Below are 144,179 nucleotides of genomic sequence, written 5' to 3'. Positions count from 1 at the left end.
ATTGCTTTGTTATTAGCCAGAGTTTTGTTCTCTCTGTGCTTATGGTTTTGTTAATAGCCAGAAGTTTGTTTTGATACTTTGATTATGCTGTTTAGTTTTTGATCATGTAAATAGGCGTGTTTAAAAACAAAAGAAAAGGGGGACATATGGGGCACGGCTACAGTGTTCTGTTCAGGTTCAAGCCTTGGACTGAGTAGAAGGCACAGTCCTCTCATTGCCACGTGCAAGTCCCAGCTTGGATGGCAGAGCCCTCCCAGCACAATTATAGCCAGCAGCTGTAGTTGTAAGTTTGAGCCTGTGGTCCGAACATGTGGTCCCACGTGACTGAGTGATAGACTTCAGGTGCATGTAGTTGAGTGGGACTGAAACCCACGAGAATGCTGTAAACATCTTGATCACGCCCTTACTTTGCCTCGTGGCATCTGCTATAAAATAAAGACACGGCTTGTGGGCACTGGCGCTGTCCATAAGAGGGGCAGCGTCCCACCGAGACCCAGCTTTCATTCTCTTGTCTGTCTTTTCTAAGAAGCCTTTCACCACCCCCACTCAGGGTCACTGAACCAGGCTGAGCTGGCATGAGTATGCCATGGCCGTGCCAGCTCCCCACAAGGGGTGAGGTCTCTTCAGTAGACAGTGTCCTAGCTGTTCTGGTGGCAACTCTGATATCCCATCTCAGATGATATACAGGGACCCTCCACCCCGATCAAGGTAGGGCCTGCTTGGCCTGCTAGCTGAGTACAGTTTGTTAATGGACAGTAGATTGATTTTTGAGCCCTGATCCCTGCTGGACCAGCTACTCTTACCCTGGCCTGACAGCCAGGGCCAAACCAGACAATGGTCAGTCCTTGGACCACATCTAGGCGTGTCCAGATTTGACCTGCCAGACCTTCCAGGGCTAGAGGAGACCTTCCTGCATGGCTCTAACAGGCTACTGGCTCTGTGTAGCATCACAACAGAGCTTGTTGCCAGGACAACATCCAGACCTGGTGGTCTGGGATCTAATGCTTTGGCCTCTCCCCACTGGCTTCTGGCACAGACACTTACGGAGCAGCCCTCCCTGGCTCAGGGAGGCTATGACAGAGAGTGAGGCAGGAGGAGGCCCTGTCTGGGCCTTTGAGCTGCTCAGCCTGGGGGAGAGCAGAGGAAGTAGATTCCTTGGCTTTGCTCTCTCCCTGGGTCCTGGTCTCCTGGCTTCTCCAGAAGGGACCCTACATGGCCACCTCGTCACATGGACCAGGGTCCCAGGCAGCAGCATGGGTACCTCCCGAGCTTTTCTCACCTCCTCTCCCATCCATCACCACAGCCTGAGCCTCTGCCCTCTCCCAAGCCTCTGGCTTTCTCCCCTCCCCAGTCCCCCCTGCCCTCAGCCCCAGGCCAGCTCGGGCTCCCTCCTGAGCGCAGTCTGGATCACAGCCCAGGCTCCCCTCTAGAAACCTCCGGTCTCCAGTTTCCAAAGTGGCCTCACATGGATCCAGCCCCTCCCTCGGAAACCCCTCCCTGGCCTCCTCATCACTGTCAGTCACGAATGAATCTCGCCTTCCCTCCAGTAAAAGCAAAGTTCACGCAATCGAACCAATATATGAATTTATTTATAAATTATATACATCTGCCATCATACAAGTATTTTGGATAAATTATAAAATATATACCAAAAATAGAACCTGAAAAAAGAATGAAAGGGTAAATATTATATTTAAAGGTTTGTTTTCATTTTATTAAATGTCCTAAAAAAGTTTCTTTCTCTAACTAAATACATTATTACTAAAAATTGTGATTATGTCTTATTTTTAAATAAAATTTTGTTTTAGTGATGCGGTACACTTATTTGAGAATCTGGTACTAATTTCTATTTACCTTTTCACCTGATTTAATGTCTGTTGTAGTTGGAAAATATACCTCACAAGCCCTGGCCAGGTAGCTCAAGCTACCAATGAATGCACAAATAAGTGAAACAACAAATCTCTCTCTCTCTCTCCCCCTTCCTCCCTCCCTCAAATCAACAAAGTTTTTTTTTTTTAAGAACAATAAATCTCACAAAGAGCCCAAGCACCCATGGAAGAAGCGTGTTCCTGGCTGCACGCACTAAATCACACAGGGCGATTTCCAGTCCTGTGCAGAGGGTTTTGTTGAAATTTGGTTTCACTGATCTCAATCTGTTGTTATTGGAAACTAACCAGAAAGTGTTATTTTAAAAATAATTTTGACAGACGAGTTCAAAACCCACTTAAGCAAACTCTTCACAGACACGTGCCTCATAACGATGTTCCAGTTAACAACAGACAACCTGTGCGAAGGTGGTCCCGTAGATCACATTGGAGCTGAAAATCCCTACTGCCCAGGGATGTCGGAGTCACATGCCATAGTGCACATATTACATGTTTGGGGGGGAGCTGGTGTGAACAAACTTACTGTGCTGCCCGTCGTATAAAAGTACAACACATGTGATTCTGTACAGCATATAAGACTTGATGATGATAAACAATTATGTCACTGGTTTATGTATTTACTATACTTTTATCATTTAAGAGTCTACTCTTTCTACTTATAAAAAAAAGTTTGCTATAAAACAGTATGCCCTTGCCCTAGCCAGTTTTTCTCAGTGGTTAGAGCATCGGCCTGCAGACTGAAGGGTCCTGGGTTTGATTCTGGTCAAGGGTACATGCTTCAGTTGCAGGCTCCTCCCCGGCCCGGGCCCTGGTCAGGGCACGTGCAGGAGGCAACCAATCAATGTGTTTTTCTCACATCAGTATTTCTCCCTGTCTTTACCTCTCTCTTCCACTCTCTCTAAAAATCAATGAAAAAATATCCTCGGGTGAGGATTAAAAAAAAAAAAGAAAGACACAGTATGCCCTGTTATGCCAGCAGCAGTCTCACACATGTCATGTTTGCCACGTTTCTTGATTGCACCATTTTCTCTTGTACTTGATTTAATCTCATGTTGTTTTGTAGAGCCGCATGCTGTACAGACCTGTGGCCTGGGGGCAATGGCCACACCATCAGGCCTAGGTGTGGAGCAGTCTGCGCCATCTAGGCCTGTGTAAGTGCACTCTATGATGCTCACCCAACAATGAAGCCCCTAATGATGCATTTTTCAGAACTTATCCTTGACGTTAAGTAGAGCATGTCTGTACATAGATTTTTTAAAAAGGTTATAAAATTTGATTAAATGTGCAGATGTAACAGGTTGTTCTAACATTCACTTCAGAGATAAAATAATTCCAAACCATCCATCTGCAAAGTACTGTCTCTATCACATGAGTTCCTTTCCAAGGTGGTTACTTTTTTTAATACACATTTTTATTGAATTCCAAGAGGAAGGGACAGGGCGAGATAGAAACATTAATGATGAGAAGAATCATCGATTGGCTGCCTCCTGCACACCCCGTACTGGGGATTGAGCCCAAAACCCAGGCATGTGCCCTGACTGGGAATTGAACTGTGACCTCCTGGTCGATGCTCAACCACTGAACCACAAAAGCCGGCCAAAGTGGTTACTTCCTTACTCAAGTTTAAAACAACACCTTTACCCACACGACCTTTTTTATCACCTGCTAGCTAGTTATCCTGGTCACAGAAAGAACCGGCATGTTTGGGTCATTTGTTTTTTCATAAAAGAAAAAGGTAAAACATCTTTAAGGTGGTAACTCTTTTAAGTATTGAGCTATAACCAGCAAATTTCTACATGGTACAAAAAAAAATTATGTGCCCCTACCTCTATCCATAGTAAGTTTTGTAAAGATGCTCCATTTGAAAACTTTGTTTTTATAGAATGGAGTGCCTGGATGAACCCTGTGGCAGGCTAACTGAAGGCCTCATGGGGGGGGCGGGGGAGGGGGCAGCAGTGGGGGAGGACTGTCGTCAACCAAGCCCACAGGGAGGAGCCCACGATGCTTCCTCAGGAGGCCTGGGATGTGGGACACAGGACCAACCATGGTGTGGACAAGGTGAGGGCACTGATGTCAGTCTATTTATTAAATACTAGTAGAGCTTAAATTTTTCTTCCTTCCTTAAAAAAGATAAATCTAAATAAAAGTTCTAGAATGTTTTTTCTCCATGAACGGATCCCTTGTGCACCCCATTTTGGACACTTCTGGACTGTTCGACAGGGTCGTCGGCCATGCTCACAGCCCCTCAGGATCAGTTCCTCCCACCTGTTTGGCTCCCACATAAAATCAGATCCACTGTTCCTGAGTACATCACACATTTTTGTGTCTTTCCAATGCAAGTCTTTTTGCCTGCTATTCCCGTCTCTAGTGAACTGGCTTAAAAACCTATCATTTCTTCAAAAGCCAACCCCCAGGCCACCCCTCCATAAAGTCTGTTCTTATTCTCTGGGCAGTCATTCATTCAGCTACTCACCACATTCATTTAGTGAGCATCTACTATGTGCCAGGCACTGAGGTAGGAATTGCTGGGAAGACAGCAGTGAACCAAACAGACAAGAATCCCTCCTTCCGGACGCTCACATTCTAGTGGGAAAGAGGTTGATGTTCCAGGGTCAGTCCTTATTTCATTTACCCACAAGGCGGTTGGCCATTTACACGTGTGTCTGCCCACAAAAGCATTTGCTCCCAAGAGCAGGGTTTCTGAGCCTGAGCTCCAAGCACAAGTCCCAGCCCAGAACAGGGGCCCAGTGGATAATGGTTGGAATGAAAGGGTAATTATACAGGGGGGTAACCCTTGTCACTACCCCAGCCGTGGGCGAAGATTTGACACCAAATCCAGACGGAGGTCTTTCAAGCGCCTGAGTTCGCCACAGGCTGGCCGGTCATTCTGAGCTCATTCTCACAAACACCACTCCTGCCAGCCTCATCCCTGCTCCTGTGAGAAGGAACTGCACGGCCCCCTGCGGCTGGCAGGAACCACTTCCACCTCCTAGCGTCCCTATATTTAGCCGTCCGTCCGCTGTGACCCTGCAGCCCTCTCTTCTCCATGGCCAGAGGGAATTGCCCAGGCTTCTTTGATGGCCTGTTTTCCCAGGCCCTGCGCCTGCTTCCCAGACCCTTGGCCTCTCGGCAGGAGGTGGGGCCCCAAGCCCAGGCCCATCTCAACTGGCAGGTTCTGAGAATCTTAAAATAGCACCAGCACTTGGCAAGGAGAGACAACCACCTGTAGGGACAGTGCTGGGAGTGGGGGGGAGGGGAGGTTGCTGGGGGGGAGGGGGGTAGAGGAAAGGTTGCCTGGACAGAAATCTCCCAGGTAGTACACCCTGTGTTCCCTGATCCCCCCTAAGCTTGAAGTCCTTGGCCCCTAATGCTCCCAGTGCTCACAGGCTAACTGATTGCCAAACAAGGCCTTGAGCCTCCGCTCCAACCACTCCCCACCCTTACGCAATCTGGACGCGAGCCACACCCTTCCACATGGGTCCCAAATGAACTTCCCACCTCTGAGCCTCTGAAGCTGGGCTTAACCCAGCTCCCCTCTGGCCCCCACTCCCAAGGAACGCCTGCGTTACGTGTTGAAATCCAGTAAATCTATAGAGAGTTACTTCAGATGCCACATGGGTCCTGAGGCCTTCCGATGCCCTGGGCTCAGGGGAGTGCTCTGCCCCCAGACCCCCCCCCCCCCTCTCTCCCTTGGCCTGCCCACCCTGTAACTGCTCAGTTTAAAACCTCCAGGCTGAAGGTGGCAGGGTGCAGGTTCTGGCCTCAGCTTGCTGTGTGACTTTGGGGCTCTTGCTCCCCTGACCGCCCTGTTTCCCTGCCTGTGAAATGGAGAAGTGGATGATGGACCCTCCTGGCATTCCGAGCCTGTGATTCACCCTCATTTTGGTGGCGAGAACTGGCTCTGACCCTCAGCTACTGGAGGCTTGGTCCTCTCCTCTCCCACCTTCCGCTCCACAAAGCCGGGGGCAGGTGTGGGCCCCCCAGGGGGTTCTCTGGCTGCTGGCAGGGGGACAGGCGCGATGGTGAGGCCGGCTTCCAACCCAGCGAGGCAGCCTCCCATGCGAGGAGGCCGCTCTCTCGCCATCCATCTGGTTCAGGTTTCTCTGTTTTGTCTCAGCTGGAGCACTCGGCCCACAGTCTTGCCAACTGGAAGGAAACATCCCAACCACAGCATTTCCATGTTGTTGACTTCAGCAGGGCCCAGGCCCAAGGGCTCTGCACAGGCCACCGGGATCTCGGCAGGACGGGAGGGAATTCCAGCAGAGGGGCTCTGGGACTTGGAGAGGGGGTCACTTCTCACTGAGGTTCCAGGGAGGCAACAAGGAACCCAGAGGCTGTTCAGAGTCCCCAGGCCTTGAACCCCAGTGAATTCTCAGGTGCGCCCTCTCTCCTTTCAGTAGAGACTAGAGGCGACTTCCAGGAACTTGACCATTTAAACAGAACTGTGAGAGGCCGTCTAAACCACAGTCCTTCAGGGCAAGGATAGCAATTACTCGGTGGTAACTTAGTAAGTGTCCTCTGTGTGCCAGGCACTGTTCTAGGCACCAGGGTGCAACAGCGAGGAAAACTGACACAGTCCCTGCCCTCATGGAACTGACATCCAGCAGAAAGAAGTCGACAAATTAATAAAACATTCCAGGTAGTCCTAAGTGCTATGAAGGAAAATAGAGTGAGACGAGGGAAAGACAGGGAAACTGGAACAGAGTCTATTTTTAAAAAGCCAGTCTGAAAGGCCTGTCTCTGGAGATCCATGGGAATATCTGGAGGAGAAACAGGCCAGAGAGAGGAAACAGCTGGAGCAAAGGCCCTGGGGCAGGATTGCGCCAGGAGCGACACGGGAACAGCCAAAAATGACAGTGAGGCTGCAGCAGCGTGAGTGGGGGAGAAAAGAAAGAGATAAAACAAGAGGGTACCAGGGCTGAGGAGTGTCTTAATTTTGTTGATTATAATCCATGGTAAGAAATAAATTTGAGCCGAAACCGGTTTGGCTCAGTGGATAGAGCGTCAGCCTGCGGACTGAAAGGTCCCAGGTTCGATTCCGGTCAAGGGCATGTACCTGGGTTGCGGGCACTTCCCCAGTGGGGAGTGTGCAGGAGGCAGCTGATCGATGTTTCTCTCTCATCGATGTTTCTAACTCTCTATCTCTCTCCCTTCCTCTCTGTAAAAAATCAATAAAATATATTTTTAAAAAAATAAATTTGATATTGCAATTCAGTACAAACATACATATACAAAAAAAACACAAAACACCAAAGTAATCATTTCATGAAACATACCTAGTTACAATGGGTATACACTCTATTTTATTTTTTGTAAATAAAATAATGCTGGTCATGATCCTTAAATTGATTTCCTGACCTAGGAAAGGGTCATGGCCCACAGTTTGCAAAACACGGACATGGGCCTTACAGACCATTGTAAAGAGTGAGCTGGGAGTCATGGGGAAAGTTTGTGCAGAGGAGTGCTGTGGTCCATTTGCTTTTTTGTTCCATTTCTTTTAACATTAATACCTAATTTACACCCTTTCTAGAGTACCCCTGTCCAGTAAAAGACCCCTTTCTAGAGTACAGTTCTGAAAGGGGTCACACAGGCTGCTGAGTTGAGTCGAGGGGGCAGAGGTGGCCTCAGTGGGGGTCAGCTGGAGGCTGTTGAAATGGCCCCGGTGAGAGATGGTGGTGGCCCAGAGCAGGGTTGTGGCTCAGACCGGAGTGCATTTCTGAAGGCTGAGCTGATCGGACTTGCTGACATTTGGATGTGGGGTGTGAGGAAAAGTGAGGACCAAAGAATGACTGTGAGGTTCCTGGTTTGGGCAATGAGCAGTGGGAGACAGAAGAGAATAGAGTTTGGAGAGAAAATCACGAGTTGTGGTTCAGACAAGCTAAGTGTGAAAGTCGAGGGGCTAACCCGTTGGGGATGGTGAGGAGTCCCAGAGAGCGGTCCGGCCTGGAGATTTGCACGTGGGCGTCCGTGGTATCTGGCGACATTGAGAGCCTTGGCTGCCTGAGGTGGCCAAGGGCGTTGATGGGTGGAGAGAGCCCTGCAGCAAGGCCACGTGGAGGGGGTGGGTGGTAATGGTCAGTAGTTCTCAGCAGGAGAGGGGAAATGAGCCCCTAGTGGGGTGGGCGGAGACACAGGGGCCAGTGAACAAAATGCCTCTATGAGGGTGAGACCAGCTGTGCTCAGCTGAACAAGATGAGGGAAGAAAATTGATCTTTGTAGCGGGCTTAGACTTATACAGGAGACACTGGGGGCATAGTAGGTTTCTGAGCAGCAAGTGGCTTGAGTTGTGCTATACTTGAGAAAGATTAATAATAATTACTATTTATTATCATATTATACTAAAGGCCCGATGCACGAAATTTGTGCAAGAGTAGGCCTTTTTTCCCCCGGCTGCCGGCACAGGCTTCCCTCTGGCACCCGGGACCTGGGCTTCCCTAGCAGCCCTGGCTTTGTCCGGAAGGTCATCTGGAAGGACGTCTGGTCTAATTAGCATATTACGCTTTTATTTTTATAGGTTATTTATTATTTACCATTGATTGAACCTTTGCTCTGGCCAGGCCCTGTGCTAGTACATTATATGTATTAACTCATTAATTTTCCCATCGACCCTTTGTGACAGGTACTATATTATTTCTGGGGTTCAGTGACTTGCCCAAGGTCACACAGCAGGAGAGGTGGAGCTGGGCCTGGGGGAATGTTGCCTGTGGCCTGGGAAGTTAGCAGCAGGACCACTTGATGCTGGTAGCTCTGCTCCTCTGCCTTTGGCTGCTCCTGGTGTCATGCCCTGGGCACCACCACCACCCTGTGCCTCCTGATCCAGGGGCCAGAGCAGCCCAAGAGGCTCCTGGGTGGGGTTTGGCAGGACTGTGGGCCTTTGCTCTTTGGCTGGCGTGGCCTCCCCGGGGGGCCCTGCTCCCTTGCCCAAAGTGGTTAGTTTTTTGAGGAATCTGTCGCCATCTGGTCCCCATGTGCTGCCTGTGGGTCTGTCTGGGGCACTGGAGGATTCCATTCCAGCCCAGAGTAATTGTTACCAGAGGTGGGCAAGACCAGGGAGGGAGGCGAGGGGAAGGGCTGGAGCTTGGCCCGCAGCAGCCAGCGGGGCCTTGGGTGACTTGGAGAGAGGGGGCGTGAGACCGAGGAAATCAGAGGCAGAAGGTGACAGAGAGACCGGGAGACACTGAGACAGAGCCGGGGCAAGACAGAACGAGCTAAAGCAGATGTGACAGCGGGAGGCAGTCAGAGGCAGTGACAGACAGAGAGCAAGGCCGGGAGAGACAGGCACTGAGGGGTGGGCCCTGGGAGGGAGCAGAGAGCTGGGGAGACCAGGCAGAGGAAGGAGAGATGGCAAAGGAGAGCGAGAGGGAGCGAGGAGGAGGGGACGGAGAGGGACAGCCTCAACAGGCATAGAGCAAGGCTGAGAAAATGCCAGGCCAGAGGAGCTGGAGAGGCTGGCAGGACATGAGGACTCGGGGCAGCCGGAGCTCCCGAGCCCAGATGGCACTGCGGCCAGTCCTGGGGCAGCCACGCCAGCCACGGTCACACCGGGAGACCCCCGCTCTTGCCCACTGACCTTTCAGAGCCCAGCCCCTGCCTTGCACAACCTACCCGAGGACCCCTCCCTCTTGCCTCCCTTCTGAACCGGGGCCTTAGAGCCCCGGCCCCCTCCTCCTCAGGGCCTTGCTCCCAAAACCACCTTCCCCAGGCTCCAGGAAACCATTTCTCTGCGGGTGGTCTTGGGAGTAGGAAGAGCACAGGACGTGAGCTTTGGTCCTGCCCCTGACTCTGTTCACCACACAGCCTCGTGCATCTTTCCTCCCTTCCTGCATCTGTGGAAAGGGCTGGGCTTGCCCCTCCAGCTCTGTATTCTGAGCCAGCAGCAAACTGGCTACACAGATGGCTGACTCAGGACACGGCCTCTTCTCCCACCCACTCGGTCACTCCCTCACTTCCTCTCCTTTTCCCTCTCCCTTTTCCTTTCCTCCCTTCCTTCCCTTCCTTCCTTCCTTCTCCCTCCCTCCCTTTCTCCCTTCCTCCCTCTCTCCCTTCCTTTCTCCCTTCCTTCCTCCCTTCCTTCCTCTTTCCCTTCCTTCCTCTCTCCCTTCCTTCCTTCCTTCCTTCCTTCCTTCCTTCCTTCCTTCCTTCCTTCCCCTTCCTCCCTTCATTTCCCTTTTCTGTCTTACTCTTCTCTTTCCCTTTTAACTCCATTACGCCCTCCCTTCCTCTCTCCATTCCTTTCCCCCTCTCTCTCTTCCCTACTCACTGAGTGCCCCCTTTGTGCCACCCCTGGGTTTGGCACTGATGCCTAAGAGGTGGGTCCCACAGGGTCCCTGGATCGGGTCGGCTCAGCCTAGGACAAGGTACAGGTGTGGGGCAACCAGGGACAGATCAGAATGCAGGCCTAAATGCCCCTGCCCCAGGCCAGCTTGTATCTCTCTGCCCAACCCCTACGTCCATACAGCTCTGCTTTGGGCAGTTCAACTCTGGACACTGACCCCAGGACGAACAGAGGCTGACATATCACACATTTCCCATGTTAGAGTTCGGGACGGCCAGAGAGCCCAGAGAAGGACAGAGACTTGCCCAAGGTAACACCAGCAATCATAGCCTGACTCACTTTCTATTTGGCATCGGTCCATCCTGGGGGCGGGGCTGGAGACTCTATACATCCCACATCTGGGGTGAGGGCAGCCTCAGCCAGACCTTTGAAGGCCAGGGAGAGTCTAGTGGTGGCTAGTCAGAGTGAGGTCACGGATGGGACCCACGTGTTCAGGCCTTATCTCCCCTCCAGCCCTCCCCACCCAGCCCCTGGAGGCTTGGGAGTGAGCCGGGGAGAGGACTGCGGTGTGTCAGTCCAAGCACTGAGCCCAGAACTGATGAATTCGGAAAAAAGGAGCGACAGGGGCCCCCACCCTGGCCACCTTAGGTCTGTTGTCACAGGTGAGGGAGGGGGGAGCTCTGGAAGGATCGAGCCTTAGGCTAGAGTGGTACCAGCCTGATGCAGCTCCATGGCCTCAGGTAAGCCCAGACTGGTCCCAAACTGAGTCCTTCCGACTTGCCAAGCCAGCCCCACACGCCATAAGCCATTTCCTTGCGATCTGTCTCTCAATGTTCATCGCTTGTGGCGCTGCTTCTCTGACGGGCCCCTGACTGATGTACCATCCACCTGGGACTGTGCGCACTAGGCCTGGTTCCTCCGATTCCCTCCCAAACACTTTTCATGTTGGCTGCAGAATAGTCTATCGCGTTGATGCATCATAACTTACTAAGCCAACGCCCCCTTGCTGGGTATTCAGGTTACTTCTAAACATCCATATCTATTTATATCTACATCTACATCCATATCTACATCTACATCCATATCTATCTATATCTATTTCTATATCTATCTATATTTTTGAAACTGTCATGAGTGTCATCACATAGTTTGAAAGTTTTTTCAAAGAGTTACTCTCCTGGGGCGGGGGGGGGGGGGGGGGCGGGAGCTGAGGCTGACCCATGGACGGCCTCTCCCATAGCAGCCCAGCCTCAGCTTCTCTCCTCCCTCTCTCTATCCAAGAGCTCCCCAGCAGCGGAGGACCTGTGCCCGAGATCCTGGGCCCCCAGGGGTGGAGGCTGGACAAACACCCCAGGATCCTGCTTCCCGGCTTTAAAGGCCTGGAGTATGTTCTGTACACCAGCTCGGAGGGAGCCCACGGCGGTGACCTGCCCATCGAGGCACTCTCTCTTGGGTTCTCTCCCTCCGTTCCCTGGGGTCACCTCCTGAATGAGGCACCGGCCCCTCAGTCCGCGGCTCAGGGTCTGCTTCGGGAACCCCCTTGAGGACGGGAGTTGTGAACACTTTCTCTCAAAGGCCTGGCACCACCAGTGGGGAAGGGGCCACAATTGGCTTATTTCTTCTCAGGTTCCCCTGAGTCCACTTCCCCCAGAGACAGCCTCAGCCTTCACGATGCAGTGTGGTAGGCAGAACACAGGCTGTGGGGACAGGCAGCCATAGCACCAGCCAAGCAAGGCACTTTACCTCCAAAGCCTCAATTTCCTCATCGGGAGATGGCCAGGTGGGCTTCAGACAGCCCCAGACCTAAGGGACCTACATACAGTCCAGCCACCTCCTTCCCACCCCGGGCCCTGCCCCCTTGGCACCTGCCTCCTCTCTGTGGCTGGCTGCGGAGAGCTGTGTCCAAAAGCCACAACCCTCATGCTTCCCTGTCCTCTAACCACCCCACTCACTCCAAACCAGGAGCTGCGCTGGGGCCCGTGCACGGACGATGTCACGAATCCCCAGCAACGCTGGGAGGCAGGTGCCACGGTTATGCCCATTCCATAAATGAAGAAACTGAGGTGCAGACCAGAGGGGGCTTGCCTGTGTGGCTAGTGCGAAGCAGAGCCTGGTTTCACGCCCAGATCTCTCTGGCTCTTAAGTGTCACATGACCCTGCTCTTCCCCCTCAGAGCACTCTTGAGAGAAGAGGGGATTCCTTGGAGCTGACTCAGGGCCTGGGGCCAGGAAAAGCCACATCCCTGGGGCCTGCGGGGACGGAGAAAGTGACACCATGGAAGTTCCCACACAGCCTTGAGGTTCTAACCAGGGTGCTGCAGGCTTCGTGGGCTGCCCTTCCGCGATGACACAGGCCCCTCGTCTGGGGCAGCTCCCTGGGGGGCTGCGTGACATGTGGGGAACTGGGGAGAAGTGAGTGAATTCCCTCTGTGGGTCCGGAACCCGAGGTCATCTGGAGGCAGACATTCCTCAGAGGCTGAGGTGGACAGGAATCCAGGGCGAATTCCAAGGCCGCTTCTCCAGGGAGCCGCCAGGAGGAACAAGTCCTGGGAACGGCCTTTCTGAGCTCCAGAGCAGCGCTGTCCGAGCCGGTACCATGCGAGCCACATACTATGTTCTATTTCCCCGGTAGCCACAGTATGAGAGTAAAAAACACACCAGGTGAACTTAATTTTGATAATTTATTTCTTTAACCTAATATATCAGATCTGGCCGGTGCCTCTCCCCTCGCTCTGGTGGCTCGCTGGCAACCTTCGGTGTCCTTGGCACGTAGACGCATCATCTTAGCCTCTGCCTCCATCTTCACATGGCATTTCCCTGTGCAAGGCCAGGTCCGAATTCTCCCTTTATGTAAAGACGCCAGTCATGCTGGCTTAGGACCCACCCTAATGACCTCATTTTACCTTGACGACCTCGTAAACATCCAGACTCCAAGTAAGGTCATATTCTGAGGGGCTGCGGATGGGGCTTCATGGGCGTTTGCGGGAAATAAAACTCAACCACAACATGAGGGAATACAAGCCCAGTGTGGCGGGAGGTTTGAGGATCCACGCACAACACTACCCAGGCTCTGCACCCTGTCAGACCGCGAGGACCGACGTACAGCCCCACCCCCCTCCCCGGAGACGACCTGGCTGTACATGGAATCCCAGGGGAGCTTTCCTAGGAAGCCGGGGGCCGGGCCCCACCCCTGACCCTGGTTTAACTGGCCTGGGTGCAGCCCCGGCGTGGGGGGTTTTTAAAGCTCCGAGCTGACCCTGATGCGAAGGTGGGATGAGATCTTGGTACTAAATCGTGGATTCATGGACTCCACTGCTGCATCAGCAAACCCATGGCTGGCACGGCTGCCCCGGCCCTCCCCAAATCCAGGCTGCTCAGGGCGGGACCTCTGCGGGCAGACAATGGAACAAAGAGGCTTTGTCCCAGCCCCACACCCCAGGGTGGAGCCTGTGTGCCTGGGCTGCCCCTGAGCAGGAGGACCTTCCCAGGCTGTGGCTGTGGGAGGAGCAGGGATTACAAAATTACCACTTTCCTGGGGATTGGGCCCGGGAAGTCCCTGCCTGAGGCCTGTGATAGGGCAGGGGAGGGAGTCTTCAGGCCAAACCCAGAGGAGGTCAGAGAATGAGCTGGTGAACAGGGAAGGAGGGGAGGGCCTGCACCCAGAAGGGGAGAGAGAAGGACTGTGGAGTGGAGTGTGGTGGCATTCAGATCCTGACCTTGCCACCTGCCAACAGTGGGATCTTCGGCAAGTGGAAAACTTTTCTAAATCTCAGCTTCCACATCTGTAAAATGGGAGTTGTAGACACAATGCCTAGACCGTGTGTGTGTGTGTGTGTGTGTGTGTGTGTGTGGTGTGTGTGTGTGTGTGTGGTGTGTGTGTGTGTGTGTGTGTGGCTGGGGTGGTATTGTGAGAATAGACATCAGAATTGGCCAGAACAGTGTCGCCTCAGTTTCAATCTTCTCCGTCCAGGAACTGAATCACTCCCACAGCTCTGCCCCTCCCACCCTTGCTGGAGACATGGCCCTGGGGTCACACTTGCAGTTTCACACCTGTCTCCTTCCCATGACACCAAGGTTTATGCTCAGCCAACAGGAGGTCCTTCTGAGAACCGCAGCTCGGGGGAGATAAGCATCTCTCCCGGTTCTCAAGAAGTGCCTCTCAGCCCTGAGCAGCCCATCTGGGCGCAGCCACACCTGAAATGTGCTTGCACCTGAAAGGTGCTGGGAAGCGTGCAGCTGCGGGATGGACAGACGTAAGTGCAGCCTTTCCCGGCAGGGGCCACTCCACCCGTGGCCTGCTCACAGGAGACGAGTTCGCTGAGCAGCTGTGCCCGGTCCTTTACGTGCACCTCCTCACTGGCTCCTCGCAACAGCCTGATGGGGCGGCTGCTGTTATTCACGCCTGTTTTGCAGATGAGGAGACAGCTGGAAGGAGAGGAGCACTTGCCACAGCTTGTCCACACCGCAGGCCACTCCCCACCCCACCCCACCCCACCCCTCTGCAGGGCAGAGGGCTCTGGATCTCATCTCGTCCCTGCAGGCCCAGCGAGGTGCCACCACATCTACCTGGCTTTGACTGTCCACCAGACTGGGAGCCCCTGGAAGGCAGGCACCAGGTCCCCAGCCCAGCACAGGGCCTGGCACAGACTAGGGCTCATTAAGTACACGAGTGAGTGAGTGAGTGAATGAATGAGAGAAAGCCAAGACCCCCGTCGTTCAGGGTCCGGTGGACACGCAGACAACGTGTTCAGGGAGCAGAGGGCCTTGGAAAGCACTGCTTCCCCTCCTCCTGCACAGGGACCTGCTCACCAGCCTCCGGCCCCAGGAGGTGAGGGCTGAGGCTGATGACAGAAGGGGCCCTGGAGTGTCCCTTTGTGCACTTTGTACGAGGAGGGAGCGGAGGCCCAGGAGGGCAAGGACTTGGCCAGGACACGCAGCTGGTTCACAGCAGAGCAGGTTTAGAGGCCGGGTCTCCCCTCCCCGCACTGGCCGGAGTCCTCGCCTCACCACCTCCCTCTTATGGTTGTGCTGCAATTCTCCTGATCATGCAATATTGCCCTTTAGGGAGTGCCCTGGAGGTGCTGACCTGTGCCAATGCGGGAGCAACACCAGCAACTTTTGGATGCATCTCACTTGACCTGGGAAACCAAGATGAACGGGTCAGGGATGAATAAAATGGTAAAATGTGCAGCAGCACAGGGCAGAGCAGGGCAGGGAGGACCAGATCAGCCCACCCCAGGGTCACAAATCCCTGGGAAAGGATGTGCGGGCCTTGAAGAAGCCCCCAACCCCAGGGCAAAACCAGGGGCATGAGAGCGGGGGCTGCAAACCGGGATTGGAGCCCAGCTCTGCCATTCCCCCGGGGCAGGTCCCTTCTTCTCAGAGCCTTGGTTTCCCGGGGCGAGACAAGCTCTACCTTAGGCTTGTGAGGATGTCATTCACACCCATAAATTACCCAGCTCAGAACTGAATCTTTCCATCATCCTCTGCCCCTTAACCTCACCCTCACCCTAATCCTCTTTAAAAAAAAAAAAAAATCCTCACCCAAGGATATGTTTTTATTGATTTTTAGAGAAAGGGGGAAGAAGGGAGAGAGAGAAACATCAATCAGTCGCCTCCCATATAAGACCCTGCTAAGGATCAAACCTGCAATCTAGGTATGAGCCCTGACTAATTGAACCCATAACCCTTTGGTGTACAGGATGACACTCCCACTCACTGAGCCACCCAGGCAGGGCTCACCCGAATCCTCTTGAACTCCTGCCCCTCGACCCCTGAGCAGAGGCGGGAAGGAGGGTCCCAGCCCCATGCTCCAGGACTGGCTATGGCTCCCCGCCTCCCGGGCTCCGGCTCAGGTTCCTCATAAGTGCCAGGAGCTAAATGCCTCTCCTGGTTTGCATTTATTCCATCTGCTAGTGAGGGGAGGACTCTTAACCTCATTCCACAGAAAAGGAGACTGGGGCTCGGAGAGCAGCTCCCCGTGTGTCAGGGCTGCGTCACTCCCAAACCACAGCCGCCCCACTGCACCATCTGTCCGGGTTGTCTGCAGCAGACCCTGCCCCTAGGCCACTGCCCTCCGTCCCTGAGCCAGACTCAGCCCTGCAACTCAGCCAGCTGCCTGGGCTGTTACCTGCACAAGCTTCCCACAGCCCTCCTGTCCCGTTACCATGAGGCTACCCACCACACACACCTGTGGGTGCCCCAGCTCACGTGGACATCACTAGAGCCTGGGCACTGCTGGGTGCTCTGCTCCCCACTCTGGTGCGTAAACCTCAAAAAGGGAGTGGCCTTGTCTGCCTTCGTTGTGCTGCATCCACTGTGCACGGCACCTGCTCAGGGCTCCGCGAACATTTGCATGAATAAGAATAAATGGCCCAGACAGTGTGGCTCAGTGGTGGAGCATTGACCTGTGCACCTGGAGGTCACTGGTTCGATTCCTGGTCAGGGCACACGCCCAGGGTGCGGGCTCAGTCCTCGGCGGGGGGTGTGCAGGAGGCAGCCGATCGATGTTGATGTTTCTCTCCCATGGATGTTTCTGTCTCTCCCTCTCCTTTCCTCTCTCTCTAAAAATCAATAAAAACATATTTTAAAAAGAAAAGAATAAATGACTCAGTGAAACAGCCCTGGCACCTACAGCCAGCGCTGGCTGTGCAGGACCATGCCACCCAGAGCTGGAGCCAGGAAGCCCGAGCCGTGGCCAGGACAGTGTCTGCAGCTGGATTCCACATGTGGGGCAGAAAGTGGAGGCCGGAAGCAGATTCAGAGGAAGGGGCAGTGGCAGAGGGCTCTGGAAACCACAACCAGGAAGGATGGCTGGGGGAGGGGGAGTAGCCCAGTGTTATCCTAGAGAAGACCGCAGAGGGGTCTGCTCATTCTTCATTCATTCATTTGACAGTTAGCGTTGCTGAGCAGCATTCCCATGCCCGCTCTGTGCTGGATGCTGGGGCAGAGATGAATCCACCCTACCCCTGTCCTGGAGAATCCCCCAGTGAGCGGGAGATGGACCTGGGCCAGACAAGAGCCTCCCCGCTCACCCCATTGCTGGGAATGGGGTGGCTGACAGGCTACAGGGATCGGGCAGGGGGCACAGTGATGCCCTTGTGACTGAGCAGCCAGGTGGACGGTGATAGCACCACAGAAACGGGGAACATGAGAACACCCAGAAGAACATGGGGTTATGGAACATGTGGGATTTGAAGTGCTGGTCAGGCACCCCGGGACTTCCAGGAGGACAGACAGATGGGTCAGGTGATCCCCGAGGGCTCCAGGCCAGGGGCAGAGCCCTGGAGACTGCCAGGGTAGAGACGGTTCCGCCGTCCCCTCGAAGCACCTGTGGGGAGCAGAGTTGACAATCCTGACTGAGAGGAAGCCCAGGCCACTTCCTCCCTCTGCTTGGAGCCGAGCGGTGGATAACAGCTGGCCTCAAGCCTGAGGCAGCGGGACCTTCCTGCTCAGCAGCACAGCATACGAAGGAAATAACTTTATTAGCTCGTGGATGAAAACAGGAAACGAATGCTGTGACTCGGGCACCGGCCGAGTTTCACTCACATCTAGTTTCTAGGAAACAGTTAATGTGGCCCCAGACTAGGTTGGGGTTTTCTCAGCCAAGTCTTTCTGGAAACGCCATGCTTTTCTCAGGAAAAACCATGTCCTGTGGGCCCCCCAGGCTAAGGGGTAATAGTGAGAAGAGGCCCCACTACGCTATCCTATCCCCTGACCCAGCAGGCCTCTAAGAGACCAAGGGTTGGCGATGGCTGGTTTCCTAAGCACCTACTATGCGCTATAGATCGAAATAAATTGAATATATCAGTAATCACAGTAACAGGAAGAAGATTGTTAAAGTAAGTAAAAACTTTAGCTCAAAGAGCACAGAAGAGTTGAAAGTCAAAAGATGGGACAGACAAATATTAACCAAAAGGAATCTGGAATAGCCAGATTAATATCAGACAAAACAGGCTTGAAGACCAAAGCATTACTGGAGATAAATTAAGCCATTACAAAATGATTCGATTCCATTAACCAGGAAGATATAAAACTGTTTAACTCATACCCACATAACAACATAACTTAATATATATAATAAATATATAATATATACATATAATATTTACATATATAATATATATAGTAGGAAATCTATCAGGATTTGATAGATTATGTAAAAACAACAACAACCAAAAACATCAGTAAGACTTCAGAGACCTAATGCATGGGCACAGACCCTGCATCCAATGCCTGAAGAATAAACCCAACATAAAGCACATGTGGACCCCCTTTGCACACTGATACCACACGGGGCTATAAAGCAAGTAGCAACAAATTCCAAAGAATCTGTGTCATTACAAACCATGTTCTCTGACCACAGGGCTCAACATTAAACAAATCTATCAATGAACTGCTCTTTATTAACAGATTAAAGGAGAAAAAAATAGAATTATTTCAATAAATATATAGAAAACATAAAATTCAACATATCCATCCATGGTTAAAAATACAACTCTTAGCAAATAAGTAATATAAACAAACATGCTAAGCCTCATATCTACCAAAACAAAAATCTGAAATGTTAAAAATATTTATTTTAAAAACAGGAATAGGATAAGGATGCCCACTATTGCCATTTCTATTCAACACTGTACTAGTGACTCCAGAACATTCAATGAGACAAAAGAGAAATAAACTTGCTCTAGCCAGTTTGGCTCAGTGGATAGAGCGTCCACCTATGGACTGAAGGGTCCCCGGTTCAATTCCTATTCCAGTCGAGGGCACATGGCCAGGTTGTGGGCTCCATCCCCAGTAGGGGCGAGGCATCGAGGCAGCCTATCAATGACTCTCTAATCATTGATGTTTCTATCTCTCTCCCTTTCCCTTCCTCTCTGAAATTAATTAAAAAAAAATATATATATATTTAAAAAGGGAGAGAAATAAACTTATAAAGACTGAAAAGGGAGAAATAGAACTGTGTTATGATTTGTATTATGATTTAATGTAATTTTTACATAGAAAAGCAAAATAACCTACAAACGATTAGACTTTAGAGAGTTCAGCAATTTGATGTAAAATCAACATGCAAAAGCCAATTGCACTTCTATATACCACCATTTCCCCATTTTTTTCCGTTAGAAAACTGTACTTTTAAAAGGATGTAATTTGTGCTAGCAATAAAAATACACACTATATTTTAATAAGTCTAACAAAGGAGGCGCAATGTTGATAATAAAACATCCGTGGAAGGCATCGGAGGAGACCTAAAGGAGCAGAGAGGCCCACCGCCCTTATGCACAGGAAGGCTCACTGTCCTGAAGACGCCAGTTCCCCCCAAATGGGTCTGAAGGCCCAGAGCAATCTCAGACAAAATTCCCAGTGACCTTTCTCCCTGGGAAACAGTTGGGTTTGCCTCTCCCGTTTCCTCATGATTAGATTCATACGGAAGGAAAAGGTCCAAGACAGGCTCCCATGGACCAAAGACAGGATCATTTGAAAATCAACCACAATAATGACAAATAGATTTAAAGCATAAAAAAAAGGATAAGTTCATCATAAAAATGTAAACACCCTTATTGATCACATTTAGAGGACACTAGGAAACGAACTCATTATTCTGAAAATGGGCAAGTCAAAGGAAAGACTCAGACATTTGTCCTGACTTGCTAATTAAATTGTGCCTCAATAAAATGAACCGGGGCAGTTGATGCAAAGGAAGTTTTTGTTTTGAATAAAGGAATTCTAGCTAATAAACAAAGAATAGAATTGGAATATCACCATTTTACATTTCCTTAGAGATGCCTGATTACAGGGGAGGGACAGGAAATGCCCAAGAACATCTTGTTATGCCAGAAAGTAAGGAAGTCATCAACGGGATGATAGGGGCTTTGCAAAAGGACACAGGAGCCAGCTTGAAGGGACTCGCTCTGAATAAAACGAAACCATAAGTTCACGCTGATATAAACAAACAGCTGAATGGAAAGTCTGCTGAGGAATGGCCTATTTGCATCATTTCAGAGGCTCTCTCTGTAAACTCACAAAGGAGAAGAGAAGAACTTCACGCGGAGAGGGCTGGCAGACGTCCCCTTAGCCATCACCGGCAACGGGGCAGATCAAAACCCACCACCACCCGAGGGCGCGACAAGACAAGCACAGGGTCGCTCGCGTGATATTCCTGCGAAAGACGGGTCATCGCGACGAAACGCCAGACAGACTCGAAATGAGGGAGAGCTACGAACGAACTTCCACATTCTTAAACCTTAAAAAGTCAAGTAAGGCGGTGGGCACACAATGCAATATACAGATGATGCATTACAGAGCCGTACACCTGAAACCGATATACTCTTATTAACCAGTGTCACCCCAATACATTTCATTAAAAATATTTTTCAAGTTAAAGTGGATAAACTTTTCCAGACTGAGGCATCTCAAGAGCCATAACTAGATATGGTGCGTGTGTCTGAAATTGGAACCGGAGGCTATAAAAGACATTATTAGGACAATTGCCCCCTTGAGTGGGGTCCAAAGGAGTAGACGATAGCAATGACTCTCTGTTAACCTGCTGGTTTGGATGGTCGTTCTGTAGTTACAGAGAAGACAGCCCTTGTTTATAGGAAATGTTACCGATTCGGGGGTGATGGGAAACGGGGGCCAAACTCACTCTCAGAAGGTTCACAGGAAGGAGGGTTCTGTGTAATGTACTTGCAACTTTTCGCGTTTGTGATTGTTTCGAAATTAAGAAGAATTTTAAGACACAATCAAAGGCAATGTCTGCACCTTGTTTTGGATCCTTATTCAAGCAAACGCATTAAAAAGACAAGCAGGGAAACATAACGCATTGGATATTTGATTATATGAGAAAAACATTCACTTTTCGAGCTGTGAGGGTCTTCATCTCTTGGAGAGTGACCATAGAGACCTCGAGGCTTGTTGTGAGGCTCGGATGGAACGGTGTTTATGGAAGTGTCTGGAATGTGCCAGGCATGGCTGGCTCTCAGTAAACATTAGTGTCCTCCCGTTTCTAAGGGCTTCTCAGGGAGAGGGGAAGCCCAGCCCTGCTACCCAGGAACACGGACGCCCCTTGAAGGCAGGATTGTGTCACAGACTTCATTTCTCCGCGGTGGTCCCTGCAGCTGTCCCATCAGCAGCACCATGCCTGACGTGACTGACCCCTGGGCAAGGACAGCCCGACACCAAGAGAAGCCGGGCCCCACTGGGAAAGCCGTGGGAGTCTCCTCGCTCATGTCATGAAGCGAAGCCTTGGCCCTCAAGAAAGGAACTAAAAGGACAGAAACAGAACTTCTCAGTGGGGGGCCGGGCATGTTCTTGTTCCCGTCCCCCCCCTTTGGAGTCTGGCCCCATTGAGATTTGGAAATGTTTATTTATTATTTATGTTTTTTGGTGGGAAAACAGAGTCAGATGAAATATTTCCTTGTGTCTGGAGAGCTATTTTGAGCCAGGCCAGCCGGGTGATGCTCCTGGTGATGGACGCTGGCTGACCCAGGCTGGACCCCGGCCTTCCGGCCTCTCTCCCTCCCAGGCCCCATAGTCCTGGCAGCAACGCAGCCTGCGGGAGCCTGGTTCCACCCCCAGCCAGTGACTCATCCCGGGTGATCTGGGGAAGCCTTTGGTGTTCCTGAGACCTTGTCTGCCAAAGGGGAGGCTCGGGCTGTCGCCGCCTGGGATTCTGACAGGGCCCCTCAAACTGTGGATACAAACGTGCCGTAAAGATACTGCGGGTCTAGCCCAGTGGTCGGCAAACTCCTTAGTCAACAGAGCCTAAAATCAACAGGACAACGATTGAAATTTCTTTTGAGAGCCAAATTTTTTAAACTTAAACTATATAGGTAGGTACATTGTTATTAACTTAATTAGGGTACTCCTAAGGCTTAGGAAGAGCCACACTCAAGGGGCCAAAGAGCCGCAGTTTGCCGACCACTGGAAACCACAGAACTTCCACACAGCCTGTCCAGCTCAAGATCCCAGAGGTGGATGGGACCTCACGGGAGGTTCCTCGGACCCCCATCAGCCTCCTCCCATCAAGCCGTGGCCCTTCTCTCCATCTCCTCTCAGTGGCCAAACTGTATTTCTGGACAATCTGATTTGGCCCCAAACTTGCCTAATCCTCTATCAGACTCCCACTCCTCCTCCAAAGAAGTCTAGTTGCACCTGAGGACTGCAGGTCCCGCCTGAGTTGGACACCCCCTCATCTGCTCACCCAGCCCACTCTTCCTTTGTGCTCTGAAGCCAGTCTGGCCTCTGCTCCTCAAATCGCTGACGAGTCACCCAGGAGTTTCACAGGCTTCGTCTTAGTTCATCCTCACCATGACCTTCAAGGCAAGTGTTCCTTCCAGGGCGAAGGGTTGGGTGGAAGTGATGTTTGTAAATGTGTCTGCCGCACAATAGAACCTTAATAAATGTTGGTTTTCTTCCTTCCTTGTGAACACACCCCCTCTTTTCTTTACAAAACCCCAATGGCATCCACATAAATCTCACTCCAGCAGCTGCTGCTGTCGGGTGGGTGTGAGGGGGGAGGAGCAGGAAGCCCAGGGGCCCACACCAGCCAGTGGGCCCGGCCCCCAGCTGGGAGGCTCTTGGGAGCCCTGCTCTCTCCTGCTCCCCTGGCTATGCTGAGGGGCTGGGTAGCTGTGCAATGAGCTCTCTGCATCCCCAATAGAGATGGAGCTCTGTCTCCTGCAAATTGGAGGAGGGTGCTCCTGAGCAAGTCCCAGCAGGAGGAAGGAGCTACCTGAGAACTCTGGATCCTGAAGGTGGAGTGGGATGGGGGGGGGGGGGGTGGAGGGGGAACGGGGGAGCAGGGAATTCCAGAGAAAGAGAAAACACCCCCAAGGAGGAGTTTTGAGACCCTCTGGACAGCCATGGGGAGGGGGTTTGCTGGGATGAGGAAAAGGAGGCATCCCAGAGCCCAGCAACCTACAAGGGCCAGACCTAGAAGCCCTTAGGGCTCCTCCAGGCCCTTGACATTTTTTTTTTCTTTTTTTAAAAATATATTTTATTGATTTTTTACAGAGAGGAAAGGAGAGGGATAGAGAGTTAGAAACATCGATGAGAGAGAAACATCGATCAGCTGCCTCCTGCACATCTCCCACTGGTACATGCCCTTGACCAGAATCGAACCTGGGACCTTTTAGTCCGCAGGCCGACGCTCTATCCACTGAGCTAAACTGGTTAGGGCCAGGCCCTTGTTCTTAAAATGTGGCCCCAGGGTCAGCAGCATCCGCAGAGTCTGGAAGCTTGTCAGAAACGCAGAGCCTCAGGCCCTGTCCCAGACCCGCTAACTCAGAATCCGCCTACTAACAAGGCCCCGTGGCTCATGAGCACGTGAAAGTCCGAGAAGTGCCGAGTGTGGCAACGTCAGGGACCAACCGAGGCCCCAAAAGGAGAGACTGCCCAGTTTCTCCCAGTGAGTCAGCGGGGCACTGCGCCAGGGTCCAGCACTCCCGGCGCCGTCCTCAGACTAGCGCTGCCTCATCCTGGGCCCCCACTCAGGAAGCTGTCCTCCCTCTCTGGGTGTGTTTAGGACAGAAAGGACTGAAGCTGGGGCAGAAGGGCCCTGTTGGGGGGCAGGGGCCTGGAATCCGTTCCGGCTCTGTTACCAGTGGAGGTGTAAGCTGTGCTCCCGGGGGGCCCCGGCTTCCCTGCAGTTCTCTGAGGTGGACTGGGGTGGGCAGTACAAGCAACCACATTCGCTTTCCGCACAGCTGCCTGGAGGGGCGGGCAGGCCAAGAAATCTCACCCCTGTTCTACTTACGGGGAAACTGAGGCCCGTTAGACAGTAGCCTACCCGAGGCTGCCATCCCCCCGCTGCCCTTCACGGTTCCCTCCACCCAGCCTCCCGCTCTAGTGGTTCTCTGCGCTCCTGTCAGTTATCAGAGGCCCTGGCTCGGCTGACAGCCAGCATGTCTGCTGCTGCTGCTTGGATGTCCACATTCCTGGGCTGTGACAGGGAACACACCCCGAGCCCAGGCTGGGGGCACCCAGAGGGGTTCCGCTTGGCTGCAACCCCTGGGGCCTGGCTGTCTGGAGAGTGTCAGGAAGCAAAGAACGTTCCTTCTCACTGATGGGGGCAGGGGAGATGCTTCTAGAAGCTGATGTTGCCAGAGCTGAGCAAGGTGCAGACTCCGGCTGTGGACTGGGGGGCAGGGAGTGTGAGAGGGGCCGGGACACGCTCAGGGTCAGTGGCTAATGAGAGGAAAAGTAAGCAGCAAGACTGAAAGGCCTCAGATTACAAAGCCAGAGCTGCCTGGATTGTTGTCCACGCTCTGACGTTTCTGAGTTTTGTGACTGGGGCAAGTCATCTACCATCTCTGACCTTCAGTTTCTTCATCTATTAAGTATTAGCACAGCCTGGTCCATGTGCAGTCAGCTTGCAGGGTAACCCTGGTGAAGCCAGGGACACTCGTGGTTCAGTCTCAGAGCAGCATTGCATTTAAGAAGTGACCTCCACAGACAAGGCCGTAGAATAACCCATCTGTACCTGATGTCCTTGATGAGAAGGGTGAACCCAGAGTCCATGCAGTGCTCTCAGGAGCCACTTCCTTCTCCGGGCCACTTCCACCCTGTGCCTGGTGAGGCTTCCCTCTCCTCCAACACCCTGAAAACCCCTCCAACCCCAAACTAGTCAGCTTTTCCTCATCGTCCCTCCTCCCCTGCGCTTTAGTACGTGCATCAACTTCATCCATCGTCCAGCGATGGGGAAAATGAGGGGGGAACTGCAGGGTATCTCACAGGATTCCCTTTGGCAGGACGGGGACCCTGCATACTGACCTGTGTCCATCCCAGTAACAACTCTTTTTAAAGCTGTGGCAGGACAAAATGATTAAGATACGGGTATCCAAAGGCTTCTCCTAAGCCCCGCCCACTAACAAGACTGCCTTTCTCCTTCAGTTCCTTCCCGTCCTCACCCCTAAGGAGGGTCTTGCACTGCCAGGTAGAATCTTTTCCTTTGGAGAATGGAGTGGGAGGGCATGCAGAGAAGAACGGGGTCAAAGGGCAGCAGGGAAGGGGACAGATTTGGCAAAAGCGATTTATTGTGTTAAGAATGCAGGAGGGAGATTCACTACCGCCCAAGATGTAGAACGCTAGAAACAGCGTTGCTCCCATGCTCACCAAAAAGGGCCAGGAAAACTACAAACCAGATTCTGTGCCCATCAGAGATCTGAGGCTGGAGGACAATGAAGTACCCTGAGCCCCCAGGGGGGGACAGGCATCTCCAAAGAGGCAAAGCCAGGGTTGGGTCACCTGTGGCAGAGCCCAGGAGGACGAGGCGCCGGCCACCGTTCACACAGACAGGAAGAGAGCAGCTAGGAGTTTAACAACGGCCAACAGCCAAGTGTTGCCTAGCAGGACAGGGTAGAGCCCCAGACTCAGTAGAGTTTTAACATATTAGGTTCTCTTTCATGCACCTCTAGCAGGTAGCCATGAGAAAGATGGGAAGAAGGGTGAGAAACTATTGGGAGTCACCGTCAGGAGTTCAGATATGCAGGAAGGTTCAGCAGCTGCTAGGGGAAAGGCACACAGTCCTGTCAGCCTGCCAAGACCCTTCTCTCACAGGGAACAAACCCTTAAGCTACTGGGGCAGAGCATCATACCTTATTGTCCCCAAGGGCGCAGGCAAAACCCCACTGCTTGATGACAGAAGGATAAAAGAAAAGTATCTCTACTCTGGTAGAGAACAAGAAACTGTCCCAGGCCTAACAGCCTAAACTAAGATGACTAGAGGGCTCTTTCCACTGGAAGAGGGAAGGAGATCCCATCTGGTGCAAGGTGCACCGCAGACAGAAGGCAGACGCCGGCCTCCCTGGGAAGGAGGGGCAGGAACGCTGCAAAGTGCCCCGCTGTGAGGGCCAGGCCCAGTGCTTGCCTAAGACCTCGGCTGGACCACAACAGAAAGAACACCTCCCTGCGCCTTTGGTGAGTCTCACAAGCACTGAGTCATCAGCAACACCAGTCTACTACTGGGGAGGAGCAAGAATGTGGACAGGGAGTCCTTCTGTGGGGAAGGAGTAAGAGGATGGTTAAAGGACAAGAAGAAATTCCTGAGAAAAATCCCCCAGAACCCTAGTTCCAATCCTAAGCACAAGGCAACTCTAGAGGAACTTGAAACCTATGATGTACTGAAGGTGACCATGATAACGATAAAAACCCAAACCCAGTTCAACTCCCAATTCAATCCCACACACTAAAGGTTTGACAGAACCGGAGATATGCCTATTTTCAGGTGTAAATTTTATTTATCTCAGTCTCTACTGTTGTACAGATAATGTCTGATATTCAATAAAAAATGCAAGAGACGTCAAAAAAAGCAAGAAACAAATGGCCCATTGTCGGAGACAAAGCAATCAATAAAACCAGAATCAGAAATAATCCAGATGTTGAAACGAACAGAAGGGAACTTTAAAACAACTAAAAGCGATATGTTTTAGAATCTAGTGGAAAAGGTGGACAATATCAAAAGCAGATGGAGTTTCAGCAAAGAGATGAAACTATAAGACTGAGTCTAATGGACATCCTAGAAATAAAAATCACAGTACCAAAAATGAAGAATTCCTTCGATGGCTCATTGGTAGACTCTCTGACAGACTCCTCACTCTGAGCTCCAGCACTGGGCAGCTGCCCGAAGGTCTAGAGACATGTTTGTTGGGGTGGGAGGGAGCGATTGAATCATCTGGCTTTGGAGTAAGGGCTGGAAGGACAGCTTTCTCCCAGACAGAAGAGCTGGCAGAAGCTATTGTTCCTTTGCTGAGCCCTTCCCCAGCAGGCACAGGCAGGTGCCATATCTGAGTCTTGATCAGCCTGGCTAACACTGGTCACCCCACTCTGATGATTCCCTGAGACCCTACCCCACTCAATTTGGGGGCCCACCCAAGCAGCTTCTAGTGGCTTTTCCATACAAATGGCCCATTTTGATTCCTAAATTATCTCAAAGGTCTACAAACCCCAAACAACCAGCATCTGAAGTTGGTGTGCTGTACATGGCCCCAGGCCCAGCACTAGTGGCAGCCAGACTCACTTTGAAGCTTGGCCTCTCCCAGGCACTTCCAAGCCCAGCACAAGTAGCAGCCATCTTCAGATTGCTTTGTAGTTCATGCTAGGTGGTCGCAGTCAGGGCGCAGATGGCAGAGGACCTTGGCCTGCATCTCCTGGAAGGCCCCAGTGCCAGCACACCTGGTGGCCAGTTTCAGACCATGTTGGAGCATCGCCCAACCACCTCACAAGCAACACACTCAGGGAGAAGACTAGGCAGGCACCAGAACCCCACTGAAGCAAGTTTTGTTCCTTGTGGTCAGCCCCTGCAGAGCAACTCTTCTGCTATAGTCATGGCTGGTCCTCATAGCCAATCAGCCTAGAGGTCAATCCATCCCACTGATGTGCCAACATTAATCAAGGCTCAATCTAGGAGGGTATACACCACCCACATGGGGGGTTACACCTGGAACTCCCGGCTCTGGTAATTAGGGAGGCTGTGCCATGGGGCCCTATAAGAAATCTACTACATAAGGCCAACCTACCAAGACTGGAAGACATGGCATATCTACCTAATACATAAAAACAAACACAGAAAGGCAGCCAAAATAGGAAGACCAAAGAATAAGTACCAAATGAAAGAACAGGAGAAATCTCCAGAAAAAGAACTAAATGAAATGGAGGCAAGCAAACTACCAGATACAGATCTCAAAACAATAGTTATAAGGATGTTCAAGGAACTTAATGAGAATTTCAACAGCATAAAAAAGGAAATAGAAGCCATTAAAAAGAACCAGTCAGAAATAAAGAATACACCCGAAGGCATTAACAGTAGATTAAATAAAGCAGAGGATCAAATTAGTAATTTAAAAGATGAGGTAGCAGGAAAACAATCAGAACAATAACAACAACAAAAAAGAATTTTAAAAAGTTTAAAGGACCGCTAGGACAATATCAAGTGTAATAATATCTAAATCATAGGGTTTCAGAAGGAGAAGAGAGAGAGAGCAAGGAATTGAAAATTTGAGAAAACAATGACTGAAAACTTCCCTAATCTGGTGAAGGAAATAGACATACACAAGTCCAGGAAGTACAGAGAGTCCCAAATAAGATGAACCCAAAGAGGCCCACACCAAGACACATCATAATTAAAATAGCAAAGGTTAAAGACAAGAGAGAATCTTAAAGGCAGAAAGACAGTTAGTTACCTACAAGAGAGTTCCCATAAGACTGTCAGCTGATTTCTCAAACAGAAACTTTGCGCCCTAACCTGTTTGGCTCAGTGGATAGAGTGTCGGCCTGCGGACTCAAGGGTCCCAGGTTCGATTCCGGTAAAGGGCATGTACCTTGGTTGTGGGCAAATCCCCAGTAGGGGGTGTGCAAGAGGCAGCTGATCGATGTTTCTCATCGATGTTTCTATCTCTCTCCCTTCCTCTCTGTAAAAAATCAATAAAAAATCTATTAAAAAAAAAAAAAAGAAAAGAAACTTTGCAAGCCAGAAAGGATTGGTACAAAATATTCAAAATAATAAAAAGCAAAGACTGCTCAGCAAAGCTATCATTTATTTAAAATTAAAAGACAGATAAAGTGCTTCCAAGACAAGTAAAGCTAAAGAAGCTCATCACCACCAAGCCAGTATTACAAGAAATGTTAGAGTTATCTTTAAGAAGAAGAAAAAAAGTCAAAATATGAATAATTAAATGGCAATAATTATATATAAACAATTACTAGAAATTTAAATGGATTAAATGCTCCAATCAAAAGACATAAGGTGTTATGCTGTACACCTGAAACTAATACAAATAATACTGAATGTGAACTAATATTAAAAAATCAAAAATTTAACAAATTACTTAAAAAGACAGTGTGGATGAATGAATAAGAAAAACAAGACCATTACATATGCCGCCTACAAGAGACTCACTTCAAATTGAAAGACACACATCGACTGAAAGTAAAGGCTCAGAAAAATATATTTTATGAAAATAAAAGCTGGGACAGCAATATCTATTCCAGACAAAGGCTATAACAAGAGACAAAGAAGGACCCAGCAATTCCACTTCTGGGTATTTATCCAAAGAAACCCTAAATTGAAAAGACATATGCACTCACATGTTCATTGCAGCATTATTTAGAATAGCCAAGATATGGAAAAAAACTTAAGTGTCCATCAACAGATAAATGGATAAGGAAGAAGTAGTGCATATACACAGTGAAATATGACTCAGCCATAAAAAGAATGAAATCTTGCCATCTGCAATAACATGGATGGACCTAGAGGGTATTGTGCTCAATGAAATAAGTCAGACAGAGAAAGACAAAATGCCACATGATTTTACTTACATGTAGAATCTTAAGAGCAAAATAAAGAAACAAGCAGAATAGAAACAGACTTATGATATATTTTGACAGTTGCCAGATGGGAGGGATGTTGGGGAGATGGGTGAAAAAAGTGAAGGCATTAAGAAGTACAAATTGGGCCCTGGCAAGTGTATTGCTCGTCCCATACACTGAGAGTTTGCCGGTTCAATGCCCAGGTTATGGGTTTGGTCTCTAGTCAGAGTGCCTATGGGAGGCTACCGATTGATGTTTCTCTCACATTGATGTCTCTCTCTCTCTCTCTCTCTCTCTCTCTCTAAAATCAATAAAAACATATTTTTAAACAATAAGTACACATTGGAAGTTACAGAATAGTCATAGGGATCTAAAGTATAGCATAGAAAACATAGTCAATAATATTGCAATAACTATGTATGGTGTCAGATGGGTGCTAGTTTTATTGGGGCAATCATTTCATAAGTTATAAATGTCTACTCACTGGTTTGCACATCTGAAACTAATGTAATATTGTTTGGCAATTGTAACTGGAAAATAAAAATTATATAAAAAATATATAACCTCAATAATAATTATATGGTTAAAATATACCATTAAATGACATAATATTCTATAATAAACAATGGTATTTACCATTAAAAAGCCCACACATGAACCCACAGATCTAAGAAGTTACAAGAAAATTAAGAAGAATAAATATAAAACAGAGACCCTAGATACATCATATTCAAAACTAAATATAAAGAGAAAATCTTGAAGAACACCAGAAGGGGTAAATACAAATTACTTAGAGGCACAAAGATTAGAATTACAGCAGACTTCTTATAAGAAACTATGCAAGCCAAAAGGCAATTAAGAAATACCTTTAAAGCACTGAAATAGAAAACAATAACTGTTATCCAGAAGTCTTGCCAGTAAAAAATATATTTCAAAAATGAAGTCAAAATAAAGACTTTTTCACACAAATAAAAGCTGAGACATTATTCCAGAAGACCTGCGATATAAGAAATGTTCAAAGAAGTTCAAGTACAAGGAATATGATACCAGAAAAAAATTTAGATAAACACAAAGAAATGAGTACTTTGAAATATTTTTTTAAAATATATTTTATTGATTTTTTACAGAGAGGAAGGGAGAGAGATAGAGAGTTAGAAACATCGATGAGAGAGAAACATCGATCAGCTGCCTCCAGCACATCTCCTACTGGGGATGTGCCCGCAACCCAGGTACATGCCCTTGACCGGAATCGAACCTGGGACCTTTCAGTCCGCAGGCCGACGCTCTATCCACTGAGCCAAACTGGTTTTGGCTGAAATATTTTTAAAATAAAAGTAAATAGACATTTTTTTGAATTGCTCTAAAAATAATTGACTGTCTACCACAAACATAATAATAATGGATTGTGGGGTTTGTGATATAAATAAAAGCAAAATGTATGAAAATAATAGCACAAAGTATGGGCAAGAGGAATTGAAAGAACCCTATATAATAAAAGCCGAATATGCAAATTGTCCCCTCAGGTGGTCGTTACACCAGGAGACCGGGAGCTTGACTGCTCACTATGACGTGCGCTGACCACCAGGGGGTGGCACAGAACATGGTGGGCATCAGCGATGCAGTGCTGGCAGCAGGCGGCAGTGGAGGTGCTGCCAGCCCCAGTGGGCCCTGATGAGAGCAGGACCATGGAAGGATGGTGGAGCAGGTGAGAGGGTGGTGCCAGGCAAAGGCAGGTGTGAGCAGGGGCTGATTGCCCTGCCAATTGCCCCGCAGGTGGCGACCAGTGGTGGTAGCAGGAGGGCGGGGCCGCCACCCAGGTTCCAGGTGCTGAGGAAGCCAGGTGGGGGGCCTGGCCCCGATCAATCGCCTCGCAGGTGGGATGGTGGAGCAAGTGAGGGGGCAACGCCAGGCCAAGGCGGGGTGCCAGGCTGGGCGGTGGGGCAGCAAGGCTGCGAGGCTGTGAGGCTGGGAGCACGAGCTGGGGTCCGATCTCCTCAGGCCACCCTAAGAGACCCCACCCATGCATGAATTCATGCACTGGGCCTCTAGTACCATTATAAAGTTCTTACACCTTAGGTGAAATTGCATAATATTATTTGAGGGTAGGCTGTGAAAAATTAAAGTGCATATTTTTAAAATCTAGGAAAACCACTAAAGGTTTTAATTTTAAAAACAAGTATAATAATAATAATAATAATAATAATAATAATAATAGAGTTGAAATTGAATTTTAAAAAACACTAAATCCAGAAAAAGGAGAAGTGAAACAAAGAAAAGATGGGACAAACAGAAAACTACTAACAAGATGGTAGATTTAAATTCAACTTTATCATTATATACTAGAGGCCCAGTGCACAAATTCGTGCACGAGTGGGGTCCCTTGGCCTGGTTGGCGATCGAGACCTATCAGGGGGCTGGCAGGCTTGAGGGAGGGACCTCGGGAGGTTGGCCAGCCGCGGGAGGTTGGCTGTGGGAGCACACTGACCACCAGGGGGAAGCTCCTGCATCTGGCCCCTGGTGGTCAGTGTGCGTCATCGCAACTGGTTGACTAGTCTTTCTGGTCATTCAGTCATAATAGTTGCTTAGGCTTTTATATATATATAGATAATACTAGAGGCCCAGTGCATGACATTCATGCACTGGAGGGGGGGTGGCGGTCCGTCAGCCCGGCCTGTGCCCTCTCGCAGTCCGGGACCCCTTGGGGGATGTCTACCTGCCGGCTTAGGCCCGCTCCTGCTCCATGAGCCCAGCTTCTGGCTGAGTGGTACTCCTTCTGTGGGAGTACACTGACCACCAGGGGGCAGCTCCTGCATTGAGCGTCAGTGCACATGATAGCGACCAGTATTTCCACCATTCGGTCGATTTGCGTATTAGCCTTTTATTATATAGCATATTACATTAAATATTGATGTTCTTTATACACCAATTAGAAGACAGAAATTGTCAGATTGCATTAAAAAAGCAAGACAGTAACACATTGTCTACAAGAAACCCACTCTAAATGTAAAGATATTGAAATGTTAAAAGAAAAAGAATGGAAAAGAGTGTACATTGAAAGCATTAATCAAAAGAAAGATGGAGTAGTCATATTAATATCAGACAAAGCAGATTTCTGATCAAGGCAATAATCTGCAGCAATAATCTTTATGACTCTCACAACATAATGTTGAGCAAAAGAAGCCAGGTACAGACATGTATATATGTATGATTCCATTCTTATAAGGTACAAAAGCAGGCAAAACTATGTTGTTAGAAATCAAGTTAGTAATTAACTTTTGGCAAGGGATGGTAATGACTGGCAGGAGCACAAGCTGGATTTCAAGGTACTGACAATCTTCTCTTTCTTGGTCTGAGTTCTGCTTACATGGAGGTGTTCACTTTGTGAAAATTTATTGAATCAACATGTTTGAAAGGTAGTGTCCTGCATTATATTATACTGAAGAAAAAGGGTTGTGTGTTTTTTTAAATAGCATTAAAATACACAACAATAGCATGTAAGTCAGGAGTGAAAGGTACATATAGTCTAAGGTACTTTTATTATTCAAGAAGAGGGTAAACATATTAACTACATTGAGTTTTGGTAAATTCAGGATGATCTTTTAATTTCTAAAGAAATCACTAAAAAGATAAAAATAGAGTGTATATCTTTCAGACTAATAGAGGGGGAAATGAAATGGAACCAAATAAGTTGAATAAAGGGGAGAAAGACAAAAATAATGGAATAAACAGAGTTCAAATAAATGATATAAATTCAATATATCTGTGTTTAAATTAAGTATAAATAGAGTAAATGCACAGAGATTTTCTGTTCACCAAAAGGCATTTTAAAGAGTGAAGGCAGGTGACATTAAACTGTATATAGAGAACCTCAAAGATTCCACCAAAAAACTACTAGAACTGATAAATGAATTAAGTAAAGTAGCAGGACACAAAATAAATGTCCAGAAATCAGTTGCATTTTTATATACCAATAATGAACTATCAGAAAGGGAAACTAAGAAAACCCATTTACAACTGCATAAAAAAATACCTAGAAATAAATTTAACCAAGGATGTAAAAGACCTGTACTCAGAAAATTATAAGACACTGAAGAAAGAAACGGAAGAAGATACAAATAAGTGGAAGCATATACAGTGTTCATGGATAGGAAGAATTAACATAATTAAAATATCCATACTATTGCCCTGGGGGTTGGTTCAGTTAGTTGGAGCATCGTCCTGTGCACCAAAAGGTTGTGGGTTAGATTCCAGATCAGGGCCCACACCTACGTTGCTAGTTCGATCCCTGGTTGGGGTGGGTATGAGAGGCAACCAATCAATGTTTCTCTCTCTCTCTCTCTCTCTCTCTCTCTCTCTCTCTCTCTCTCTCTCCCCTCCCTCCCTCTCTAATGAATAAATATACCCTCAGATGAGTATAAAAAAATTAAAATGTCCATACTACCCATAGTAATCAATACAGCATGGTACTGGCATAAAAACACATATAGATCGATGGAACAGAATAGAGAGCCCAGAAATAAACGCATGCCTTACGGTCAATTCATTTTGACAAAGGAGGCATGAACATACAATGGGGTAAAGACAGTGTATTCAATAAATGGTGTTGGGAAAATAGGACAAAAATGCAAAAGAAAATAAACTAGATCACCTTCTTACACCATACACTAAAATAAACTAAAAATGGATTAAAAATGTAAGCCCAGCTGGTGGGTCTCAGTGGTTGAGCATCAATCCATGAACCAGGAGGTCACCAGGGCACATGCCAGGTTGCAGGCCCAATCCCCAGTAGGGAAAGTGCAAGAGGCAGCCAATCGATGTTTCTTTCTTTTCGGTGGATCCACTATTTAGTCTAAACAACATCAGGCAACATCATCTAAGGGTGGAGATTTGAGGAGATGTTATTCTCAGCCGGGCTGTCCTAAGTGAGACTGCATAGACCCCATGTGCTATAGCTGTACAGCTCAACCTCTCATTTCCACACAAGCATGCACATGCAGCCATTTCCCCCAGCATCCTCACACCACTGAGTTCGCAGAGCTGTGTAGAGCACATAGATATGGAGGAGACAGGAAGAAGCAGTGAAAAGAGCACGAGGTGTGGAACCATGGACTTTGGTTTGGCCCCTTCGTGAGCTGTGGGATGTCAAGAATTGGTTTTTCAGTAGGTAAAATAGTGCTAACTTACCTCCCAGGACTATTGTGAGAATGAGGAGAAATAGGGAATGTGAGACCTCTCTATGAACTTTACAGCACTGTGCCCATGGAGGAATTCTTCCTACTAGAGGCCTGGTATTGATAAGACGCCCCAGAGAAAGTTGCTAAAGATAAGCTTCCCAATAAAACCGATGCACAATCACAAGAAAGCCTCCAGGAGGTCAACGAAGACTTGATATTACAAATAGGGTCTGTGGTCCAGCAGCACCAGCATCTTCTGGGATCTTGTTAAAAATGCAAAACTCAAATCCCAGCTCAAAACTGAATCCAAATCTACTGAATTGGTGGTGTGAATGCACACTGAAGCCAGAGACCCACTGGTCCTGTCAGTGGGAACAGGGCCTGCCTCTTTCCCCTCACTTGCCCCTGGAGCAGCTCAGCTGCCTCCATTTTAGATTTTGGACTCTTATCAAGATCTATTCTGGGGAGAAACTGAGCATGAATTACCCTGTTCTTATTCCTTTAGCAAGGTATCTGTACTTTCATTCCTGAGCTGGGAAATTATTATAACTATGCCCATAATAATTCTAAAGAAATAAGAAATGGTAGAATCATGTTCAGAAAAGCATGATAATGAATTTCTGAAGTTTATCATCTAAAATGATTCAAATGAACAATAACAACAATATCCTATTGCTTAATTGATTTGCACTGTGTTAATCCGGAAAAGTTGTTAGTGCAAAATGACTCACTCCCTAAAGGTCTTAAATAAGATTCTAATCATCTCCCATGGCTTTCCTGAACTTTGAAGTGACAGAATGACAGCAGAGATGGGCACTGCCCCCTAAGTCTAGAATGGCTGATACACAAACATCTCACAACAATAACATCCTCATCCAAAAATAACCTGCAATAAGGAGGCTATTTCTGGGATTTGCTTGTGCATTTTAGTTAACAAGCATCTGTGCACCTGTGGGCAGAGCCCCAGGACCAGGATGGTCTGCGGGGAGGGGGGAGGGGTTGTACAGTCGATCAGCAAACTTGTTAATGCTTCCTCCATAGGAAGTCTTGTTCTAAAAACATGGAGATGAATCCAACTCTCAGGGCAAAACCCTCATAGAGAAAAAAATTGGGAGCCATAATGAAGATATAGAGATAAGGAGGATAAGGAAGAAAGCATCCCAGGAGGTGACTTTGGAGATGAAGGGAAAAGGGGGTTTGGTCAATAAACAGAGGTATGAGAACAACCTGTGCAAGGCTTGGAAACAGAAAGGGCTTGTGAGTGTTCTTCTTCAGCAGGACAACAATCTAATGCTATGGAAGAACTCAAGGTAAGTAGCCCTTTGGATCATGTCGAAAACTATGGGTGACTCATGGACCTGCCAGAATGCTTTGTTGGCTCTGGGTAACAGCCTTCAGGTGACGGCTCTGAGCTCATTGCTCCCTACGTCACCCCACACCCAAGCCCAGTTTCCCACCCCATCTTTGGGCACTCCAATTCATTCTTCTGCCCCCTTGCTCATGGAAGAGATCTACTGGTCTTCCAGTTTAAGCCCTGGGTGCCTTTTTTTGAGGCCTCCACACCACTCAAAAGCCTGACTCTTCCTCTCCTCACCACGAGCAGGTAGTAATAGAGTAGAAAGCATGAATTAGGAGAAAAGGAGTTGATCTTGGTTTGGGGCAACTTGAAGCTGAAGTACTTGTAGGAAATCCAGTATCTGTAAGATGTCCCAGGCAGTGGGTTTTGGGTCAGGGAAGAGATCATGATTATACATATGGATTTGAGACTCATCATAAAATTGAAGCAAATGTTCTACCTCCTACCTGCTTCTGCCCCTGCATATCTTCTTTCTCTTCTGTTGTAGTGGATGAACCCAGCGCTTCCACAATCTTGTGCTCCCCGCCCCCCTCCACACACACATATACCACTACTCAAAAACAGTGCGCCAGCATTCTCCTCTCTTGTGTTGTAAAATTTATTCTCTCCTTTGGATCAATGCCTCTGGGCATCCCATTTCTTTACATGATTTTTTAAAGAGCCAGAAACATCTTGATCTCACTTGCCTTTCCAGCAACTATTCCATATCTCTGCCCCTCTTTACAGCTACTCATTGGATTATCTGTATTCGGTCTCTAATTCCCTCCTCACATTCTCCTCTAGATTTGTCCCCAACTCCACCAAAACTGCTCTTCCCAAGGTCACTAATGACTTCACTTGACTAACTCCATAGTCTTCATCTTACTGACGTAGCAGCTTTCTTTATGTATTCCCAAGACACTACAATCTTAATCTCTAGCTTCACCTCCCATCCTTCTGGCTACTCCTTCTCGGTATCTTTTCTGGTTCTGCTTCATCTTCCTGACTCCTGCCCAGGAATGAGACCTGTCCTCTTTCCTTTTCTATCTACCTACTTGACTTCTCCACCTGATGTCTAATAGGCATCTTGAATTTACCCCAAACTGAGCCCTTGATATCCTCCTTCAGAATTATATTTTTACCAGTTTTCCCTCCTCAGTTAATGGCCACTCTAATCTTCTAAGTTGCTCAGGACAAAACCTTGGTGTTGAGAGTGATGTCAACAAATTGCAGTGGAGGCAGCTCCAAGCTCCTATCCTCCCACAGAAATATTGAAAACAAGCAGAAATTGTCAGAATCCACTTTGTCAGAATTCTGGAACATTGTCAAATGTTTACAGTAACAACCAAATGTTGAATCAAGAAAATGGAAACTTCCAAAGTGTAAGGTGGTTAATAGGGGCTGGGGGAGATGGAAGTGGGAGACTGTTTACAGCAGGTACAGAGTTTCAGTTTGGAATGACGAAAAGTTTTGGAGATGGATAGTGTTGATAGTTGCACAACAACATGAATGTACATAATGCCACTGAACTGTATACTTAAAGTGATAAAAATGGTAAATCTTATGCTATGTATAGTTTATCACAATAAAAAATGAGACAGAAAAAACTAGGAAAGCTTTGTGGCATTTTTTACTAGCCTTTGTCCTATCCTTCTTGTCAGCAGTCTTGAACATGTTAGCCCATGTCACCAGTGTGAGGTCTTAGTCCCTGGTTCTGGAAGACACATAGCAGACCTTATTTGCAAATTATTGTGTACATCTGCTCTAACCTGTCTCAGGGCCATTTGAAGAACTAATGCAAGGCACTTGTCTGTGCTTTACCTATATCAGAACTCACCCAGGTTGGAGAAGCAGCAGACATTGCTTGAAAACATACTCTCAGACACCTGAGGTAAAAGATTATGGTTAAGATATGAAAAAGGAGGAGGAGGGGGAGGAGGGGGGGGGGAGGAGGAGGGGGGAGGAGGAGGAGGAGGAGGAGGAGGAGGAGGAGGAGGAGGAGGAGGAGGAGGAGGAGGAGGAGATATATAATAGATCACCTAAGGCCTAGGAGGCGAATCTGAGGAGAGAGTTTCTTTGGGAAGCTGGGGAATTCAAAAGGACCTACTATAAATATAAGGAGGAATTTTGAAAGCCACATACTAATACATGCTTAGAAAAGAACTAAGATAACCTCAAGCTTTCAGCTTAGGTTGGTCCCTAGGTTTAGTGGAAGTCTGGGTAAGTGTTGAAGAAGAGCCATAGCACAAAGCAAATCTGTAAAGATGAGAAGTGTGTTTGTTCATTTGTTTGGTTAACTTATGAGGTTCAAGAAAATCTCTGTCAAAACAATAGCTGAAAGCATGCTGAGGAACAGAGACTTCAGTGACCACACACGAAAAGTAATATAGTCTCTGGAAAAATATAGTTAAGAGAAGTCACTAGACAAATAAACCACTATACCCTTAAACAATATAAAAAAACAAAAGACACCAAGCCAAACAAACAAAACCTAACCCCAGAAAACACTGAGGGGAAGGGAAAATCTAATTTTCAGAGTTACCACATCATAATATTCAAATGTTTCACTTTTCAACAACAAAAAAATCATAAACAAACAGAAAAGTATGGCCCATTCAAAAGATCAAAATTAATTGACTGAAACAGTCCCCAAGAAAACCCAGACATTGGACTTACTACACAAAGATTTTAAAGCAACTCTTAAATATGCATAAAGAACTAAAGGATAACATGGGCAAAGAACTATAGGAATAAGGAAAGTGATGTATGAACTAAATGAGAATGTCATGAAAGATAAAATATAAGAAGGAACCAAATGGCAATTCTGGAGATGAAAAGTAAAATTATTGAAATAAAAACTTCTTGGTAAACCAGTATAGGATTGCCTCAAAAAATTAAAAATAGAATGCCATAGGATCCAGAAATCCCACTGCTGGGTATATCCAAAGAAAATTAGATCAATATCTCAAAGAAATATCTGCACTCCTATGTTCATTGCAGCAATATTCACAATAGCTAAGATATGGAGACAACCTAAGTGTCTGTCAAAAGATGAATGGATAAAGAAAATGTGAAACACACACACACACACACACACACACACACACTTATTCAGCCTTTTAAAAAAAGTAAATCCTGTCATTTGCAACAACATGGATGAACCTGGAGGACATCATAAGAAGTAAAATAAGCTAGACACAGAAAGACAAATATTGCATGATGTCACATGTAGGTGAAAACTAAGAAAGTTGAACTCATAGAAGCATAGAATAAAATGGTAGTTGCCAGAGGCTGGGAAATGAGAAATATTGATAAATAAAAATTTTAAAAACCTCATGAGGGGTTTAATTAAAATTTGAGCATGCAGAAGACAGAATCAGTGATCTTGAAGATAGGACAACTGAAATTATCCAGTCTAAGAAGCAGAAAAAAAAAAAGAATTAAGAAACATGAACAGAGCCTGTGGGACATCATCAAAGATATATTTTAATAATAACTGAAAATTTCCCAAGTTTGAGGAAAGACATGACTCTTCACATTCAAGATGTCCAAAAAATTCCAACTAAGAGAAACTCAAAGATCCACAGTAAGATACATTATAATTAAACTGTCAAGACAAGACAGAGAATCTTGAAAGAAGCAAGAGGGCAGCAACTTGTCATGTACAAGCACTCCTCAAAAAGATTAACAGCCCATCTCTCACCAGAATCCATAAAGCCCAAAAAGCAGTGGGGTGACATATTTAAAGTGTTGAAAGAAATAAAAATTGTCAATCAGTACTCCAATACCTGGGAAAACTGTCCTTTGAAAATGAGGGAGAAATTAAGACATTCCCAGATAAACAAAAACTCAGGAAGTTCTCTACCAGTAGATAGTGCCTAAAATAAGAGCTAAAGTGAGCCCTCGAAGAAAAGTATAAAGCTACATGAAGAAATAAAGATCTCCAGGTAAAGGCAGCTACATGGACAATTATGAAAGTCCATATCATTGGTTTGTAACTCCACTTTTTATTTCCTATGTCATTAAAAGACAACTGCATAAAATAATTATAAATCTATGTTACTGGACACATAATCTTTAAATATGCAATTTGTGATGACAACAACATAAAGACAGGACAAAGAAGTATAAAAGCAGAGTTCTGTATGTTATTGAAGTTAAGTTGGTATCATTCAAACTAGATTGATATAAATTTAAGATGTTCAATGTAATCTCTATGGTAACCACAAAGAAAATATCTAAATATCTAAAAAATGTACACTAAGAAAATGTGAAGGGGATCAAAACATTTCACTACAAAAAATAAAAAATAAACTAAACACACAAAAATGTTGTAATGGGGATTAAAAAAATTTATAAGCCGTATGGAAAACAAATACCAAATGGCAGAAGTAATCCTTTCTTATTAGTAATTACATTCAATATAAACAAATTAAACTCTTTCATAAAAAAGCAGAGATTAGCAGACTGAATTCTAAAAATATAATGCAAAATACAATATCTATTCATGAGATTTTAGATGTAAAGACATAACAGGTTGCAAGTAAAAATATGAAAAAATACATTCGATGCAAATGGTAACCAAAAGAGAGCTGAGGTAACTGTATTGATATCTGGCAAAATATACTTAAAGTCAAAAATTATTACTGGAGACAAAGAAGGACAATAAAAAAAAGGAATTGAATCATCAAGAAATGTAACAATTATAAACATATATGCACCAAAATAGACTCCCAAAACATCTGGGGCAAATATTAACAGAATTGAAGGGAGAAATATAGTGGAGACTTACGAAGATTTTAGTTTACCACTTTCAATTATAGATAGAATATCCACAATGGAATAAAGATAGAAATTACTAATAGAAGTACAACTGGAAATTCAAAAATATGTGGAAATTAAGTAATACACTCTTAACCAAAGATTAAAGAAATCACAAGACAAACTAGAAAATACCTTAGAAGAAAAAAACCACACAGCATACTTAAATTTATGGAATGCAGGAAAAGCAGTGCTCAGAGGGAAATTTATAGCCATAAATGCCTACAGAGGGGAAGAAAGATCTCAAATTGATAACTTAATTTTATACTTTGAGGAACTGTAGAAAAACTAAACCCAAAACTAGCAAAAGGAAGAAAATAAATAATAGAATGGAGATTAAATAGAGAAGAGAAAAACAATATAACACCAATGAAACAAAAAATCAGTTCTTGGAAAAGATCAATAAAATTGACAATCCTTTAGCTACTGATAAAGAAAACAGAGAAAAGATGCAAATAACTAAAATCAGAAATCATAGCAGAGTTATGACTGTTTCCTTAAGAAATAAAATTATAAGAACACTATACACAATTATACACCAAGAAATCAGATCATGGAGACTAAATGGACAAATTCCTAGAAATATACCTATTACCTAAACTGGCTTAAAAAGAAATAGAAAATCTCAACAGACTTATAGCAAGAAAAAAGATTGAACCACTAATCCAAAACCTCCCAACAAAGAAAATTACCAGGACCAGATAGTTTTACTGGTGAATCCCACCACTTAAAGAATTAATACCAATCCTTCACAAATGCTTTCAAAAAATAAAACACTTCTTAACTCATTTGATGAGACCAGAATAACCCTGATACCAAAAACATAACAAGAAAATTACAGACCAATATCCTTCATAAATATAGATACAAGAATGCTCAACGAAATACTAGCAAATTGAATCCAACGGCATATTAAGGGGATTATACACCAAAACCATATGGGATTTACCTGGTATAACAGGAATGCAAGAATAGTTCAACATAAGAAAATCAATCCATTTACTTACTGTTCTTTAAACATGCCAGATACACATCTCAGGGCCTTTGCACTTGCTGTTCCTCCACCTCGAACACTCTTCCTAGAGACATCAGCCTGGCTAACTTGCTCATTTCCTTCAGATATTTTTCAAGTCACCTTCATGTGAGTTCTTCCCTATTTATCCTATCTAAAACTTCACACACACCCATAGACAGACCCTGGAATTCCATATTCTCCTCTATTTTTTCTCATTATTATCATTAAGATACTATATATTTTTAAATATATATTTATAGCCATTTTGGAATGTAAACTACATAGAGCAGAAGTCTCCCCCCGCCACCACCCCAACCCCGATTTTGTTTGCTGCTGGCTATCCTAGTGGCTAGAACAGTCCCTCGAACAGAATAACTGCTGAACAAATATACAGTCAATGATTTAACAGGTGGGTTAAATCATGATAGCTTCAGGAATACTGCAGAGAGTAAGAGGGATGTAGGTTGAGTACAAACCCTGGTGAACTGTACCATCAGGGGAAAGCAGCTGATCCATGAAGAGCCAAATATAATGTTATTGACTGAATGAGAGTGAATCCTACTTACCAAGATCATCAATAATCTCACTAAATTCTAACCACCTTGAATATTAAACCTTAAGACGCAAGGTCATAAAAAAATAGAGAAACTCAGCACCTCTCACTTTAGACTGATTTTTTAAAAATATATTTTGTTGTTTTTTTTACAGGAAGAAGGGAGAGGAATAGAGAGTCAGAAACTTCAATGAGAGAGAAACATCGATCAACTGCCTCCCGCACACTCCCCACTGGGGATATGCCCGCAACCAAGGTACATGTCCTTGACCGGAATCAAACCTGGGACCCTTCAGTCCACAGGCCGACGCTCCATCCACTGAGCCAAACTGGTTAGGGCCTGAAAGAATTTTTTAGAGTAACTCCCTAGCATGTTGAATTTCAAGGACTCACTGACAGGCACATTATGGGGAATTGCAAAGGAACCCTCACATTGTGACAGTGTACATAAGGAATTCCTACCAGATATCTATAATAATAAAAGCATAATATGCTAACTAGACTGGACAGCCGAACTTCCTTCTGGACGACCTTCCGGACTAAGCTGGGACTGCGAGGGAAGCCGCCACGGCTGCGAGGGTCGAGGCAAGCTGCTGTAGCTGCGAGGGCCAAGTCCCTTGCATGAATTTTGTGCATCAGGCCTCTAGTTTATATATATAAAAGCCTAAGTGACCGAATGACTGGTCAACCAGTTGCTATGATGCACACTGATCACCAGGGGGCAGATGCTCAAAGCAGGATCTGTCCCCTGGTGGTCAGTGCGCTCCCACAACGGGAGCGCCACTCACCTGACTGACTCGTCCCGGTGGCCCACCAGCCTGGAGGCAGCCACTCGCTCCCTCAGTAGTCCTGCAGGTCCAATCTCTGGAGAATGGGCCAGGCACCGAAGGACCAGCACTGCTGGCACGATCCCAACAGTGCTGCCAGCCTCCTGGAAGGCAGCCTTGGGCACCGCGGCCACTCCCTCTCCCTAGATGCACCACAAGGAAGAAATGATATAAAAGTGGTAGCCAGATGGCTCCCGGCAACCAGCGCAAACATCAGTGGGACGGATCCAGATCCCAGATCAGCAAGGGCATCCCACTGCCTGCCCAGAGGACTGACTGCATCCCAGTCCCCCTGCCCTCCCTGCTTGAGATGGGCACCAGATGCAGGGCTCATGGCTGGTGAGTGCCGCTATGGCGGCATGAGCCTCTTCCTATCGGGATTGACTGGATGCAGGCCCGCGGCAGGCACAGCAGGTTCAGGATGAGTGGGAGCACAGGCAGGAGCGGCAGGAGCGGCAGGAGCGGCAGGCGGCATTGAACTGAGGGTTTCGGACCAATCCCTGCAGGCCACCCTGAGGGACCCCACCTGTGCATGAATTCATGCACCAGGCCTCTAGTCATATATATATATATATATATATATATATATATATATATATATATATATATATATATGACTGTTCGACCAGTAGCTATGAAGCGCGCACTGACCATCAGGGGGCAGACACAACATACAAGCATGGAAACATGGAACAGTCTGACGAATCTCAGAGGGAAGTGGGGAGGGTGGGAAGAGATTAACCAAAGATCTTACATGCATATTATAGGCCTGGTGCATGGATTCGTACACTGCTGGGGTCCTTTGGCCTGTCCTGTGGGGATCCGGTCAAAGCTGGCAGTCCAACATCCCCTGAGGAGTCCCAGACTGTGAGAGGGTGCAGGCCAGGCCAAGGGATCCCATCAGTGCACGAATCCGTGCACTGGGCCTCTAGTTATACAAGAAATTGGGTGACTTAAAAAGTGAATCCTTGCCTACACAGAGCACCGTTACGCAATGCAAATAATCTGCAGTAGGTTATTAATGGTGAGTGGTAAGTAAATACGTTTATCCCCAAATGCTAGAGGAACCCAGCAGTGGGGTGGGATGTCCTCATTGAAGAGACCTGGGAAATCTTGGAGGAGGGGAAATTCAAGCTGGGCTTTGAGGAATGAGACTTTTAAATGCAGAGCAATAAAATGTGTGTGTAGTGAAGGAGACAGGCAATAGATCAGGGACGTGAAATGGTTTTGAATCTAGAAACAAAGGTTGAAGCTTTGGCTGAGGCCCTGGTATGTCTGATTCATCGTACAGTATTGGGGAAACCACTGAAGATGTTTGAGAAAAGGACAAAAGGAGTTGAGGCTGGCATCAACAAGATATGTCAAACAAACCAACGGAACTCCAAACAATTTGTAACTATGGTAATTCATTTTGCAAACTCCACTGCCTGAAAACTTTTCAATGATGTCTCATTGTTCTTAGACTAAAGACCCAACCCTTTATCATAACCCACAGGATCCATATAATTCAGCCTGTACTTTCTGCTCCCACCACACTGGTTTACTCTCCATGCTGCTGCCACACTAGCTTATTCAAAGTTCTCCTCCCACCACAGGGCTTTTGTACCTGCTGTCCATATGCCTGGACAAGTGTCTCCCCCCGCCCCCACTTTGCCTAGTTAAAACCTCTTCCTTCAGATCACAGGTTAGGCATTCCATCTGGAGGGAAACTCTCCAATCTCCCATTTCTATCATGGCACTGCAAATTTCTCCATCACAGCACTTAGTTCCGGGCTCAGTCTCCAGCAGGGGGTGTGCAGGAGGCAGCCGATCAATGATTCTCATTGATATTTCTCTTTCCCTCTCCCTTCCTCTCTGAAATCAATAAAAATATATTTTAAAAAATAAAAATGAAAGAACGCCTGCAGATCCACATATAGTGTCACCATCCACTTAATCAAGAAACCTATTTCTTGTCTCCTCCTTCCTTTAGCACTCCCATTCACTTCATCAGCAGGAAGTCCTGTTCATAAACTCCATGAGGGTAGAATTTTCTGTTTATTCAGTATAGTATCCCTGGTGGCTTAGAATAGTACCTGGCACACATTAGATACTTAATTGATATTTTCTTGAATAAAAGAATTCATGTTGCCCTTGAAATTAACACCTTTAAGATAAAACAATTTTAAAACTCTTATTTGAGAATTTGTTAATTGTGCACTAATTTTTAAAAAATGTAGACTATGGAAGTTTCATTTGCCATTCCAGTTGCTGAAACACATTAAGGTTAAATTCTCAAAGGGAGATAGGTATGCTATGCTGCCAGAATATATACAGAAGAACGCAATAATTTTATTCAAGTTTGCTCTTGTTACCTGATCCACAAATATTTAAAAGATATTTTATTTTATAAAAACTTACACCTGCAAGTAATGAAGTGACCATAAGAGAGGGCTTAACCTGGAATACAGGATATAATGAGGGCCCTATAAACCCCTAAAATTATATGCAAAATCTAACATGTATATTGGCATGTGTATCTTTTTGGTGAGAGAGTTCATAGTGTAATCAGATTTTCAAAGAAGTCTATGACCCGAGAGGTTAAAAAAATTACTTAACTATAAAGTCACAAAGTCTTTTAAACATGAATTTGTACAATAAAATAACATCCAACAGCTCCATCTATCGGTAGGTCATCATCACTTAACAGAAATAATGACAACTACCAAAGATCAGTGCATCTTATGAATGCTTGTGTTTAAATCATGTCACTCTAGTGGGAATTTATTAACTATAGTATCACAGTTTTTCTTTCCAGATATAGATGCAAAAATTAGGAGACTGTTGATGAATTCTACTTACAGTACTTCAGCACCAAAAATTGGGCAGTTATGCTGATATATGTATATACAGTTCAACATTTGTCAGTCTTAAAACACTTATAGTGAAATCTATATAAAACCGTTAAAAACATTTCTATTTACATTTTTTAAAAATGAAAAGTATAATTTCCTTTGCCACAACTTGTCAAAACTGCCTTATCCTCCCACCCTCTTACCCCTCACTCTACTTGTGACAGTGGTCACAAGACCCAAACATATTGCTTAAACAAACTATGTCCTAAAAAGGTAGAATGCTTAAAAACATTACATTTAGAACTGCAAATTAACCTTTTATACATTTCAAAGGGGGTTAAACAAAAGTATGTAAAAGATTTTTCAAAGTCTCAGTCCAACATGAATGTGCAATTTCAATGTAAAGATAGCAACATATGAATAATTTGTTTTCCTGAACATAACTGAACATTTCCTTTGGGTCAGAAAATGTTTCTTTTTCCTCTGCTTCACAATGAAACATTTTCTTATAAGTTTTCTTAAAGTGGGGAGGGGGGAGGTGGAAATGTAGGCAATCCTGGTTTACAGGAAATTTGTCAGAAGGAATATAGTCTGCTTTAAAATGTTTACATTTAAATAAATAGAAGGCAAGTGTGCTGGCCTGGAGCACAAAGGAACAACAACACAATAAATTAGCATACAATTGGTGAGAATGTACAAACCACCAAAAAAAGCACTTCCCACTGGTTAGGGATCTGATTTTTCATCATTCAACAAGGACTCTTTAATGCCAGTATTTTTCTAGTTATTTTAAAAACTATGATCTGAGCAAATGTAAAATGTTGAATTGGTTAATTCAACCCTTCCAGGGATTTGCAAAAATATACAAGATTAAAGGGGGAAAAACTGTTCCTGACACACTGTTTCAAAGTACAAACTATTCACATTCTCCTTTTTCGATGGTGTTTTGCTCAGTAGAAACCAGCTGAGGAACATTCACAGAAAAAGTCTCTTTCCACTGCAAGGCAAACTTTTCCATCAGCCACGGTCCAACAGAGGAAGAATATCAGGTCTCCTGCCCTGTAGATGTGCATCTTTTTTTCTTTTTCTTCTTTTTTTTCCTTTTTTCTTTCTTTTCACTTTTTTAAAAGTACATTCCCTGTTTTATTTTGCTTTAAAATGCTTCTCCTGCAGCAATTCTTGTTGAAACACTGCTGCTGCAGGATGTACAGTCTAAGCATGGGCAAAGTGCTCTCTTTACACATCAAAATACAAGGGCTTCCCTGGACACTTGGTAACCAAGTAGGTTTTAAAGTGCACTCCTGTGTCCAAAACACTAGGATCGTTCAGCAGAACTCTGAGAGGGACTGGGCTCAGTTCCATCCTCTGTGCTACTGTCTATGTCCTGCTCCATTGCTGTTTCGTCGTCATCCAACTGCTGACTGGTGAAGTTGTTTAGCTCAAGGAGCCCGCTGGGCTCTACTACCACATTGGAGCTGGAGTGACAGGGAATAGCATACTGGGGAATGGCCTGGAAGAGAAGACACAGGAGAGAAGCTTTATGGTAAGAAAAGGTAACAGAAAGATTCTCCAACAATCCTAAAGAAGGAAAAAGGAATCTGACATTTATTAGACAATTACTACACACTAGACACTGTGCTAGGTACTTTCACATGATATTCTACTAAATCCCCATAATAACACTAAAGGAAAACACTATTCCCATTTTACAAATGAGGAAACTAATAGGGTCAGTGACTTAATCAGAGTCACACAATTGGTCAGGGTTAATGTCAGGATTCAAAGCCACGTCCTATTAAACTCAAAGTAATCTTTCTACTCCTTGATGGTTCCTCTTCTAACAAGGGAGGTGAAAGTTGTGCCTATTCAAGAGACAGACTTTGAAGGACATTTTCATTTGATCATTAAGCACATTTTAAATGTGTATGTAGTCAGATTTTTTGTTTGTCTGCCCCGCCCTTCTCCCCATCCCCTCTCACATAGCTAATCTTTGTGAAAAAGTCTCAGAGTCAGGAAACCAGGATTTTTGTTCAGCTTTGGCTCTAACTATGGACCTCTGAAAAAGTCACTTCACTTCCTTGAGCTTTAGTTTGCTTTTGTGTAAAATAAGATAGTTGAAGAAGATATATTCTAAAAATCCTTACAGTTTTAAAATTCTACGAATTCCATATATATAGACTCTTTCAGGAGAGTAGATATAGTCTATCTTGTTTACTACTCTAATCTCAGCACCTAGCACAGTGCCTGGAACATAGAGTTAAATAATACATGTGGAATGAATGAACAAACAAATGAACGAACGAATGAGTAAACAAACTATACATTACCTCTGTCTACAAAGAATCATGCTTTTTATTCAAAGCATTTACTATCAAAGCACTTCTGCAGACTTCCTTCACTCATCCCCATAGGTATTTTTCTGAATCAGCAAAATCAGTATGTACTTCAGGTCAAAGCTAAGTATAACTAATAAGATCTGAAAATGTTCTAGCAATGTATTAATGATAATTATAATAACATGAGCTATTTTTATTGAATCTCTCAGACACTTGACCAGTTGCTTTATATACATCTTCTGACCTAATCCCCAAAACAACACTGTGAGGCGAATGTCATTGTTTCCATTTTATAGATGATAAAACTGAGGTACAGAGATTAACTTTGTTGCTCAAAACCAAAATGCTGATAAGGAGTACAGGTGAGATTCAAATCTAGGTATTTCTGACTCCAAAAGCTTGATTCTTAATCACTATGCTGCTCTTCCCTTTAACATAGCAATCTAGCACATGGTACATGCTAAAAGTTAGCTGAGTATTCTTTTTTTTTTTAAATATATTTTATTGATTTTTTACAGAGAGGAAGGGAGAGAGATAGAGAGTTAGAAACATCGATGGGAGAGAAACATCGATCAGCTGCCTCCTGCACATCTCCCACTGGGGATGTGCCCGCAACCCAGGTACATGCCCTTGATCGGAATCGAACCTGGGACCCCTCAGTCTGCAGGCTGACGCTCTATCCACTGAGCCAAACCGGTTTCGGCAGCTGAGTATTCTTAAGAGAAACTATTAAATAGCTATTATCCTGATACATGCAATATATTGCATTTTCATCCCTGTTCAGAAAGTGCAGAAAATAATTTCCAATTAAGCTATCCAAAATTTCAATTTAGTGAGTATACCAATTTAACCCCCCAGGAGCCAAAGTAAATTTTAGTAAAAATAGTATTAGCTACAATTTATTGGGCAATCACTTTGAGCCAGGTACTGTGCCAGGTGCTTCATCTCAATTTTATGTAATCCTTACATCAATCATGTAAAGTAGGCACACCTTATTCCTGCTTTACTGATGAATAGACTAAGGTACAGTGAGGTTAAGTAAGTAGCCTTGCCCAAAGTCACACAGTGAATGGCAAAGCCTGGAAACCATTCATTTTTTACGACACCTCTTCAGAGGAAAACAACAAATCCCTTTGTCAAAGATTATTTAATTCACTAACATTTGTTTTTAATAGGGGGAGAAACAAATTATTTAAATAATTCAATGGCCAGTTCTATTTGCCTTTAAGCATTTCCCCCATACTTAATTATATTGTACTAGAGGCCTGGTGCACGAAATTCATGCGGGGAGGGGGGGGGGACGGCGCCTGGTGCACGAAATTCATGCACTGGGGGGGGGGGTCCTTTAGCCCGTCCTACACCCTCTCACAGTCTGGGAGCCCTCGGGGGATGTCCGACTGATGGCTTAGTCCTGCTCCCTGGGGAGCAGGCCTAAGCCATCAGTCGGATATCCTTAGCGTTGCCGCGGAGGTGGGAGAGGCTCCCACCACTGCCACTGTGCTCGTGAGCCATGAGCCTGGCTTCTGGCTGAGCAGTGCTCTGCCTGTGGGAGTGCACTGACCACTAGGGGGCAGCTTCTGTGTTGAGCGTCTGACCCCTGGTGGTCAGTGCGCATCATAGCGACTGGTAGTTTCACCGTTTGGTCGATTTGCATATTAGCCTTTTATTATATAGGAGGATTTGGATTAATATTGGTTAATTTGCATTCTCTCGGAGCTTGGCATCATGGAAAAGGAACTTTACCACAGGAACTGCCAAGTGTGAATCTATGGTAAAATCCTAGACTATTCACATTTCATAAATCTAAAAATTCTCAACTAAAATTGTTGCTCTGATACCTTCTGAGACAAGTATCAGTCTATCAAAAAATGACAATTGTCAAACAGCCTGGTACTCTGCAAGGGGAAAGGGAATAAAACACAATTTCTAAGGACTAGTCTGAACTAAATCTTGATCTATTATGCATGATGAAAGATGAGTTTAGAATGAAGAGAATGTGAGATTTTTGTTCACTAGCTTGTACTTACCAAGACAGGACAGTAACCATAATAAGATTTTTCAATTATAATGATTGAAATAAAAAGCAAAGCTTTGAGGTTAATCCCAAGTTAGATATAAAGTTAAATTACTGAGAAAATTTTGTTTCTCCAGACATTTCAGTTAGATAAATTTTTTAAAATATATTTTTATTGATTTTTTTACAGAGAGGAAGGGAGAGGGATAGAGAGGTAGAAACATCGATGAGAGAGAAACATCGATCAGCTACCTCCTGCACACTCCCTACTGGGGATGTGTCCGCAACCAAGGTACATGCCCTTGACCAGAATTGAACCTAGGACCCTTCAGTTTGCAGGCCGATGCTCTGTCCACTGAGCCAAACTGGCAAGGGCTAGTTAAATTTTTATTATCCTAAAAACCATAAATTTGGATCAAGTTCAAACACTGTGTTTTTCCAAGGAAAGGATCCCTAAAATGTACTTGAAATAGAAGTACAATCCAATTATATCCCAGGAGAGTTTGAGCAAAGATTAGGGAGCCCAAAATTGACCTTAGGAAGTTGCCAATCTTCAAGTGACCTATTGAATTTAACACTGGGAAGTGTGACTTGCATAAACCAAGCTGACATATAGGCTCAGGACCATGACTGTCTCTAAGGTGTGCTGTGTGACAATGTCCATCAATTTTCTGGGATTCACTTCCAAAAAATAAGTACAAAATTGTATATCTGAATAAGTATTAAACCAAATTTGTCAATCACCGTCTCAAGGTAATCTGCCTTTTCTCCATATCGGTTTGACTTTTCCTATGACATCCCAAAACCCACCAAACCACCGCACCGCCGCCCGCCTCGCCCAAAGATGCCCAAGAGTTCTCATGTTCTTTCCAATTCTTACCTGGATGATAATTTCTGCTGGGCTCTCTTCAGCTTTCTGTTGGCCTACATTCTGAATATGCATGAACTGGCCTGTTGTAGGCATTCCTGCTGCATCGATTTTCCTTGTTGTTAGGGGAGGGCCAGCAGCAGATGGACTTGAACAGGACTCTCTACACTTCTGTTGCTGGGGAGTGCAATTTGCCATCCCTGTCACCACCACGTGGGTGGAGGATGATGATCCTGCTTCACCAGGGAGCATACTAGTGGCAAGAGCCTTCTTTGGGGGATCCACTACCATATGCTCTACATTTGTATCAATCTGAGCTTCCATCAAAGACATTTTCAAAATGTCTGACACTGCTGTCTTCTCAGAGGTCTGAATGGGAGATATGCTTGTAACTGGTGATGTCAGCTTAGGCACAGAACTGCCACCAGTTATCTTTGTAACTGTGGGTGGCTGGCGCCCCTCAAAAGTTATCTTTGTAACAGAGGATCCTTGGGTTATAATTGGCTGCTCCACCTGAAAACAAATTGGGGTTGTGTGTGTTACAGCTACATCTCTTTGAAAATCTACCAAACACCCCAGACAATATGGCAAAAGAAACATTTGTGCGGTATATACTAGGAAGACATTTTGAAGCGTGGTGTTTCAATAAGAGGGCTGGTAGGAAAGAAACTGGCTACTTGTAAGGAATCTAGGGAAAGAGGGGTCAAAAGTTCAGCCAGCCAAAGTTCATACAAATTAAGGGGGGAAAAAGTCACAGCAGTCTTGTTTTCCATGGGGATTCATATTCCCACACAGTATACCTTCAACCTGTCTCAAATTATTTTATATAATCTTCGGCTGTTTAAAATAATGTTTCAAAAAATCTTTTGCTTCAAAATACATTTACACAAACATATTCTATATATTTATGTATTTATAATTTACACATACACACATCACTCCATAGCCAATGACTTTCCCGAAAATAGCTTTTCTTTCAACTATCCACAAATAATTTCTCTGCAATCTAGAAGATAAATCTAGGAGATAATTTATTAACTAGATGGTGATCATGTAAACTACAAAGGAAGATGTTCAATGAAGCACCTTAAAAGACTGTAGTTTACTTCGCATTACTGCCACAGAAATAAGAGTTTACAGGCATGGAAATAAATATTTTATACCTAAAAATATAGAAATAATTTAGGGATATCGCTTCTATGCACTGTTGATCAATGCTGAAGTGATTTCATTAAAAAATGCCTGGAAAATCAACTTCTGAGTGCTATGCTTTTCCCCCTTCCTATATTAATGATGTGCATTTCTTCCCTAATGCCAACCTTCTGATGGGGTAAACTAACACCAGCATAATGAGGCTTTCGAGTTCCCTCTTGCCAGGAGAAAGCACTGCTAATCAGGATAGGGTCGTGATGGTTTCATTTTTTCCGTGAACAGAGAAGTTTAACTTTGCATGCTATCAATATTCCGTTACCTGGCTTGCCGGCTGTTTCTCTGACGAGGCTGGGAGCGCCATTTGGCTCTGGGGGGTTTGGGGTTGCACGTAGATTTTTGGTTGGTTCGGAGCCTGCTGCAGTTTAGGGAGCTGCTGTGTGGTTTTCACGGCAAGCACCTGTACTACAGTTTGCGGGGGCTGTGCCATTAAGGTAGGAAGCTGCCTGTCTTTGGCCACGATAGGATGCTGTGTGTGCTGTACATCTGGCTTGGGCTGTGCTTGTTCTTGCTGGAGAGGGGTGAGTTTTTGATGCCTGATGGAAAGCTGGGGCATTTGCGGGAGTTTGTGCTGGAGCTGGTCTGCCTGCAGGTGGATGGTCTGCTTCTGTTTAGTCTGGAAGCACTGCAGAGTTTTCACTTGCAGCTGAGTCTGTTCCAGCTGGGGCTGGCTAAGTTTCTGCTGTTTAGCGGACTGTGACTGAGTCAGGGCAGATCGATAAAACAGACCTGTCTGAGGGTCTAAAGTGTCCATCTCTTCAACCTCGCCCTCCTCAGTTCCAAGTTCCTCGCTGTGTTTGGTAAAAGCAGTGTGGCTGCTTAATGCCTAAGTAAAAAAGGCACAAAGTAAGAATGAAATAAGAAAAACACCTATAATGCTACATTTTCCTCAAACTGGAAAAGACTTGGTTATGAGATTCATGCAAAAATTATCAGAGGGAAGAGTCTAAAAAGACCAAAAACCTCAAGATTTCCAAATCTAAAGGGGGCTTTACATTGAGACTCCTGTAATTTCAACTCTCAGACATTAAGTACTGTCAAAACTAGTCTACTCACTTCTATAAGAAAAGTTTGAGGGCCCGAACTTACAGGTAAGAAGAATAAGGTTGCTCTGCAAGCACAGCCCAACACAGAAAAAGAAGAAAAGGCTGCCTGTCTAAAGAAACAGCTCTCAAGACTGGCGATCAGAGATGCTAACCATACAAAGATGTAGCAAACCAGCAATGAAGCGTCCAGGGAAAAGCCAAGGTTCAGAGAAGCCTACTTTGGCCATGTGCATGCCCAACACTGTCCAGAACAGCGGTCCGCAGAACACTGGTGGTCCGTGAGGTCTGAAAGGTTGGTGACCGCTGGTCCAGAGGTAAGAATTGTTGCCTGAGGGACATGCCCATCCCTGTCCCCACAGAGGGCCTCTCTGCTCAGAGTGGAGATGGTTAATCGGACTTCACAAAGGTCTGCGGAAACCACCCTCTGCACTAGCCCTCCTCACCCCTTTGCTCAGATTCCAGGCCCACCAGGCAACAGCTTCCCAGACCCGGCTCCCTGGAGAGAAGGGGCGGGGGGGGGGGGGGGGGAACGGACGGACAACGACAAGAGCACTTCTGTCAGTGGAAAGGGAGACTGTCTGGTGTTGGTTCTAATAGTGTTGGGAGGAGCATCGATCTTGAGTGACATGATTTGGGCCAGCCTGTCTGACCTCTCTGGCTGTCTTGAGAAAGGTCAATGTCAGGACTGACCAGAAAAGGGTCAGACTCCAGGGAGATCTGACACCTAACAAAACCTCTGGCCATCTGACTTCCCTCAGTGACACCAATCCCACCCTGTCATATGCTGTACCTCTATAAGATTCAATTAAAACCCTCCCCCCATCTCTTAACAGACTTACACATACAGGTTTTTAATTCAACATTTTCTTCATTGCCTTTCAGGTAGTTTGCCTACTATTAGGGTCAACTGCTACCGGTAGTGGAGAGATGGTGATTTATGTAAATATGTATATGTGATATCTATATCACTTTATAATAAAGTCAGGCTACTTTGAGTTTAAATCCTGGCTCTGCCACCTAGGATAAGTTACTTAACTTCTGTGGGCATGAGTTTCCTCATTTGTAAGAGGGATAATATACCCATCTTACAGGATCATAGAATTAAACAAGTTAGTGCATTTAAAGCTCAAAGCACAGTATCTGACAAAAAAAAATCAACTTATAACATGTTTTTCTTTCTCCCATTATCCTTGGTACCAGATTTTCTGTTTTAATTAATTCATTCTCCCTGTTGAGTCTTTTCCTTCTTCATTGGTCATATAAAATAATTTTAAAAAGTCAAATATTTATTTACCTACTTATTCATAATGTTTCCATGAGGACTCATTATAAAAGCAAAAAGTAAAACAAATAAGAAAAAAACAAAACAACCTTAGTAACAAAAACCGAAACAAGCCAACTTTGGTTTCATTTGAAACTTACCTCAGTGATAAATTCTTTCATAACAATAAAAATCACAGAAGCAGCGGCCAATTCTGATGTCATAGATTCATCTAGATAGCCCCACCCTTTCAAAATAGTAAGAGTTCACAGAAAATCCAAGAATATTATTTCTCAGTTACTTTCTGTTAAGACTTTCAATTCATTTCCTCTATTCACTCCTCACAGATGAAAGAAGTACACAAACACTCTCTGATTCAGTTATTTCTCCTCTTACAAGAGAAGATGAAACTGAACCTCATTTCAGGCAAAATGCTGTTACAGAAGGTAGGAAGAAAAAGAAGAGGTACAACCTGCTGCATAATGTGGGTAATTGCTCCTGGGGAAGATGCTGGAATGGACTTCACCACCACTGAAGTCTGTGTTGCAGTCTGTGACTGAGCCACATGCTGGAGTAGTGTCCGCTGGGGCTGGGAGGGCTGTTGGGGCTGGGAGCGATGGCTGACTGAAAATAGAGGAGGTGATGATATTTCTCCAGAAATCACTACAGCATATGTAGCTAGTAGTCATTTTAAACAAATATATGTGATACTGCCTCACAGAGAAAGTGTGATACTGTGAACTAGGAGGTAGAAGACCAGAGTCTGCCCATTTATGAACTGTGTGACTCTGAGAAAGTCACACCCTCCTATGAGTTGAACTCACTTTCTCCAGTAATCTTTATCCCACTAAATAAAATAATAACCAGTTTCTGTAATGGAATCCCAGATTAATTTCTTTAGGGATCGAAAGACAATACAAGTTTATTTAATCTCTTGACCCCAAATCCAAATGGAACAAAAACCAGAAGCACCTACTCCTTTATGTTTATACTAGAGGCCCAGTGTACGAAAATCGTGCAGGGGGCGGGGGATCCCCTCAGCCCGTCCTGCACCCTCTCGCAGTCCGGGACCCTTCGCTCCTTACTGCCCACCACAGCTTGGCTTGCTGCTCCTTAGCATTGCGGAGGAGGAGGGAGAGGCTCCCGCCACTGCTGCTGCGCTCGCCAGCCGTGAACCTGGCTTCTGATGAGTGACGCTCCCCCTGGGGGAGCACACTGATGACCAGGGGGCAGCTCCTGTGTTGAGTGTCTGCCCCCTGGTGGTCAATGCGCATCATAGCAGTCTTTCTGGTTGTTCTGTTGCAGTGGTCACTTAGGCTTTTATTATATAGACTAGAGGCCCGGTGCACAAAAATTTGTGCACTGGGTGGGGGGGTGTCCCTCAGCCCGGCCTGTGCCCTCTTGCAGTCTGGGACCCCTTGGGGGATGTCCACCTGCTGGCTTAGGCCCGCTCCCTGGGGGAGCGGGCCTAAGCTGGCAATCAGACATCCCTCTAGCAGCCCAGGAGCCCTCAGAGGATGTCCACTTGTCAGCGGGGACCAGGCCTAAGCTGCAGTCGGACATCCTTATCGCTGCTGAGGAGGCAGGAGAGGCTCCCGCCATCACTGCTGTGCTGGCAGCCATCAGCCTGGCTTGTGGCTGAGCAGAGCTCCCCCTGTGGGAGCGCACTGACCACCAGGGGGCAGCTCCTGCATTGAGCATCTGCCCTCCGGTGGTCAGTGTGTGTCATAGTAACCAGTCATTCCCAGTTGTTCTGCTGTTAGGGTCTACTTGCATATTACCCTTTTATTATATGCCTGGTGCATGGGTGGGGGCTGGCTGGTTTGCCCTGAAGGGTGTCCCGGATCAGGGTGGGAGTCCCACTGGGGTGCCTGGCCAGCCTGGGTGAGGGGCTGAGGGCCGTTTTCAGACTGGCCATACCCCCTTCAGGGTGAGGGGTCCTGCTGGGGTGCCTGGCCAGTCTGGGTGAGTGGCTGATGGCTGTTTGCAGGCTGCCAAGCTCCCCAGCGGGGACCCGCACCCCATGAGGGTGTGGCCAGCCTGGGTGAGGGACTGATGGCTGTTTGCAGGCTGGCCACAGCCCCTTCAGGGTGGGGGTCCCCGCTGGGGTGCCTGGCCAGCCTGGGTGAGGGGCTGATGGCTGTTTGCAGGCTGGCCACAGCCCCCAGCTACCCAAGCTCCCAGTGGAGGCTGGCTGGAAGCAGGTGTCTGGGATTTATTTATCTCCTATAATTGAAACTTTGTTGCCTTTAGTGGAGGCCACAGCTGGCCAGGGCAGGCGGGAAGCTTGGCTTCCTCCATCGCCGGGGCAACCAAGCCTCCTGCTTGCTCCAGCTCCATGGCTGCGGCCACCATCTTGATTGGGTTAATTTGCTCTGATTGGCTGGTGGGCGTGGCTTGGGACATAGCAAAGGTACAGTCAATTTGCATGTTTCTCTTTTATTAGATTAGCTAGCCTTACAGTTCCTAAAGCTGTAAGAGGTCAAGATGATACTGCAGAGAGTGTCATCACTAAGAGTCACACCTGGATTCTGCCCCACGCTGCCACCAACCAGCTATGGGAATTTGAAGAGGTCATGTAAACTTTATTTAACCTCTAAAACTTAAGAGATTTTGTTGGTTTGTTTGATTTTTGTTTTTTAATGGGATAATAATAATTTGTTTCTACCTAGAAGGGGACCAAATGAAGTAATGGATTGAAAACATTCCTTAAGTTGTTAAGTACTAAAATATAAAGTTAACAAAATAATACATCTTCTCTTAGCTCATCTGACCCAAATAAGAGTATACATTGAAATAACCCCACTTTTTTTTTTGCTACAAAGATCCCATGTAGTAAACTATCTATATTGATGCCAATCAATCATATTTTACCAGCCTGAATTTCAACATTTTAAACAGTACAAACATTCACTGCTTCTTATTCTACACAGCTTTAAAAATGCTTATATTTACTGAGAAACCAACTTTCTGAATCAGGAACAGAGTAAAGAATTCTAGAAAATGAGCTAAGAATTTGAGACTATGAAAACTCCATAATCCATGATTCTAATGCTCATATATATATTTTTTTAAGTATATTTTTATTGATTTCAGAGAGGAAAGGAGAGGGAGAGATAGAAACATCAATGATGAGAGGGACTCATTGATCAGCTGCCTCCTGAAAGCCCCCTACCCGGGATCAAGCCTGCAACCTGGGCATGTGCCTTTGACTGGAATCAAACCTGGGACCCTTCAGTCCACAGGCTGACGCTCTATCCACTGAGCCAAACTGGCGAGGGCTAATGCTCATATATCTTGATCTGTAATTTCAAGTAGTAGTGGTTTCATACTTAGAAAAGTCATCAGTGGGGTATCCAAGTGTAAGGTGATCACTACAGAAATCAATGTAAAAATGCCATTTATGTGTTATAAGTACAGAACTTTAAAACTATCCAGTGAAATATAAACAAGCTTTATTTCTATAATACTTTCTATCTATACTCAAAAATGCATTTTTCTGTTGTTGCTGTATGTACATACTAGTATGCCTACATCTGGAAGGAGGCCACAGGGTGAACATTGGAAAACAGCTTAACTGGGCCAAATAAATACCATAAACTCACTTATTTCTTTAAAGAACTCTTTTCCCCCCCAATATCAAATTGTTTATTTCTGAGAAAAAATCCCACTATTCTGCAAAAAGAAAATCTCTCTTCCTTTCTTTCACTGATTGGAGCTTTCCTTTCCTCTACCAGATCAGAGTAGAGCGTATACATTGAAGTGGTTCTCCCCCAAACAATCATCTTTTACCTTTGGTTGTACAACAAATGGATGCACACCACTCACCTAGAAGGGGAAAAGCAACCTCTGTCCCCTCATCACTGCATTCTGAAAAGGATAAGTATGGGAAGAAATCATAGGTCTTTTCATCTATTTATGATAATCTAGTCTATACCGAGGTCAATACTGATTCCCTAACATATTGCCCTCTGCTTTATTTAGCTTTCTGCTAAATATCTCTGAAGTAAATGCTAGATGGCTTTCCATAATCTTTAAATGGATTTTCCATTTGGCAATTTTAACCCATTAGTCTTAATATCTTCTAAAATGAAGCCAAAGAATTCCCTTTCTGCTTCAGTATTTACATCCTTCAAATATTTTTAACTTTATGTTCTCTTTTAATCACTGCTAAGGAATACTTAAGACAGGTGTTCTTTACATAGTGCCTCATAAGTCCTCTCTCCTAACCCTGAATTATGCACATTACTACTCTCTGAACTATTTCAAATCTCAAGGTAATGAAGTGTCCAAAACAGAAAGCAGTATTCCAGGTGTGGTTTCACCAGCATCTGAAAGAATCTATTATCCTTCCTGCTCCATTCTCTATATACAACATCCAAAAATCTCATTAGTATTTTGCTTCCAGGCTGTATTTTAAACAAATACCTAATTCACTTTCCACCAGAACTCATAAGTATTTATAATAACTTAAAAATTTCCACATTTTTTTCCTTTACGTTAAAAAAGGATTGGATTTTTTACCTTCTTTCTCCCTTGATCCATCTCTCCCCCTCCTCCAAAATTAAAAAGTTCGGATGCATAAAAAATGTTTATCTCTAGATAAAAAAATATTTATCCTCTCTCTAAAAGTGTTACCCTATAGTCACAGATATTATTTATGGCCAACTTGCAGTTTTATATTACTTGCAAACTGTAGCAACCTATTACCCGCCTCTCCCCAACCCCTAGTCATAAAAGAGTAATCCCAAGGACAAAGTGAATTTGCTCTCAGAGCAAACTGAAAAAGATCTGGAAATGTAAAAAATATATTCTCTCCCAAACAACCACCCTATGAAATGCAGAAAGGTAGCTCTCCTACCTTAATACTACTTTTTAAAAGGACACCTACCTGTAGTGATGTATTCAGCAACGAGTTCTGACTCTACTACAGCAATTGATGGACTCTCCGGAGAATGTCTTTTTTCCTGGGTCATCTGAATAGGCACTGCCATTTGACTCAAGTCAATAGTAGGTTGTCTTGGTTTAGATTCCAATTTTTCCTTTACTGCATAAAAAAGTCAGGGGAAAAGTTAACTTTTATTACAAACAAGTACCCAAACCAGAGTTGTCCATGGGAATAACGAACCAGACCTCTGGGGTGCCACACTGGCAGTGACTAAGGAGACAATGAGTTGAAAAGGAAAAATCAGACTGCTATGCAAGGGTATAGAGTCCACAACTTGTGCAATCATACCCAAAAGCCTAGCAAAAAGGACTCAAATGCAATCAGAGTAAAATCCCCCCCCTAATATCATTAGGCCAGACAACTGGTTCCGTTTCCCTTATACACATTTCCCTTCCAACATTTTCTTTACCCTTCTTCAAGGGAGTCCCTGGTATCCTTGAGTTCACCAACCTGAAAACAAAGGGTGAATAAGCAGTACATAGCATGATTTCCACTCAGGCACATCTACCCTGAATTACACAACTCAGTGATCAGTTTAATTTGTTCTATTAAAATTTTAAGGTAATCTCTAAAGAAATATTATAGTATTTTTAATGACTTTTAAAAAATAAAAATTTTCAACATTAGAAAAAATGGCTTCTGTGTTCCTGCAAAAAAAAAAAAAAAAAGTCTTCTGGAATAGTCTAGAATCAGGAATGGTTTCTGTGGACAGATTTATTTTTTTATCTTATCACTTTTTCCACAGAATCTACTCATTCAGTTTCTACCTTCTTATAAGGCATGAATGAAAATGGCTGAGTATGTAAAAAACAAGGAGCTGAGGAAATGACTAAAGCTAAAAATAATATCAATATTTTAAAATGTTAACCAAAGACTTACATTAAATACTAGTATTCTTGGGGTAGTGTAGAGTGGATGTCACAACAAAGAGTAGTAACCAATAATCAAGTCCACTGAATGATCATTCAGATTATTCGCACAAAGCATATAATGTGACAAAATCAAGATAATCATTTAAACAAAGAAAGCAAAACAAAGCCAAAAGAATACAGAAGTCGCTCTATAAGTAGAGAGGACATTGAACTAGGAATCAAGACATTGAATCTCACTCTGCCACTAACCTACTGGGTAACCTCTCTAGTTTCAGTTTACTTATCCATAAAATGAAAGGGTTGGATGAGATCATTGCTAAGGTCCCTTAAATACTCTGATAATCTTTGACCTATTATAATAGAGAGGTCAGTATTTATAACACAGGTTTTGCCTAGTTCGTTGAAGATATTTAGTAACTAGAAATACTGACAGAATCTTGTGAGGATAGCTTTGCATGGAAGTTCAAGTAAGTAAATTATATAAAGAAATATGAAGATAAAATTAAAACAAATCAGAATGCTAGAAAGGGCCATTAATGGTGTTTTATGAACATAAAACTGTCCCACCAATATCAAGGAGGATGACGGGCCCTTCAATCTGCCTCCTACTATTTTTTAATAGAGCTGGTGTCCTGTATCTATCTTTCCACTTAGAAGTAACAGACCTACTCCTTTCTGGTGACAAGAGCAACAGGATTGTCCACTTAAGTCAGTAGACAGAGAAGAAAGCTCTGCCATTTTTTTCTACCTTCTTACTGACTATATCTATCCTTCAGTGCTCCTGTGCACATCTTAATGAAGTGATAAGTAAGAAGACTGCACCAATGATTATAGACAAGTCCAGAGGGGGGAAATGTGCTCAAATAACAAAGAAAATAGAACAGTGGTAGTAGTTTAGCACAACCCATCTCTAGAGAAAACATGCTTCATTCAATTGAGCATGTGAGTTCATACCTGTTGTCTGTTGGAGTTCTAACAGAGCTTTGATTGTTGAAGTAGCTGATTGTGATTCACTGGATACATCCTGATAAATTATGGTGGGGCTAGTCTCCATTGCAATCTCATGTTCTGACCAATCCTGACGCCGGGAAGCAATTACATGAACTACAGGCTGGGAATCTGTTTTATATTAGTTAAAAAAAAACAAACCCTATAAACAAAGTTTCTCTTAAAAAAAAAAAAACAATTTGCTTTTTAAAAATCTTTGTATTTATTGTAAACTTCATGCTTTATCTCCCCAAGAAGACTTGTAAGCCCCCAGAGGGCAAATGTCTTTCATGTCTGTATTCACAGAATTATTCATTCATTAACTGAACAAACTAGGCACCTATGTGCCAGAGTCTATATTTGGCATTGAGGATACAAAGGAGCTCACAGAATAATCAGAGGATTCTCAAGAAGCACACAATCTGGTTGGGGAGACAGACATGTAAAAAAGACAAGTTACAATTCAATGTGATAACTGTTATAATAAATAGGTGAGTACTTGTGTAAGTGGGTATATATTTGTGTAAGAACAAATGCTATAGGAGTCTTATTTTCCCAAATGCAGCTGAAAATGTGCTCTGTATTACAACCCCAGCATTCAGTCAACACTTATTGAATGACTGATTTATTGAAAGGAAATCTTGTCCACTAACAACAGGACTGGATAGATAATCTAGAAGCAACCTGATATAATAGGACACATACAACACTTGGAATTCAAAGTCTTAGGTTATAGCCTCAGCTCTATCAATTATTAGCAAGTTGGTTCTTTGGGTCTTAGTATCATTATTTAATTATGGCAACAATAAAATCACCTCTCTACCTCAAAGAATTTCTGAGGATCTGAGGATATAACAAAATCATATATGTAAAAGAGCTCTGTAAACTATGAAGGGCAATAGAAATATTGTTGTGGTAGTGGTGGCCTGAAAGTCCTCCATTCTAAGACTTTTTGTTAGTTTCAAATGAAATTACACCCTAATTCAAGGTTTATTATATTCATGCTATACTGGTATGCATGTAAATACTAAATGTGCATCAAATCGAGCAACAAACTATGAGTTTTCTATCTACAGAATAAGCAGATCGGACTAGACTACTGTTAAGTTCCTAAACTCCTTTGTCCAAAACACCACACAGAAAATTATGCAAGATATATAAAGGCAAGATCCCTACTCCCAAGTCTGGATTATATAATGAAAGAGACACAAAATAAAGATATACATATAGCTTTGTATTTTGGGGTAAAACCAAATGATTAGGGCAAATAAGATGAATACATAGAAAGAAAAAGTCTGCTTTGAATTGGAATGGTCAGTGAAAGCATCACAGAATAATAAAAAGAATTCATGTAGTTCCCCAAACAAGAATAAATGCAACATAAGTTTGACCTTCTATGAATATTATATTTTTGAAATCCACAAATTTGTCCCAAAAGGTTGGGGCAGGGGAAACTCTTAAAAAAAAGAGAGAGATAAAAATAAACTAATAGTCTTCTCAAAGAAAACAAAATCAGTTTACAATAAATCTAGAATTTTTAATTAACACTAATAAGTTGTTATACACACACACACACACACACCCAAATGGGTAGGACATAAGGTATATGAAGGATGTATAACTTTCATTAAACTTCCTCCAAAATCTACAAAATTAAAGGATACTATCCCGGAATACCAAATGCTATGTGAAGCATATAACCATTTTTCTTTACTCATTCTAAGTAGATATACAGAACTTAAACTTAAGAGAATTATATTAGGGAATTATTCTTTTTATATAACCTAAGTTCTCAAATTTAAAAAATTCCATTGATGATATAAGTACCCCTTGGTTGGATGAAAGGACTTATAGGCAAAGAATGACTTGGCAACTCCACTCCATATACATAGATTATCTAGAAGAAAGCAAGGACTTCATTTGTAGAGGGATATGGTAGAGACTAGAAAAGGAACACAAATTTCCACATGGGAACACTTATCAGGGACATCATCACAAATAACATCATCCCATAGAGACTGGGGAGATTGCTCACTCTCTGTCCATACTCAGAAAGAGTAGCTGACCATCACAAAGTATTACCGAAACAACCCCAACATCTATGACAGAATGAGAGAGTGAACCTCGATGTGAAAACCATTTCTTGAGTGATTTTCCTCTCTACCTTTGGCTTATGTTTAGTCTGATAAATCTACTGCCTATCAAGTCTGATGCTGAGGTCAGAAAGTAATGACTGAGGTACCAGGAATCTGATTTCATAGTACCATTTGATTATGTGATGTGCATCCATCTTGTAGAATTTTTTGAAGGTTTAATGGAAATTATGCATCCCTGGTGTTGTACATATTCTACCCAGTATTGTTGTTATTTTTTTTTTTGAAGGGGTGTAGGGTGTAGGGGAGGAATGCAGTTTTTAAATGGTAATTAAAAATTCCAGATCTATTATATGTTGATTTTGTTTTCTTTGGGAAGGCTATTTTTTTAAATGACCCTATATCTCTTGAAGATGGTGGCCTGCTAACCCTCAGATATCTTTCCCGACAAATTACTTAGCAAGTATTTATTAAATAACTACCACATGTTTTGTACTAGAGATACACACTGTATCCAAAGGCAGACTCAGACATCTCTATGAAAGAATGTCTCTATGTCTTTACTATAAAATGCCTATATCACATTTTCATAATATCATAAGACCTGTCAGCCAGAAAAGATTTAAAAGTTCATTTAATGCTCTCAGCAATTGTATGCTATAATCTTCACAAAGTACCACCGCCAGTCCAGGAACTCCACCACCAGAGAACTCACTACTTTCTAAAACAGTTTCCTTCCCAACTCTGTACAATATAACAATTAGAAAATTTTCTTTAATGGAGTGGAAGCAGGTTTTTCTGTTACTTCTACCCAATGGTTCTAGTTTCCACCCATGTATCTACACAGACCTATTCTTTTTCCTCTTCCTCAAGATAACTGATGATATCTCCATGCTCCCCCAACCCAACTCAATCTTCATCATCTCTTCTCCATGATAAATGGTCTGTCTTCACTAACCATTCCTCATATAAAATGATTCCCAGATGCCTTACCCAACTAAACCATCTCTTCTAAACTAAACCCAAGATGTCTACATCCTTTTTACGATGTAACATGTACCTTCCCTCTGAAGTATTGTCATAAAGCCTAAGGCCTTCATAGTATTTAATTGTCTAGACAGCATCACCCAAAATGTTCCAGAGAACATTAATTTCTCAAGATGTTCTCCAAAAAAAGGGTCCCATGGTCAAAAAAGTTGGGGAGCATTTTACATTATATACTGCACTCCTCATATTAGCACATAACAGCTCTGAAAAGTTATGCAGTAAGTATGCTTTGCTTAACTTTGATTTATTCCTCACCTCCTTGGGGGTGGGAGATAATGGGAAAAGTTAGAAACTATAAGTAGAATAAAAAAATTCCCCTGGCATAAGAAATATCCTTATTTCCAGGACTTGTGTAAGACAAGTCATCAGAAAAACATCTGAAATCAAAAATAGGTTGATTTATTTTTACAGTAGAATGCCAACTATCAAATATACAAATAATGAACTTTAGAAAATCATCAATGGATGCTAAAACTAGAAGATAAATGTTTAACGAGGAACATAATATTTATATAGTTTCAAAGTATCTCCTCACAAATGGGGAAGATATCACCTCAGCCAATTGATCAACATTAAATTAACATCAATATAGGGACAAACTAACATCATGTGCCTACTAATGAGATAAAACTAAGGACACAATATCATATCTGTGGAATTCTTGCTGAATTTAATCAAGAGCAAACATCAGACAAAACAACAGAAGAATATTCTACAAAGTAACTGCTCTATACTCTTCAAAAATGTCAAGATCAAGAAACACAAAGAAAGGCTGAAGGATCGACTAAAGTTAAAGGAAAATGAAGAGCCATGATAATTAAATGCAACTAAATGCAATGCAGTCTTTAATTAGATTGTGGACTGAAGAAAAAAGTATAAAGAATATTATTAGACAATTGATGACATTTGAATGGATTATAGATTATAAAATCATAGCTTTAATTTCTTGATTTTGGTAACTGCATTTTAGTTATGAATAGACTAACCCTTAAGAAATATGAACCTACAAATGTAAGTATTTAGGGGTAAAGGACATGATATCTATAACTTGTTCTCAAATGGGGGGGGGGGCGGGGTGGAGGGGTTTAGTTAGAGAAGCAACAACAAAGCTAACAGGGCAAAATGTAAACTAGTGGTGAATCTAGATAAAAAGTATACACAGGAGTTCTTTTTACTCTTCCTGCTACTTTCTCCTATCTTAAATTACATTAAAAAATGTTGCTATTTGCGGGGTGGGGAGGAGGTGGCGCTAAAAACCACAAAAGCAATATAAAAGAAAAATGGACATCTAACTAGTGCTTAGATTCCTAGCAGTTATAACACTCAAACACTCAAAACAGCACAATTTTAGACTGCTCAATCGTTTATCCCTTTCTCTTTATTTTTTATTTTTATTTTTTTAAAAATATATTTTATTCATTTTTTACAGAGAGGAAGGAGAGGGATAGAGAGTTAGAAACATTGATGAGAGAGAAACATTGATCAGGTGCCTCCTGCACACCTCCCACTGGGGATGTGCCCACAACCCAGGTACATGCCCTTGACCAGAATCGAACCCGGGACCTTTCAGTCCGCAGGCCGACGCTCTATCCACTGTGCCAAACCAGTTAGGGCTATCCCTTTCTCTTTAAATCACAGCATATATATTCCCAACACCTTGTCTTTGTGACTATGTACTAAAGAGCTATACAAGGATATGGGAAGAAGGGTAAATGCAGATTATAAAAACTGGCTTCATATTCAATTACATTAGATACGCTTAATCTTGAACTATGTCTTGAAGTATGTCTGTATTACAGAATATTTTTTAAAATACAAAATGAAAGAAAATAAATAAAAACAGATGATGATGCTTATATTATAATAGATCAGAGCAGAAAAACCTTATACTCAATCACATCTAGAAATAGCCAAACTCTTGCACCATTCTTAGAATGACAACTGAAGACTCACTAATGAAGTGACATGTTTGGAAAGTCCTGATTGATTTAGGGCTCCCTTAGGAAAAGAAGAACAATTTTAAAAGATCATCTGAGATTATCCTATATAATAAGGAAGTAATATGCAAATGGTCGTTATGCTGTGACATGTAATGACCAACAGCAGGAGGGCGGGGCAGCGAGCTATGAGCGGCAGAGAGCTACGAGCGGCAGTGGGCCAGGCGGCCAGCTGAGGCAAGCAGCAGTGAACTACTTGCGCATGGATTTGTGCACAGGGCTACTAGTATATATATAATCTCAGATACAGATGCGCGCGTGCGCGGGCGCACATACACATACACACACACACACACACACACACACACACACACACACACTCTCTAGAGCAGCGGTTCTCAACCTGTGGGTCGCGACCCCTTTGGCGATCGAACGACCCTTTCACAGGGGTCACCTAAGACCATCCTGCATATCAGATATTTACATTATGATTCATAACAGTAGCAACATTACAATTATGAAGTAGCAACGAAAAAAATTTTATGGTTGGGTCACAACATGAGGAACTGTATTTAAAGGGCCAGAAGGTTGAGAATCACTGCTCTAGAGACCCAGTGCCCAAATTTGTGCACAAGTGGGGTCCCATTCCTGCCCCCGCCCCTCTGGGCCTGGCCAGCGATGGGGCCCACTGGGGCCAGCTCACCCAGTTCCCATCAGGGCCCATGGGGGTTGGCCAGCTGGGGAGGGACCATAGGAGGTTGGCCGGCCAGGGAGGGACTGTGGGACGGCTCCAGGGCATGTCCAGCCCTCTCGCCCAGTCCCAATCGGCCAAACCCCAGCAGCAAGCTAACCTACCGGTCGGAGCGTCTGCCCCCTGGTGGTCAGTGCATGCCATAGCGACTGGTCGAGGTCGACCAATATATCAGACACTTAGCATATTACACTTTTATTATATAGAATATATATATTCATGTCCCCCTTTTAGAACCAATGCATAAGCTAAATATTTTATGTATTTTATAAAATGAGTGACATAGTCTTCATTTGTTAAAATCGACTTTTTTATTTACTTTGAATTGATGAGTTTTCAAAGACCATTTCAAATGCTACTTCTTAATGAGGCTTTCTCATCTGCTCCTCACTGGAGTATGAACTTTCAGCATTTGGTATTTTTATTAGTAATAACATTTTGTTACTAATAAAATTCTTACACTGAAGTTGTACATTTAATTTTTTTTAATCCCCTACTCTAGAGTTTAAGCTCCTAACGAGCAAGAACTATATTTTACTCAGCCTTTCTAGGGTCTAGCATAATGCTTAGTACATAGTATAAACTACCAAATAATGAAGTGTTTGCATAATATGAAGAATCTATATTAGAAAAGTGCTAACAAAGCACTGCAGAAAGGATAATGGGAAGGCAGGGAGAGAAATAGAGTGACTAGGAATGACCGAGGGAATATAAACAGCTTTGCTTAGATGCATCAGAGTGCATAAGCATGGGCATAACATACTGCCTGACAGTAAGAGTGATTTAAGGTAACTGAGTATTAGATTTGTAGAAGGTCTCAAAGATTATGATCATGATCTTTCAAGTGATTTCCTAGAAGAACATAATTAAAATAGCACTGAAAACAAAAAGCTTCCCTACTATGAATTATGGCTTCATAGCCCCTTCCTTATAATTAGGAGAGTCATATAATTATTATCTAAACTGGGATACCTTTGAGAATGAAAGGGAATGCTATTAATAATAATGCTAGAACAGACATAAACTAGGACTTGTCCCATGCAAACTGCAATGCATGATAGCCTACTTACAGCCCACTTGTAGCCTACCTCTGGCCACCTTGACTCTTTCTCAAGATTCGGCAACAACCATTTCAAAAGGTATATTCACTTTCTTGCATACTTCTACCTACCCAAAGAAAACAGGAGGGAGGAATCATAGCTCTAAGCAGTTTGTAATACCTACCTGTCAAAATCATTATCCTAAGTTTACCAATTATTTGATGAACATATGCCATGCAGTAAAGAATGGTAGGCCTTACCAAAAACAAAACTTCAGCTCACTAATTACATATCAAACAAAAGGAAATAAAATCAAAAGAAGTGACAAATCAAACCATATTTATGTAAAATTTCTAGATGCAACTATTCTGGAACTAGGGCACTATTGTCAGCAGTAATTATATAAAATGAATCTCACCTTGGGAACTTTGGGAGGACTCTGTAGAAGAGGAACTATCTGTATAACTTTGTGGTTCTTCTTTTCCCTCCTGAATAGAAGAATTACTGGCCTCTGCCACCCTGGATGCTTGCTGTAATGTTTCTGTGACCAGCTGCCTTGTTTGTTCACTAACAACTGTGGCTTGAAATGTCACTGGTTTGGGTTTAATAAGAACCTAGGAGAAAAGCAGAAATATACCAAGTTCAAATTTTAGAGCACTATTTAAAATGTTAAACTTCTATGTCATGAACAATAATATTTCTTTGGTGTACAAAACAGCATTTGGTACATTTACTATGTTTTGGGCACAACATTGTTCATCAAAGACTAATTCAATCTATGAGCAAATTATAGTCAAGCTACATAAAACATTTTAAGTGGTACATGCCATATAACAGCCATGATTCTGACAAGAGCATCTGCCCCTCTTTTTCCTTGCCTATGATGTATTCAGGAGTCATTTTACAATCTAGGCTATATAGTAGAAATGAGTCACAAGAAAGATACAAAGAGCCTAGATTCCCAGTGGAATTTTTGTGTCACAATAACAGTTCCAGATTTCACCAGTCTGAACATTAATTAACATAGTAAAAATAAAACCTTAATTTGTTTAAGTCACTGTTCTTTGGTTTTTCTATCATTAGTAACCAAATGAAATTCCTGACACATGTATACAAAGTAAACTTGCTTGGGACTGAAATCATCTTTGAAAAAATCCCCCGAGGAACAATGATGTAGTCAACTATTAGAAGCAATATGGAATATGTGGTAGATCAACTCTTGGCAAAGGTGAAAACCACAGATACCAAAGCAAGTGAAATGAAGAAAGCTTTTCAAAGTGAACCATTTTACTTCAAAATTTGGACTCTTGGAGTTGACTTCAATTGGGTACATGGAATAATGTTAACTCACCACATTTATTTTTTATTTCTCCCACATATAAGATTTTAAACCTTTTCAGACTCTATTAAGTAACCCATTTCTAAGAATTCAAGAATGAAAACATAATACAACTTAGATAATGGAACAAATAAAATTGTTCCAGTTGAATCTTAAAGGTAATTTGGACTTACTTCTAATCATCAAACTTACTTGTTTAGATAGTAAACTATTTAGCTATAATTCTAAGGAATCATTCTAAACGCAAATTATTATTTTATAGGTAAATTACTACTTTTTACAAAAATTCTAGAATAGCATTTCTCAACCAAAGCTACCTTGCTTCCTTTGATATTCTCAGACATCATGTAAAATACACAGCAGCCCAGCAACATAAGATTAATTCCTGAGCCTCAATTTCCCAAGCAAATTTCCAGAAAAGCTCCCTTAGTAGTAGAAAAAATGAACAGATCACTAGCTTCTCTACTATTTAAGTTTCAAGTAAAGCAAATTTTTTAAGTAAATAAAGTGCTTTCAAAGGCCCTATTAGCTTATAAAAAGTAAATAATTTTCTCTGAGAGTTGCTAAATAACTACCATTCTTCCTCAACATTATACTCCTCAAATAACAATACATAACTTCAACAAATTTTATTCCAAGGGGATTTTCTCCAATCTTTGCTCTTAATAAGATACAAATATTTAGATACTTTTAAAAGTGTGAGGAGTGAAACAAAGGGTTTGAAAACAGATGGATAATTATACACATGTAGTCATAACTTTTAATAATTTTTAAAAAATATTACTGATCTTTTCATTCAAATTTCTACTTTGGAATTTTAGGAATTTAAAATATACCTGAGCCATGAAAAATCACCATATCTTACAGCATACCTGTGTTTTCCCTTGCTGCCCATAAACAATTTTTGTTGGGATGATTTTAGCTGCTGGTTGAACTGTGGAACCTATTCCTTTTGGTTGCGTTACAATCATTTTGGTGATGGGTCTTGTAGCAGTGATGATAGCTGGCTTTGCTCCCGTTGGCACTGTCTGAATAGTCTTTTCTCCCTAAATTGAAGTCAGTAACATATGAGATTTATAAGCATTTAAATGATAAAAACTGTGCTTTTACTGAAAAATCACAGAAAAGATTTTATCAGGATAATGGGAAAAAGAACTATAAATTGTGCAATAAAGTACAATGTTTCAAGGTGATCAAAAATCCTAGACTTAGTTGAAATGATCTTAGAAGTCATCTGACTTTCTATCCAAAGAAGGCATTAATTATTTCCTGATGAGTAAATTAAAAGAATTACTGAATAAGAATACCTATTATACTGCCTCATTCATAGACTACATATATTAGAAGTCAGAAAATTAAAGAAATACAAGAGGCCCAGTGCACGGGATTTGTGCACTGGTGGGGGGGGTGTGGCCTGTGGTGATTGGCCTGCTGTGGGAGCGCTGCTCATCCTGGTCAGCCAAGTGGCTATGGACTTGCCCTCTGAGCAGCTAGTCCTGCTGTGGTAAGCCGAGCAGCGCTCCCACTGTGGGAGTGTACTGACCACCAGGGGGCAGCTCCTGTGTTGAGCATCTGCCCCCTGGTGGTCAGTGTGCATCATAACAACTGGTCAACCGGTCATTCTGCCGCTGGGCTTTTGTTATATAGGACTAGAGGCCCATTGCAGGAAGATTCCTGCAAGAATAGGGCTTCCTGAGACCGCAGCGAAGCAGAGAAGGGAGCGAAGCCCACCGAGGCAGGCTTTGCTCCCTTCTCCGCTGCCTCGCTCCCTCCCTTCGCTGCTTAGCCCTCAGCTCCCTCCCTTCTCTGCCACCTGGGCTCTCTCCCTTCTCCGCTGCTTTGCTCTCGCCAGATCACGGATCCAAGGTCCGGATCTCCCGGGCAGCATCGGGCACTACCGGCCCCGCCTCACCGGGTTAGGGGTCCGGGGCCCCGGTCCCACAGGCAGCGTCGTGCGCTGCCGGCCCCGCCTGCAGTATGCAAATTAGCCGCCATGTTTGTTGGTGGTTAATTTGTATATCACGCTGATTAGCCAATGGGAGGCGTAGTGAAGGTATGGTTAATTACCATGTTTGTCTATTATTAGATAGGACATGGAAATGTTAACAATGATAGAGTTGGAATTATATGTCTTACCCCACCCCATGTTCATCTTTATTTTCTAATTTATCTAAAATGAACATTCATGTAATAAAATTACTGTGCATTATACCAATAGCTAAAGGCACATATATAAAATAAACTGCCTAAGTCCCCAAATATAAATTACAAGGATAAATAGCATAATGTCTATGTGAAAAAACATGGGCAAGAGATAAAATCAGCAAAGATTTAACATTCTTTCTGAGGCTATATGGGAAAATACAAAGGAAAAACTTAAGGCATTTCCCATGTTTTGTTACTAGTATGTTACTAATATCACTTTAGTTTATTGACTGGATAGCATAAGCCCATTAACTTTTCACCATTTTCTACATTTTCATCTGCTTTATTCTTAAGTTCTATTTTCTAGTAATTTATGAAATCAATACTTAAACTTAACTAAATTTAATTCAAATATAGTGATTTTACAAAATTAGTAAAATTTTAAAAATTAAAGTCCATAAATAAAAAGGAAAGGATCTGAAGTTTTTCACCTTATTGGTTTTTCTTAATTTTTAGTCATTAAATGTGTCCGTCTAAACTTAACAGCCAGTAAAAACAAAGCACCCAGCTGAGCTGGCAAAAAGGTAATCACTATGAACGTAAGAGCCAAAATTATTACAAAAATCACAAGATTAACTATCTGCTATAATTATCTAGAGGACAGATGAAGTGTCTGCCAATTGTGCACTTACTTATTTTAACACACACATACTCTTCACAGCTGCATTCTCTGGAAAGAGCTTTAGTTCATTTGCCAAGAACTGATGGTTTACAAGTGGGCATGCCTATCTATTTAAATAGCTTGACGGGCCTTGTCCAAGTATAATGACCCATTCAAAATCAACTAGCAGGCTATTTTTTTAAAAAGCTTTTCCGGTGTGTGGGTGAGCATGCACAGGAGAGCAAGTGGTTAAGTACAGGTGCATGTACACATGTGGTAAAGAGGATTGGTCTTACACTCTTTTCTTCTTGTAACTATCATGCCCTGTGCCAAACATATATCTAGCAACTACAAGTCACAAATAACTCTTAGATCTATATGACCATAGGACCTAGGTTACATGGCAACCCCTCTTATATATCAAGTTCTATGAAACTGCAAATCAGACTATAAAGGGTTCTGAAAATCTAAATTCTAACTGTGGCTTTACTTTTGGCTTACTATGTGAACTCAGGCTAGGAACAAACTATGTCTTCCCACATGATGAAAAACTCTAATGCTGGACCCGTCAACACTGTGAAGACTGTGCTGCCTAGGAAGCTAAAAGAGATCTATTATAATGAAGTACAGCATTCTTTTTCAAGCAAAGTAGGGACATCACCAAGCCTGAACAGTTAAGTACTAAGAGTAATAACAATAAAGAACAAAACAAAACAAAAACACTTATTAGGGACTTCCTATGTGCGAGGCACTGTTCTAAGCACTTTCCAAAAACAGCTACCAGTTAATGAAAAAACTCACTGATAAGAGATTATCATCCCCAACACACAAATGAGGAAATTAAGGATAAGAGAAGTTGAATAAATTAGCCAAGGTCAAACTATGACACTGAGAGACTTCTAGTTATCTAACTCCAAACCTCTTAACCACTGCCTATATAAATAAACAAAACTATAACTGAATATGTTATTTAAATTTTTTTACTAGCTCCAAGGTAAAAATGAAAGTAACAAATCCCTGTCAATTAATTTAGTCTTAATCCCAAATATTTCTCTTTTCCCAGCCTAATACTGGGTCGCTCTCTATTGGCCACATGCAGGAATAACATATCCTCTAACAGATGTCCCCCAGGAGTTAAGTCAGCGGAATCCTCCGTCAGGACCAAGCTAAGTATCTAAATTATGGTCATAAGCAACCTGGCTATAAGCAACATGTTTTAGAAATTACTATGAAAAATGGCATCAGTAGATGGTGTTTTAACAGTTATTACATCACAGTGATGGTAAATCAAGCCATTCTGGCCATTGTGAGGTTCTGAAGTTCTTAAGCAAATATTTGTATAGCTGGTCTTTCAAGTCCTCAATGTATTGCTGAGTCTGCAGTTCAAGCTCTTACTTACTCCAGCATTTAGCAATGTTGTGACAACATTTTTGCCCGGGAGGCCTTGAATGGTCGTTCCTTTTCCTGTAGTCTTTTGCACAACAATCACATTGGGCTTGGAAGTCATTGGGATTGTAGTGATTTTGGTAGTCGTTCCTTAGAGAAGGGGGGAGAAAAGGAGGCCTGAGTTAAGAACTAGTGACATTTGACTATTTATGTTGTACATAATTAATACATGTAATCAATGTCATCTTAAGATGACATGAAGGCTGTCATGAGAATGAAAATAAAGGCTTGGAATAGTAAACTACAAGTTGTCCTAGAATGACAGAATATTAAGAATTGACTCTTATAGCAGATATCTTTTTAGAATCTGAGGACCTACGTACCAAACCCAGAACCTAAATATATCACTATCAATTTCTCCATCAATATTCCTCTCCCAACTAGTTAACTGAGACAAATCAGAATCTCTATTCCCCCAAACATAGTATCGTATATATTTCCCCCAAACATAGTATCATATATCTATGTAACTAGTGTGATGGAAAAACTCATCAAAAACATAAAAAAGAGGTAGTTAAATGCTCATCAAAATTCACATAACCCTAGACTCTAGAGAAAATTTATGGGGAAAAAAGTCATGTATTTTTATGTGATCAAAAAAGACAAACTAAATACTGACTCAAAGACTAAACACAGGTTAAACGTGCTCTTATAATCTGCAGCATTGTAAACAGTCAGGATGAAACTCTATTTTTTATTTTTATATACATAAACTTGTATTTCCATCTATTAAGATCTAGTTAGTAGAGCTATATCTAACGACCCAAACATTGTATTATCTTGCCCTGTCCCCTACATCTGCTCTCCTTACCTATGAACTCTATCTACCTATCAAATTTGTACCCTATATTCTTCTAATTGTCAAAGTTGGAAATCCTGATGCAAATCTTTGATTCATGCCTTGTCTTCACTCTAACAAAATCAAAGTTTCTTGAGGTCCACACTGTATCTTTACACATCACTGATTCCTCAATGCTTAGCACACAGTGTATGGCAATTACTCAGTCTTGAGTATGTGAATGAACTCAAATTTGTCACCAACATGTTTTCTTTCAAAATATTATCAATATCAGTTCAATAGATAACCCTCATCTCTTTTGGCTTCCCATTATTTTCTCCCTATTTCAACTTTCTCTATTACACAAATAGTTCTGATGGTACCTGTAGCAAATATCCTAAAAAACAAAAAAAACACACAAATAAATAAATCACCTGATTTCATCATGCCAAGAACCCAGAACACGTGAAATTGGTTAAAACCTTCCTAATCCCTCTTGTATCTAGTTCCAACTTCCCAGTTTGATTTTCAATTTCCTACATGATTTGCCCTTAATCTACCAATTTGATCTTATTTGTTCTGTGAGAAAAAACAAGTAATCTTTTCAGTCAAAGAAGGGAGTTCAGGCAGCTGACATTTTGGCCCGTGACTTGTAGCTCCCGTGGGGGCTGCCATTTTGAAACAGCAAAGGTCAACCCCTCCCTTTCCCCTCTAGCCAATCGCGCAAGACTGTGAGCCTAAGCTCCTCCAATCAAGAGTGAGGGACAGATTACCTGCGTCAGGAATAAAAACTGAGTGACCACTGCTCAGTGTACATGTGGCCAGGCTCTGTTGGTACACACCCTTCTGCAGAAGTAAAGACATGTGCCTTGCTGCTGGCTCCCGAGGGTGCTTCGTGTTCTACCAGGACCCCTGGTTTTGGGGGCTTGCCTCATTTCTAACAGTTCCTACTCCAAGATACACAATGTGATTCTAATCTAGTCCAACAAGTAACTTCTTGACTATGGCTTCCTATTACCTACCACACAAAGCCAAACTCCTCTGCTTAGCTTTCCAGGTTCCATCAGACTTTAATTTTCAAAATTACCTAGTATATACCTCTCCTTCAGTGTTGGTTTCCACATGGGTCCTTGAGCATAACAGTCCCAATGCGACTTTTGCACCTGTAATTTCCTTTGCCTATGAAAACAGGCAAACCATATTTTTCTTCCACAGCTTACATGTCATTTATTAAATGATTAAGCAAAGGACAGGTACTCATAAAAATATAACGGATTAATATATTCTCAAAAAGAAAAGTTAAACAAAATTTTTTTCTACTGAAAACCTTAGCATTTTGTACAAAAGATTTAGAAATAAGATTGTACTAAGAGTAAGAATATTCTAGTTAAGTAAAAGACCTCTACTCAGAAAACTACAGGACGTTGAAAAAAGAGATAGAGGGAGACATAAACAGATGGAAGAACATACCATGTTCTTGGATTGGTAGAATCAACATCATTAAAACGTTCATACTACCCAAAGCAATCTATAAATTCAACGCACTTCCCATTAAAATACCAGCAGCATATTTCACAGACCTAGAACGAACTCTCCAAAAATTCATCTGGAATAAAAAAAGACCCCGAATAGCTGCAGCGATCCTGAGAAAGAACAAAGTAGGCGGGATCTCAATACCAGATATCAAGCTGTATTACAAAGCCACTGTTCTCAAAACTGCCTGGTACTGGCACAAGAACAGACATATAGATCAATGGAATAGAATAAAGAGCCCAGAAATTGACCCGAACCAATATGCTCAATTAATATTTGACAAAGGAGGCAAGAACATACAACGGAGTCAAGATAGTCTCTTCAATAAATGGTGTTGGGAATATTGGACAGATACATGCAAAGAAATGAAACTAGACCACCAACTTACACCATACACAAAAATAAACTCAAAATGGATAAAGTACTTAAATGTACGATGGGAAACCATAAAAATACTATAAGAATCCAAAGGCAACAAAATCTCAGACATAAGCCGAAGCAATCTCTTCACCGATACAGCTCCTAGGGCATTGGAAACTAAAGAGAAAATAAACAAATGGGACTACATCAAAATAAAAAGCTTCTGCACAGCAAAAGAAACCATCAACAAAACAACAAGAAAGCCCACTGCATGGGAAAACATATTTGCCATTGTTATCACCGATAAGGGTTTAATCTCCAACATTTATAGGGAACTCATACAACTTAACAAAAGGATGATAAACAATCCAATCAAAAAATGGGCAAAAGACCTAAATAGACACTTTTCAAAAGAAGACATTCAGAAAGCCAAGAGACATATGAAAACATGCTCAAAGTCACTAATCATCCAAGAAATGCAAATAAAAACAACAATGAGGTATCATCTCACACCTGTCAGAATGGCTATCATCAACAAATCAACAAACGACAAGTGCTGGAGAGGATGTGGAGAAAAAGGAACACTTGTGCACTGCTGGTGGGAATGCAGACTGGTGCAGCCACTATGGAAGACAGTATGGAGTTTCCTTAAAAAACTGAAAATGGAACTCCCATTTGACCCTGTGATCCCACTTCTAGGAATATATCCCAAGAAACCAGAAACACCAATCAGAAAGGATATATGCACCCCTATGTTCATAGCAGCACAATTCACCATAGCTAAGATCTGGAAACAGCCTAACTGCCCATCAGTAGATGAATGGATTAGAAAACTGTGGTACATCTACACGATGGAATACTATGCTGCTCTAAAAAGGAAGGAACTCTTACCATTTGCAACGTCATGGATGGAACTGGAGAGCATTATGCTAAGTGAAATAAGCCAGTCGATGAAGGAAAAATACCACATGATCTCACTCATTTATGGATAATAAAGACCATTATAAACTTATGAACAAAAATAGATATAGAGGCAGAGCAGATTCGAACAGACTATCAAACTACAGCGGGAAGGCCAGGGAGGTTTGGGAGGCAGGAGGAGGGGGTAAGAGATCAACCGAAGGACTTGTATGTATGCATATAAGCATAACCAATGGACATAAGACACTGGGGGGTAGGGGAGGCCAGGGGATTGTCAAGGGTGGGGGGAATAAAAGGAGACATATGTAATACTCTTTGTAATACTTTAAGCAATAAAACAATTTTAAAAAAAGAATATTCTAGTTATATGTCACTTTCTGATAATCTTGCTCCAATATCTTTGTAATATACTTGCCATCATCTAATATCTCATCAGTCCAAAGTAACACTCAGGTTACTCAAAAAAAGCACTTTTATCTATGGACCCCAGCTTCACAAATGTTTCTTCCTTTATCTGTAGTATCTAAGCAGTAAGCTAAGAGCCACAAAAAACCAGGTTGCCCATTATTCACTTATATCAACTCTAACTCTTAATTAACTCCAGTCCCTCATGTGTGACTGATTATGATGCCTCCTTTGGCAATGCAGCCTCACCCAATTTTGGCTAAGAAAAACTTTTTAGAAAGTAAGCATGAAAAGCTGTCTCAAGGATATGTAAACCAAGCTTTAACTACACCAAAGTACAAGGACCATCAGCTTAATAAATGTGGGAGGAGGCATAGCATAAGGCAAAGCAAGTACAGCATTATATTGAAACTAGTGACTCGGTACACGGATTTGTGCACATTGTAAGGAAATCAGAAGGTGGGCAGTGGGGCGGGACTGGGCAAGACAGGCCGGATACGCCCCTGGAGCCAACCTCCCACAGTTCCTCCCTGGCCTACCGCACCTGGGGCAGCGCCACAGCTCAAAGGGCGTCTTCAGAGTGAGCAGGGTCCCTTAGCCTGGCCTGCGGAGATCGGGCCGAAATCGGCTAACATCCCCTGAGAGGTCCCGGGTTGTGAGAGGGTGGCTCTCGGGTGACGCACCCTGGAATCGGGCTTCCTCCTCTCTGGTTCCGGGGTGTGTCACCCGAGAACCACCACTGCCAAGTCACTGCAGCTCAGCAGCTCCTGCTTTGAGCGTCTGCCCCCTGGTGGTCAGTGCAGTTGGATGGTCACTCAGCCTTTTATATATATAGATAGAATACAATTTATAATTGATTAGAATGGTCAACTTATAAAACTCTAAAATTCCAGTGAGCATGTTGCTATATCTCAGGTGATACCTATGTTATATTGAAGAAAGTAGTGCTACTTGTTTTTTTAAAATACTCAACTATGTACATGTACCACAGCTTTGTTTAAATCACAGATTCTTAGGTCACCCTAACAATCTTGGTCTCTTGGGTAATGTTTTGTTTTTGATTTTTCAACCACAGTTTACATTCAATACCATTCTGAGCCAGTTCCAGATGTACCACAAAGTGACCAGAAAACCATGCACTCTACAGAGTGGTTCCCCACTGCCCTGAGTATCCACCTGGCCCTATACCCAGTTATCTCAACATTACTGACTATAATGTCTTGGGTAATGTTTTATGTTGTTTTGCTCAAAGATAAGTAAACTAATAAATGAATTAAAAAGAATATATTCCCTGGCCAGGTGGCTCAGTTGATTGGAGCGCTGTTCCATGCACCAAAAGGTTGCAGGTTTGATTCCTAGTCAGGGCACATACCTAGATTGTTATGGAGTGGAGGGGTGGAATGTATGGGAGGCAACCAGTTTGTATTTTTCTCTCACATCTATCTTTCTCTCCCCTTTCCTCTCTCTCTAAAAAAAAAGAAAAAGAAAAAAGATAATAATAATAATCATCATCATTCTTGGGTGAGAATTAAAAAAAAAAGTACTTAAACATTTGTTCCTTGTTTGGACATTGTACTAAAAATTAAGACAATCAGCCCTGGCCTGGTGGTTCAGTTGGATGGAGCATCATCCCATACCAAAGGTTGCAGGTTCCATTCCTGGTCAGGGCACATATCTAGGCTGTAGGGTTGATCCCTGGTCAGAGCACATATGAGAGGCAACAGATCAATGTTTCTCTCTCACATCGATGTTTCTCTTTCCCTACCTCTCTAAAAAATCAATGAAAACATGTCCTCGGGTGAGGAAAGAAAAAAAAAAAAAGTGTATCAAAATCAAGTTTTGCTATTGTCATGGCTTTTAATAATGTCCTCAGAGTCAAGATAATGAGTTCACCCATGAGCATAAAATCATGGACCCCCAGCTTCACAAATGTTTCTTTTATGAAGGATCCAATCATCTCCATAAAATATGCATAATTCTTCAACCAACCCACAAAAAACCTTACATATCTTAGTCCTCTCTATGTATACATATGTAAGTAAATATTTGACTCTATTAACATATGACTTAAATAACTGCAAAAATGTCATGCCTTCCATTTAATTGCTTATTCCAATAAAAGGAAAAACTTGACATTTATAGAATGCACTTTGGAAGCATGAACTTGCTTTCTAGGATATTATACAAAGAAAGTAAGGCCTTCACATAATAATATATGTATAATGTTCATCACAGGATTGATAATGAACACAAAAAATTGTAAGCAACCTAAAACACTGTGTAGCCATTAAGCAGAGTGGAAGGGATATCAAAATACATTTAATGGAATAGAAAAAGAATATTATATAAAAAAAGAGAAAAACTGATTATATTAGCTCTCAAATTAAATACACATACACATAAACACACTTATACAAAGAAATGAATAGAAAAAGGAATGGACTGCAACATAGACACTTAAATGTCAACACATTTCTCTGGATAATAAAAATTCTAAGTTTTTAATTTTCTTTGTACCTTTCTATATTTTCCAAATTCCCCACAATGAGGAAAAATGTCTCGCTTTTTAAAGTCTTCTATTCTTACAGCTAGATTTTTTAGTGTATTTTAAGAAAAGTATTCTTTCTTTGTTGGGAAATAGTGGTATGGGGTTGGGGTGTGTACAGACTCTAGAATCCAGCATCTATCTGCTCATGGGTGAAAGCAGAAACTGTCTAAATTCATCCAACCAGGCTTACCAGTTTACTATAAATAGACAGCTTAGAAGTGAAAACTAGTAATAAACTAATCTATAATCCTGATGTCACAGAGAACAAAAATAAAATAGGAGAACTACCTTTATAAAGGAAATTGATATGTAACATAAGGATCAGTTTAGAACAGTCAGAAATGAGGTAAGTTCTTTAGAATAAAAGTGTCAAACAGTGAGGCAGAGGTCCAGACAAAATGAGCTCCATGCAATAGAATTGTTTCAACTGTGTGCCAAATGTATCCTATAGTGCTGAAAATTTAAGAACTCTTCTCATGTATACCCATATATTTGAAACAGCAACTATGAGCTGCTTTATAGTTAAACAGAAAGGTGGGTAAAATGTATACATGATAAAATCTATAAACGTTATATCTGACCACCTCTTTGCTTCTAGAAAACTGTGCCCGCTTTGCACTGCTCTAGCCTAGTACAAAAGCAGCTAAATCATAAACGTCTGAAAACAGAGGCCTTATAACACCTAAACACACCTTCCAGCTATATAGCACCACAAATTCATATGTAAGTAAAGAAAAACACTTAGGAGTCATAAAAAGCTACATTTTTAAGAAATGTTTAACTGACTATGTATTCTATACTATTTAAAGATATTGTCAGGTAATACATTATAACGAGTTTTAACTGTGTTAGTTAAAATAGCCTCTTAAAATCTGGAGTATGATAATTCTTTCCCTACTAGTTTCACCCTCCTCAGTGTAGCAAATGTTAGATTTTCCCACTTATACTTAAAAGTAGAGCCAAAATTAACAGCTTTAAATATAGTACTTTATGCCAATACCATGCCCTGCTTTGCTTTTTTTTTTTTCACTCCCTGGGTTATCAGCTACATCATATGACTGCCAGGAATGTCAATCCCTTCATTTTTAAAATGTTAGAACAATTCATCTCGGGCATACAAAATATGGCTAGTCTACAAAAATGGTGGACAGTTAAAGTCCACAGGGCTTGCTTGATCAAAGATTTTTTACATCATTTTAATTAAAAAAATAATAATTGAAGAGGTCAATGGGGGGGAAGAAGACATATGTAATATTTTAAATAATAAAGAATTTAAAATAAAATAAAAAACATTTATCGGTAAAAAAAATCCTATATAATAAAAGGCTAATATGCAAATTGTCCCCTTGACTGGGAGTTTGATCAGGGAGTGGGCTGGCCAACCGCCCATGGCCCCTCCCCCCAGCTGGCCTCACCCCCAATTGGGCCCCCGATCCCAATCAGAGGCAGGGCCAGGCAGCCTACCTCCCACAGCCCCACCCCCCCAGCCAGGCCCACCCCGCCCCAATTGGGGCAGGCCAGCCAGAACCCACCCATGCACAAATATGTGCAGCAGGCCTCTAGTAATAATAATAATCATTGAAAACAAAAACCATATTAACATTTCACTTCAGAACCCACAACGCAAATTACTTCATGAATTAATGAGCTCATAAAAATCCAGGTAAGAGTCCAAAATATCAACAATTAGCCTTCACTATCTAAGTAAAATATTTTTTAAAAGTAAACAGTCTTTATAAGTGGTGAAAAGCAAAGATATTCAAATATTTTTATTTTTAATAAGCTAAAGTGACATTAGTAATTGAAATTATGAGTTATGGTTCCTCAAACACATTTAGATAAATAAATACTAGTTCTTCCAGTATTTAGAATGTGTGATCTTGGAAGGTCAATTTCATCTCTGTAACCTTAAATCTGTATCTCTAAACTGGAGATGATGCCAACTATCTCAGAGTTATGAGGTCTAAATAGATCAACAAATAGAAGAATATTTTATAATGAAAAAATCTCTATGCAAATGTAAGCCATAATCTTTCTACTCTGATTAAAAGCAATATTTCTTTCTTTCTATTTTAAAATGATCAAAAACTTAATATGTGAAGATTTAATACTAGAACTAAAAAACTGATCGCTAAACATCAAGACTAAATAAAAGCTCTAGATTTCTAATCAGAAAACTGAGACCAGCCGAAACCGGTTTGGCTCAGTGGATAGAGCGTCGGCCTGCGGACTGAAAGGTCCCAGGTTCGATTCCGGTCAAGGGCATGTACCTGGGTTGCGGGCATATCCCCAGTAGGAGATGTGCAGGAGGCAGCTGATCGATGTTTCTCTCTCATCGATATTTCTAACTCTCTATCTCTCTCCCTTCCTCTCTGTAAAAAATCAATAAAATATATTAAAAAAAAAAAAAGAAAACTGAGACCAAACAGAATCTTTCAACAGTTGAAATATGTTTCTTCCTCTTACTAATCACCTATATCTTGTACATGTTTCAGAGATACCTACCAGAAACTATATTACTGCTAATTATCTTTCCCCCCAAGGTAGCTAATGATTTGGGTACTACTGTAATGATGCTACCACTCGTAGTTTTCACATAGGTTGCAGCTCCAGGGGTTGCAGCCATCCGACCTATGGATGGGCTCACTGTGGGCCGGGTATAGGTTGCCTGTGTGCCTGTAAAAAGGGAAAAGCCAAAAGAAAAACTTGTCAATGCTTACAGAAGAATGACAATTTATACAATTATTACTATAACTCAATGTAATCTACATTGCTTTAACTTGAAAATTGAATTTCAAGGTGTCAAGACTTAAGTAACAATTTACAGCCAGTTTTCACAGCACCATACAACTATAGCCAAGTCAATTTGAAACAATTTTACACATGAAATATTGTGATGTGTTACATCAAATTACTAACCCCAGAAAAAGTTAACTAACTCTGTTCCTTCTCCCACTACCTTTCTTCCATTAGTTTTAAGCCCAAAAGAAACTTGTCTTTCTTGCCAGAGCATTTTAGCTATTTCTGTTATAGATTTTAAGGTGCATCTGTTTTATGCTGTCTCTGTGCCAAACCCAATGTCAGCACTCAGCAAATAAGGCAGTATTGTTTGCCTAAAATGTTATAAACTTTTACTGTTTTGTACTCTGCTACCCTGTAAATATATTTCCATCTTTTAAAGAATTATGCCATCATTTTACTAGAGATTAAAGATGCTGCTGCCAAGAATATTTCTTTTTAGCCTAAAAAGTTCACTATTTCCATATTTCCTTAACTTTAACTGACTTGTAAAGATATTTTTCTCAAAGGATCTTACACTCTTCCCCACTATTTCTATGATTTTTTCCTTTTCCTAAAGAGGAATTAAATACTAACCAAATGAGTCTGTTATAGTTTCCTACAAATCTGGTAACTCAGAAATCCCATTCCTAAACTAAGAACTATTTGTCTTGGAGAATGAAAATGACTAAAATAACACCTTCTTCAACTGAAAAAAAATGTTTCATGATAATTAGATTCAGAGGTCACTGTGATAACCATTTTCAACAACTCCCTTCCCAAATAAATGATTTTAGCAAGTTATTCACCACTTAAAAATACAATCCCTATCCAAAAGAGGGAGGAACATTAAGTAGAATTAGTTTAAATTTACAAACATACATCTGAATCAGAAAAAAAAATTTAGTGCAAGGTAAATGTTATACAGATAGTTTGAATCAGTTAAATTATAACCAGAAAAAAATTCAAATTAAAGTGTTTGTCTTTTAAAAAAAGAAACACTCTAATATAGATACATAAGTATAGACATATTACTTTTTGCTACCTTTCCATAACATAAGGAATCATATATACATAACATTAATATCTTTGTACCAAGTGGTAAAAGTTTTGGGGGAAGTATGATAGATTTAATACAAGAATAATGGTATCTCTAAAGCACAGGCTTTGCATAGAGACAGAAAGTAGAATGGCAGTTACCAAATCCTGGAAGAAGGTGAGACTAGTTACTATTTAATGCGTACAGAGTTTCAGTTTGGGAAGATGAAAAAGTTCTGGAGCTAGAGTGGTGATGGCTGCAAAATAATGTGAATGTACTCAATACTAACAAACTGCACACTTAAAAATGGTGAAAATAGAAAGCTTCATGTTATGCATATTTTACCAAAATTTTTGTTTGTAAAGCACTGGGTTTGGAATCAAACAGATCTGGATTCAAGTTCCAGTTCTGCCTTTTATTGACTATATGAACTTGGGCAAGTTGCTTAATGTAAGTCTCTTTTTGTCACTGAAAATGGAAATAATAGAGCCTAAGGGAGATTAGTGCAATGTTTGTACAGACCTTTACATATTGGCCAATAGCTGATAGCTTATAAACTTCAGACAGGTATCATTTTACACTATCTAGATTCTATCATCTCAATACTGTCCATCCTCAAAAAAATTGGTAAGAGTTATGCAAATTTAAAATATCAATGAATAATTCTAATATTAATTAATAGTAATAGCTACTGAGCACTCTGCTGGAGACTTTACACACTTGATTTCATTTAATACTTATAATAACCTTAGGGCATAGGTATTATTATCCCATTTAAATAGACAAGGGAAAAGATTGAGGATGGTATTACTAAAATGTTCTACACACTTGTCCTGGCCAATGTGCTCAATGGTTAGTGTCAGCCCACGCACCAAAAGGTCCCAGATTTGATTCTGTTAAGGGCACATACCTGGGTTGCAGGTTCACTCCCTGACCCTGGTCAGGGCGCATGTGGATCATGCAACTGATCGATATGTCTCTCTCACTTTGATGTTTCTCTCTCTCTCCTCCCCTCCCTTCTACTCTCTCTAAAAAATCAATAGAAAAAATATCTTTCGGTAAGGATTAACATACATACATACATACATACATAAATAAATAAATAAATGTTCTGCGCTACTTCCTTGAGCGTAGCCTGGTTGCTCTCCTATCTAGGCATAATGTCATCCTGTGCCTCCCTCAGTCTGAGGAATGCTTACTACACTATAATGTAATACAGACTCTCAACCTCATCAAAGTGAGATCCTTGTGAACTGGGACTGCACTTTCATTTACTCAACAAATCCTTACTAATCACTTACAGAACAGAACAGAGCGTGCTCTCTCTCTTTCTCTTTATATAAATATGTGTGTGTGTGTGTGTATACATACATACACACACATACACACAAATGTAAATATATATAATAAAATAGACATGGTCCCTTATTTCCCTTATCCTTATGGGAGCTTATGGTCTAATAAGGTGAACAATGTTAAATAAATCAACAAACAGTAGCTAAGTAAATAGAAATTGTAGTATGTGCTATGAAGGAAAAGTATAGATGACCATACCACAAAAATAGAAAGAACATTTTTTAGTTGGAGGAAAGTGGGAAGTCAAGAAAGGCCTCTTTGAAGAATTGTCTCAATAATATCTGTAACCCCAGTGTCAAACACAGAGAAATTACTCAATGAATATATAATGAATAAATAAACTAATGCTCAAGAAAACTTACCAGTAGGAGTGGTTACCAGTTTAGTTGTCATTATTGCACCATTACTACTAACCACCATAATAGGGGAATTGCTACTGGTAGGCAGAGTTGCTGTCACTGGTTTGGGTAAGATTTTACTTGGTTGAACTTGTTGTGTGATGATTTTAACACCTTTGAAAGAAGATAGATAAATATCAGTACAAATTCTTTTTTAAAATACATGTGCCTTATACCAACCCAAGAGGGCAGTAGTTATAAACATTTACTCCATTTACTCCATCTTGACTAAAGAGAAGCTTTAAAGTTCATGTGGATAAAAATTCTTCACCAACTTTTGTTTCTCAAATTCCCAATTTCTCATTCAAGAATACAATTAAAACATTATAAAAGCTATTGAATTCTTAAAGAAAAACAATTGTTTTTCTTTTGTCTATGATATATAAGAGCTTTCAAACCAAACAGCCATTGGCCTGAACTTTTATAGACAAATAAACAATGCTTCATGCAGATGGACATGAAAGATTAGGATAAGAAGTCAAAAACAAATGTTAATGTAGCTTTTATATATTCCCAACTGCACCAAGTAGTTTTCTAACCTCTTAAACTATAAAGGCTGTTGAAAACTATAAAAAAGCAAGAACATTTTCTTTTTGAACATTTATTTTTAAATTGGTTGCTTTTTAAAAGTATTTTTAATAGCACACTTTGTCAAACACGTAATAAAGCATACATTATTATTGTACCTATAAAATATGCATTTGAACAAGAAGTTAAAGGCAATATACAGAAATAAAATAAAAATATTAGGGTGGTGAGGTTATGATTCTTTTTTACATTTTTTAAAAATTTTACTTAAATGTTATAATTGTTGTATTACCTTTCCAAATGTAAAATGTAAATATTTCATGATAACTACAACTTTAAATAACAATTGTTAACTGAGGAAGAAAAATTTTGGTAACATTGTTTCTTCCATAACTTTACTGAAATAATTCTGGAGTTGAATGTATTACACCAGGACTTTAATTTCATGGAATTTAATATACTGTCATAGACAACTAAAAATTGTATTACTTATTTGGATGGCAATTAGATTGAGACATTAGAAAACAAACAAATCTACTTATTTAATAGCATTAAATAAATTTAAATTTCTTACAGCCAACAAAGAAGTTAAAATTATGACAGCTAAGCATAATTAGGCAAATTACTTAATCTCTGACTCAGTTTGCTCATTTGAAATAAATATACTGCTACTATATACCTTCTAGGGCTATTGTAAAGATTAAATAAATCAAAATTGTAAAGTGCCTCGTACATAACAAGAATTCAATAAATAAAGTATTATTATCAGAGAAATAAAGAAATCCTAATTATAGTAAATCATAAACAGTGAAGTTGGAGGGGAAAATTATTTTTAGTATTATCTCATTGGTGAATTACAATAACAATGCTTAAGGCACGTAAAAAGAAGTTTCCAAAGAAATAACCACAGAGGAAAATTTAAAAGGATCATGAGACTACTTTGCTCAGTCCTACAGATAAGTTGAAAATTTGGATGAAATAAATAATTTTCTAAAAAAATATTATTTATCAAAATTGACCTCAGAAAAGAGGTGTCTAAATAGGCAAATTTCCTTAAAATAAATATTTAAGAGCTCTTCCTTCATCACCAAAAAATAGCAGGCCCATAGCTGCACAAGATAATTCTACAGTCCTTTAAAAAGAAGGTAATTACAATGTCACAGATATGTATAGTATAGTATAGGGAATACAGTCCGTAATATTGTAATAACTATATATGGTGCCAGATGGATACTGGAAATATTGAGGGGAACACTTCATAAAGTATATGATTATCTAACCACTAATCTGTATACCTGAAACTAATACAAAATAATACTGAATGTAAACTACAATTGAAAAAAATCATTCTGACATGGGATTTTGGCAAGAGATTATTAAATATGACACTGAAAAAAATGAGCAACAAAAGAAAATAATATGTATGAATTGGACATCATTAAGATTAAACACTTTTGTGCTTCAAAAGACATAATCAAGAAAGTGAAAAGACAACCCACAGAATGGGATAAAATACTTGCGAATCATACATTTGATAAGAGCTTAATATCCAAAATACGTATATTAAAAAAAACTCATACAACTCAATGATAAAAAGACAGCCCAATTAAAAAGTGGGCAAAAGATATAAATAGACATTTCTCCAAGGAAGATATATAAAGGGCCAAGAAGCACATGGAAAGATGCTCAACATCATTAGTTATCAGAGAAATGCAAATCAAATCCAAAATGAAATACCATTTCACACAAACTAGGATAGTTAGAATCAAAAAGTCAGAGAATGACAAGTATTGGGAAGGATGTAAAGAAACTGCTGATGGGAATGCAAAATGATGTAATCACTTTGGAAGACAGTTTAGCCGTTTCTCAAAGAATTAAACATAGAATTACCATATAACTCAACAATTCCACTCCTAGGAATACCCCGAAACTTACACATGAATACTTTCCACAGAATTATTCATAGCAGCCTTCATTAGAAATAATCCAAATGTATATCAATGGACAAATGGATAAACAAAATGTGAAATAAAATTTACCTATAAAAAAGAATGAAGTACTAATACCTGATATAACATGTATGAACCTTGAAAACATTAAGTGAAAAAAGCCAGTCACAAGAAAACCACACATTATATTATTACATTCATATGAAAATCCAGAAGAGTCTGCATGGTCTATAACATGTATAAAACTCTAACACATGTATCAACTGCATATGCACAAGCAAGAGGGGATAACAGGATGGCTTCCTTTGGTGGCTTTGTTGCATTATCGGATATAAATGATGTCCCTATGCCCTAGCCGGTTTGGCTCAATGGATAGAACGTCGGCCTGCGGACTGAGGGGTCCCAGGTTAGATTCTGGTCAAGGACATGTACCTTGGTTGCGGGCACATCCCCAGTAGGGGGTGTGCAAGAGGCAACTGAGCGATATTTCTCACTCAGGGATGTTTCTAACTCTCTACCCCTCTCCCTTCCTCTCTGTAAAAAATCAATAAAATATATTTTAAAAAAAGAAAAAAAAAGAAAATGACGTTCAAATTTTCTTTGGTCTTTGTTAAGCCGGAGAAATAATGGTGTCATTATTTAGCAATGACTTTACCAAGAATAAAGATTTGCCGGAATGTGTGCTCACAGACCTCTTCATGGCCACCATTGCTGTGAAATATATACTCAGTCTAACACCGTGTATCAGGTTACTGGCATTGAAGCACAGGACAGCAGTCTCGGACACACTGCACATGCCTTGAAGGCGATAAGGCGAATGAATGTTCTCAATGAAGTTTAACACCAGAGTGAAGAGAGGAGAAATCTCTAATGCCATCGATCAATATGTTACTGGAACCATTAGCAAGGATAAGACTTAGTAACATGGAAAGCACTGTGAGGAAGTCCCTGAATTATTAACCAAGGCAGAGAAGAACGAAATGATTTAACAAACTTGGTGAAGTTTCTATCAGCTCTGAGCCTTCCTGCCTTTCAGGGAGCCGTGTGGCATATACTACTGCTCCCTCTGGTTCTGTCGATGACAAGGTTGTGATTGAGGCCTGTGATGAACTGGTAATAATCCTCACTCACGAGTTGTTTCTTTCATCACTATGTCATCACACATTACTTTAAGGTTTGCTTACATGTGGGTGAAAAATAATGTGGGAAATTTTGAAAATACTTAAAACATTAATTCTGCATAATTTTTAAAAAAATACTTTATAAAAGAAATGTAGTATATAGATACCATAAAATATTATTCAGCCATGAGAAAGAAGGAAATCTTGTCATTTACAACATGAATGGCATTATGCTAAGTGAAATAAGTCAGAGAAACATAAACACTGTATTACCTCACTTATATATAGAATTTAAAACAAAACAAAACAAAAACTAACAGAGCTCACAGATACAAGAGCACAAGCAAGAGGTGAGAGGCTGGCTAAAACGGGTGAAGGTGGTAAAAGGAACAAACTTCCAGTTATAACATAAACTAGAAGCCGGATGCACGACATTCGTTCACTGGAGCGGGGGAGGAGGGCCCCCTCAGCCTGGCCTGCGCCCTCTAGTGGTCTGGGACCCCTTGGGGGATGTCTGCCGAGGGGTCCTTAGTGCTGCCTCAGAGGTGGGAGAAACTCCCGCCACCGCTGCTGCGCTCGCCAGCAGTGAACCCAGCTTCTGGCTGAGCAGCGCTCCACCTGTGGGAGCACACTGACCACCAGGGGGCAGCTCCTACACTGAGTGTCTGCCCCCTGGTGGTCAGTGCATGTCATAGCAACCGCTTGTTCAGCCGTTTGGTCAATTTGCATATTAGCATTTTATTATATAGGACTAGAGGCCCGGTGCACAAAAATTTGTGCACGGGGCGGGGGGGGGGGTCCCTTAGCCCAGCCTGTGCCCTCTCGCAGTCTGGGACCCCTCGGGAGATAACGACCTGCTGGCTTAGGCCTGCTCCCAGGTGGCAGAGGGCAGGCCCAATCCCTAGGTGCAGACCCTGGTCGGGCTCAGAGCAGGGCCGATTGGGGAGCTGGGGCGCCGCCCCCTGTCATGCACAGAGCAGGGCGGATTGGGAGGTTGCCATGCCACCCTCAGTCACGCTCAGGGTAGGGCCGATTGGGGGGTTGGGGCACCGCCCCCTGTCACGCACAGAGCAGGGCCCATCAGGGGGTTGAGGAGCTCCCCCGTCACTCACAGAGTAGGGCCGATAGGGGAGTTGGCGCACCGCCCCCTGTCACACACAGAGCAGGGCCGATCAGGGGGTTGGGGCGCCACCACTGTCACACTCAGGGCAGGGCCAATGGGGAGGTTATGGCTCTACCCCGTCACACACACAGCAGGGCCCGTGGGGTGGGGGGGTTTGGGGCGCCGCACCCTGTCACACACACAGCAGGGCCGATCAGGGGGTTGGGGTGCCGCACCCTGTCACACACAGCGCAGGGCCCGTGTGTGTGTGTGTGTGGGGGGGGGGGGGGGGGGGTTTGGAGCGCCTTCCCCTGTCACGAACAGAGCAGGGCGGATAGGGAGGTTGTGGCCCCGCCCCCTGTCACACACAGAGCCGCAGGGCGATCAGGGGGTTTGGGCGCTGCCCCCTGTCACGCTGATCCTGGTGCCAGGAGGCCTCGCGGCTCCGCTGATCCCGGTGCTGGGAGGCATATTACCCTTTTACTATATAGAATAGAGGCCTGGTGCATGGGTGGGGGCTGGCTGGTTTGCCCTGAAGGGTGTCCTGGATCAGGGTGGGGGTCCCCACTGGGGTGCCTGGCCAGCCTGGATGAGGGGATGATGGCTGTTTGCAGCTGGTCACACACCCTTCAGGGTGGGGGTCCCCAATGGGGTGCCTTGGCCAGTCTGGGTGAGGGCTAAGGGCTGTTTTCAGGCCGACTGAAGCTCCCAACTGCTCCTTTTTTTCTTTTTTTTTTATTCTGGGCCAGCTGTAGCTCTGAGGCTTGGCTCCAGCTCTGAGGCCTCAGCTGCTGAAAGAAGGTATCTGGTTTGTTTAGGTTCTATAATCGAAACTCTGTATCAACTCCACCTCTGAGATCCCAGCCTGCTGAAAGCTGGTTTCTGGGGTTTTGTTTAGCTTCTATTTTTGTAACTATGTTTCAAACTGCAGGCTCAGAGGCCTGCAGCGGCAGGCGGGGAACGTTGCAGCCCTCTGTCACTGAAGCAAGCAAGCCTCATGTTAGTTTCAAGCTGCCTGACTGCCGGCCGCCATCTTGGCTGGCAGTTAATTTGCATATTGCCCTGATTAGCCAATGGGAAGGGTAGCGGTCGTAAGCCAATTACCATGTTTCTCTTTTATTAGATAGGATAAGTCCTGGGGATGTAATGTGCAGCACTGTGACTATAGCAAACAATACTGTACTGTATATTTGAAAGTTGCTAAGAAAGTAGATATCAAAAGTTATCATAAAAAAATAAGTTTGTAACTATGTGTGGTGATAGATATTAACTAAGCACTTTGCAGTATTCAGGGATAGGAAAAAGGAGGTCTACAGTTGTTCAAATGGAAAATAATACAAGAATAAACTGTTTTGCACACTCACAATTGTAAATCTACTTTTGCCTACCCTTTTACTAGTATACATAATCAAATCATTATGTTGTACACCTAAAACTAATACAATGTTATACAGTAATTATCTCAAAAAAATAAATGTTCCGATAAAAAAAAAATAAAATAGAAAATGTCAGATCCTCCAACTTACTGTTCTATCACCAAAGAAAGTCCAGATTCATTTGAGAAAAAACACCCATTTACCTTTCTTTTAAAGATATTAAGTATGTTAAGAGGCCTTTTAATTTCCCTGTGACTCAGCCTCCATCCTACCTGCCCTTCTATTCAATACTTTTATGATTTGACAACTTATAGTAATTGACTCCTACCTCTGAGTTCCCATTGTGCTGGAGATGCTCTCAAAAAACTACTAAATTGTTATCCTACAAACCACAAACTTCTTCATTGTGCACAATCCTCCTATATAATAAAAGGCTAATATGCAAATTGTCCCCTGGGAGTTCAACCAGGAGTTCGACTAGGGGGTGGGGCTGGCCAGCCAACCGCCCACAGCCTCGCCCCCCTACCCCAATTGGGGGCGGTGCCAGCTGGCCATCCACCTGCGGCCCCCCCCCCCCCCAGCTGGCCCCAGGCCCTGATCAGGGCAGGCCGGCTGGACCTCACCCATACACGAATTCGTGCACCGGGCCTCTACTAGTCTATAATCTTAGCACCTCTTCTGCTCTTGAAAATTTTGTCTTATTATTCATAAATATGAACTGCCCTCTAACACACAACTCCCCCAGACTAATTTTTCAAGTGTTCACTTCCCATGACCCCAACAGGTCCCAGAGTATAATTCTAAAATATGGGTTTATTTCCTCAGCATTCTTTCTCTCTCTTGAGAGTTCATTGAAAAAATAACAAAAGGCTCTTCCTGCTGTGCAAACTGCTTTTTATTCCTTTTCTATTTCCAAGCTCCAGTTCTTTCTATATAGGTATTTCCAACAGGAGGGTCTCAAAATACATTTTAAAATTTAAAAATCTGGTAATTGAGGAAACTATATATGGAAGTAAATCCATATATATTAGTGGTATTCTGAGAGCTGGTGATAAGAGAAGTATTACAGTATCTTGTAAACATTTCCCAGTTACCTGACTCCTGTTTGATTTGAATTGTAGGCTTAATACCAGGTGGCAAAGGAGACTGCTGAGGCTGCTGTTGATGAGATACTGAAGAAGGCTGAGCCACCTGTTGCTGTGTCTGTTGCTGCACTTGATGTAACTGTTGCTTAGGAGACTGTTGATGCTGTTTAGGAAACTGTGCAAGAATCTGAGTTGGGGTACCCACTAAGTTTTTGGGGGAAGGAAGTCTGGTTGATGCCATTTTGATTGCTGATGTAGATACACCTGTAGAAGAGTGAGAAAAAAGAAAACTCAATAGTAAAGCATAATTAAGGTTATTTCTAGTTGTTGTAGTAGATATCACAAACCAGGTAAATCAATAAGAGCAATAATTTATTAAGCACCCATTGTATGTCAGATATAATGTGTGATACTTTACATATTAGATATTTAATCTCCAAACACTGCAAGGGAGGAGGCATCATTGCTTTCACACTAAAAAAAACAGATTTCCCTTGGTGAAGAGTTAACACAAAAGAAACAAAAATATCAAGCAGGATATTCTCAAACGTGTTTCTCAATAGATTTTCCATTAGAAAATATAAGTTCTTAATGTAATATAAAAGCAAAGTAAACTAAGTTTTAAATCTTATTTCTATTATATTTTTTAGGTTCTAGTGAGCCAATTTAAACAATTTAAACATGGCATGAAATAAAATAACTGCTCTGGCTGGTGTGGCTCAGTTAGTTGGATGTCATTCCATGCACCAAAAGGTTGTTGGTTTGATTCCCAGTCAGGGCACATGCCCGGGTTGTGGGCTCGATTCCCCGCCCAGTACGGGGTCTGCAGGAGGCAGCCAATTGATGTTCTGCTCTTACATTCATGTTTTTCTTTCTCACTCCCTCTCCCTGCTTCTCTCTCTAAAAAAATCAGTAAAAATATTTATAAATAAAATAATTCACAATGAAACATTTATCTTTTGAATTATTTAGCAAGGCAAAGTAGCTTTTCTTTATTTCGCTTCCAATAATCTATAAATTAAAGTCATTTCTTCAGAACTCTAACTGGGTCATTAAATAATAATATGAAGTTACAAGTGAGCATACTCAATATATCCAGAGCAAAATGAAAATTCTGATGACTAAAGGTTGTAAGACATTTATTTTCAGTGCAACACTAGCATTAGCAAATGTGCATAGGTAAGGAGTACCAGTAACTTCAACTAAAGATCTATGAGTTTCAAAGAAATTCTTCCCTGTCCCAGATTTTTCATCAGTAATTTTATAATTAATCAACAATACAATAGGATTACTATTTGTAAATGAATTAATATTCCTAACAAAGAATCTTGAATATAACTCACCATATCAACTTTTTGAGCACTGCTGAAACAATGAAAAGAAACTGATAAATTAATAGCCTGATTATCAAGTACTTAGCCTATATCCCATGTTCCTCCACATCCCCACCATGCCATTGCATTACAGCAAATTTATTTTTTCTCTGTTAAATTACAGAAAAAATTTAAAATAATATCACATCCTTATGTAAAATGTTTCTGAGGAATAATAAAGATGGAGAAGAAATCTTAAGAAGTCACTCTGACTCTCTGGGACTTAGCTTCCAGATTTGTTGAATTTCTTTGCACTACAATTCTAAGGGTTGCTGTGTGGATCAAGTAAAATCACAGAATGAGAAGTGCTTGAGCCCAGGTGGTATTGCTCAGTGGTTGAGCGTCAACCTATGAACCAGGAGGTCAAGGTTTGATTCCTGGTCAGGGCACATGTCTGGCTTGAGGGCTCAATCCCCAGCATAGGACATGCAGAAGGCAGCTGATCAATGATTCTCTCTCATCATTGATGTTTCTATCTTTCTCTCCCTCTCCCTTACTCTCTGAAATCAATAAAAATATATTTTTAAAAATTAAAGAGAAAAAAAATTACCTATCAGGAACGAACAAAACAGGGCATATGAATTGTAAATCAAAGGTAGACTTCTCAGAACACACATTGTTTGTGGATTTGACTTTGAAACTTTATAAATATTTTATGTAATTATAAGTAAAATTAAGTTGAAAAATTTTAAATTACAATCCGTAAAAACAAAACACATTAACCTAATTGTATACTAAATTAGAGCTTCACCACAGAGAAAAAAATTTCAAGTAATTTTAAAATACAGTAATTCAACTATATATCCATAATGAGAATACTCTTAAAAGCCAAAAGAACCATAATAAAATCTTAAGTTCTACTCAGTAATCATATTGTCAGTTATCATTTGGTTTTGTTATTCTGTAATACATATTATAGGATAAGTCAAATACATATAGTTTTATTAATCATTAGGAACCAAGATTTTTAGTGTAAGTGGAGAAAAAGATACAATTATACAAATAGAAAAAAACACACTCATAATTCTAAATTGGAATTGGTAATTTCAGTATAAACTCACAATGTTTTTTCCTCCCTGAAAGAAAAAAAGGATTCTAGCTCTGTCTACAGAAAAGATCCAGAAACAATGACCATCCCCTTAGTGCTCAGACTGTGGTGTCTAAGCACCATTTCTCACCAAGAAACCAGGGCTCCTTGAAGAAATGTCTAATTCCAAATATGGGGGGGAAATGTACAAGATGAACCTATCTTGTCATACCACAAAACAAGGAAGCTATTAAGGACTAATGTGGTTGTGTCAAAACAACTGAGGAGCCAACTTGAAGAGGCTCCCACTGAAAAGGATAGGACTAGTTGAGCACCAAAGAAATCTTAAGAAGTCACTCTGACTCTCTGGGCCTTAGCTTCCAGATTTGTTTAATTTCTTTGCACTACAATTCTAAGGGGCAGCTGGTGGAAGAGGGAAAGAGTCTTATAGCAATAACCATATCAATCAATGCAATGTGGATCTTATTTAGATCTTAATTCAAACACATAATCAAAGAAATTTAGATGCTAACTTGATATTTTACTATATCAATAAATTATTATTACAAAAAGGAAATTATTGTTAAAAATTCTAGGTGTGGCATTGTGATTTTTAAAAAAATATATATGATACCTTTAAAAACATTCCTGGTCAAGACAAGAGTATGTGGAAGGAAATAGCAGATATAAGTGAAACAGGACTGACCAAGTACTGTACATCCCTGAAGCTGGGTAATGGGTACCTAAGGTTTCATTTTACTATTCTACTTATATGTTTGGAATTTTTCATAGTAAGTTTTTTAATCATCCTTTCTTCTAGATGACCAACTCAGAACTACCATTCTAATCAGAATGTTAAGCACTCCCATATTCCTAATATTAATGAGTTCCTTTCCCTTCCCACAGCATGAGCCAACCATATACAATTCCCCTATTCTCTACATTTGGAACCATCTCTACATTTATAAACATGGAGTCACCCACCAAGTTATTGCTATAAGACTCTTTCCCTCTTCCACCAGTTGGCCCTACAAGAATAACCATACATAGGTATATGAGCTCGAAAACAGCCTGTCTTTAATCTCCAACAAAAGCAGACACTGGTACTCACAGAGGGGCTACAGAAGGCCTGTAGTCAGAATCACAACTACAGTCTGTATATTAGCATCCCATTAAATTTTACCTTTTGAAAAAGAAGATGCCTTCATTTCTTAGAATAATATGAAAATTAAGTATCTCAAACAGCAACTCAAATAATCATAGTTTCCTTCACTATCTACATTCAGATACTTTTATATCCCTCATGCTCTACTGAATTCCAATGAATTTATGAGAAATCTCTGAGATGTCTTGTCCAGCTCCCCTGTAAATAACTACTTAAGGCTCACGGAGAGATACAGGATGCAAAAAGAAAATAGGAAAGTCCTAAATTCCCAAGAGCTTCAAAGGGTAGCTGGAGAAAATTAAGAATGAAAACAGAAGCATGGAATATTCATTTGTCTAAAGATATTTCATTTGTAACCAAGAAGAATGGCCCTCTTATCTCAAATAAAAACTTGGAAGAACAGTAACCTTTCTAATATAGTAAAACTTTAGCAAACTGTGTAATGAGGACTGGAAGGGAAAAACAACTGTCAATGGATAATGGTTTTGATATAAGGTCAGGTGAGCAGACAAATGGCCTTTGCTTCTCTCACCTTCAAATTTTGAAATGATGAATTTAGATCATGTTTACAACCAGCATTTTAAACAGACTTTCTATATAAAATCATTTATATTTTTAATAATGCTATATTATAGTTTACTACTGCACAAATAGAAAAGTTGGAACGATTTTTTAAAAAATCAGTTAAGGTAACAAATAAAAGAAAATTTCAAGCCTGCTATTTATTGTTATTGATTAAGACATTAAATGAGTATTAGAGCCAGAAAATAATAACAGATGCTCACATTCTATCATTAGGGCTATAGAAAAGGAATACTGACCACATTGCATCTATGTAATCTCTTCCTTACTAACAGAGTTATATAGAATACACTAAACATGATTAAAGCAATTATGAAAAACACTATTTTCCTAATCAACAGCTTACATTTGCTACTAGTTCATAAACTGTATTTCCCAGTTTCAGTCTACCTTGAGCTATATATTATTCAAGTAAAATCCAATAAAAACTAATATTAAGTTCTGTTCTATGTTGCTTCTATGTTCCTTTTTCATAGATTACACCATGGGTATGAATACTGTATAATACTTCTCTCTGATCCTCATCTTAAGACTTACCAACCCCGCAAAATAAAAATTTCTTAACTGTGCTATTCACCTTTCCTCTGGGAGGAACATAAAAATATAGAAGATATCTAAACTGATTTAAGCTAACAGAAAATTAATGTTTCCACATTTCCTTTCTTCTGCTATAAAGAAGCAATTGTCCTTCAGTTTAGCCTCAATTCCTCTCAATATCTCCCATTACCACCCACACAGAAAAATGTAGGAGATTGAAAAAAGGCAAATGGCATGTCCTTGAAATCATATTCTTCCCCCTACTTTTTATCACTGGGTAACTTACTTTGAAGAGGTTACATACTTGATATCTCTGAGTACATAATTATAAACTGAGTGCCTAAGAAGAACCTATAGTAAAGTAATTTCAAGTTCCTCATTTGAAAATCCCACTATATTAAAGACGAGAGGCCCAGTGCACGAAATTCATGCACGGGGGTGGGTCCCCACAGCCCAGCCTACACCCTCTCCAATCCAGGACCTGGGCCTAAACTGGCAGTCGGACATCCCTCTCACAATCCTGGACCGCTGGCTCCTAATCGCTCACCTGCCTGCCTGCCTGGTTGTCCCTAACTGCCCCCCCCCCGCCCCCACTGGCCTGATTGCCCCACTGCCCCCCCTGCCGGCCTGGTCGCCCCTCACAGCCCCCCCCCCCAGTCCCCGCTAGCCTGGTCGCCCCACGCAGCCTGCTGTTCAGTCGTTTGGTCGTCCCTCACTAACCCACACAGCCTGCTTGTTCAGTCATTTGGTCGTACCTCACTAACCCCCCTGCCAGCCTAGTTACCCCACACAACTTGCTTGTTCAGTCATTTGGTCTTCCCTCACTAACCCCCCCTGCCAGCCTGGTCATAGGCAGCCATCTTGTGAGGGCATGCATATTACCTCTTTGTTATATAGGATATTTGTATATGCCTTTGAAATTTGTTGGGACAAAATTTAGCCTATATTTGGGGAATGTTAATTACCTTGGTGATTAGATACTATGCATGTGAATTTTTAAAATCTTGAAGTATCCTATATAATAAAAGGCTAATATGCAAATCGACCAAACGGTGGGAACTACAGGTTGCTATGACACACACCGACCACCAAGGGGCAGGTGCTCAATGCAGGAGCTGCCCCCTGGTGGTCAGTGTGCTCCCACAGGGGGAGCACTGCTCAGTCAGAAGCCGGGATCACGCTGGCAAGTGCAGCAGCGGTGGTGGGAGCCTCTCCTGCCTCCACAACAGTGCTAAGGATGTCCGACTGCCAGAGCAGGCCTAAGCCATCAGTCGGACATCCCCCGAGGGCTCCTGAACTGTGAAAGAGCACAGGCCGGGCTGAGGGACCACCCCCCGAGTGCAGGAATTTCGTGCACCAGGTCTCTAGTATTAATATAAGAAAACTGAGTAACCTACTACCTTGACATTCTCAGACTGGGAGAAGGAAAGTTGTAATCTGTGATGAAACAGGAGAGACCTTCAGACCCAAAGCAGAAAAATAAGAGTTCTCTTCAAAATTCCCATATACCACAGGAATAGAATTACATGTTGAATTACCACTCACCTTGTGCTACTGTTGACATGACCACAGATGGTGTGGAAGATACCACGGCTGTTACTGCAACTGTATTAGGGATAGGTGAAGGTGTAGAACTGCTGCTGCCACTGCTGCTACTACTGACCAGAGAGGACTGTGAAGCAGTTATAACCACCGGTGGCTTCTGGGTTGTGGAAGCAATTACTGACGTTGGTACAAGCTTAGTGACTGCTGCATAGTTATGGGATTTGGAGAGAATATTGGGCACGAAGGTTGAACTTGGTGATGTGGTCACTATAATAACCTAAGAAACGAAAAATAAGTTATTTTCATATACCTGCTATACTACTAATGTATTTAGAATTACCGTTATATATAATTCAAAAATAGCTTATGAAACAAAGTATGAAGAAACAATTTAACGGAGATAAATACATAACTAAAAATATTTAAATGAAAAATTTTTACCAACCAAATATTTTTAAAGACAACATGCAATGCTGCTGTTCAAGACACAGCAAAGTAAGAATGTTAACATAATGCTTAGGAAATATATATTGGCACAATCTTTCTAGAAAGTAATTTGAATAGTCATTCATTTGTAAATATTTGTTGAGCATCTACTATGTGCCAGGCATGATTCTAGATGCTAGGGATAGTGGAATAAACAAAGTTTGTACTTCATGGAATTACATTCTAGTGGGGGGGGGGGGGAGAATAATAATAAACAAATAAAAAATTCATGTCATGTTGGAAGAGCCAATAAAGCAAGGTAGGACATAAAAGATAATGGAGTGCTTTATGACTTTTTCTATAGTATTTAATGATGATCTCTATGATAAAGTGACATTTGAACAGAAACTAGAAGTAAGCAACGAAGGGGTGAGAAGCATGTTGCTACCTAGAGGAAGAGTATCCAACGGCACAGAGAGCAGTAAACACAGGGGCCCTGAAGCAGAAGCAAACTTGATATGTTCAAGAAACTTCAAGGACCTAATAAATAGGATTGGAATTTATAAGGTAGAGCATAGTAGGAGGCAGATTCAGAGAAGTAATGGAGGACTAGATGATGTAAGATCATGTTGACAGTAAATACCCTTGATCTGATATGATGAAAATGGCACTTTCTATCTGTGGCCTTCCTTCTGAAAATCCATAACCCTCGACTAATCATGAGGAAACATTAGACAAATTGCAATAGTGGGACATCCTACAAAGCCCTTGACTACTCCTCCTCAAAACTGTCAAGGTCATCAGACATAAGGAAAGTCTGAGAAACTTTCACAGCCAAGAGGAGCCTAAGAAGACATGCAATAAGATATCCTGAAACAGAAAATGACAATAGGTAAAAACTCCAAAAAAATGTGAATAAACCATGGACTTTAGTTAATATCAGTGCATCGATATTGGCTCATTAATTTTAACAAATGTACCACACTAATATAAAATCTTAAAAATAATGGAAACTTAGTGCAAGGTATATGAGAACTCTCTGTACTATTTTCTCTAAATATAAAACTATTTAAAAACTAAAGTCCTTTTTATTTTTAGTTTACTTTTAATCCTCACCCAAGGTTATGTTCTATTGATTTTTAGAGAGAGAGGAAGAGGGGAGGCGGGGGAGAGAAAGAGAGAGAGAGAGAGAGGTGAGAAACATCGACAGGCTACCTCCTGTACACACTCCACAACCTAGGTATGTGCCCTGACCAGGAATCGAACCCACAATCATTTGGTGTATGGGATGATGCTCCAACCAACTGAGCCACCTGGCCCAGGCAAAAAATAAAGTTGTGTGTGTGTTTTTTTAAAAGAAAACATTACTCTATCTACTAGGTGAAAAGTAGAGTAGAGCAGAAATAGTAAAAACATAGAAACAGGGAGAAAAATTAAGAGCCTCCTGCAATAAACAGAGGTGATGGTGACCAAAGTGTTCATGGTAAAAATAGTGAAAAGTGAACAGATTCTGAATATATTTAAAGAAGAAAAAACAGGATTTGCTCATAGGTTGATACAGAGAACAGAGAAAAAAAAGGGGAGGGGGGCAGGGAGCTAGAAAGAGACTTCAAGTTTAGCCGATATAGCTAAGAAACTCTAAATGATATAGGGACAAGGCATTTCAAAGAGAACAGGATAGCAAAGGTCCTAAGGTGGGAATTAGCTCAATGTAGTTATAAACAGAAAGCAAGCCAGTGTAGCAAAACCATATAGAGCAAGGAGGGGGTGGAAAAATTAAGCAAAGGTCAGATCAAATTTGTAAGCCAGAGTAAAGAATTTAAATTGTATACTAACTATAATGGGAAACCATGGGATGGTTTTACAACAAAACTTGATTTTTATTTTAAAAGATTACTCTAGCAGCTATGTGATAAGATGCAAGAGTAGAAGCAGTGAAACTTGTAAAGAAGCTATTGCAGTAGACCAGGCAATAATAGAGGCTGCTTGAACTGGGGTGTTAGTGGAAATAAAGAGAAGTGAGCAGTTTCAGATTATTTTGAGAGGTAAAGTCAATAGGACTTGATGTATGGAAATGATCAGGTTAAAGGAAAAAAATCAAGATTAGCTCCTAGAGCTAATATGCATTGGCTTATTTAAATCTCTCAACAATCCTATGATGCAGATACTATTATTATCCCTATTTTACAGTTGAGAACACAAAAATCATTTACAAATCTGTAGTATCACAGTTTTATCCTTGGTGTCATGGTGGTATAGTGATACCCAAAACAGAGCTGAATGTCTTTTTCCTCTTTTATCAAAATTTCTTGTACCAAGGGCAGAAAAAATGTTTTGAAAAATCCAAAGAATTTAAGGGAGAGATTCTTTTTCATTTTTATATCAATCCTACAGAAGGCCTGAAGTTAAATCAGTTAGTCAAAATTTACTGAGTATGTCTATACTCAATACCTACATCTCAAAGAGGCTTTAGCTAAATCTCTATTATATATGTATTTCAAGTGTTATAGAGAATTAGTACATGTCCATTACTTTAAGGACTCAAGAGACAAATACACATCATGACCAGCATACTTCTATATAGACTTGATCAGCAAATATCTATATAGTTATTATTACAAAAACAACCATCAGCCATTATGTAAACTGAGAAGAAGTAGACCAATATAATAAGAAGACCAGAAACTTAAGAGTCAAAAGAACCTGAGCTTAATCCTGCACTGCCACTGACAAATACTGACCCCTGGACACATTTCAAATCTCTGTGCTCCAACTTTCATCTATAAAATAGGGATAATAATACCTACCTTGCAAATCATTACAAGGATTAAATGAGATAATGATGTGAAGCATCTAACATAGTGCTAGGCACATAGCAGATGGTCAATATTTGACAGTCAACAAATGGTACTTATTAGTAGCTTATTATTACTACTTAATAAGCATTAACGGGATATCAGCAAAGGTATTATATAAATCAAATCAGTCTGGAAATATAATGTACTCTATTTTTGTTACATTAAAAAATTTTAGATAGGTTTTTTCAAAATTCTGATAGCCCTGTGTATTCAAAGAATTCACATAGCTACTAACACAGCCAAACCAATTAGTGTAGTAATGGCAATTAGGTTTCACATTTGCCAATTCTGAACTAATAGTAGTAGCTTTCTCAAGCACAGTGTTTATAAGGACTCTGTGGCACAGATGAGGATTCGCCAAGGTTTGGCAAGAAAGTATGACACAGTTAATTTGCAATGTCTGTCATGGGCAAGGGAAGGGGAAGCATTCACACTTGTGTCAAATATTTGCAATTTCAGAACTGGAATATGAATGCAGGCTTCTAACATTAAGACAACATAATTTCAGCAAAATAAATCTGGAGTCTTTAAGAGCATGTTTTAGGTTATAGATACAAAGATAAAACATATTTGAAATTTCAGTCTGCGGGTTGATTTTTTTATCTGAAAAGGGATTATTCAAAATTAGAGATCCACCTTGAAGAAAATTTACTTGTACTTTAAAGTTACTTATTACAACAGGGAAATAAAGGGATTTTGAAACCAAGTGAACCAAACAGTGTTTATTGAGGCCATAATCCAAATTACTGACCTTCTAGCACTCACAAAAACTCCTTAAGAGTGCTGGGACTTGCACCCTAAGGATAAAATGAAAAATATAAATCAAGCACATGAAAGCATAAAGCTATATTCTGTTGCTTTTTTTATATAAGTGCTATACAATGTTATACTTAAAATGATGGCACCACATTAACATAGGTGGAGTTTGTCTACCCTGAAAATATATAACCTATTAGAATTTGAATCAAGTCCACAAAATCATAAATAATTATATTTAATGTAAAAGTCACTTTACCTAAAATAATTCCTAAGTTGACTTACATAGGATTTGTGAGAAATCCAAGGTGAATACAATAATGTCAACAGCCTTACAAAGATTTCAAAAAAATCCATCTACCCAGCAAAATGAAAACAAACAATATCTATTAGTCCTACCCATACTCAGCTTGTCCAAGAAATAATAATACTAATGGTACTGAGTGTACATGAAGTAAGAGTAGTTTTGTATCTGGAACACAGTAAATAATAAATATCTGAGGAATCAATGAATCTTATTTTTAACATAATTTGTTTTAAATGTTTATTTTTTAAACACAGTAGAACAAATCTAAAGTTCTGAGCCTAAAATTTCATGTATGACTCATTTATGACTTTGGAGATAAATATACCCTCTTATAAACATCACAAGTGTGACAACCTCAACTATCTATTTTCATAAGTCAGAAAGAAAAAAATAAAGTCACTAAATTTAAAAAAAAAAAAAGTTCACCAACTTACTTACAAGTAAACCTCCATCTTTACAAGTATATTTATATAGGTCTACCAAAGAAGATTGAACGGTTAACAATGTTAGGTGACATTTACTGAAAATTCAACATATGCACTGTGTAAAGCACTTTCCATGAATCATCTCATTTAATTATCCTGATAACTCTAGGAAGTAAGTACTGTCATTAACTTTGTTTTATAGCAAACTGAGGTTCAAGAGTAGTGATAGGGCCAGTACTGGAACCAAATCTATTCATTCATTCATTCATTCATTCATTCACTCATTCAACAAATATTACACCTACTACATGCCAGACACTATTCTAACCACTGAAGAATACAGTGATGAGTAAGACAAAGTCTCTACCCTTAGCAATTTCTACTCTAATAGGAAATAAACAAATATGTAATATGATGTCAACTAGTTGTAAGCATAACAAATAAAAATAAAACAGTAAGGGAATAGAAAGGCATGGATAGGAGGTGGGTGCTTTTTTAGCTGTAACTTTGCTACACTATTTCTCAAATACCAAATTTAGAAAGTAGGAGAGAAGGTAGGGGAGAGAAGAATTACTGACAAAATAAGATCCAGCAAAGAAGTCAGTAAAAAAGTTACAATACGTTGACTTAAAAACTTATAGAATATAGTATGTGATGCCACCTAATATAGGGCTAGCCCAGAAAGCAATAATTATATTATAATAATATATAAAAAGTGATATTCAGAAAGACTACCTTGGAGACATCAAATTACAAATGCAAAATTTATGTTCAGTGTAACTTTTAAGAAGTCATCAAAAATAGTCAATTTCTGTATATTAAGGGGTAAGCTTCAGTTAATTGATGAGTTCAGTTACTTGAAACAGCTCACTCATAATGGTGCAAATAAATAAAACATTGCTTTCCATAAAATAACTGCATTGGAAAGGAGCTAACATTTTTGAGTACACACATGATGTTTTACTTTAAAATACCCAATCTCATTTAATCCTCACAATAATCTCTTAAGATTGGAATTATTCTCAACTCACAAATGGGTAAACAGATTTAAAAAGACTAATTTATCTTAGATCAAACTTGAAAGAACTGGGGTTCCATCCCAGGCCTCTTTACCTAGAAATATTCTTGTTTGATTTTAACACTATACCATAATGCCTCATTCCAAGATGGAAAACAGAATTATAATTCCACAGATCAACTCATTATCATTTCTACTTTATTAAGAAAATGATTTTTTTTCCATATTATGTAATGGTATCCTTCTAGACAACTCAAGGAGATTCTTTAAATGAAAGTTATAATGTATCTGAAGATTAAAAGGTGGGAAGATCACACATTGAACACAAAAATTTACCTCCACTCTCTCCCAAATTCCTCTAACAGTATGAACAGATTTTTTTTAAAGGAAAGAGCCACATAAACCTGGAAGGTCAAAATGGAAAGGAGACAACAGCTATAAAACTTTTGGAAACTGGAAAACAAACAGACAAACAATAATTGATCAAGCATTCCTAAGAAAGTGAAAACATAAGATAACAAACAGAAGAACAAAAAACAAGACAACTTGCATCAGAGAACCCCTGAGAGACTCAGCAACTGAGAGCACCAAACACTTCTGAAGTGGGGGTAAAAGTAGAACTAGGGAGAAAAAATTCGCTGAAAGTCTGTTTAAATAGCATTTAGATCCCCAGTTATCCTCCCCCATACTAAAGAAAGACTAAATCCAAGGGAATTTGATGACACCAGGCTGAGTGGAGTGGGTGCTATGTTAAAACAGAGAGGTAAAGTTTATATACTTAATGATGGGGTTATCCAGCCCTCTCTCCCCACTTACTTTCAAAATAAGGACAAAAAGATTTACTGCTCTAGGTAGGAAACTGGAAAATTCTCCTCTGAGGAAACTAACCAGTCCATGAAAAAACCCCAAATGAGTGACAGCTTAATGGAAGTAAAGGGATAGTCAACCAGCTAGGTCAACCTACAAAGCAAGTCACCAGCCAACATATCTCACCCTATACACAGAATTTTCTGTTAGCTTTATAATATCCACTTTCACATATAAGCAGATAGCCAGCATGTAAGAAAACCCTGATATGAGAGAGAGATCAAAACAAATAGATAAAAGGAACTTACAGGTAAAAGAGAAAACATCAAAAGTTATCCTTAGCTATCATCAGATAAGAGAATATAGTGATTATATGAAAGAGCAGGATGCTGTATTTTTTTAACAAGGAATTTTCAGAGAATAAAAAGGAATTACTAGAAATTTAAAGTATGAGAGCAAAAATAAAAAGTTCCATAAAGTAGTGAAGGATAAAGTTAAAGAATAAAGAAAAATAATACTTATAAGACATTAATTATGTTCTAGACTCTATTCTAACAGTTTTACATTTATCATCTCACTTATTTATACCCCCCAAATCCTATAAAATGGATATATTATTTTCCCTATTCTACAAATGAGAAAATTTAGGTCTAGAGTTTAGTTTTCCCACAGTCACAGATATTAAGTGGCAAATACAATACTGAAATTTGAATTCACAAAGTCTAATTCCAAAATCCAGGCTTTTAACCATTATACTAAAGCAGAAAGAAAAAGCAAACAAATGGAAAATGTGAGTGAGAAAGGATAAGAACAACGAAAGAATCAATCCAGGCAGTTCAACATCATGAGTAATAGGTGATCCAAAAAGAGAACAGAAAAAAATCAAAGAAATAAATGAAAGAGGCCATTGAGTAGGCAACCCAATGGATAAAAAACAACAACAACAACAAAAACTCACACAAAAAAAATTACCTTGAAATTTCAGAACTCCAAAAGTTACTGAGTTTTCAAAAAGAAGAAGAGGATCTGAAATTAGAACAGCAGTGGGCTTCTCAAAAGTAACACTGGAAGCCAACGGCAAGTGGAGCAATATCTTCAAAATTCTTAAGAAAAATGACTGCCATTCTAGAATAATTCCCCATCAAGAAAGTGGGAAGGTAGAATAAAGAAATTTTCAGTCCACCATGCAAGGTCTCAAAAATATACTCTCCATCCACTTTTATACCAAGAAGTTACTGCAGGATATACTCTAGCAAATGAGTAAATAAACCATGAAAGAGGAATATCAGGATGTAGTGAACGAAGATCCCAGAAATGCAGGTATGCAACAAGCCTAAGATGCCATCAACATCCAGATTAGTGTGGGAAGTTAGAGGATTCTAGTCAGATGAAATTGACAGAATACTGATCATTCGAACGTAAGGAGAGAAGCGTTTAGGAATAAATTGATGATAGCAAACAAAATAAAAAGGTAATTATTCATTTAATCATATGCTTCCTTCTTATATGAAACACCTAACTCTGACAACTCTGTTACTCTCTAGCAAAGTAAAAAGTGAGCGCCTAAAGTAAAGTCATCCTATCTCAGGTAAAAATAATCTTTCATATTTAATTTTTTTCCAAATAGCATTACAATAATAAAATAGAATAGAAGTCTAGAAGTATGGGATCTGCTAACTGTGGCATATTAGGCACGTCATTTGGCATCTCTGAGCCTCATCTAGAAAAAGTGAACTAATACCTATCCCAAAGCTATATGTGCAGAATTAAAGAGATGTGAATATTCCCAGCATAATGCCAAGCACATAGTAAGTACTCAGTGCGTCTGTTAAATCTGAACTGTACTGAAAGAAACGGAAATAGCAACTGGCAAGCAGAGACTCCCACCACTACATACCTTCTGTGTTGTTGTGTTTGTCGTCTGTGTTGATGGTTTGGTGAAGGTTATTTTCACAGGAGACATGTGAGGTGGTAAGGAGTTGGCAATGCTCTGCATGATATTGCTCATCTTGGGACTTCCACTCACAGGCACAGTGATCGTCTTTGAGACGGGAACAACAGCTTTTGGAACTTCCTTTAGGACAACAGGGGAGGAACTAGAAGAGTTTGTTCGCCTGCGTTTTCTGGGTTTTTCATCTTCATCTGAACAGCTAACACCTGAAAGACAATATTGGACAATATTGCTATATTTATATTTACAGCAATTTAGCATTGCATTTTATACCTTATTTTAATATCTTTGTATCATCAAATCATCCTTGACCTGTCTCTTTGTTACACCCAGTCAGTCAATCCTCCTTCAGAGAAGTTGTCTCTGAATGCCTTCTTTCCTTCTTTAATCCTATGGTGATGGCAAGACCCTCTTATTGCCTGCCTGTATTTTAGTAACACCCTCCTAAAAGGTTTTCATACTTTTAATCTCAACTTCTTTTCCACCCTCCAACCTACTTCCAATTATAAAATCTCATGGGAATGCCCTGCTTCAAATTCTTTAACAGTTTTTATCTTCCTACAAGATAAGGCACAAAATTATTACTATATCAAAGTCCCATATTTTTACAAGAACACAATACTCTGGTTCCCCTCAACCCTGTGTACCTCTATAATCCTGGTACACTGAACTGCTCACCATTCCTCAAAGCCTCACCACATTCTATCCATCTGAAGTCTCTATATACTGTTGTTCTTTGGGAAATACTATCTCCCATCAATGACCACTTCACCATTCTACAATCATCATCCTGCAAGCCATCTCTTCAGTGAATCCATGTTTCCTCTGAGCTTATAAAGCACCTTGTATAGTCTCTTCTTATCACTTGCTCCATGACAATGTGACTGTCATTCTGCATATCTCCCAGAATTAAGGGGTACCAGAGGAAAATGACTAAGTCTTTATGTGACTAAGTCTTACTGTTTCCCTGGCATCGTGCCTTGCACATATAAAGTTAAGTGAATGAATTATTCTGTCCCAAACTAATGTTGCCTGTGTAACTTCTGAGAATTAAGCAATATACTTCCAAAATATACTTCCTGTTACTTCAAACTATACCTTATGTTTGGAATTCACTTTCAAGGTTTTAAAAAACAATTAAAAAGTAGATCTCTAAAGTTATTTTAAAAGACCATCTTGGATAAATCCACAGAAATCAGACATAAATTTAATAGTCCCAAATTCTCAGCTTTTATGTACTAAAGCCTCAACTGTTTGTTTGTTTTTTAAATCAAGTGAGAAACATAAAACCTTGCAACACACATACAAAATCTCTACAGAGAAGATATTTTAAAAGTATACAGCATGATATAAAATATAAGTTGTAATAAAATATAACTCCTTACATGTTTAATTTTTAGACTCTAATTTATTATTTTTTTAATATATTTTATTGATTTTTTACAGAGAGGAGGGGAGAGGGATAGAGTTAGAAACATCGATGAGAGAGAAACATCGATCAGCTGCCTCCCGCACACCCCCCACTGGGTATGTGCCTGCAACCAAGGTACATGCCCTTGACCGGAATCAAACCTGGGACCCTTCAGTGCGCAGGCCGACGCTCTATCCGCTGAGCCAAACCGGTTAGGGCTAGACTCTAATTTAAACAACACTGACAATGACCTAAAATCATTCCTGTCTAAAACAGCTAATTCCACCTCTAAAAGTTACAAAGAAATCAAGTTTATAACTACATTGACAAAAATTAAAATCAAATATTAATGGTCTCTAGTTAACATCAAAAGCAGAAAAACAGACATAGATATTTTTTAAAAAATGATCAACCTAGCTGGTTTTGCTCAGTGGTTAGAGAGTAGGCCCACAGACTGAAGGGTCCCAGGTTCCATTCCAGTCAAGGGCCCATACCTCGATTGCAGGGTCAATCCCCTGGCCCCGATCTGGGCATGTGCAGGAGGCAACCCATCGATGTTTCTCTCTTTTGCTCTCTCTTTCTCTCCTTCCCTTCTTTCCCTCCCTCCCTCCACTCTAAAAATCAATGGAGAAAAAAAACAAAAAAATGAATTAGATATTAAACTGCTTTACAGGGTAGAATCAAGGGTTTAAAAACTGCAAATAAAAACTTCAAAAAATTATAGTCAATTAGAAATATAAAAGATGGACCTTCTAGAATGCTTCACTGAATCTAACAAATAATGTCCATAATTTTTTAAAACACTACAAAGATTACAATTGTAGGAGTAAACACTGAATGACTCACATAAGCACATTCCTTCATTTCTACTCCCATTTCTATTCCATGACAATCAAAACAAGTAAATACTTGAAGGATATCACTGTTCAAGGCATATTCCCTACAGAGAACAAAAGAAAAGTAATTTCTCAACCCCAGAACTAATTAAAAAGCAACAGGTAGCTAATCATATGTAAAAAAAAGAATTCTTTAGAACCTCCAAAATCTAACCACTGCTAATAGCTAGTGGATCAATGATTTAACCCAAAAAGGCAAATCTAATCAGAGCCTGTGCTGCAGCATTTAGCCAAGAAGATCCTAATAACAACACTGAGAATATCACTTACTTTTGACATAAACAGTACTTCCACTTGGCAAGACAACTACATTGGAGGCAGGACTGGCAGGTCTTGGAGACTTAACCGTTGCTATGCTGCCACTTGGAACAGGGGTAGAGGTTGGGGTTGACGTGGTACTTGTGTAGGAATAGCAAACCACTACTGAAGGAACGATAAAAAAAGTCTGCTGTTAACTTTCACGAAAACCGTCCACTCATAGAAAAATTAGTTTTTACCGCAGGCTAATTTTAACGTTTTCATGCGATCAGAAGTTAGAGGCCAGTGCTAGGTATTAGGTTTACAAGTTAAAAGGTTTAATAACCTTTCCTGAAAATCATCACTTAACTGGGTTTCCCCCAAGTATTTAAAAGCTGTTTACTAGTGACTCTGCCAATAAAGAAAAGTGCAGTTACAAAGAAATCAAGTCTAAAACTAAGAAAAATTAAAATCATTTTTCATTCATGGCAGGAGTTATTTAAACAGTACTTGCATTCTCTTTTAATATTAATAGCAGCACCAATGATGGATGGATAATTTTTTCCTAACAATAGCAATTTCCAACTTGGCTACTAGGGGGAAACCAAGGCAAGGTTCCTTTATTATAAACCAACTCACTAGTCACTTGCCATCCAAGCAGTGCAACAATAACTAAAGTAATGACAACATCATATTTCAATATCTTAAATAACAACAAGAAACAAAAATAGCTCATAGGCACCATTTACTGAGTACCATGTACTACACTAAATCTTTGTCTTCTATTATTACTAATTGTTATAATACCACACCTACATTTCAAAGATGAGGAATCCAAGGTTGACAGAAGCTAAAAAACTTGCTGGAGGTCACACAGCTAGGAAATGGCAAAACTAGTATTCAAACATAGATTTGACTATTGGAAATCCTATATTCTTTCCACTCTACCAGAGTTGTGGATAGAAACGGTTAAGAGGGAAGAAAAGATTCACTTAACTACAACAAACAAATCAGAAACTCAATGGAGGTAAACTTTGCATACTGGTAACTGTCTCTGAATACCTGTATAGCTTTCTTCAGCTTAAAAAGAGAACCTAACCTGGCATGCACAAAAAGGGTATCTCACTTTGCTCCACAGCCCACTGCTATTCCAAAAAGACAATTCCCCCAAGTCAGCTGACAACTGCATTATTTTCAGGGTCATTTTCATGCAACACCAAAGTAAGCTACTAAAAGTCAATCCAATGTGCACTCTCAAATTTAATATTACTCTTGGCAACCTCAGGAGAATTCAAAGATTTTTAAAGTATTTGTCAACTACTAGATTAAGTAAAAGAAAGCTTTCTTCATCTGCCAGGTAATCCCTAATGGATTTGGCACATTGAGTGGAATAGAGAAGCAGCATATACCACTGATTCCAGAAGACAAAAACAGAGCTTTATATTCTGAAGTATAAGTTCAGCATCTTTCCCCAGCAGCTAAGTGACTTCTATCATCTTATTTCCCATGTCACCATTAAAACCTTTTATTCACTCCTAACAAAACACACAAATCTCAAAAATTCATTCCAAGAAGGCTTTTTGCATTTTTGTGATTAATATAATTCACACTTTGCATAAAAGGGGGACTTAATTCTGGCTGAGACTAAAAACTTAGCAGTTTCTAGTTTCAGAATAAAAATTGGTCACTGATTTGCAACCTTTAAACACTGACATATAAACAGATAAATAATAAGACAACTTTTCTTGAAGAATTTAAGAAAAGTCATCTCTATACACAAATATTTTTCTACTCACCTTCCTTGCTTCCTGTTTCTGCAGGCACTGGAAGAGATGCATTGTGCTGGATAGCTGCATTGGCAACAGCATTAGCTGTTACAGTGAAGGCAGTTTGAGGAACCAGCCGGGGCATCAGTGGTACCAATCGACGACCTTCAATGGACCATTCTGAAGAGCTATTAGGTCCAGACATACTGAACAAAAAAGAAAACGCTGCTACAAGAGTTCTCAATCAATGAAAGTGAATCAAATATGTTTGCTCAAATAAATATAACTTTTTACATTTAAAAAGTACCCTAGGTGAACAGGAGAGGCTTCATTTTAAGCAAGTAAGATCAAAATTATGAATAATTAGAATTCAAGGAATTTCACATATACTTAGTTTCTTACATATCTTATTCTATAATCTGAATATTATAATGAACATAACTGAAAATATAAAATATTTTCCTATGCTTTCTAAATAAATATTGCTATTATTTTCATTAGTTTAAATCCAGTGGTATGAATGAAATCCGGTTTTCTACTACCTTTTAGAACTTAATTTTATAATTAAACTAGACAGGTAAAAAGAACTATATTTTAAAAATCAGATTTTCCTCAATAATTAAGGATGGAATTCAGTGAACCTTTGCAAAATTATCTAACTGCCTGCATGACCAGAGGTTCGAAGGCTTTCAAAGATGGACAACTGAGGCAGTAAACGAGGGAAACTTGAGGGGTAGAAGAAGGCTGTATATATCACTGCATATTTCACTGGCAATGTATTATATTATTATCCTTATATTATTTTTTAAAAGACTAGATCTGAGGACACTGGGAGAAATCTGCCACTATTTTAATTTTATTTATTTATACCACTCTTCACTGTTAAGGATTTTGAGGCTGCTGAACTCTATCCTTAAGCAGACACTATTCTGTTTCTCTACTCAACTTCTTGAGCAAAAATTTTTTTGTTTGTTAGTCTTCACCTGAGGATATTTTTTCCATTGATTTTTTTAAAAAAGTGTAAAGGAGTGGGAAAGACAAGAGAGAAACATCCATGTGAAAGAGACACATTGACTGGTTGCCTCCTGCACGTGCCCCGACTGCAACCAAGGTACGTGCCCTAGACCAGAATTGAACCTGAGACCCTTCAGCCTGCGGGCCGATGCTCTAAACACTGCGCAAAACTGGCTAAGCTCTTGAGCAAATTTTATCCCAGGAATCCAAACAGAGGTTGAAATATGAAAAGATAGTTGCATCTCCTCTCTTTACTTGGCTCTGTAAAAGGTAGTTATGTCACTTCTGATTAATGATTAGGGTTGAAGTTTAAAATTCAGGTAGAGTCAATCAATCAATCTCTTCACTAAATCAGAAATATTTCTGTACCTTTTGCAAAACCAAAGATTCTACAACCCAACCTAGAGTTTAAGATGCTCTCTGTCCACTGATTCTTCATATTCAGAGTACAGAAAAGCCCTTATTAGGGGATAGTGGAATAATGATAATGATGATGGTAATTATGATAGCTAACATCAATTAAGCACTTAATATATCTGTACTTTAGTACTAAACATTCTACATGTAATTACATTGAGTTAATATAATTCTTTAAAAAATCCTATGAAATTAGTAATACTATCTTCATTTTGTAGATGTGGAAAGAGTTTAACTAACTTGCCTAAGGTCACACAGCTAATAAATGCCTCCTTTAACAAGCATATATCATGCTATTGAAATTATTCACCACATTACAAGTAGAGTATATAAAGATTTTCAAATGTGTTTTATGTCTAACTTTTGCTTTTGATTTATACTAATCAAGCACTGCTATCTAATTACTACCAACCTTCACTAAATAGAACAAATAAATTACAACTTGAGAAGGATTTACATTCTGTTCAGAAAGGAATTTCTAGGAGTTAATGAATTCAATTGGGTTACTGTGGGAAATATGCAAATTTCCTCATCATTTAACACAGTCCTACCCAAGACAAGAGAAAGAGGATTTCCCAAGACCCTCTCACAGATCTATTAACAAACACATTATCTCCACATTGATGCTAGTTCTGAAACAGAGTGGTATAAACAAGAGAGGCAGGAAACAGCTATAGCTAATTGTCAAAAGACAAAATTCTAAAAGATATTCAGCATTTTCTTGGCTAACTCCTATTTTGCTACCATTTTGTTAGAATATCACTAATAAATGTACTTACTGAGAGTTTACCACACAAATAAAGTGTTATCTACACTTACCTGGTGCATTGTTTAAATGGTGGCAGAAATTATGGAAGATTAATAATTTCAAACACATGAATATATGCTATTGAAAAGACAAAATTTGCAGCGCAAAAGACACACTGCAGCTTTTAATCTATAAATCTTCCAAATTTCTACTCATGCAAACATGCTCAAACTTTTTTTAAGTTAGGAAAAATTAAACATCATGTTATAATTAGATAAAAAATTCCTCTCTGCTTAGCAATGAGGGTATAAATATGCATTCGTTGCTCAAATCATCTAAACTAAACTTTAGAAATTTTTGTAAACATCTTACTCCAGGGCTTCTCTGGCACACCTAAGTTATATTAAGATGGCAAAGGAGGGTGGAAACCTTGTTCCAGCCCCTTTTCTGAGAGATCTAACATGATACTAATAAAACTACCTTGGCCCTCATATCCTTTGGTGTGCAGGGCACCAGCAAGAAATCCTCATCCTCACATAGAAACTCACACAGTCTCCTGTAAGGTTGGGCTGATGAAAAAGGGGTTAAGAGAACAATAATTCCAGATTACCACTTTCTTTGAACTCTAGAGACAATGCTGGCAAGAGTGGACAAATTAAAGACTCTGAAGTCCCTTGGCATTCCAGGCTCTAATACTATAATATTCTGACATGTTTCCAAACTGAATTAGAGAATCAAACTTAACAAATGGCCTGGTACCAAATAATAAGTCAGTGTTACGCTTCAAGCCACAGGCAAGGTGTTTCTTTGATCCCAGACATCCCACTCCTTTTGTTTCTACCTGCTTTGTGCTCTTCTCAGTTTTCTCTTCACCTTTCAACCACATTCCTTGGGCCTAAGCTGATGTTTTGAGTGGGGGAGGGAAGGGAGAGAAGGGGAATGCAGTCAAAATTCAGATGCATTCCTCCTTGGCTAGAGTTGCTTTTTTCAGGCTCAGAGTATGACACCCTCCTACAAATATCCTTTGAAACCAGGTTCTGTTGCTATCTCTTAGGCAAAGGCAGAGGAGATGGAGCAAATGAAGGATCTATGCCTTCTTCATCACTGCCACTCTGACTTTTGGATTCAACAAATAAATGTGACATCTGATCAAACTAAAACCACAATATAAAATATTAAAACAGAAATATGGAAAAACCCAAGAAGCTTAAAATTATACACTGAAGTAAACTCTTCAAAAAATTAAATTCGTGTATTAAAGAAATCAAAAGGGGAGAGGGGAACACAGGCAGATAAAAGCCAACTCTCAATTATCCATGCTAATAGATAGAGGAGGGAAAGGGAGAGGTCAAGCAAATTAAAGAAATGCACATATTATCTAAAAATACTTTGGTAAATACTTGAAAATTATTCCACCAAACTTCTCCAGGACAACTAATAAGTAATAAAATAACTAATTAAAAATTTCACCTCCTCTCCCTTCCCACCCTCTGACTAAAGTACTCCCAAGCAACAAAATGGCTAAAGGGTGGGCAGTATTAGGTGAGGGAGAAGGGGAAGAGAAGGAAAAGCAAGGGGCAAGGTTAATTTGTAAATGGAATATGCGCCCCTGAATAATTGAGAGCTTCAATTTTGAAATAAATACAAGAAAAAGCCTGAAATAATAATAACCTATTTGCATACCTGTAACTTGGTCTTTCACCCAAATATAAGGATAAATTCATTCTTTAAAGGGGAAAAAAGGAAAAGGAGACTAAATAAATGTTATCCTTAAGTATGACACTGATGCATCAACTTACAACTATTGCCCCACAATACTGCTCCAATGGTTTTAAGGTCCTAATATTGTATCTAAGTGCCTCTGTACACAAGCTACTGTTAACTACTTCATTATCTAGCACATGACTTTCCCATTACCAGTTCTCAGATTAGAATCTAGGCTCAGTTATTACTTTTTGAGCATACCCATTCAAAAATTTACAGCAAATTAAAGGAGGAACACATTAATATTTTAATGTTTCAACCATGTTGGTCTGACAACTAAATATTTAATATCTCTAATGGAAAACTGCCAGCTTTCTAGAGTGCATACATATCTACCACTGAAAGCTCTCAAAATTCAAATAGCTAAACTTTTAAACTATGAGGTTAAAAAGATAGCACTCCATTTTATAGGTTAAGTAAAATGAGGAACAGTGAAGCACAACATGAAGCTAATGGATCTTCAGGGTCAATTAATTTAAATGCACTATTTATCACATCATAAAAATAAAAAACAAATGAATTATAATATATTTTATGTTCCTATCATCTTGCATTAACATTTAAAGGATTAATTTCTGTTCCTTTCTATTCTTTAGGAGGCACTGTCTCCATACATACTCTACTGTTTGACCCTTGCCCTTAGTCCTCCACCACCCTCTACCCCATCAGTTGAACAGTTATAATGATTTAAAAATAATTTGATAAGAATCCTTTATAATTGTATCTTGTTGGCTTTTACAAAATATATTGTATTCATATTTCTTAAAAGCAGAACATATATTTTATAATCTTTTTGTGAATCTCAAAACATGTGACATATTAGTCAGTTATCTAAAAATTTAGAATGCCTATTTATAAAGCAATATATATATCAAATACCATTACAAAGACCCTCTAAGGGAATGTCAAATTTGGGGAGCACACTACTTTGTTACTGAACTCTGCTTCAAGTGAATCATCTGCTAAATTCTGGGGGTCTTTAGTTTTATAGAGATTACATTGTAACGGGATTTGAACTGAGTATTTAAAGCTTGCCTAACCAAATGCAAAAACATAACCAATTGAATAAACAGTAAATAGCATTATGGTCAGGATCCCTGAGTAGAGCAGTCTTAAAATAAAAGACTCAGGAATCTGCTACACAATAGGAAGACTGTTTCAAAACTATATTATACTATGTCATAAAAAAATCAGGGGTGGTATGACTAATGGCTTACTTATGTGCAATTGTTGTTAACCGTTCATCGTTTACTGCTCTCCGAACTTCAGCACGGTGGCGTTCTGTTGAGATGCTATGAAAAAAAATAGCCATTATAGAACTCTGTCAAGCAGGCAGCTCTTTTCTATACTTTTATTAATGTTTAAGCCAACATTTTGCTTGGGGTTGTGGGGCAAAGTTGATTTGTGAAAAGATATAGATGGGATCTAACATTTATCTTCAAATGCTTTATTTAATTAAATTCAAAGAAAAAGATTCAGACTGGGTCTGTGTAACTGCAGAAAGAATTAGCTGAAAATCTGAAACCAAGGGAAGACAAATTCAACTTGATCTGAAGTCATTGCCTCAAAAAATTCAGTAATGTCAGACCATGTTCAGATCAGTATAGGTTCCTATTATCTAAGTATGCAAACAGCCACTGAATGGCCCCTAACCACTCAGGAGAAAGTCTTCTCAAGTCCTTTCTAAAGCTCAGAGTCTGTAATTTATGTTCAGTGAATACAATAAAGAAATGGAAGTGACAAGACAATCTGTTTCTAGTGGCAACTTGCTATGAAACTTAACACCAGGGTATTACTCATTTGTTACTCCACATTTCAGCTATGTGACTTCTACAGCATGTCATGTTACCACTATGGTAAAAATGTGCTAACACTGAACCTGGTTAAATACATGTAAAGTTAATACTAAACAACTGAAAAAAGGCTATAGCATTCCATTCAAAAGTAATAAAATAAATACCACTCTTAAAATTGTAGTGTTTACTGTGTAAGCTAAATCTACACCATGGACTAAAATAAATTTAAGGGGCTAGAAAGCAGAATTTATGAGGAATTATACACAAGAAACAAACAAAAAACATAAATTATTAAATATGAAGACAGTAAGATTAAGGTTTTGGCTTAATAATGTCCCTGTATTAATGTTAATTAAATATAGGAAAAACCTTTTCCCTACTTCCACTTTTTAAAAAATTGTTTTTAAATGCAGAAAGGAAACTTCAGTTAAAACAGAACATTTTCTGAGAAAGCTCAAGATATTAGAATGGCTTAGTCAAAATATCAAAGAACCCCTTCTATAAGACTTTTTTAGCCCTGGCTGGTTTGGCTCAGTGGATAGAGCGTCAGCCTGTGGACTGAAGGGTCCCAGGTTCGAATTCAGCCAAGGGCACATGCCCAGATTACAGGCTCGATCCCCAGTAGGGGGTGTGCAGGAGGCAACAGATTGATGGTTCGCTCTCATCATTTCTCTCTCTCCCTCTCCTTTCCTCTCTGAAATCAATAAAGAAAAAAATTTTTTTTTAAAGAATTTTTTAATGGATTCAAGTGCCACTCTAATGGGAAGCCGAAGGGATAAACTATCCTTAAGACTATGACTACATAATCACCACTTCTATAAATTAAGACAACTGCCTAGTATCTCCTTCTTCTCCTCAATAAAGTATGAGCCCAGCGGGTATGCCCCAGTGGTTGAGCATCAACTCATGGACCAAGAGGTCGCAGGTTCAATTCCCAGTCAGGGCACATGCCCGGGTTGGGGGCCACGCAAGAGGCAGCTGATCAATGCTTTTATCTCTTTATCCCTCTCCCATCCTCTTTCTCTAAAATCAATAAAAACATATTTTTTTTTAAAAAGTAACTGGGCCACTCTAAATCTTCATATTCAGTTGCTGCCAACTCTTCTTTCTTTTACCCATGTCAAAAATACTTTCCTTTCGCAGCTGGCCCAAGCCTAAAATAACCTGTCTTAAACCCTTCTGATTATATTACAGAATAAATGGTAAACTGCATAATTTTCTGTAACAAAGAGCACAACTGAGATGGGATCGTTAAGCACCAACAACTTGAAGACCTGTCTTCAATCTGAGTGTGAAAAGTACTGAAACCCCTCAACACGAAAATTCTAGAGTCATGTCTCACAAACTTATATGATAATTTACCTAAGAACTTTTGAGAGTTCTCCAAGAAGATCTTTCTTTTCCTTGGTGAGATCCCCCTGTGCCCGAAGTGCACTGATAACTCCAGCATATGCCTCCAATTCTAGAAGAAGAAAATTATTTTATCAAGAAAGGACTTCAATATTTTAATACTGTGGCTACATATAGTGAAACTTCAGGGGAAGAAACCTAAAAAAAAAAAATTAATAAAAAATCAATATATAAATACTTTTTAAAATTCCTCTCAAAAATGTTATCTAATAACATAGATTAAAATGTAGCTTTTAAAATTTTATATCATTTTCTTTTTACTGCCTCAAGAAGTCATGTATTTAAAATATGGAGGTAAAAATTCTAACGGTAAATATTTTGTCTCACACATTATCACTAAAGGACATTTAACTCAGATGCTACCAACAACTGGAAACAGACTCTAAATGATATAATAAGGCTGATAAAGAAGGTTTTAGCATTACTGAAAGGTATCTTCACCTCTAATCCTTGAAATAATTCCTTAGGCTTGCTTAAGAATCCAAACTATATTCCACATACTTCCTTGAGAGTTGAGAGTACTATGAATACTGTGCAATGAAAAATTACTGGAACAAGAGTCAAGTGACCAGATTCTGGCTCCAACACTGACACCTACAAGTTGTACGACCTTGGGCAAGTCCTTTCTCATCTCTAAGCCCCAGTTTCTTTATCTAAAAGAGACTTTGAAGGGCCTGGCCAGTGTGGCTCAGTGGTTGAGCATCAACCTATGAACCAAAAGTCTCAGTTCAATTCCCTATCAGGGCACATGCCCGAGTTATAGGCTCAATCCCCAGTGTGGAGTGTGCAGGGGACAGCCAATCAATGATTCTCTCTCCTCATTAGTATTTCTCTCTCCCCCTCTCCCTTTCTCTCTGAAATCAGAAATAAATAAATAAATAAATAAGAGAGACTCTAAAGCAGAGGTTCTCAACCTGTGGGTCGCAACCCCTTTGGGGGTCGAACGACCCTTTCACAGGGGTGGCCTAAATACATCCTGCATATCAGATATTTACATTACGATTCATAACAGTAGCAAGACTACAGTTATGAAGTAGCAACAAAAAATAATTTTATGGTTGGGGGTCACCACAATATGAGGAACTGTATTAAAGGGTCACGGCATTAGGAAGGTTGAGAACCACTGCTCTAAAGATACCTTCCAGATCTAAGAGCTTCTCCAGCTATAAAAACAATCATCAAAATGATTAAGGCAGATTAGGAAACATGAATTACTCTTACAGCAACCAGGACTTAATATACCAAACCCTAATGCCATAAAGTTTCATTTCACTACCTTTCCACAGCAACAACCATTATGAAATAAAACTGTCAATCCCTAGTACTGGTAAAACCAAAAAGTCCTCAATGGCTCCCAATGAACCATGCCTCTCCCCCTGATTTGGCATGTGACTTGCTTTAGCCCATAAAACCAGCATACGTGATGCAAGCAGACAAGCACACAGGGCCTGGCTCTCTTGGAACTCTGAAATCACCAAGCCATGAAAAAGCCCAGAATGAAAGGCCACATGGAGAGAGAGGCTCAGCCATCTCAGCTGAACCCAGTCAACCAGCTAAACTACCAACTGAAAACAGCCAAATGAAAGAGCTCAGGCAAGATCATAATCCACAGAATCTTGAGAAATAATAAAATAGTTGTTGTTTTAAATCATTAATACTAGGAGATAGGTAGCTGGGTAAAACAAAATGATGGGAAATAAGTGCCCAGGCTACAGTTATCTTCTTACTAAATTCAAGTTGCTACCAGTATTTGCCACTAGCCAATGCCTGACACAAAAGACACTCAAAGTTAGCCAAACAATGAAAGAAAGGATATTTGCATCCTAAGCACCTATATCAATAATAAACTAATAGCCTCATTCAGTTCATATTATTCACTGTTCTAATTGTAAAAAAAAAAAAAAAAAAGCTTTATATGGAAAGCTGAGCTGACTATATTAAATAGAAATCTCTGGACCAAATGAATTATCCCAGCTGTAAACATCCTGCATGTCCACTCTGTGCTGGATAATAGATCAATGTTTCACGAGGTTTCTCTGGAAGAAGAAAGCTCTGCTGCTCTGGAAAAGTGAAGGAAATACTCAGCTCCAGAACACATATATTTTAGCTATTATCAGGACCCAAAGTAAAGTTCAGAAAAACTCTAGGATAACCAATTAAGAAATCACTGCACTCTAAATGTTTATGCCCCATTTAGGAAATATTTCATGCAACAAATCAATATTGATTCCTGTATATATACCAGATAGTATGCTAAATCCTGCCCTCAAGGAGTTAACTCTAGAATATAGCTACAGTGAAACAAGTCATCAGACAATTATGATACAGTTTATAATACAGTGGTAAAGGCACAGAGGAGAAACACATCATCTAGTCTGGAAGCATAGGTTTCAATCAGAAAGGTATCTGTGCTCCAAGCAAGCAGGGGGAAAAAAAGGCAAATGTGCAAAAGGAATAGAGAATAAGACAGCAGATAATGTTTTATACAGACATCAAACTTCCACTAAGTCAGTGACTACTTGGAGTGTTTTACACTGGAAGTGAAAATATGTCTGTACGTGTATAGTCACTAATTCAAACCAAACTACTAGTTGAACATTACTACTACATGGGACCATGGAGAATATTTACATAAACAAAGTCCCTATCCTCAAGGGGATTAAAATCCAACAAAGGGTGCATGTAAGGGAATAGAGGATAAAAATGGAAAAGTAGTTGGGTGCCAGACTAAGAAAAGCCTCTAATTCCAGTCTAAAAAGTTCTTATTTGATAGGACTCAGTAACTGAATGTGGAAGGAATAGCAGAAAGAAAGGTTTTGCAGTTTACAAGATATTTAGGAGAATGTCAATATCATAAGAAATAGAGAGGCCAGAGAAAAGTGGTTTGAGGAAACAGAAAAAGAAGTTGACTCTGGGGCTTTGGAATTTATAGTGATCAAGACACTATTGCAAAAAAAAAGTGAAATTAACTAAAGAAATGTGACAAAGATTTTTGACATATCAAGTCTCACTCCAAGTCTAACTAAAAAGTCATGCACAAAAGTAAGGTAGCAACCTCACAAAATACTGGGACTCAGAAGAGTTATCATAGCTACAAAATCAAAGTCACTTCCTCTCCTTCTCCAGAAATTCACTTGTAAAGAACTTTTAATAGCTTCCCAACCTCCTTCACATTTATTGATTTCCATTTTGATGGGTATCCTCAGATCCTGACAAATATCAATTTCTGACATTAATTTTGATGCCGTTCTATTATATTGTTAACTCTAATGACACATAAGTATAATGAAATAATAAACACATGCAAACACCACAAAAAAAAACAAAGGATTTACCATACCATTTTTATAAAGTCCTCAACCCATTCCCTTTAAACAAATCAATCATTCAATTATACTATAGTCCATAAAGCCCCTGCAAAATCTTTCTTTCTGCTATTCCAAGAATTTGCATTTATACATATAGTAGCGGCCCAGTGCACAATATTCATGCATTTGGGGGAGAGGGGTCCCTCAGCCCGGCCTGTGCCCTCTCTCAGTCCAGGAGCCCTCGGGGGATGTCCAACTAATGGCTTAGGCCTGCTTCCCAGGGGGAGCGGGCCTAAGCCGTTAGTCGAACATCCTTAGCGCTGCCCTGGAGGCAGGAGAGGCTCCCACCACCGCCACTGCACTAACCAGCCATGAGCCCAGCTTCTGGCTGAGCAGCACTCCCCCTGAGGGAGAGCACTGACCATCAGGGGACAGCTCCTGCATTGAGTGGGATCGGGCCAAAACCGTGCACAAAACCGTCCATGAGACCATCCACTGGTGCATGATAGGGGCCAGGGAGGGACGCAGGATATTGGCCAGCTGGGTAGGGACTGCAGGAGGACTCCAGGGCTTGTCCAGCCCGTCTCGCTCAGTCCCGATCTGTTGGACCCCAGCAGCAAGTTAATTTACTGGTTGGAACGTCTACCCCCTGGTGGTCAGTGCATGTTATAGCGAGCGGTTGAGTGGACTTAGCATATCATTAGCATATATGCTTTGACTGGTTGAATGGCTGACTAGACAACTGGACACTTAGCATATTAGGCTTTTATTATATAGGATTATATAGGATGGCAAGGGAGAGGCAGGATAAAAGAAAGGAAGCATTTAACTATCAATAGCATGTTCAGTACACCATAAAAAAATTATCTGCCGTAACCGGTTTGGCTCAGTGGATAGAGCGTCGGCCTGCGGACTGAAAGGTCCCAGGTTCAATTCCGGTCAAGGGCATGTACCTTGGTTGTGGGCACATCCCCAGTAGGGGGTGTGCAGGAGGCAGCTGATCGATGTTTCTCTCTCATCGATGTTTCTAACTTTCTATCCCTCTCCCTTCCTCTCTGTAAAAAATCAATAAAATATATATATATTTTTAAAAAATTATGTATCCCAATCCTATATAATAAAAACCTAATATGCTAAGTGTCCGGTCATCCATTCAACCAATCAAAACGTAATATGCTAATGATATGTTAAGGCCGCTTAACTGCTCGCTATGACATGCTCTGACCACCAGGAGGCAGACAGTTGACCAGTCGCTATGACATGCACTGACCACCAGGGGGCAGACAGTCAACCAATCAACCAGTTGCTATGATGTGCACTGACCACCAGGGGGCAGATGCTCCGACCAAGTTAGCTTGCTGCTGGGGTCCGGCCAATCGGGACTGAGAAAGATGGGCTGGATATGCCCTGGAGCCCTCCTGCGGTCCCTCCCTGGCTGGTCAACCTCCTGCGTCCCTCCCCTGCCCCCATCGTGCACCGCTGGGGTCCCTCAGCCTGGCCTGCGCCCTCTCACAATCTGGGAGCCCATGGGGGATGTCAGAGAACCGGTTTTGGCAGATCCCGCAGGCCAGGCCAGACCCCACTGGTGCACGAATTTGTGCAATGGGCCTCTAGTTTCTTTATATTTAAGTAAAATCTAAATGTTTAGCATCTTCTCTAACTAAAATTTATAACTATTTTTAAAAGAACAAAGCTAATTCTTAAAATATTTTCAACTAATTCTTAAATATTAAGAATTAATTCTCTAAACTTTGAACTGGGAGCTAGTGTTTGAAGGAAAGGTTGCATTATTATAAGCAACCAATGGGTGGGAAAGAAATCTCTGCAAATCACTATCAAGGCTCACTGAAGATGACATTACCCTGTAGGAAGGCTGTTTTTTTGTATAGAGCAAGCTCTCCAGTAGCATTACCCACATAGCACTGACTAAAATTAAGCATAAATTTATACTTAAAGGTTACCATTTTTATACTTAAACATAAAGTCTTGATTCAAGGCCCCAAAAGCCCAAAAATCTTACTCAATCTACTGTAGTTGTGAACTGTTCCTCTTAATTATTTCAGCTATGAAACAAATACAAACCCTATTTTATAGCTGGTAGCTAGAAATTATAGCAACTGCTTGTAAGTGTGTAGAAAACCATCCTTAAATTAGTACTAAAAGTTTGGATATAAGGTTAAAGGGGAAAAAAGATACAGGAATGACTGACAAAGACAAAAACAAACCAACTGCCTAGTTGTACTAAAATATAATGCTAAGTTTTTAAAATGAAGAAATCTTCATAGTGGTCTGAAGGGAAATAAAAACAGCCAAAGTTATTAAAAGGCAGAGTAAGAGCAGCTATGACCAGATTTATACACAGGAATTCCTAACAAGCATTTATTTTAAAGAAAAGATTCTGCCCTAGCTGGTTTGGCTCAGTGGGTAGAGCATAGGCCTGCGGACTGAAGGGTCCCAGGTTTGATTCCAGTAAGGGAAACATGCCTGGGTTGCGGGTTCGATCCCCAGTGGTGGGTGTGCAGGAGGCAGCAGAAACAATGATTCTCTCTCATCATTGATGTTTCTATCTCTCTCTCCCTCTCACTTTTGCTGTGAAATCAATAAAAATATATTAAAAAAAAAAAAAAAAGAATCATAGATTCAGCTGCCAAAAACAAATGTCTAGCCCTAACCGGTTTGGCTCAGTGGATAGAGTGTCAGCCTGCGGACTGAAGGGTCCCAGGTTCGATTCCAGTCAAGGGCATGTACCTTGGTTGTGGGCACATCCCCAGTGGGGGGTGTGCAGGAGGCAGCTGATCGATGTTTCTCTCTCATCGATGTTTCTAACTCCCTATCCCTCTCCCTTCCTCTCTGTAAAAAATCAATAAAATATATTAAAAAAAAATGTCTAGAAGTTGCTTTAAAATACTGTATGCTCAGATGTCAAGCCCTGTAACAGGTCCTTTTTATATAGTTAATCCACATAACAAACTTATGTAGCAAATATTGTTATCCTTCCTTTACAAAAGTGCTAGCAGATTTAGGGAGAATAAATAACTTGTCCTTGATCATGTAGATCATTAGTAACAGAACCAAGACCCCAAGCCTGTTGGAATTCAAGGTCCACACTTTCCCCTTCAAAATCATCTATACTAATAAAAGGGTAATATGCTAATTAGACTGGACATCTTCTGGATGACCCTCCGGACATCCTTCCGGACAAAGCCATGGTGGCGAGGCAGAGGCAGTTAGAGGTGATCAGGCTGGCAGGGGAGAGCAGTTAGGGATCAGGCCAGCAGGGGAGAGCAGTTAGGGGGATCAGTCCTGCAGGAAGGTGAGTGGTTAGGAGCCAGCGGTCCCGGATTATGAGAGGGATATCCGACTGCTGGTTTAGGATCGGGCCTAAACTGGCAGTTGGACATCCCCCGAGGGGTCCCGGATTGGAGAGGGTGTAGGCCGGGCTGAGGGACCACCCCCACCCTATGCACAAATTTCATGCACCAGGCCTCTAGTAGATATCTAAATAATTCATATCTACTGCCAAAACATTTAATGTTCTTTTCAAATAATTTTTCATTTACTGAGCACCTACTATGTGCTAGCCTGAGACTACAGTGATAAATGAGACCACAAGGTCCTTCTTCTACCTTGCAGACTAAAGCAGCATTTCTCAACCAAGAATCATTTGAACCACAGAACACAGAAAATTATTTGAATTACTTTTTATCAATTTCCCCATAACTAATACCATTTTAAATGCATAAGAAGTTAGTTCATTACATACAACAGATACTTTAGTATTAGGGCTTAAGTCCCTAAATGCTAGTTGAGAAAGGCTGTGCTAAAGGAAAATATAATAAACGAGAGGCCTGGTGCGTGAAAATTTGTGAATTGGGGGAGGGGGTGTCCCTCAGCCCAGTCTGCGCCCTCTCGCAGCCTGGGACCCTTCGGGGGATGTCTATCTGCCAGCGTAGGCCCACTCCACGGGGGATCGGGCCTAAGCTGGCAGTCAGGCAGCCTGAGAACCCTAGGGGAATGTCCGACCAACGGCTTAGGAGCGGGCCTAAGCCGGCAAGTGGACATCCTTAGCACTGCCGTGGAGGTGGGAGAGGCTCCCGCCACCGCCGCCACCACCACCACCACCACCGCGCTGGCCAGCCATGAGTGGGCTTCCGGCTGAGCGGAGCTCCCCCTGTGGAAGTGCACTGACCACCAGGGGGCAGCTCCTGCATTAAGCGTCTGCTCCCTGGTGGTCGGTGCGTGTCATAGCAACTAGTTGTTCCCAGTCATTCCACCATTAGGGTCAGTTTGCATATTACCCTTTTATTATATAGGATTACTATATAATTCATTACAACCACAAAGGGTATTTTATTACTGATAGTACTGTAAAATATAATTTGGAAAAGAGAGCATAGCTTACATTAACTTACAATTCAGAAACAATATGTAATTCACATATACATTCATGAAGGTTAAAAGTATGTTAAAGTGAGACAGGAATCATATTCCCCGGGTTGAAATACTGACTCCAGGACTTACTATCAACATTATCTTGAGTTCTAAGCTTCAGTTATATCATCTGTAAAATGGGGACAAATAAAGAAAAATACCTACTCTTTTAGTTTGAGGATTAAATTAGAATGTAAAGAACTCAGAATAGCCCAGTATTCCTCAAGAATTCTTAGTTGCTATGATTACTATGATTCATGCACATACTATGTACAAAGCACTATGGTAGGCACTGGGGAAATAGCAATGAGTAAGACAAGAACAATACCTCTAAGGAATTTCTAATGTAGCAAGAAATATGTCATCCCTGCAAACAGCCATGATCCAAACAAAAAGAGAAAAGTATCACGGAGGCAAAAAACACAGAAAAAGAAAAACATACCCAATTTTCGAAGAATCCTTTTGCATTCATCCCTGCTGAGATCCAAAAGGGTTGGCCACACAACAGGCATTGCTGCTTCTTTTTGGGAGCCCCAAAGAGCTTGTCTTCTCTACCAAAACAAAAAATCAAGTCGTCAAGTACATTCAAAAGGCCACTCACCTGGAGATCCACAGGCTAAGAAGTAAAACCAACAATAAGAATATCTCACAGCCCTATTTCCCACCACACTTTCCTACTTCTGGCAAATGAACTACTACACAATCATCTGGGAGCATACTATTCCAGCCTGTAACTGGAAAAAGCACAGACTACAGAGGCAGACACCTCTAAACTCTAGTTCCATGTTTCAACTTTACTGGCTGTGTGATCCTGGGAAAATTGGCCCTTCTGAGCATACCTTTTACACATTTTTAAAGCAGAGGTATCATCACCCAGTTTGTGATGAGGATTAGAGAGCTGTGTATGTGAAGTTACCACCGTGGCTGGTACATTGTTTAATTAACAGGCACTACTACCTTTGTGTAACCTTGGACAAGTTACTTGATTTCTGTCGGCTTTTCCAGAGTTACATGAGATAAAATATGTCAAAACTCCTAGCACCATACATGGGTTAATGGAACTTAATTAAGAACTGTCTCCTCAATCCTAACAATGACAGAGGAATGCACACCCTGTAGTCTTTGGCCATTTACCAAAAGTGTAGACGCCAGGAACTTACTTGGCAATGGGAATTCCCTAATCTGGAAGATAAAAAAGACAACGGAGCTGGGCACTTGTGCAACACCTGCTTAGCACACAGTGGGTCCGCTGTAAAGATGTGTTAAACAGATAAATGGCTGAGAAGAGTAAACTGAATGAATGAGTGAATTAATGAATAAACGAATGAATGAATGAACGAATGAATGAATGCAAGAACGAACGAGCGAGCTCCCAGTCCGGTCGAGGAGTCAGGCGCGGAACCCGAACAACAGTTACACCCCGTTCCAGGCGCCCAGACTGCTGACTCCCCGCTCCCCGCCTGGAGGGGAGCCCCCTCCCCCTACTTCCCATAGTCCGCTCGGCTCAGAACCTGCCCAGAGCAGGGAGAAACGGAGTGCGCGCCCCGGCCGCCAGGGTGACATAAAGAAAAGGGGTGGGGAGGAGGGAGAAGGGGCAGAGCTAAAAGGATCCGCTCCCTCCACAAGCCAGTCCCCGCCTCCCGACGGGATCTTGGAGGCGGCCGGCGACCCACCGCCGGGATCGAGCACCACGTCACGGCATCCCGGCGCGTCCCCCCGCCAGCGGTCCCCACCGCGGGGCCGCGTCGCGCTGGAACCCTGGGCAGCGGTGGCCGGAGCCGGATCCCGGAACCGGGATCTCGTACAATCCTTCCCCGACTCAAGTGTCAAGGAGACAAGCCCGCCCCGCCCCCTCCCCACACAGGCGCTCTCGCAGCGCCACCAGCGGGGCCAGCCCACCCTCCGCACCGCGGCCGGGCGGCGCCGACCCCGCCACCGAGCCCGCGACCCAAGCCCTTCGGGGCCAGCAGCGCTGTCAGGGGCCCCCGCCAACCTCAGCGCTTCGCTCCCTCCTCTGCGGAGAGCACAACGGAGAGAGGAGGCGCGTGGACAGCCAGGCAGATGACCGAGCCTCACCAGGAGGCTCCCTAGGCTGGAACCCCAGATCCCCCAGCACGAGGCCTGCCAGAGTCCCCCTCAGCCCACCTCGGGAACCCAACGATCCCGTTAGGAGACAACGGAGGATGGGGCTGGGCGCCCCAAGCCGGGCTCTGCCTGCTCAGCCCAGGGCTCCTCCAGCCTGGCTAATCTGCCAGCTCTTCCCGGCACCCTGTCTGAGAGTCACCCACCTGCCCGGCCTTTCGGGGCTCATCTAAAAGGCTCCTCCGCCAAGACTAGGGGACACCAGGAATTGGGTTTGTTTGCGGTGCCTCAGAAGGGGCAAGATGGCGACAGGTATCAGGGCGCAGGCGCAGCTGCGCGCTGCCAGTCGGGAAATGTAGTTCGCCTTTCCCGCCTTTGGGAGAAAAGCCCGCAGAAGTCCTCCTTTCTCCCCGTTCCTCTTTTCCTCCGCGTTTTGAAAGGAAACGAGAGACATCGCGAGGGGCGTTGGGAGTTGTGGTCCGAACCCAAACTCTTCGGTCGGCTGCCGCACGCGCAAGGGGGACTGGGATTGTAGTTTCCTTGGCTTCTCCTCCATCCATCCCCTCCGCTCCGGCTTCGCGCGCCTTGGCCTCCGGCTGCCATCTCCCAGCCAATCAGCTGCGCTCTCTGCTACGTGCTGCGTCACACGTAGCGGCCAAAATGGCGTAGGTAGCTGGAGCCGTGGTGTGTCCGCGACCTTTACTCCAAGCGAGGTTAGGGCTGGAAGGGGAGCAGCGACGTCCCTGAAATGACGTGGAGGATTAGGATCAGATTCTTGGGAGTCTTGGGAGCAATTATCAGTTGCTTTTAACCCTGCCCCCTCCCCCGACGCAACTCGGGAGAGTTAACCTGCGCTATGAGAATCGATGGATCGATGTAGTGGACCGCACAGGTGGCTTGTACCTGTTCAGGGGGTTGCAAGGTTGCGGAGAAGGGGACCCTAAGCGTCCTGGAATTCGGGTTTCTCCGCCTGTGCAGTGGGAGTGATAGTGCTGTCTCGGGCCGTATCTGTCAGAGGCGAGAAGGAGACGGGGTTTATGTGAGGCCCGATGAGCTGGTAGGTTCACCCTTTAGCTTTTGTTCTTACAGGACAGTTTGTGAAGAAGGGGTCGTTGTCCCTGTTTCACAGATGAGAAAAGAGGTCCAGTATCCGATGATTCGCGGCCATAAAATCAAAGTCAGTCCCTGGTATTGAAGATTCCGTCAAATGTTGTCATTGCCCTCCCTCTTACATTTTGTACTTGTGGAAACATAGGAACTGGTAACAACAACAAAACAAAACAAAATGCTCAAGTCAAAGAGGTTTTTAATATGCTTTCTGGTATTAACAAAGTTTCCTTGAAAAAAAAAAATGGGGTCAGTACTACCCTGCGGGGATGTTGTGATAAAACATTGTGAAAAACGGTTAATTTGTAAATTGTGGACACTATGCAAATGTGTGAGACTGTTCATGTTCTATATATATATATATATATATTTTTTAATTGATTTCAGAGAGGAAGGAAGAGGGAGAGAGAGAGAGAAACATCTATGATGAGAGAGAATCATAGATCGGCCGCATCCTGACATTCCCCTTTGGGATCGAGCCCACAACCCGGGCATGTGCCCTTGACCGGAATGGAACCTGGGACCTTTCAGCCCACAGGCTGACGCTCTATCCACTCAGCCAAACCGGCCAGGGCTGTTCATGTTCTTGAATGGTGCTGTAGGTTAGAAAGAGAACGAGGAACCCCATTTAAGTGTCCTACTATTTTCCGTTAGCTACAAATGCCCTGCGGTCCAGGAAAATGGTTACCGTAAAACCCACGCCTGCCCTGCGGGAAGTCATCAAATGGGACACACAGTCCCCAGCTCCCCCCCTGTCCCTCTGATCTTTCAACGCGTCCTCTTCCATCTATTTCCCACTCATTTGAGGGACCTCCTGTTTCCAGTCCAATTCCTTAAGACTCTTGGAAAGGTGATGAATGAAACCTTCATGGGGTTTTTTTTGGTTTAAAGTACATTCTTTGAATTGAGCCTCACAGCATCTCAGTGAGGCAGGTATAATTAAGATTCCTCCCTACCATGAATGAGAAGAACACAGATATGCAAGAACGTACCCAGTGTCACAAAGCTGGGATTTGAAGGGGGCTGGGCTTTATAACCCCAGGTCTTCTGGTTGCCAGGTGTCTTCCTCTACAACCAACGTCAAGGTGACCGGTGCTGGAGGAGAAAGGGAAAGACAGGCTGCTTATCAAATCAACCCTGATCATGATAAGTAGCCTATTAGTCAAGAATTATAGCTGATGAGGTGCCAGGACTGTCCTAAACATTTCACATGTTAATTCATTTAGTCCTTAATTTTATGAGGTAGGAACTTTGAAGGAGGAAATGGAGGCATAGGAAGGAGATGAAATAGCTTGTCTAAAGTCGCCCATGGTAAGTAGAGGGGAAAGCCAGGATTTAAACCTCAGAAGCTTGGCTCCAGAACCTGCTCTAGACCAGTGGTTCTCAAACCTTAATGTTCAACAGGAACCATTTGAGGATCTTGCTAAAATGCAAATTTAGATTGAGTGGGTCTGGATAGAGCCTAAGATTCTATATTTCTAACAAGCTTTCAAGCGATGTTGATGCTCTGGCATCAAGTACCTATAATCTACCACTTAGCCTCCCTCTCCTCCTAGCCATATTTGTCTTTTGTAGCCATGGCCTTCCCCACGCTGCCCCTGGCTGCTCCGTATTTCCCAAATTAAATTATCTTCCTTAAGGATCAGACTTCACCCTCAAGAAGCTAATCCTGCCCTACCTTTCTTTCAAGGATGAGACAGGCATTCCCACCTCTGCTCCTATATCACTGACTACACATCTGGTTACAGAACTCAAAATATTGAGTTACAGTCATTTGAATGATTTAAGGAGAGAGACCAGATCTATGCACACTAGTGCCCAGCACAAGAATAATAGCTAATACTTATCCAGGGCCTTCTCTATTCCAAATGCTATTGCATATATTAACTTGTTTAATCTCCACAATATGAGATACAGTATTACCCCCATTTTATGGATGAAGAAACATAGAGGTTAAGCAGTTTGCCCAAGATAACAAGCTGTTAAGTAGCAGAGCCGTGACTTCAAGCGAAGGCACTTTTACTTCAGCAGATGTGTGGTAACGCAAATGAGAGCCACCCTCCACTTCCAAAGGAGGAGAAGTAGGACTTATCCTATTAAACATAACTATTCTAGTCTGGGAAAACATGTGGGAGTACAATACCTGTCCAAACTTTATTACTCTATTATTAAGCAGGTTTCTTAAAACAGGCTTCTTCAAAATGTGTATGCACCATTCTAATTTTGTAGTGCTACATTAGACAAGGTAATTTCACTGTTGTCATGAAAATATGTTAACCTATAGTATTGTACAGGTATGCAAATGGAAATGGATAATACCTTAGAGCAGTGATGGCGAACCTATGACACGCGTGTCAGAGGTGGCACGCAAACTCATTTTTTGGGTTGGTTTTTCTTTGTTAAATGACATTTAAATATATAAAATAAATATCAAAAATATAAATCTTTGTTTTACTATGGTTGCAAATATCAAAAAATTTCCATATGTGACACGGCACCAGAGTTAAGTTAGGGTTTTTCAAAATGCTGACACGCCGAGCTCAAAAGGTTCGCCATCACTGCCTTAGAGATTTATTTTCTAAATTAAAAAAACTGAGTTCCGAACAAGTCAAATGAGTTAACCAAAATCATATGGGAATTTCATGGCAGGCCTAGGACTAGAAACCAGCCCATTCAAGTTACAGGATGCTGCACATTTCACTGTACCACACTGCCCTTAGATTTTTACCTTCAGAAAGTTTTATTACCACACTGGTTTAGCCAAGGTGTGTACTAAAAATGGGAATAGCAAGACCAAAAAAATATATTAAAAAAAACAAAACAAGTAGAGCCAGGCCAGCACGGCTCAGTGGTTAAGCATTGATCTATGAACCAGAGGTAACGGTTTGATTCCCAGTCAGGGTATAGGCCTGGACTGTGGGCTCAATCCCCAGTAGGGTGTATTGGAGGCAGCCGATCAATGATTTTCTCTCATCATTGATGTTTCTATCTCTCCCTCTCTCTTCCTCTCTGAAATCAATAAAAATATTTCTTAAAAGTAATAAAATAAGCAAGTAGAATATTAAATAGAGCAAGATGAGTGGATTTGGGGTACAGAAGAGAAAGAAGGAAGTAAACTGGGGATAACTGGCAATTACATATCCAGGTTCGATGGAGGATCAAAAGTGCTTTGAACAATGCAGGATCAGATGTGCTAGAACAGCTTCAGAAAGGAGGTGAAAGTCTGGCCACTGCCTTTACTCTTTTCCTTCACTGTAGTCTCTCTACTTCCTACACAGCTGACCCTATTGTTTTGGTGAGCTAATGATAAGACCTCATCACCTATGTGGAATGGACCTTTTTACCAACCCTTTCTTCCAAAGGAATCTCTGTACTCCTTGTGCAGTGCATCCACCATACTACAGTGCTGTCAGGTGAGCTTTCTAAAATTCAAAGCTCATCATGTCACTCCCTTGCATAAAACTTTCCGGTGGCTCCCAGTTGCCAACAGAATAAAGTTCCAGCTTTTTTATAAGCAAACTGATGCCAATGCAGAGAATCTTTCTTCCCCCATCTTCAATATCGTGAGCCAAAAGGTAAGGCTGGCATTCTCCTAACTTGTCAGTACAACTTCCAGACCAGCTATCACTGCATTGGGGCTTTCACCATCAAGCCATGCAAACTTCATTCAACCTTCATTCCATCACTAGAGATGAAGGGATCTTAGGGAGAAAGTTTTTTAAGTCTGCTGTCATCAGCTTAGGTTTCCCCATTCTCCTCTCTGCCAGTGTACTCAAAGGAGGTGTATAAACCTTTCCCCAGCACTGCCATTCGAAGATCCACTTATGTGACTATCTCCTGTACTTTTTCTCCAGAATTGTTCCACCTCTGAAACCAATAACCAAGGTATTCCACATTCTAAACAAAATTTTCTTTTATTCCGGATTTCTTACTCCTTTACCCTCACCAAACCTGCTCTTCAACTTCAGTGAAATCTGCAGTTGAAATTTACAGTCTCAGTTCCAGGTCTGTTGTCCTCCCGGCTTTACTTTACTTTCTACTCTGAACCCTATTATTTAATTCAAACTCAGTCTCATCAGCACTTTCAAATTCATTCAACCACCTCTGTTCTTCCACATAGACCCTAAAACAGCCCTCAACCTCGGATCAGTTTCTCTCCTACATCCCTTCCCATGTTGACATATCTATTAGTTAACTATTATTATATAATAAATTATTCCAAACGATAGTGGCTTAAAAGAACAATGAAATGTTTCAAACAGTTTTTGCAGTTTCTGTTGGAATCAAGAGTGGCTTGGTTGGGTGATTCTGGCTTGGGATCTTTAAGAGGTTGCTGTCACAATGTAAGTGGGGGCTGTAGTCTAAAGGCTGGCTGGGGCTGAGGGTCAGCTTCCAAGGTAGCTCACTCACATAGTTGGCAAGTTAGTGAGGCAAGAGATCTGTTTCTGACTATGTGGATCTCCCTGTAAGGCTGCCTGAGCATCTTCACTACTACTGGGTAGCTGACTTCCTTCAAAGTGAGTGATCTGAGAGAGCATATAGAAGCTACACTATTGCAGTGTGCATGTGTGTGTGTGTGTGTGTGTGTGTGTGTACACAAAATCGGGTTTTATATTTGTGTGTATAAAAAAGTAAATCTAGCCCTAGCCGGTTTGACTCACTGGATAGAGTGTCGGCCTGGAGACTGAAGGGTCCCAGGTTCGATTCCGGTCAAGGGCATGTACCTTGGTTGCGGGCATATCCCCAGTCAGGGGATGTGCAGGAGGCAGCTGATCGATGTTTCTCTCTCATCGATGTTTCTAACTCTCTATCCCTCTCTCTTCCTCTCTGTAAAAAATCAATAAAATATATTTTCTTTAAAAAAGTAAATCTAAAAGGCATCCAAATTGGAAAGAAGAAGTAAAACTGTCCTTATTCGCAGATGACATGTTATTGTACATAAAAAATCCTAAAGACTCCATCAAAAAACAGACTAGATAAATGAATTCGGCAATGTAGCAGGATACAAAATTAACACCAAGAAATCTATGGCATTTCTACACACCAATAGTGAACTTACAGAAAAAGAGACTAAAAAAGCGATCCCATTTACCATCACACCAAAAAAATTAAGATACCTAGGAATAAACTTAACCAAAGAGGTAAAAGACCTCTACTTAGAAAACTACAGGACGTTGAAAAAAGAGATAGAAGAAGATATAAACAGATGGAAGAACATACCATGTTCATGGATTGGTAGAATCAACACCATTAAAATGTTCATACTACCCAAAGCAATCTATAAATTCAACACATTTCCCATTAAAATACCAACAGCATATTTCACAGACCCAGAAGGAACTCTCCAAAAATTCATTCTGGAATAAAAATGGACCCCGAATAGCTGCAGCGGTCCTGAGAAAGAAGAACAAAGTAGGTGGGATCTCAATACCAGATATCAAGCTGTATTACAAAGCCACTGTTCTCAAAACTGCCTGGTACTGGCACAAGAACAGACATATAGATCAATGGAATAGAATAGAGAACCCAGAAATCGACCCGAACCAATATGCTTAATTAATATCTGACAAAGGAGGCAAGAACATAAAATGGAGTCAATACAGTCTCTTCAATAAATGGTGTTGGGAAAATTGGACAGATACATGCAAAAAAAAATGAAACTAGACCACCAACTTACACCATACACAAAAATAAAATCAAATGGATAAAGGACTTAAATGTAAGATGGGAAACTATAAAAATACTAAAGGAATCCAAAGGCAACAAAATCTCAGACACATGCCGAAGCAATTTCTTCACTGATACTACTCCTAGGGCAGTGATGGTGAACCTTTTGAGCTCGGCGTGTCAGCATTTTGAAAAACCCTAACTTAACTCTGGTGCCGTGTCACATATAGAAATTTTTTGATATTTGCAACCATAGTAAAACAGATTTATATTTTTGATATTTATTTTATATATTTAAATGTCATTTAACAAAGAAAAATCAACCAAAAAAGTGAGTTCGTGTGTCACCTCTGACACACGTGTCATAGGTTCGCCATAACTGTCCTAGGGCATTGGAAACTAAAGAGAAAATAAACAAATGGGACTACATAAAAAAAAAAAGCTTCTGTACATCTAAAGAAACCATCAACAGAACAACAAGAAAGCCACTGCATGGGAGAATATATTTGCCAATGTTATCACCAATAAGGGTTTAATCTCCAACATTTATAGAGAACTCATACAACTTAACAAAAGGAAGATAAACAATCCAATCAAAAAATGGGCAAAGGACCTAAATAGACACTTTTCAAAAGAAGACATTCAGAAAGCCAAGGAACATATGAAAACATGCTTAAAGTCACTAATCATCCAAGAGATACAAATCAAAACAACAATGAGGTTTCATCTGACACCTGTCAGAATGGCTATCATCAACAAATCAACAAATGACAAGTGCTGGTGAGAATGCGAAGAAAAGGGAACACTCATGCACTGCTGGTGGGAATGCAGACTGGTGCAGCCACTATGGAAGACAGTATGGAGTTTCCTCAAAAAACTAAAAGTGGAACTCCCATGTGACCCAGTGATCCCACTTCTAGGAATATATCCCAAGAAACCAGAAACACCAATCAGAAAGAATATATGCATCCCTATGTTCATAGCAGCACAATTTACCATAGCAAAGATCTGGAAACAGCCTAAGTGCCCATCAGCAGGTGAATGGATTAGAAAACTGTGGTACATCTACACCAGCCGTGGGCAAACTACGGCCCGCGGGCCGGATCCGGCCTGTTTGAAATGAATAAAACTAAAAAAAAAAAAAAAAAGACCGTACCCTTTTATGAAATGATGTTTACTTTGAATTTATATTAGTTCACACAAACACTCCATCCATGCTTTTGTTCCGGCCCTCCGGTCCAGTTTAAGAACCCATTGTGGCCCTTGAGTCAAAAAGTTTGCCCACCCCTGATCTACACAATGGAATACTATGCTGCTGTAAAAAAGAAGGAATTCTTACCATTCGCAACAGCATGGATGGAACTGGAGAGCATTATGCTAAATGAAATAAGCCAGTCTATGAAAGAAAAATACCACATGATCTCACTCATTTATGGATAATAAAGACCATTATAAACTTATGAACAAAAATAGATACAGAGGCAGAGCAGCATTGAACAGACTGTCAAACTATAGCGGGAAGGCCGGGGAGGGTTTGGGGGCAGGAGGGGGAAGGTAAGAGATCAACCGAAGGACTTGTATGCATGCATATGAGCATAATCAATGGACAGAAGACACTGGGGGGTAGGGGAGGCCAGGGGAATGTCAAGGGCAGGGAAAAAAGGAGACATATGTAATACTCTTTGTAATACTTTAAGCAATAAAACAAAATATCCTATCTAATAAAAGACAAAAAGGGTAATTAACCGTACCTCCGCTACACTTCCCATTGGCTAATCAGGGCGATATGCAAATTAACTGCCAACAAAGATGGTGGCCAGCAGCCATGCAGCTGAAGCGAGCAGGAGGTTTGTTTGCTCCAGTGATGGAGCAAGCCAAGGTTCCCCACCTGCCAGGGCTCGGCTCTGAGCTCCGGAAGCAACAATGTTTCAATTATAGAAGCCAAACAAACCACAGATAACTGCTTTCAGCCCGCGGTGGCCACAGAGCTGGGAGCGCCAGTGATGGCAACAATGTTTCAATTATAGAGGTAAATAAATCCCAGAATAAAAAAGAAAAAAAAGAGAGGCTGGGAGCTTCAGTAGCCCGCCAGCCTGAAAATGGCCCTCAGCCCCTCACCCAGACTGGCTAGGCACCCCAGTGGGGAATCCCACCCTAAAGGGGGTGTGGCCAGCCTGCAAACAGCCATCAGCCCCTCATCCAGGCTAGCCAGGCACCCCAGTGAGGACCTCCACCATGAAGGGGGTGTGACCAGCTGCAGACAGCCATCAGCCCCTCACCCATGCTGGCCAGGCACCCAAGCGGGACCCCCACCCTGATCTGGAACACCCTTCAAGGCAAACCAGCCGGCCCCCACCTGTGCACCAGGCCTCCATTCTATATAGTAAAAGGGTAATATGCAAACTGACCCTAACAGCAGAAAGACTGGGAATGACTGGTCACTATGACACACACTGACCACCAGGGGGCAGACGCTCAATGCAGGAGCTGCCCTCTGGTGGTCAGGGGGCTCTCACATGGGAGGAGCTCTGCTCAGCCACAAGCCAGGCTGACTGCTGCCAGTACAGCGGTGGTGGTGGGAGCCTCTCCTGCCTCCTCAGCAGCACTAAAGATGTCCAACTGCAGCTTAGGTCTGCTCCCCACTGGCAAGTGGACATCCCCCAAGGGCTGCCGGGCTGCCAGAGGGATGTCTGATTTCCATCTTAGGCCCAATCTCCTGGGGAGCAGGCCTAAGCCAGCAAGTGGTCATCCCCCGAGGGGTCCCAGACTGCAAGAGGGCACAGGCCGGGCTGAGGGGACCCCCCCTTCCCCCCCCCCCCGAGTGCACAAATTTTTGTGCACCGGGCCTCTAGTATATATATAAAAAAGTAAATCTAGAACAACTTGATGGAAATAAATTGAAGTAATATTAGGTAGCATTTATTGAAGTCCAATTATAAAAAGAACATCTTATGTGTATTATTATCTCATTTAAATTTCACAACATTCCCAATGACATAGTAATTATTGTTTTATTTTACAATGAAAACAAGGCCTACAGAGAAGAAGAATTTTTCCAAAGTCAAAAATCACCAGAAGCCTCCTTCCAAGAACACACAGATATTACGGAGTTCTGGTTATCTGGTTGCATAATAAACCTTTACTGTGGCTTAAACAATTTATTTTGCTCATGAATCTCCATGTTGGTAGGGCTTAGTGGGGACAGCTCATTTCTACTCCTCCAGGCATCAGCCAGGGCAGCTGATGGCTCAGATCAGGAATCATGAGAGGGCTCATTAATTCATATGACCAGCAGTCAATGCTGGCCAATTCTTGGAATCTTTGCTGAGATTATCAGTGGGAACATCTGTATGTGACAGCTCCATGTGGCCTGGGCTTCGTTACAACATGTAGCCACATTCCACGGACAAGTGACTAGAGAGAAAGAGACAAGAGAAAACTATATTATTTTTATGATCAAGCTATAGGAGTCGTCGCATTATTTCTGCCATACTCTTGATTAGAACAGTTAGGCCCATCCAGGTTCAAGGGAAAGGAGAATAGATCCCATTTCTTGATGGAAGAGTGGTAGAGAGACCAGAAATATTGTGGCCATTTTTTAAAAACTTTATCTGCCACAGTCAATCCTCTGTCTACAACAATGTCCCTCTCACATGCAAAACACACTCATTCCTTCCCTGAAAATCCCCCAAAGTCTCTTATGACAATGGGCTTGGGTTGCTAAGATGCTAAGAGGTTGCAGTCATACTATGAGATTGCATTTATATAAAGTTCAAAAGCAGTCAAAAATTATAGCAATAACCCTGGTGGGTATGGCTCGATTGGAGCATCGTCCGCTGCACTGAAAAGTTGTCAGTTTGATTCTCAGTCAGGGCACATACCTAAGTTGCAGGTTCAATCCCTGGTGGAGGCATGTATGGAAGGCTGCTGATGAATGTTTCTCTCATACATTGATCCCGATCCTTCTCCCTCTCCCTCTCTCTCTCCCTCTTCCTGTCCCTCCCCCTCCCCATCCCCTCCCCATCCCCTCCCCATCCCCCTCTTCCTCAAGTCAGTAAAACAAATCTTCAGGTAAGGATTTTAAAAACTATTTAGGATAGAAACCTGAATAGTAAATACCTTTAAGGGAGCAACTATTTTGATGGAGCATGTAGGTACTTACTAGGTGCTTGAAATGTTCTACATTGTGTAGTGATTATATAAATAGATGTGTATATGTAAAAGTTTATCAATCTGTACATATAAGATTGTGTCCTTTATGTAAGTTATACCTCAGTAAAAAGGCATTAGCTATAGTGGTGAATACAAGTAGTACACGTGTCAAAACCCATAGAATGTACAACATCAAGAGAACCCTAATGTAAATTATAGACTTTGGGTGATAATGTTGTCATGTAGGTTCATCAGTTGTAACAAATGTACCTGTGGTGTGGGATGTTGGTAGTGGGGTGGGAACTTTCCACTCATTTTGCTGTGAACCTAAAACTGCTCTAAAAAAATAAAGTGTATTTTTTTAAAGGGATTAAAACAAAAACCTATCTGTACTAGTTAGGGGTGTGTGTGAGAGAGAGGTGGGGCAGGGGAGGAAAGAGAAAGAAAGAGAGAGAGAGAAATTATAGATGAATGAATAAGTTTAAGGAACACTGGAAAATTTTTGTTCAGTTTACTTAAAAGTAAGTCCTGGGGTGGTCTGGCTTCAGGCATTACTGAATCCAGGCATTTAAACAGGGCCAGTCTTAGTATCTCTCCATCCCTCAACTCTGTCTTCTACTGTATTGACTTCATTCTCAGGTTCCATGTGTTGGCTCCTAGCAGTTCTAGGCTTGTATCATCCTCCCTACTCATAGCCTCAGCAGAAAAGAGCACTTGCCATCTCTTCCAACCGTCTTTTTTAAAAAACAAAACAAAACAAAACATGTTTTTATTGATTTCAGAGAGAGGAAGGGAGAGGGAGAGAAAGATAGAAACATCAATGATGAGAGAGAATCATTGATCAGCTGCTTTCTGCACACCCCCTACTGAGGATCAAGCCCACAACCTGGGCATGTGCCCCACCAAGGAATCAAATCATAACCTCCTGGTTCATGGGTCAACGTTCAACCGCTGAGCCAGACCAGCTGGGCTCTTCCAACAGTCTTATCAAAAGCCTTCTTAGGGGAAGAAGGGAGTCTTAATATATGGTGACAGGAGAAGATTTGACTTTGAGTGGTGGGCCCATGGTGCAATACACAGATCTTGTAAGATAGAAACTCACACCTGAAACCTTTATGTTCATGTTGATCAAAGTCACCCCAATAAATTTAATATTTTTAAAGTCTTCTTGCTCTGTTGCTGTTGGTTCCCTCTGAGTCACATACCCATGCCTGAACTGTGGGCAGAGAAACATAATGCCCTGATTTGCCAGACCTGACCACATGTTGGTCTCTGGGAACGGGGGAAAGGGTGTGGGTAAAGTCAGTTATTTCCAAAGCACATGGAGTGGGTGTGAGGGTGGGCTTGGTTTCCACTAGGAAAATTAGTATACAATTTATCAGAGGAAGGTGAAAAAATGCTGCACAGGAAAATCACAGATGCTTACTAAAATAAACCATGGCACTATGTGATGAGTCATAAAAAATGTTCATACCCCTTGATACAGGATTCCCATTTGTGGGAATAATCTGAAATATGGGGAAAATATTTATAGAGATTTTAATTTCAGTACTATCAAGAAATTGCAACCTAATTATCTTATAATAGAAGAGTATTACATATACTACTCATGACATAGTCATTTAAATTAATAGTTACAAATAATTAACATCAAGGATGCATATGATACCTGGGAAAAAAGCATATACATGTAAATATTTAAAAAATGGAAGAAAACATGCCAAAACAATAACATATTACAGTGATAGAACTACAAATGATTCTTTTTCCTTTACTCTTTTACAAGTTTTCTTTTAGTTATTCATGTTATTATGACGATTTTATAAAATGCCTTGGTCTCTTATTAAGAATACTACATTCTCCTAAGTATGGAGTAGAGCCAAATAAAGAAACTGCTGTATCACTTGACTAATGATTCTTGTTAAGGTAATAGAATCTCAGATAAATAGTTTAACCTCCCATTTTACAGAAGAGGTATCTGAGATCCAGAAAGGTGAAATAATTTGTACAAAGGCACACAGGAACCAAAGGGCAGTTCTGATTTTTAAGCTAACATTGCCTACACTGATTTAAACATCAATTAAGGTTTGGATTTTTGTGAGACTGATTTATTTGAAAACATTTCCTCAAGTTCAAGTTGATATCGAGCCTTCCATTACCAATTCAGATTAAATCAGCTATTACTGCTTTTGTTGGGAAAGTGATTATTTTTAAAAGAATATTAAAAGCTAATAACATGACCCTTTAAGTTCTTCCTCTTCACATCCTTGCACATCTTTCTTTGTAAGTAACAGTGAATAAATGCAGAAGAAGCTCAAACCTTGGCTACATTAAATGGACCAAAGTAAAGTTACTTTACTTCTTTTGGGTATCAACCTCTTCATTCATTCAGTGAATGAGTGTCAGGCCACATACCAGGCCCTGAAGATAGGAAGATGAATAAAATACAACCATTATCCTCCTGGAACTCATAGTTAGTGGAGAAGTTAGACACATGCAGGTAGCTCAATATACCATAGGAGAACCTGGTAACACAGAATGTTCATAAAGGTGTTTAAGAAGTGCTCTGGGGTCAGGGAGGAAGGGTTATTTCCATCACAGAAGGCTTCACAGCAGAGGTAGTATTTGGGATGAGTCTCATAGGGTGACCAGTATTTGACCAGGCAGAAAAGTGAGGAGAGGATGGGGTATCATGGCAGAGGAAATAGAAAAAGCAAAAGGGTGGAAGCATAAAAGAATGCGTAGAATGGCAACCCCAAGAAGCAAAATGAAGGATGTTGGACTCTTAGTGGTTCTCAATTGGGAGTACTTGTCAGAATAACTTGGGGAGGTCTATCAAATTTCAAAAAATGGTGATGTACACCCGTAGCTAAAAACTATAGATGGCCACTGATATCTTGATTTGTGATTGCCAGAGTAACTCACAAGAGAGCACCAACTTAATCGCATGTTATTGCCATTTAATCCATGTTGGAACCCAAGTGGCAAAATACTGTCTGTGCTCTAGAAGGTGATTTGACACTGATTAATGATTCAATCATTAAAAAGCCAAAGGGAATTGCAGATGAAAATAGAAATACATACTCTCACACATTGTGCTTTCCCTAAATTCATTTTTTATTTTTATTTTTTTTAGGTTCACCCAAGTGCTAAGCCACCTCAGGTGAAGAGCTGATGATAATCAGTAATTATCCAAGGTGAGATCCAAGATATTTCATAAAGATGGAAATAATAACCCTGTCGGAAATGGAAATCAACTATCATGGGGGAGGGGGCTATAAATTCAAACATAATATCCAGCTTGTCTTCACCTCAGAGAGTTTCCAGCTGTTTATGACGTTCTGCTGTGATTTGCCAGAGACAAAATGCATTTTTAAAACTGCTCCAGCCATCTGAACCAAAGGCTGGAGCCGTATTATCTTTCAAGACGTGTTGAGCACATGTAAAGTCTGCAGAGAAATGTTAGAAGGTGTCCACTTGCGTGTCAGTTCCAATGACGATCTTTTCCTTGCAACCCTAGGGTTGATTATTATTTTTCAAGTGAGCTAGTGGAAGATCATGTTAGGTCTCTCTTGGGTTGAAAGGACACTTGTTGAGATGCTATGGTCTTTCAACTTATCACATCAAGGCCAAGCCTTGCTAAAGGCAGAGGCTATAAAAGAATACACACTTATGGAGAGCCCAGGGAATTTATGTGTTGAGAAATGGCTGTGGGGAGGAAATGGAGCAAACAATACTTGTGTAAGTATGCACTCAAACACACCACACACTCATACCCACACAACACCCTGAGCTGAAGTGTACAAAATAATCGGTGATACCAATTACCTCAGCAGACTCTAACTAGATTGGAGATTCCTTGAGAACAAGGACTAAAGTTTTCAAGCTCAGAAT

The 144,179-nt window shown here is 41.5% G+C and overlaps 1 protein-coding gene across 1 annotated transcript; it reads right to left on the bottom strand.

The window, feature by feature from the left end:
- Nucleotides 1–45,791: 45,791 nt before the first annotated feature.
- On the bottom strand, nt 45,792–129,649 carry EMSY (EMSY transcriptional repressor, BRCA2 interacting). Its single transcript, XM_081100072.1, has 22 exons — nt 129,566–129,649; nt 127,720–127,828; nt 119,491–119,590; nt 117,550–117,624; nt 116,252–116,293; nt 112,420–112,595; nt 110,657–110,809; nt 108,026–108,285; nt 99,532–99,808; nt 93,312–93,566; nt 86,106–86,255; nt 83,076–83,246; nt 73,979–74,115; nt 70,646–70,819; nt 68,853–69,048; nt 61,534–61,698; nt 59,651–59,806; nt 58,588–58,629; nt 55,232–55,383; nt 52,715–53,278; nt 51,256–51,756; nt 45,792–47,535 (listed from the first exon to the last, which is right to left on the bottom strand). The coding sequence occupies exons 2-22, from the start codon at nt 127,787–127,789 to the stop codon at nt 47,341–47,343; spliced, it is 4,011 nt and encodes a 1,336-aa protein (XP_080956198.1). The 5' UTR covers nt 127,790–127,828; nt 129,566–129,649; the 3' UTR covers nt 45,792–47,340.
- Nucleotides 129,650–144,179: the final 14,530 nt, after the last annotated feature.

The sequence above is a fragment of the Myotis nattereri genome, assembly GCF_964212035.1.
Source record: "Myotis nattereri genome assembly, chromosome: 9".
In the NCBI taxonomy this organism is placed as follows: domain Eukaryota; kingdom Metazoa; phylum Chordata; class Mammalia; order Chiroptera; family Vespertilionidae; genus Myotis; species Myotis nattereri.
This window is presented reverse-complemented; position numbering and strand designations above follow the sequence as displayed.

What these genes read in the sequence shown, in the direction of transcription:
- EMSY (XM_081100072.1), bottom strand. Translation starts at nt 127,789, where the DNA reads ATGCCTGTTGTGTGGCCAACCCTTTTGGATCTCAGCAGGGATGAATGC. An exon ending in TCAAATCAAACAGGAGTCAG is followed by an intron (nt 86,256 to 93,311) that starts GTAACTGGGAAA and finishes CTTCTTTCAAAG; the next exon opens with GTGTTAAAATCATCACACAA. An exon ending in AGAACTCCAACAGACAACAG is followed by an intron (nt 59,807 to 61,533) that starts GTATGAACTCAC and finishes TTTTTTATGCAG; the next exon opens with TAAAGGAAAAATTGGAATCT.